The sequence below is a fragment of the Chenopodium quinoa genome, unplaced genomic scaffold (genome assembly GCF_001683475.1).
Source record: "Chenopodium quinoa cultivar QQ74 unplaced genomic scaffold, ASM168347v1, whole genome shotgun sequence".
In the NCBI taxonomy this organism is placed as follows: Eukaryota; Viridiplantae; Streptophyta; class Magnoliopsida; order Caryophyllales; family Amaranthaceae; genus Chenopodium; species Chenopodium quinoa.
The window spans coordinates 4,272,616-4,416,794 of NW_018742263.1; the positions used below are offsets into that span (position 1 = coordinate 4,272,616).

Consider the following 144,179-nt stretch of genomic DNA (forward strand, 5'->3'; position numbering starts at 1 on the left):
AACCTACCCTAACCTACTCTACACTATAAATACTCCATTTATCCCCAAAATTTTCCCACACAAAGTCAACAAGTCAAAAGGTTAGTTTCTCCTTATTTTCCTTTCCTTTTTCCCTTTTCCTTTTTCTTTCTTTTTCCTTTACTTCCATTTTTTTTCTTGTTCCCCTTACGTGAGGTCCGTGGTGGGTTCCATGAACCCATTTCCACGTCACCCTCCAGCCACCGGACCACCTTGCCGGACGACCACCTTCCGTCGACCACCAGCAGCCGGCGGCTGCAGCCACCCCAACAACCACCGGCGGTCTTCCTCCCTTCTCTCTCCTCTTGTTTTAATTATTGTTCTAACAATTTATAATTTGGGTTTTTTATTTTAATTGTTAAATATGATTAGAATGTTTGGTAATTATATTTTAATGATTAAATATTGTAAATTTTAGATTATAAAGTGTTAAATTTTCAGATTTTATGAAGTATTAAAAGTTAGGGTTTTAATTATTAAAGTGTTGATTTTTAGGGTTCTAACTTATAATTGATTTGGGGGTTTTATATACTCATTGATTGTAAGTGGTAATAAAGCTTAAAGATTGTATCTTTATGGAGTTTTAATGAAATTTTAATGGGTTTTTGTTAATAGAATAATGCTGGAATTTTTATTTACATACTACTTTTGTGTATTAATTAAAAGGAGTTGATTACCCATAAGTAGAGAATATTTTAAGTGGTTTTAATATAATTTTTAGATTTATTTAAGGGGTTTAAGCCTTAAAAAGTATATTGGAATTTTTATATGAACACTATAATTCAGTTTTCAGTTTGTGGTTTTAATTACCCTCTAAAAGAGAGAGTTTTAAAGGTTTTTGACCAAAATTTCAGCTTGTTAGTGAGGTTTTAAAATGTTTAAAAGTTGCTGAAAATTTGTGTATACTAAGTTAATTAATATAGGTTTATTGTCCCTCTATGTAGGAGACTTGGTTCGAGAGGTGTTGTAGTGTATTTGGCCATTTTAAGGGCTTAATTGAGGTACGTTCGCGTACTTAGCGTATTTTGGTGATGTAGTATCATGCTCGGCTTGATTTAATTAATTCTAAATAGTATCATGCCAAGATTTATGATTGGAAATTGTGGATTATTGACATTGGTGATTAAATTAGAAAGCATGATTTATTTGAGATGGATTAATAGTTGGAAAATTAAGTTTGGCATGTCGTGTTTGAACCACATTTTTATTTATGGCATATTAGAAGGCATGATTAATTAAACTACATGTTTAATTATGTTTGGAATATTGAAAAGGAATTTTATTATGGTTCGAATAATTTTTATTGATGCTTTAAGCATGAGGAAGGAGTTATATAAGTGTCTATGTACACAAGGAATAAATTGTATGTTGGTGCCTTTCTGTACTTAAGGTGTTTTTAACACCGAGGGATAGGATTTTTGGCGCATTATGCGTTTAAGGTGTATTTGACACTGAGGTAGAATTAAAAAGGGTTCAACGTTAAATAATATGTGGTCACTAAGTGTTCAAGAATTAATTGGTATGTTTGGTTGATTTAATAATTATTGTTGATTGTTTTCTGATGCTTTGAGAGTCATCACCAAGTCCAATAAAAGGTAAATAACGTAAAGTGAAAGAGATTACGCATCAAAATTCTTGGAACGTATATACCTTGAGTATGAACAATGGGGGGAGTTATGGGGTTTTATATTTAACCATAACTTTTAATGGGGTACAGGACGTTGTACATTCCTTCTTATTTATTATTACGCGCAGGAATTCCGCCACCTTTGAGTGGTTTTGTCGCTGACACGGTTAGCTCCCGTGTCAGTTAATCTCAACTTATTTAGGGGAGGTTAGTAGGAGGAAACCCGTTCGATGCGTAATTAACGCTAAATAAATTATTTAGTGTCTAGTTAAAAGTCTTGTTGAATGTTGTGTGTGCTTGTACACAGGTGCATTGAGGTAAGTGTGTGTTGATAAGTGAAAGCATGATAGTGTGTTTAATTACGCTTATGTACTCAGCTTTGCTGATTGTGTGTGTTTGTGTGTTTTGGCCATGTCTTTATCTTGGACCTATGATGACCCATTTTTAATGGAGAGTAGTGGAGACAAGTAGAGATAAGCTTTTCAGGTATTGAGGCATATTCATGATGGGGCACGAGTGAAGAGCGAATCATGCTAGTTTATATTAGTTACAATGTGTTTCTGCTTTAATTATTTATGCTAATATTTATATGTGGAGCTAACATCAAGTTTTGGATTTGGTTTGGTTTTTAATAAGGGCCTTTAATGGTTCCAAGTTGTAGGTTGATTTTCATTTTACTTCGCTCATTTTGGTTTTAACTTTACTTTCGTTTGGTTAGCTTTTCAAGTTGGTTTGTTCTGGAAAGGTTTTTAAAATTAGTCTTCCGTTGTGTATCTTTGATATTTGCCTTAACCGTTTCCATGGTGGCGGTAATGTCTTAGATATTCCTATTTAAAGTTTTATACAGGGCAAAACATGTATTTTAAAATAAAGGAATTTCTAGGGTGTTACAAAGTGGTATATGGGATCTTTGGTTGAGATTTTTTCCACTTAAGCAAAAAAAAAAAATAGATAAATTTTAAAGTGTTTTGTTTTAAAACTTGGCCAAGTGCGTATTTAATTAAACGGTGTTAAACTAAATTGTTTTGAATTTTATTTTTGTTTTTCTTTTAGAAATGACCAATATTTTTTATGAAGAATATCCGAATTTTATTAAGAAAGCCGAAAATTTTTCTGTCTTTTTCAATGCTTATTTTTGAATTTCTTTAAAAAAAAAAATTAGTTTGTTCATGTTGCAGGAAAGCAAGGATTGAGGTAAGAAATATGAGTTAAAAGCTTTTATAAGCATGTTGGTGATCTTGGGTAGGAGAAGAAAGGGCATATAATCTAGAATTTAATTTCTTTCCTATGTGCATGTATATGTATTTTTTTAAGAGGTGTTCAAGCATATTGTATGACTAAATGTTTATTGATGACAACATGTAATATGTGAATCATTATATGTGAGCTATCAAGATTGTTTGATTGAACATCGAACTTAATTTTCTGCAAGAACTGTATTATATGGTTATGGGAAGGGTTTGCTATTGGTAGTTTATCCCGTTTTCTTTTAGGATCCCTAAACCTATACCCTGTGAGTTTCTATAATGAGAATTTTGAGGAATGTTAAGGATTTTGAGAGTTCAATTGCTTATGTTAGGATGGTTCGCTTCAATGGTCTTACTTGAGATGTATTTTCGAAGAAATTTTGGATGCACATCATCACATGAATGTGAGTATTATTTTTTGGATAATTTGTTGTTAAGATACGTTGACTAGTAGTTATTAAAAATGAGTACTTTGAGTTTTGTACACTTGTGTATGGAGACACCAAGTTATAAGGAAAAAGAGATTGATTTTAATGCATATGGTTAAGGAGCTTAAGGATGAAATCATTTGGGATATTATCTATTCTGAGGAACATGTTTTGTCTTTGAGTATGAGTTTGAATTGGAATCGAAATTGAACAAGAGCCCAAATGAGGTGAGCATAGAAATTGATTTGAGATGAGTAATGATGAAAGTTATTATATGAGTTGAGGGATACTCAATGCGGATCAATTGAAGTTTGACATTTTAAGCTTAGTGACTTATCATTTCTTATGATTAAAGTTATTTAATTTGGGATGGAGAATTGAGCATATATATTTTTATATATGGTGGGAGTTTTGAGAAGTTATGATCTTGTTGGAATATCGAGGACTCTTGTTATGTTGGACCTTAAATAAATTGTCACATGTTCAACCTTGAGAATATTGACATATGTTATTTAGGAGTTATGAGTATTTATTCTTTCACTTGGGATATGAGGATAATCATTTTACTTAAAGGAGACATTATGGCTAACAATGCTATCATTTTGGAGAAAATTCTTGAATTTATTCACCTAATCTTTTAGAGTTGTTCAACAACCTTATGATGTCTATTGTTTTCCAATGCTACTCATTTCTTTCTTCCATTTGTGAGTAGCAGTTAATGGGGATATTTTTTTTTTATTTTTTATTTTTGATTGTTTGTTTAAGTATATGAATCTTGGTTGTTTATCAATCAAGATTTTATGTATTCTAATTATTGGGAATGAGGACATAAAAAAATAAAAAATAAAAAAAATTCACCTCAAACCTTAATTCGAATTAAATGATAATTGTTTCTTGATTGAGTTTAATTTAGTGGTTGGTGTTAGTTGATTTGAATAAGAGGAAGCTAAGTATTTCAACCCAACCTATATAGCAACCAATTTTATCATCAAGAAAGTATGGTAACAAGAAGCAATTTTAGTAATGGAATTGTTTGGACAAGGCAGTAAGACAAGCTTGACAGATTGTCAAGGAGGCAAGGATGATATAACCACCAACAATCACATAGTGGGAAAAGGTGAAACAAGATGGTGTTAAGAAGTGAAAACTATATATATATTAAAGGGAGATCAATTCTTGAAGTTTTAACGGTTGAGTTAAAGAGTTATACAAGTTGTTTAAAAACAATTTGTGTCTTGAGAATTTGAGGGTGAATAAAAGTTTTTATAGTAAGTACTGGAGAGAGTTGATTTTTTTTACCATGTCAGCGGGAATGAACAAGTTATGAATACATGATCTTATTTGGAGATGTTTGAGATAACAAACCCGAAATGAGTTTTACCAGTTTTTCATGCAGATAGAAAAAAAAAAAGATAGTGAGGTTTAATTAAGTGGACATGAAAAGATTACTTGGTTTCGAGCAATACTCCAAGTTGTTAAGATCACTCGGTATTCAAGAAAATGATATTCATTTAAACTTAAGGGAATGAGTTTAAGGATGGCGAACTATGAGTTTAAGGGTGGTTTTCAAGACATAAAGTCTTTGGGAGTTTGATTGAATTGAATTATAAATAATCAATTCATATATTACCTAAAAGAAAGGTGAGATCAAAAATAAAGATAAGGAATCAAATCAAGAAAGAAGGTAATAGGCGAAAGTTCAAAAAAATGGCTAAAGAGCTTTAAAGGAATATTTTGGAAATGATAAAAAAAATTTGAAAGCGGCTTGAGTAACTCTTGAAACTTAAGGAAATTTGAATTGTGAAGACGCTGTATACTTGAAAGTGTCGAGAATATTGAACTATGGATGTAAAAATGTCATAAAGGAGAAAGAGTTTATGATAAGATTTATGAATTTGATTGAGATGTGTTGAAATAACTTGAGTAAGGATTGTATATGAGGTGATTGAAGTTGAGATTATTTAGGGGTCACGATATTTATTCAAGGGATGTTAGAAGAAATATTATGGATTTAATTGGAGGAAAGACGTAAGCATGGGAAATATAAGCAAGGATATAAAGGTTAAGTGAAGTTGGAGGTATTATATAGACATATTTGCGTGTGGAGAAAGGGTTAATGTTGCATTGCTTAAAGGGGGTTGAAAGATACTATTGAAGTCATTGAAAGAAGGTTACATCACCCTGGAGAGCGCATGTAATTGTTAAATAAAGGGATGGAAGTGTCTGTAAAGTGCCTATGGGGGATTGATCAATGTGACAAAGAAGTATAATTATCCTTTCCTTTAAAGCGATGATTTGTTTGATCAAATGAAAGGAGCAAATATAATTTAAATATTAGACTTGAGGATAGAACTACTAAGTAAAAATATTCGAAAGAGGATATTTAGAATTTAGCGCTTATGACATGGTTTGGACGATTCGAGTTTTCATTTTTGCCTTTTGGGATAATGAACTTATGGAATTCAGTATTTTCATTGAAGGTATTTTTGTGAATTCTAAGAATGGGAAGGAAAGGACGATGTGAACATCTGTACTAAAATGTGTTGATGCTTAGAGAAAAGCAAATGCACGTAAGTTTTTCCCGAGTGTGAGTTGTGATTGAGAAAAGACCATTTCGGGAAACATTGCGATAAGAGGAAATCTTGATGTAACAGGGATAGAAGCGGTGAATTATGGACTCCGTAATAAAACAATTTTTGTTGAGGTTTAAGTTGGACAACAGTGTGGAAGATTTTGATAGATTCGAAAGGATTATAGACAAGTGAATGTAATAATAGAGGAAATAGAGAGTTCATGGGGAGTAATAAATGTGAAATAAATTTTGTATGGAAACATGGTTATTTGAATGAAGTTTAAAATTTGAAGTAGACTCACACACACAATAATTTAAATGTGTAGCACAGAAATGATTGGAGGTGTTAAAGGAATATGGGTAAAAAATTCAATATCATTGAAAGGGAAGGTAATGTGGTGGATTATGTAAAGTAAATAGGAAAGAAAGAAATTAACCTCCTCGAAAGTATTGAAAAAAAAGGGTAAAGAAAATGTTGAGATAACTAGAGTTCGAGACCAACAATATTAGAGGAAATGAAGGAATATCAAGAAGAGAATGTGAATTTAGGTCGAATTCGTAAGAGGATATACTATTTTATCGGTCATGGAGATAAAAGCTTGAATATACATTCAAGAGTAAGAAGTTGAAATGAAATATAATGGCAGAAAAGTGAAATGAAAGGATAACTTGTAAAAGGACTCGATAAAGGTTATAGATGGTTTAGAGTGATTGATTCATTTGAATTGTGATGGATATATTGTCTAAATCCTCGATTTTTAAAAACCGATGAAGGAAACTTGGAGGATGGAGCAACTTGCGAAGGCTTAAATAAATTTGTTGTGAGACTACATGGAGTTCGTAAGAATATTATATTAGATAGAGATTTCTAGTTTCTTTCAAGTTCCTAGAAGGTATATAGGATAACTTTGGTAATACATTGAGTACGATTACAACATCCACCAAGTAATAAATGGACAAACAAAAGGAATATTGGACGTTGGAGGTCATGTAAAGAGCATGTGTATTCAGTTTCAAAAAGGATGTAAAGTTAACATTGGAGTGAAAACAAACACAAAGTCACCATACAAGTAAGCCAGCATTAGCATGGCAACATTTTGAGGTTGGTACAGAAAGAACCAGAATAGTTCGCGATGTCGTAGAACATTAGTGAGAAGATCGTTTTAGGTCTCCAAGCAAGTAAAGTTATAGAGAAGCAAGAAAATATGAGCTTAAGTTTATAGAAATATATGAATTTGCATAGAATTGGTAAATTGGCGAATAACTTGGCATATTATTAGACCTTGGTAAGGTATAAGACGTTCTTATAAGTCATTGTGAAAGAAAAATGACTAAAGGTATGAGTTGCAAAGGAAACTAATGGGTGTAATCAATTTGATCAAGAGAAAACTAGACAAAATCAGGGTTTTGGATAGCAAGTGCTTCATACTTTTACTAGAGGATTGGTAAAAGATGGCATAAACTTCACACTTATATCCCTCCACCTATATCATTCTTCTTTATTCAACATGAACACCTTTCAAAAAAACCTATAAACGTTGGGGGTTCAGAAGTATGATTGTTTGAATAAGAATACTTCACACTTCCCGTAAAAAAAAAAAAAATAAATAAATAAATAAAAAATACTTGATACTTAATAACAAATTTACTAATTAAGTACCCTTACACATGTTATATAGTACTTTGGTCGTTTTGGGTCACACTCAAACCAATTAGTCAGCCCCGTTCCTAGAAATTTATGGGCCCTAGGCATAGTGTAAGAAAAGGGCCCCTTACGTAAACAATTTTTTTTACACGCAATAGCTTTAAATATAAGACAATGAAAATAACTTAAATTATTTGAATAATAAGTCTCCATACACAATACTGGAGTAATAACTTTGCATAATATTTCGGTAATTGAATAAATATGAAACGGTGTAATTGAAATGATTAATATTTTGAAACAGAACTCATAAAATCGGAAGATTAGAAGAAGAAGAAGAGGTTATATTGCATAATTATCTCCACCTAATTGACATCTAATTAATTTAATATTAATTGCTAACTAAATGCATTTATTATCTTTTTTAAAAGTAGCTTATTTTTTAACGAGTAAAAACTACAGTTTAGACAATTTAAATTCTACAGTTATGCAAATTGATTTTTTTTTTGAATTTTTGGGCCCCTTTTTAGCGTGGGCCCTAGGCGGTCGCACTCGAGGCCTACCCCTCCGGGCCGACCCTGCAATTAGTATAAGGGTTGGAGCATTCGACCAACTTTATTTAAGCATTTTTGGTTCTAGAATCAAATGTTGGTATTGAGGCTAAACTTCAAATGACTATATACATAAAAATATGTTGTCAATCATGAAATCCACCTTCAAATAAAATCTTTAGTAATGATTTCTCCATGTTAATCTCATTATATTAGCAATTTGTCCCGCTTCAAATTCTACTAAGGGTCTGTTCTCTTATGTTGAAATTTAATTCAAATCAGTTCAGTTTAGTTTAGTTCAGTTCAGTTCAGCTCAGCTCAGTTCAGTTCAGTTCAGTTCAGTTCAGCACCTAATTTCCTTCCCTTATAAAATATTTATTTCAGTTTAGCTTAGTACAGTTGAGTTCAGTTCAGTAAATGAGAACAGGCCCTAAGTAATATGAAAAAATATGAGGTTATTTAGTGGTCGCTTATATAATATATTTTACTTTACTAGAAACTTTCGATTCAACAAGGTTTCAATATAGTCCAGATCATGCATGCAATAATGATGTCAAACAATGAAGCCAAAACAATTAAAAATAATCAAAATAATTAATTATACAATATAAATCAATCTTGATATGATATTAGATGTCTTCAAGTTTATTAATAATTAAAGTATTCTAATTGGTAAAAGAAAATCGGCCAAAAATAATATTAGGTTTTTTTTTTCTTTTCTATTTTTTTTACGGGTAATATTAGGTTATGAACTTATCTTGCACTGTACCCTCTTTTCATCTTTTCCAAGGGATGTCTATTCTCTTTGATCATTATTACTTTATTAGTATTACAGATTTGAAAAGCTTGAAAGTTTAGAGTGAATATTATAAAGTCTTTGTAAATTATGACTTTTATGTGTCACACACCAATAGCCATCAATAATTTTTAAAATATGAGAAGGCCACTTTACAATGGGCCTTGACATTGTATAATTTATAGTCACTGGTCTGATAGCATTCAATTGATACTCAATTAGGGCAAATTATAAGATGCACCATGGTGCATATAGTTCTATGTGAACCACCAATTAAAATATTATCTCTATTCTCTTTCCTCCTCTACTTTCCTAATTTCTGATTTTTCTCTCTTTTATTTTCTCTCTCCTCTATTCTCTCTCTCCTCTATTTTTCTCTCTATTTTATTTTTCTTTCTCTTGAATTCGTTCATCATCCTTTTAATTGAATTCTTTCATATTGTTAATCACCATAGAGTGAATTTCTTCATTACAATAGGTTAAATTCAAATTTTGTTTTCTTCAACCTTCGATTTGAAGCTTTGTTAATTGAGTTTTACAATGAAGTAGTGAAGCTAAAATGGCGTCGTCGTTAAATAGAAGGTGGTTAAGAATATGGTGAGATTATTTTTCATGAGATTTCATTATCTAAATCATCGTGGCTTGGTTTGAGTTTCGAAATATGTAGCTTTTATATTCTTCTGATTTTTGTTAGTGATAATTGTACATTTTGTTATGAACAGTTCTGAATTTGATTATATTTTAGTATTTTGAACATTTTAAGTTAAAAATGTGAACGTATGATACGTTTTCTGTAAACACATAACATGTATTTTTGGAATTCCGAACATCTTTATTATAATTCTAAACATGCGATAAATTACTTATGAACTTATTTTTGTTTTAAATCTATGTATTTTTAATTTTATTAAAAAATTTGGCATTCTCTACTTTATAATTTATAAATCTGAACATTTGGCGTTATAAGCAGTGTTTTCAAGTGTAGAAGTTTTTGAAGGGTGTTCAGTGGTTTGTGGTTCAGAAGTTTTTGTAGGGGGTTTAGAGGTTCATCTAGGGTGTTCAGTGGTTTGTGCTTGGGGTTCATAAGTTTAGGTTTTTGTAGGGTGTTAAGTGGTTTATGATTGGGGTTTAAAGGTTTTTGTAAGGGTTCAGAAGTTTTTAAAGGGTGTTCAGTGGTTTGTGGTTGGTGTTCAGAAGTTTTGTAGGGGTTCAGATATTTTTGTACGGTGTTCAGTGGTTTGTGGTTGGGGTTCAGAAGTTTTTGGGGGTTCAGAGGTTTTTGGCATAAACACAAACTTTTGAACGCTTCTTCAATTTAAAAGACAGAGATCTATCAAAAATAGTAGATGGTAACATAGTTAGTTTAAAAGAATTTGCTCGCCATTATTTTGATAGACCTTATTCTGAATCTTTCCATGTTTATAGAAGAAGGGTTTTCTTGTTTTGTATGCTTAATTAATTTTTCCTTACTAGTGATAAAAGTAATGAGAGTCAATCAATTATAACCACTGTATTAGAACAAATTGAATTAGGGAGAAATCCAATGCCTTTAATAGTTGGAGAGACTGTGCTTAGTCTTGATGAATTAAAGAGGAATCAAAAAGCACCTTTTCGGGGCTCTCCAATTTTATTACAGGTAGAAAAATAATATTTTTAATTACAGAAATCAAAAATATATTTTTGTATAGTAATAATAATTTATTTGCATTGTAATTTTTTTACAGATGCGGCTAATGGAAAGACTAGAGTTAATTAGCCCTCCGGACAACATTGAGAAGTATACTCCAAATTTCTTCGTGAGGAGGTAGAAACGCTTCTCTAACATGGGGCGCCATGAATGGAAGAAGGTCTTCGAATCTTGCAATTTTGCCATCAAGTGGGTCATCCCTTGGTGGAAAATAGAGAGGATGGTTGGTGTCAACAAGAAACCTTTCTGCCGTCTTCCAAGCTTGTCCCGTATGACTTTTTACTATCCCTGCAGGGTAAAAAGACAATACGGCCTACTTCAGATTATTCCTTCCGGAGATCTTCGTCCTCCCTACGAGTTCCCTGTCTCCCAGGAAGTAGATAAGTTTGATGCTTATTAGAGTCTCAGACCTTTATGGGAAGTAATTACCCAAAAGGTTCCTCCTTCCTTGCCCAATGATGTGAAAAGGTGGCTTCTGAAGAAACCCTCAAAGGACGTGAAGAAAAATCAGAGCAAAACTGATGTGAAGAGTCGTCTAGGTGACAAAGTGATTCCTGTTAAGGAACGCTTGGGTGAAAGAATTGAGTTCAAAACACCTAAAATGCCTAGGAAGAAGAGTACTGCAAAAGATAAGGGAAAAAGGAAAGCTGACACCACAGAAAAGAAAGCTTGGGTAGAAAAGAAGCATGGAGACCTAGCTGAAGGAGAAACTATTTACTCCAAGATTGAATGTAGATCCTCTAAAGGATTCCTAATAACTAAGGTTATGGATGAGGAGGAAGAAGCAGACAAAAATTGGAAAAGGGCTAAGAAAGAGAAAGAAGATTAAGAGCATTGCTTAATTTCCAATTATTGGACTTAGTTTTTTTTTTCTATTTAAAGTTAATTTATTTAAACTTTATTTAAAGTCCGTCAATAATGTAATTTATTTTATTAATGAAATTCTAGATTTTAATTAAATTATTTACTTTAAATTTATTTTATTAAAGCAATGAAAATCGAAAAAATAATTTTTCGGAAATTTTTTCGAGTACGGAAGTCGAAAATTTTCTGAAAAACACCGAAATATTCCCAGAATGTTAACTATAAATTGGCGCCACCGATCTGAGACTGTAGCCGGTTGCGGCAGTCTGGCAACAAGAAATGGTTGCCATCGTCTTGCGTCGATGGTTATCGGTTGGCGCCAGAGTTTTTTCTGTGACGCCGATGTTCTGTCGATCTTCTGTCGAATTTTTAATTAATTCTGGGATGCGAAATTTTTTTAAAAAATAAAGTGACCGCACCCATAAAGGGTTGCCTACGTATCCTTTCTTAAGGAATCAAGAAAAACGTAGCTCTCTTGAGTATCCTACTCAAGTAATTATGGGTAGTATTTCTTAAGTTGGTCAAGATTTGTCATGTTCGAGAACTCATTGCCATCCATATCAGTTAGTTTTGCTGCACCTCCTGACAAGATTGTTTTGACAATGTAGGGTCCAGACTAATTAGTCCTAAATTTTCCCCTTGGATCTAAAACATTTTTCCTTAACGCTTTTAACACCAAGTCTCCTACTTTAATGTTTCTTGTCTTGACCTTCTCATTAAAATTCCTAGCCATACGAGTTTGATAACACTGAGTGTGATGTAGAGCTGCTAGTCGTTTTTCATCGAGTAGAATTAACTCTTCATATCTTGCCGTAGTCCATTCAACTTCATCGAGTTTGCTCTCTAACGCGATGCGTAGAGATGGAATTTCTAGTTCGACAGGTTGTACGACATTCATTCCATAAACCAAGGAAAATGGCGTATTTCCAATTGATGTGCGAATTAACGTGCGATAACCCCACAATGCGAAGTGAAGTTTGTCAGGACAATCCTTATAATTTTCTGTCATTTTCTCGATGATAGTCTTTAGATTCTTATTAGCTGCCTTGACTGCTCCATTTGCTTGAGGTCTATAAGGGGAAGAATGATGATGTTGAATGCCACATTTTTGCAGCAATTCTTCACATTCGGCTTGAAAGTGAGTTCCGTTGTCACTTATCATTTCATGTGGGACTCCGTATCGACAAATAATATTTCTCTCGATAAAGAGTGCTACATGTTTTGCAGTGAGTTTATCGTATGATTGCACTTTGACCCACTTTGTGAAGTAATCAATTGCTACTAGGATATATTCATGGCCTCCTGTTCCTGGGGGAGTGATTTTGCCGATGATGTCAATTCCCCATGTAGAGAACAGCCATGGCGACGTGTAGGTGTAGAGCAAGGATGGAGGAACATGTTGTAAATTGGCATAGATTTGGCACTTAGGGCATCTTTTTACGTATTGATGGCAATCCCTATTCATTGTAGTCCAATAATATCCTTCTTGCATTATCTTTTGGACTAACATTTTTCCATTTATGTGAGTGCCACAGATTCCTTCGTGGACTATCCTCATTACTCTTTGGACATCCTTTTTTCCTACACATAAGAGAGCTCGACCCTTAGGTACCCTTTTATGTAGTTCGTTGTCTATGAGTACATATTAGGAAGCCAAGAGTCTTAAAGCTCGTTTTGCTCTCTTGTCAGCACGGGGAGGGTATTCTCCTTTGGTGACATAATTGAGTATATCCGTGTACCACGGTTCTTCTTCTTCTTCTTCTTCTTCGTCTTGGACTACTTCGTCATCTTCTATAGCTTGAATGTATGCTGGTTTGTGCCTTTTTTCTATAGTTAGAGGCATTTGCTTGATTTTAGTGGCGATCCTAACCATCGAGGCTAGTCTTGCCAAGGCATCAGCAAATTGATTTTCTTCTCTAGGTAGATATGTGTATTCTACCTTCTCTAACTGATTAGTAAGAGTTTCTAGATAGGTTTGGTAAGGGGATAGACTTTCACTCTTCCACCTTTTTGATATTTTATTGATGATTAATGAAGAGTCTCCGAATATCCGTAACTTTTTTACTCTTAATGCCAAAGCTGTTTCAAGGCCTACCACGCATGCTTCGTATTCAGCAGCATTGTTGGTAACGTCGAAATCAAGCTTTATGGAGATTGGAACATTCTCTTCTTTAGGTCATACTAGTAATACACCAACGCCACATCCCTTTTGGTTTGAGGCTCCGTCGAAGTATAAGGTCCAAGTATCATCTTCAGTGACCATTAAGTCTTCATCTGGAAACTCATTGTCTTGTATTGGCATCGAGTCTTCTATTGGAAAGTCCGCTAGAAAGTCTGACACCACAGATCCTTTGATAGCTTTTTGCAGCATAAACCTTACATCAAACTGTGCTAAATTGACTATCCATCTTGATATGCGTCCATTGAGTGTAGATTTCTCGAATAGATACTTGAGTGGATCTAATCGGGAGACTACAAAGACGGTATGCACTAGCATGTAATGTCTTAAATTAGTTGTGGCCCACACCAAGGCAAGGCATAATTTCTCAAATGGTGTATAACGTGCTTCAAATTCGAGCATTTTCTTTCTTAGATAGTAGATTGTGTTTTCTTTGCCTTCTACTTCTTGTGCTAGCATAGCTCCCATTGTTTCTTTGGTAACTGTCAAGTACAACCTAAGAGGTATTCCGGGAAGTGTTGGTGCTAATACGGGAGGATTTGCGAGATATACTTTGATATTTTCAAAGGCTTTTTGACACTCGTCATCCCATATTACTGGTACATTCTTCTTAAGCATTTTAAAGATTAGTTCACATATCGTCGTCAATTTTGATATGAACCTACTTATGTATTGCAACCGGCCAATAAATCCTCGAATCTGCTTCTCGGTTTTGGGAGGTGGCATTGACATGATTGCTTTGATCTTGGTTGGGTCTATCTCTATTCCTCTAGAGCTTATGAAATAACCCAAAAATTTGCCTGAGGTGACTCCAAAAGCACACTTAGATGGGTTCAACCTCATACTGTATTTTCTTAGCCTCTCGAAAAATTTCCTTAAGGCTACTTGATGGCCTGAGCGGTCTTTTGATTTTACAATCATGTCGTCGACATATACTTCGACTTCTTTATGCATCATGTCATGGAGCAAGGCAGTCGCTGCACGTTGGTAAGTGGCACCCGCGTTTTTTAACCCGAATGGCATTACCGTGTAGCAGTAAGTGCCCCATGGTGTTATGAAGGTTGTTTTCTCCATGTCTTCTTCTGCCATGAGAATCTGATTATAACCTGCATATCCGTCCATGAACGAGAGAAGTGCGTGATTTGTCGTGTTATCTACCAAAATATAGATGTGTGGTAAAGGGAAGTCGTCCTTTGGACTTGCCTTATTTAGATCTCGATAGTCGACACACATTCTTACCCTTCCGTCTTTTTTCGGAACTGGGACGACGTTGTCGACCCATTCAAGGTATTTAGATACTTTGATGATACCTGCAGTTATTTGTTTTTGGACCTCTTCTTTTATTTTAAGTGCTACGTCGGGTTTCATCCGAAGCAACTTTTGTTTCACAGGTCTCATTCCTGGAATTAGTGGTATAGTGTGTTGAGCTATTTCTCTATTAATGCCTGGCATATCTTCGTATGACCAAGAAAATACATCGATAAATTCTTTAAGTAAGTTAATTAAATCGGTTCTTTCTCGTTTATTAAGTGTTAGTCCAATTTTAACTTCTCTTTTATTGATTAAATCATTTGAGATATCCACCATCTCAGTTTCTTCAATTACCGGTGCTTTCTTTTCGAGTAGTTCCATTGCTTTAATAAGTTCTTTGTCTTTTTCATTGTTAGTTAAGCAATGCTCCTCATCTTGGGTTAGAAAAGAACACAAGAAGTAAGGAGAAGAAGATATATTATTGTACTCTGAGATCATTACATCAAAGAGTGATATGTCCTTAGGGACTTTATCACTTACTATTCTAGGAGAATAGATAGAAGGGGAAGGTGCTACTACTAAAGACCTAGACGACTCTATAGGGAGAGACTCTGACTCAAACGACTCTTCGAACATCGGTCCTTGCCCTGTCGTGATGGATATCTTCCTTCCACTTGGAGTAGTCACCTTGACGGTCTTGCGCCACCCTTGTAGTGATCCTTCCGCTTGAGTGATTAGCTTCGAGGGATCGAAGCTTTCGCTTTGTAGGACTGTTTGAATGAGCGAGGAGTTATCCTTTTTTAATTTGGCTCATCATTTTCTCGCCCAAATAATAATCCCATGGCGTTAAAGTCAAATCATGGGGGTGCTTTCTCCTTATGGACAGGAGTAGGGATTTTATCTATGAAATAACAATCCAAGAAAATTTCAAATCCCGGTTGTCTTATGCCATTTACGACAAATGGTTCGGGAAATTCGTGGCATGGATAGTCCTCTCCTTCTTTTATGAATTGACCATTAAGGGTAAGAGGGTTCTGATCCATTGGGATTGCTTTCTTTTGAATGCGAGCGTCCCTACGTGCCCTTGATTTTTCCTGTGCTCGCTTAAGATCTTTCTGAGTCGGTTCAAAACCAAGTCCGAAAGTATCTAATTTAGGGAGGCCAGGTTATTCCAGCAGTTTTGCTATTCCTTTCTTCTTTCTTAGGGTCATCCCAGGAAAATGTCCTTGTTTCTTCTGAATAGCATTTACGATCATGTTAGAATGGGGGTCATGGCAAAGAGGGGTCCTTTCATCCTTCTGGATTAAGGAGACCTCTTCGTTAAAGCCCCATAAATCTTCATCATCCTTATCCTGCTCCACATTAATTATGGGATTTTCTATAGACTTGATTCTCATAGGTGAAGCATCGATGGTGATAGGAATTCCCCCAACTATGGCTTTCACTTGTTGGTGGAGAGATGAGGGGACGGCCTTTAGGTCATGAAGCCAAGGGCGTCCCAACAATAGATTGAATGAAGCTTTAATGTCTACTACTTGGAAAGTAGTAGCATTTTCTATTGCTCCCGCCGTTACATTCATGATAATTTTACCGAGAGCTTGACGACGAGTGTTGTCGTAGGCCCTTATTCCTTGTGTTGACGGGGTTAAATCTTCATCCCTTATGCCTAGCATCCTTGAAATTCTAAGTGGACAAACGTTGATGGCTGATTCATTGTCTACAAGAGTCATAGGGACGTTCATTCTCTTGCAAACTACTGTGAGGTTTAATTCCTTATAGTGTTTGTCACCTTCTGGAGGTAAACCCTTGTCAGAAAAGGTGATCAATTTGATGGGACTAGGAAGATCACTCGTGAGGAAGTTAGCCAACCCCTCAAAAGTGGTGTCAGAATCTATCCCTATTTTGTCCAAGGCATTCATTACAGCCAACCTATGTTCTCGGGATGTCGCCAGAAGTTTCCATACGTTCATTTCAACTTTTGTCTTCTTGAACTGTTTGACGACATCATTATCTTCAATGATAGGTATGGGAACTTGCTGTGTGGTTGGCATGGGTTGTGTTGAAACGGGAGGTTACATTCTACTGAATCTTGTGAGGACGTCTATCGATGAATCTTCTTCAACCCAAAAGTCATCCATGGCATATGACACCGAAGGTGGAGGTCCTGCCATGTCTTTTAAGTAGACTTCTTCTTCATCACAGTCCCAAACTCCATTAGTACTTGCATCCTCTTCTTATGGAACTTGGACAAGCTTCTTTTCATCAATCATTTTCTGAATTAAATCCTTGAATTTAAAACAGTTTTCGATAGTGTGACCTCCTAATTGATGATACTGACAGTAATATATGTCTGTCCTTTTCAATGATTCGAATGGTCTCGGTTCGAGAGGTTTGATCTCGCCACTCTTGGAGAGCATTTTGAACATTTGTATATATGGGATCCCAATTGGAGTGTAGAGTCTATTACTCTTCTTGGGTTTTTCGGTGACTTGTAAAGGAAAACGCTTTGCCTCATAAGTCATTCCCATGGGTGTGAATTCTCTCTTAGGTTCATCTTTCGGGAGTGGAACCTCATCATATTTCTTTTGAAGTTCCTTTATAGCCTTGTGAGTGACGTAGCAAATGCGATCCTTCCAACATAGAAAGTGTGAGCGATTGTATGTCCTCTTTACTTGCTGGTTCTGGAAGGTCATCCATGGCGTCGAAAAAAAACTCCTTCTCTTCTTCGATGGCATGAATTTCTTTAACAGGTTTTGATTAGGGGATTTTTATCCACCAATCAGCATCCGACACGTGGGCCAGGCAGGTTTCGCCACGTGTCCTTCATGTAGGCCAATAGGAGCCTGCCACGTGTCATCAAGAGATTCGTCCTCCTTGGACCAATTGCAATGTGACACGTGTCCACCCATGCCAAATGGGAAAACCGGCCAACAAGGCCCAATCATTGTGGGAGGCCCAGTCAGCCTTAGGTTTAACCTAAACCTAGTACTGGCACGCATCCCAAGGCATATAAATATGCCCATTAATCCTCATTAAGGGAGATTACGCACATTTAACACTCTCACCTAGAGAGACCCAATTACTTTTATTTCCGCATTAATTACTCCTTAATCAAGTACTAACTTGACCGTCGGAGGCGGATCTCCAATCGTCCGGAGCATCCGTTTGTTTTGCAGGTACAGGCGTCCGATTCCAGTCTCAGAATTGTAACTCTCCCGCTGGACATCAGAAAACCCCGAAACATTTTGGCGCCGTCTGTGGGGAGAGTACTTTTGAGATGGCATCCACGTCTGTACCGACTCCTGAAAAGAGGTGTCCCCTGGACGACCCTCAAGTTCAGTCGGACCATGATACTGAGGAAGAATTTGAAGTTGAAGCTCACACAGCTTCAGACGGGACCCTAAGGACCCGACGCACCCGTCATACTGAAAGGAGAGAACGAGAAGATCTTCAAACTGGACTCAGTGATCCAGCCGGCGCACCGCCTGTTCAGCAGCAGCCGGCTGATGGGTCTGCTCCCATTACAAGAAACGGACACATGACCTTCATGAGGGGCTTCAAAGGAGAGATTCAAGAGTTGCTCAACAAGAAGTCGCCTGCTCTGGCCAAGGAGCAGTCGGCTAAGAAACCTTCCTCTTCGGGGAAGAGGAAGCCTGTTCAAGGGCGAGAGGCGACCCCTCATCCTAACTCTAGGAAGTGGGAGCCGCCTGTCCTTGATTTCACAAAGTACCACTTTCCTACTCCAGGAAAGAGGAAACATGTTCGTCATATTCAGGCGGACGGGTCGAAGAAAACATACAAGATGCTCGGCTATTGCTAGAGCAGAAGAAGAATGACCGATTATCAGAGTCGGCCTCTACTTCAGACTTCCAAGACAGTCTACGCAATACCTCGATGAGGTATACTCAGTCGCATCATTAGAGTTAGTCAGGCGGTACCTCTCGTCAGTCCGGCTTTCATAGTGACCAGGCGGTACCAAACTTACCATTTGTACCGCAACAACAATATTTTTTGCAGCCACCTCTGTTTGGAGGGCATGCAGCAAAGAATGTCCAACCTATGGACTGGCAGCTACGGTTGCTTAGACTTGGGGAACAACCGTCGGCCTTCTCCAAGGAAATTACTGAAGCCGCTCAGCCGGCCAAAGTGAAAAATGCATTAGTAGGCGCCTATGACGGCACTACTAACCCAGAAGACCATTTGATGGCATTCACCAACCTGATGTACCTTCAAGGTTTGGATGATCCCACTTGGTGCAAGTGTTTTCCAGCGACTCTCAAAGGAATCGCACAACAATGGTTTGGCAACCTGCCGACTGGTTGTGTGAATAACTTCAGGACGCTTGCTTACTTATTCACCTCCAACTTTGCCATGAACATACCTGCAAAGAAGACGACCCTTGATTTAGGAACGATTCAGCAGGGCGAGAAGGAGGGGCTTCGTTCTTACATCAGGCGGTTTAACCTGATGAGAATACAGATTCAAGGGTTACCGGATGAGGTAGCCTATACTGAATTTTTCAGAGGCCTCAAAGACGGGTCGACATTCAAATTTGATTTGGTTCGAAAGAGGGTGGAGACTCTTCAAGAGGCCTTGATTGAAGCGGAAGCCTATATACAGGAGACTGATCTTTGTAGTACGGGAAAATAGTCGGACGGGAAAAGGTTCGACAAAAGAGAAGGACGACAGAAACAGTCGTCGAACAAAGATGAGAAGAAGAGAAAAGAGGTCTGGGCGGCTGATTCCTCTAAACAGCCGGCCCAGAAGAAGAGGAAAGAATTCAAACCATACTCCCTAAAGTATGCGTTTAACAAGGATAGCCAAGCTATCCTAAAGGAAATCAAGGGACGAATCTCAATTGAGAAGCCGGCCACCCTTCAGTCTCATTGGTATCTGGACCGCCTGGCTAAGCAAGGCGATCTTGACTCTTATGTCAAGAAATCTACGGGGAATACTTCCTCGAAAAAGCAGTCGGCCAAAAAGAGTCAACAGGCCGACAACTCTGATACAGATGATGTAGTCGTCTACACCATTGCAGGCGGCTTCTCAGGAGGCGGCCTCACTATTAGGGGCAACAAAGACAATATCAGGCGGCTAGACGTAAATTCCGTTCACCAAGAACGGCCCTCCAAATATTCATTTCCTGAGATTGTGATCACTGAAGAAGATCTAGGAGGGGTAAGGGGGCCGCATGACGACCCTATCGTTATTGAATGTAAAGTGGACAACCAGAGAGTTGGCCGAATGCTTTTAGATACCGGAAGCTCCTCAGATCTTATCAGTAGCAAATGTCTGTCAAAACTCAAATATCAGACTGATTGCATACATCCGGCATCCCACCCTTTAGTAGGGTTTGGAGGAGGAGTCGTCCACCTAGTGGGACGAGTGGATTTACCCATCCGCCTGGGTGAAAAAGGGGAAGGATGACACATGGTAGTCCGGTTCCTGGTAGTAGAAGAACTCTCGGCCTACAACATGATTCTGGGACGACCAACCCTGAATAATTCCAAGGCTGTTATAATCCCATCTCTTATGTTGCTCAAGTTTGAGAGGGATTATGGAACAGTTGGGTCCCTAAGGGGAGATCAGAGGATGGCCCGAGAGTGCTATATCTCGAATATCAAGCCCACTGTTATGGCCGCTGGGTCAAGTGGTGGAAAAACAGACCTTGACAATGTCAAGGACAGTGCGCATGTTCAAGAAGCAGGAGGCAAGAAGAGAAAGGCAGCCCAGACGGGGGCCGCAAGAAAAGACAGCAAATAGCAATCATTGGCAGAGGAGCGGTCGGATGAATTCCGCCCTCAGCCGGCTGGTGAGCATACGGACCTGATCTTAGACGACTCGCGTCCTAACCGAACAGTCAAAGTTGGGACGACTGCTCTGAGAGTCCTGGGTGACGACTTTCACAAACTATTGAAAGAATACAAGGACATCTTTGCATTCGAAGTCCACGAAATGCCAGGCATTAGTCCTGACTTGGCGGTACATAAACTGGCTGTGGATCCGAAAAAGAAGCCGGTAAGGCAGAAGAAGCGGAACCATGGCGAAGAAAGAAGTTAGGCGGCAGCCGCCGAAGTTAAAAAATTACTTGATGCAGGGTTCATTCGGCAATGTTACTTCCCAGACTGGGTTGCAAATGTGGTGCTTGTTAAAAAGCCGAATGGCACCTGGCGAATGTGTGTAGACTACACAGACTTAAACAAGGCGTGCCCCAAAGACAGTTACCCTCTGCCTAAAATTGATAACCTGGTCGACTCAACAGCCGGCCATGCTTTGATGAGCTTTATGGACGCCTACTCTGGTTTCCATCAAATTCCTTTATGGAAGAAAGATCAGGAGAAGACGGCCTTCGTCACTGATCAAGGGTTATATTGTTACACGGTCATGCCGTTTGGTCTTAAGAATGCCCCGGCTACCTTCCAGCGAATGATAAACACTGTGTTCTTTGATCAGATTGGGAGAAACGTCGAGGCATACATTGATGATATGATTGTCAAGTCTAAGCTTCAGATAGATCATCTGTCGGACCTCCGAGAAACTTTCGCCACACTCAGGCGGCACCATGTCATGCTCAATCTCAAGAAATGTGTATTTGGAGTTGAGTCTGGGAAATTTCTCGGATTCCTTATCAATCAGAGAGGAATAGAGGCGAACCCTGAGAAGGTGTAGGCGGTCATCGACCTGCAGTCGCCTTGTACCGTCCGAGAGGTTCAGAAGTTAACAGGTTGTCTGGCGGCCTTGGGAAGATTTCTAAGCCGATCAGGCAACAAATGCTTATACTTCTTCCAGGCCATTAAGAAGAAGACAAGGTTTGAATGGGGGCCGGATGCTGAGGCGGCCTTCCAGAAATTGAAAGTTCACTTGCATTCCTTGCCGAGGCTGGTCAGCCCTTTGCCCAAAGAAGTACTCTACATGTACCTGGCCGTCTCTGATCATGCGTTAAGCGTTGTTCTTCTTGCTGAAAGAGACGGCTGTCAGCTCCCGGTCTACTTTGTCAGTCATGTACTGAAAAATGCCGAGTTGAGGTATCCCTTAGTGGAGAAATTTGGTCTTGCACTCTACATGGCTGTTAAAAAATTGAAGCCCTACTTTTTGGCACATGCAGTCGTCATGTATACAGATCAACCTATCAAGCGGCCACTGACCACCATGGAGTCATCAGGCCGGATGATCAAATGGGCCATAGAAATACAGAGCCTCGAAGTTACTTTTGAGCCTAGAAAAGCAGTGAAGGGGCAAGCCTTTGCTGACTTTATTGTTGAGATGACTCGTCCCCCTGATTCTCAAGATCCAGACCAAGTCTGGAAGGTATATGTGGACGGAAGCTCTACTTCAAATGGTTGTGGAGCAGGCGTCATATGTCAGTCGCCAGAGGGCGAAAGGTACGAGTATGGTCTACGCTTCAGTTTTCAGGCCTCAAACAATGAGGCAGAATATGAAGCTTTACTAGCCGGAATCCGCATGTGCAAGGCGGCAGGGGCACGAAAGATAGACGCCTGTTCCGATTCACAATTGATAGTGAGTCAGTATAGTGGCGAATACGAAGCAACCCATCCGGCCATGATCAAGTATTTACAGGCGGTACGACAAGCAGTCGGATCCCTTGAAGATTTTCATCTGACTCAAGTACCGAGATCAGAAAACAACCAGGCGGATGCACTTTCAAAATTAGCATCATCCGCCTCTTGTGATACTCCGCGAACTGTTTTTTGGGAAGTAATGGAGAAGAGAAGCATCGAGGAAGACCCTATTGGAATCCTAGACAGAAGCTCAACCTGGATGGATCCAATCAGGGCATATCTGACAAACGGTACCCTGCTGAATGATCATCACCAGGCGGTTGCGCTAAAAAAACGGGTAGCCAGTTTTGAAATGATAAGGGGAGAACTTCACAAAAGAGGTTACCTTCAACCCTACTTAAAGTGTGTTACTCCAGAAAAGGGACGAGAGATACTAGACGATCTTCACTCTGGTTACTGCGCTTCCCATATAGGCGGTAGGTCGCTTGCTCAACGGACAAGGCGGCAGGGCTACTTTTGGCCTACTTTAGAAGCAGAGGCAATGGAGATGGTGAAAAAATGTGACAAGTGCCAAAGGTTTGGCAAACTAATTCACCGTCCGGCTACTGACCTCACTACCATTCATAGCCCACTACCGTTTGCTAAGTGGGGCATGGATATTCTGGGTCCCTATACGCCCGCTACAGGCGGAAGGAGGTACATACTTATTGCAGTCGACTACTTCACTAAATGGGTGGAGGCGGAGGCTGTAAAGGGAATCAAGACGAAGGATGTAATTTCATTCATCTAGAAAAATGTCATCACTCGGTTCGGGGTTCCCATGTCTATGGTTTTTGATAATGGTCCCCAATTTGAGACGCCTGTTCTCAAAAGCTGGTTGGGTGACCAAGGAATTGCACACCACTTTGCATCAGTCGGCCGTCCACAAGCAAACGACCAGGTAGAAGTCTTTAATAAAATCATCTTAGACGGTCTCAAGAAAAAGATTGAACGAGCAGGCGGCCTATGGGCGGATGGATTACCACATGTTCTCTGGGCCATTAGGACGACTGAAAAAGGGGCGACTGGAGAAACTCCATTCCTCCTAACTTATGGTGCGTAAGCTGTTCTTCCAATTGAACACTACGAGCCGACTCTTCGAGTAATGCTATATGACGAAGAGGCAAACTGGGAAGCCATGCGCCTAGCATTAGACTCACTCCCAGAAAGGAGGGGCAATGCTGTCTTGCGCCATGAAATTTACCGCCTGAGAATGACCAGATCATACAACAAAAAAGTACACAGGCGTCCACTCAAAGTGGGGGACTTTGTACTTAGAAAAATGGAAGCAGTTGGTAGGGCTAATGAGTCTGGCAAATTAACTCCCAACTGGGAAGGACCCTACCGAATCTATGAAGAGGTCAGGGACGGTACCTACCGTCTGGAAACACCAGACGGCCAACCATTGCCTCGAACCTGGAATGTAGATAATCTTAAGAAATATTTCTTTTGAATGATGTAAATAGTCGAGGGCTACTTAATAAAAGTTTGCTGTTTCATTCAATTTTGTACTAAGAGGGGCATGCCTACTGACAAACAGTCGGCTACTCTCCATGTTTAATTTTCATTCTTACTTAAGAGGGGCACGCCGCTTGTTCCACACAACCGGCTACTCTCCCATAACACAGTTCACCAAGAATTATCAAAGGCTCATGGCTGAAATGATCAGACCAGGCGCTAAGCCAACTGATCCAAATATAAGTTTAATTCGACCTGTCCCAACATTATAGCAGGCGTCCGACGGCATCCATCCGGATGAAATTCGTCGCAGAGAGCAGCTCCCTTTTGGGTGGAACATTGTTCTATAAAATCATTACACGGCACCTATACGACTGTCTAACCAAGACAACCACGTAGCCGTTTCCCGGACAAGGATACCTCTCACTTAACTGACTAATCAGGTCAAACAAGTGTTAGCAGTAACCATCCGTGTCAACCAACCGAATGAACTACTTGGGATAAGAACAGTCGGTATCTTATGAGTTAATAGCCAACAAACATTGGCGAATAAAGGGGAACAACCGGTACCCACCGCTTGAAACCTCTACTACTCAGTCACTCGGCGACTAGGTAACAATCATGTTTACTTGGTCACTCCTTAAAAATTTAGTATGAAACTAAAAAGGTGTTCATACAGCGCCTGTTCACACTAGATTAAATGTGGAGGGGAAAAAAAACAAACAAGGCAGGTAGGAAACCACCTTCCTACTTGGTTGAAGAGGATCCAGTCTTTAAAGTGGCCGACTGATCGCTTAGCCTGGAAACAGACAACCAGTCGTCCAGGGGCATAGGTGGCGTGACTAACTACCTCGTACCTGTCAGCAACTATCGGCATGCAAAACAGTCGGTATAGTATGCAATTGGATATTAGAGTTTCGATACTTAGCAAAGTCGAAACAAATTCGAAACGAAACAAATTCGAAACATTTTGGCAAAAAGGCGACCTAAAATAATGGTCGCCTGAGTTATATTAACAGCCGGTCAGAAGGACCGGCATAAATATTCATACCCCCGGCCCTTGGCCGGGTAAAAGATACAAAAAGAAGTCGGTCATTAAGACCGGCAAAATATTCAAAACCCCGGCCCCCTGGCCGGGTAAACAGAAACAAACGGCACGCAGGCCGTAAAAAGAAGACATAAAGCTTAAGAAGGGGGCAGATCTTCAATAATAGCAGCTGCTGCCTGGTCAGCACTCTTTTTGCTGGACTCGGCTTCAGCTGCATCCTTCTTCGATGCATCCACCCAAAGCGGCACAAGCGCCACTACCAGCTCCTCCTCCTCCAACGCCTCGTCCTCAGCAGCCGCCAGGATCTCTTGATTATATCTATCAGAACACTGGCGGTACGTTTTTTCCCATGAGGAAAAGTCGGCATTGGGGAAGAGGCGGCCCCAGGTCATGCGCTGGATCTGAGCAGAGTCTTCCATCATCTCTCGGACCAGCTCCTTCTTTTCTTGCTCGGCCTTTGCCGAGAGCTCCTGAGTAAGACTCTTCTCCTGGGTCACCAGGCGTTCCTTAACGTGTGCCAAGGATTTCTCCAAGGTGTCGTATGAGGACATTTTTTGGCGAAGAGGTCTCAGCTCAGCCTTGAGATTGTTGATGGTCGCCTCAAGCTCATTATTTTTCTTCTAGGCCGCCTCCAACTGAGCCCGGATAGCAGAAGTAGCCTGCTCCTGATAATAAAGAATATCAGTTGTCAAAATCTCATTTTGGGCAATTTGAAACATTGCCTTATCACAGTCAGAGGCGGCCATAGCTTTTGCAGCCTTTACCTCTTTGTTCTTCCTGTCAAGCGGCTTGCGAAGGCCGTTCACTCGGAGCAGGGCCTAAGTAAAAGGGAACAGGCGTCAGTTTTCAAACAAAAAACAGGCGTCTTGGAATTTAAATAACCAAAAATATGCTAAGTATACCTCAGCAAGGACCCCTGCAATCCCGTCTAGGTCAAGGGTGACGACACCCCTGACCGCCTCCCTCTCAGCCAGAGGGACGGCTTTGATCATAGACTTGGCCACCTCGACCAAGTCTGGCTCCTAAGGGCCGGCTGCATCAAGCATAAACAAACGGGTTAGACCTAGTAAAGAAGGGAGCAAGTCTAAATTCACAAGGACAGCTTCATACTTCTAGGCGGCCTGATTGGAGTTTTAGAAGGAGTGGACGGCTGTTTCTCAGCCGCCGCATGTTTCCTGGCAGTACCAGGAAAGCTCGCAACAGTCGTCCTCTGGGTCTTGGAGTCCGGCTATTGGGAAGAAGAGGTTCTTGGAGTGCCCGTCTGAAAAAAAAAAAAAAAAAAAAAAAAAAAAAAAAAAAAAAAACACTCGGTCAGTATATGCATAAACCCAACTCCAAAAAGAGAGTGAAAGGTTCAGAGCTCACCAACGGCGCCCCCTTGTTGGGGGAGTCGGTTGAGGATTGTTGCATAATAGAGGCTCGCAACATGGCCGCCGCAGTCTTGGAAGCGGTGATCTTGCTCATGGCGTCCGCTACAAAGACAAGATACCAAGTTAATAAAAAGATAAACAGTAACTCATGGCAAAAAAGAGTATTCGACAGGCCGGCTACCTCTTGAACACCGACTGCTAAGGCCACAGGCGGCTAGAAAGTACTCGTCATAGAGCCATTTGAAGCTCGGGACGCAGTGCAGGGGTACTTGCTCTCGTACCCCTGTAGTAGAGTCGACCCTCGACTCTACTTTAAAGAGTCCTTTATCCAGGATCTCTTTCTTGGCTTTGTGGGGAACAGGCGGCATGCTGCGGCCGCCTGCAAGAAGAGGCGGATCCCTGTTCCACCTTTTGAAGCGCTTGTTCAGCTCTGTGTCTGAACTTTCAATGATAAGGAAGGTGCTTCGCCAACCCTTCCACTTGTTTGCTTTACCTCTTGTCATGAAGTAGCCTCTGTGGCTCGTCAATTGATACCAGCCGGTACCGCCTGCCTTAGGGGTCCGGCTGAGGTAGTTCATGTGGGCGAAAGCCTCAAAGTTTGGCTCCACCCCGTGCAGTTCGCACCCGGCCACATAGCCGAGTACGTTAACCCAGGAGTTTGGGGCTAACTTCCATAACCCCAACTCATACCCATCCAAGATCCGCTGAACAGCCGGATGTAGTGGGAAGCGCAGCCCAGCCCTGATGGCCGCCTCGTAGCAGCCAAAGCAGGCGCTATCATAACTAGTACCAGCCGGCCAGACGACTGTGTCTTCTGGATCCGGCACGAAAACTAAAACGTCAGGGCCCATTGTGTGATTCGCAATAAAGCTCCCCACTCTCTCTTGCATGGCCGTGATCCGGCCCCGTGGGACAGTGCAGTAGTAAGGGGTATTTTGCTCTCGGTAAGAGGCGGATGGCTCCGCCCAATTGTCCCCCTTCTCAACTGCGTGAGAAAGCCTTGCCTCTTGTAGGCGGTTGTTTTTCTCTTCCGTGTCCAGAGAAGCATGACCAGAAGAACTAGACTCGGATTCGTCCTCTGACGAGTCCGAAGAGGACGACTCCTCCCCTCTCCGAGAGGGGCCCGCCTTCTCTCCTTCAAAGGAGTAGGAGAGAATATAGACATGTCAACTGTAAAATGGGAAGGGGTCACCTTGACCCCTCCCTCAGAACTGTCGGCTGTCAAGCCGCCTTGGTTCACTTCCACATCTGGCGCCTAGTCAGATGTTTCACTAATCGGCACCCTGTGGGAGGAGCCGTCTAAGTTCGAGATCCTAGCAGTTCTTTTTGTTCTGGCCATCATGTTCTGCATAGACACAGAGACAGTCAGACTTTGTATAAAGGGAAAAGATGGGTCCGGAAAAGGGCAGGCGGCACTCCTAGTCCTAGATTCAACCGTCCCCGGTGACCGGCTGATCACTAACCTAGGTCGTGTCGTGTGCTTCCGTGGTGCCATTTCAAAAAAGAATAAAATAAAGAGAAAATTAAGAGTAAGAGAACCGACGGTTACCTGAACGAGTGTAGTTGACGGAGTTCTGAAAATCCTGAGTAGCCGGCTTGTCAGAGCAGGCGGTAGCCAGAAAGAGTCCGGAATGTCAGAGCAAGTTCAGGGGTCCGAATGTTCTCTCTAAAAAGTTCTCAAGTGTGAAAATGACTGAAGTCAACACACCCTTATATAGGCAAAGTGAGAAGGCGAAGGGTCACTTCCAAAATTAAAAATTTGGGCGGGAGAATCTGTCGGCCTTTCACCGAGTGACACCTGTAGCAGGCCGTCGCATGTCACGGTGCGACACCTGTCACAGGTAACACGTGACCAGTCACGTGCCACCTGTGAGGGGCAAATAATTAGGGGATTTTTATCCACCAATCAGCATCCGACACGTGGGCCAGGCAGGTTTCGCCACGTGTCCTTCATGTAGGCCAATAGGAGCCTGCCACGTGTCATCAAGAGATTCGTCCTCCTTGGACCAATTGCAATGTGACACGTGTCCACCCATGCCAAATGGGAAAACCGGCCAACAAGGCCCAATCATTGTGGGAGGCCCAGTCAGCCTTAGGTTTAACCTAAACCTAGTACTGGCACGCATCCCAAGGCATATAAATATGCCCATTAATCCTCATTAAGGGAGATTACGCACATTTAACACTCTCACCTAGAGAGACCCAATTACTTTTATTTCCGCATTAATTACTCCTTAATCAAGTACTAACTTGACCGTCGGAGGCGGATCTCCAATCGCCCGGAGCATCCGTTTGTTTTGCAGGTACAAGCGTCCGATTCCAGTCTCAGAATTGTAAGTCTCCCGCAGGACATCAGAAAACCCCGAAACAGGTTTGATGAGAGACGAGGGGTCAACCTCGTTTTCCTCATCAGAGATAGCCAAGGAATGAGCGAGAGGCGCATTATCAATACTTGGCTTCCAACTGGCAGGGGGCAATGGCAGCTTGTTGTTGTCGATTAAGTCTTGGATAGCTTCTTTAAGCTTCCAACAGTTCTCGGTGAGATGGCCCCTACCTTGGTGATACTTGCAGTGTGCATTGAGGTTCCAGTTAGTCGACCTCTTTTTGACTGGTGGGTCCCCAAATGGTCCAATGGGAGTTATAAGACCTTTTGCATTTAGTCAATCAAATGTGGTGTCATAACTCATGCCAATAGGATTAAAGTTCCTACTAAAGGGTTTCTTTTGTCCTTGATTATTCATAGCAAGGACTTCACCTAGGTTAAAAGTGCTAACGTTGTTTGAGTGGGTGGTTTTGGAAGAAGATGGATTGTCGTTCTTCTTTCCTTTCCAGCCACTGTTGGAGTTATTGTTGGCAGCTTTTAACTTAGCCAGGTCGTCTTCAATAATTATTCGAATGTCGTAGACGGCCTTGAAGTTATGGAGATTATTTTGATACTTGAGATGCTTGGAGTATTTTTATTGAAGGTTTTTTATGAATAGCCTTACAGATTCTTTTTCACTCGGCACCTCAATCATCTTAGCTGAGGTTTCTCTCCTTTTGTTAAAGAAGGATATGAAGCCTTCGTTCTCCTTCTGCTTGAGGATTTCAAGTTCCCTATGGTCAGTCTCGACTTGAATGTTGCATTTGTATCTATCAACGAAAGTGTTTGCTATGGACTCCCAGGTAGAGGTCTTTTCTTTCTCGAGAGAAAAGAACCATTGCTGGCAAACGGTCTTGGGAGATAGTGAGAACAGAGAGGGGAACACCTATTTATCGATACCCTTAATACTCATTATTGTCTCGAAGGCTCTTAAATGAAAATAAGGGTTATCGGTTGCTTTGAATTTCAAATGTCGCTGGCATTGAACTTCTGCGGAAAAAGATCTTTATCCACCGAGACCCCTTGTGAACTAATACCTTGAAACTTATAGTCGCTAGATAGCTTGCTTACACTCTCTTGCATGAGGTCCATCTGTTGTTGTTTCACGGGATCATCAATCTTAAGTGTTAGGAGCTTCAGTGCCTCAGTCACGGTAACCAGTTGGTTCCTAAGCTCATTGACTTCTTCTTGTGTTGCCATTAATGTCCTAGCTTTCCTCTTACGAGCTATGGGTTTGTCAAAAAGTTGGACTTGTACGAAAAGGTTGTCTTTGATTAATCGCCCTTCCTTTCTTGACCACGCGTGTAGACACCTAAAAATGTCTCCCCAAAACCAAACCCGATGATGAACAACCTTTAACCGCCATTATTGGTCGGGTTGAGTATGTAATCTTTGGAGTGCTTAAATCCATGTTCATTCCCAATACATTTCATAAACCAACCCAACTTCTAGCCCATTTCCCCAAACCATAACTTATTTTCAACATTTCGTGCCTTTAAACCCAAAATAATTCATTTCGTGTCCTTTAAAAACATTCATTTTGTGTCCTTTTTATAAAACGCAATTCCGAGCTATAACGGAAAAGATATGAATAAAATGTCAAACTCTATCCAAAACTGATACCCTCACTATTTCGGCTATGTCTTTTGTTCTACAAAATATTTTAATCTGATTCTAATTGGGTAAATTAGACTTCAAGAGCTTTCCAGCAATATCTTATTCATCTTATTCCGATTTCTGGATCAAAAGATATGATAAAAACAAAAACCGCAAACTGCTTTCTATCGCAAGAGTTTTAATCCGATTCAACTCGATCTTATCTTAATTTTTCGACCCTTCTTTTTTCTCTCTAAATAGAGGTCATATCTCCCCTTTTTTCAAACATCAACAAGCTTGATCACAAAATAGTTCTCTTCTCTCTCTTTAGCCTAAACACTAGCCTCCCCATTCTTTCACTATTCCTTCCTTTAAGCACTCCAAGGAGTCCATACAATTTCCAAAGTTCTATACTTAAACCAAGACGTGAAAGGTATAATTGACTCAGGGTTTGGACCAAATCAAATCTACATTTATTTTATTTAATTTCCATTTTATTTATATTTTTTTATTGAAGTTACTAACAGTTTATTCATGATGTAGCAATTCAAGGAACACGCGAAAAATGAGTAATTAATCACTTTTTTTTTTTTTGATGTTGAATAATTAATCACTTGATTACTCTTATTTTTATTCTTGTTGCTAGTATCATGCTTAGGGTTATTATTATTATTTGATTTGACTAACAATTTATTGTTAAATTGCTTCCAATATTAATGTTTATTCTATTGTTATTATGATCACCATATTGCATATTAAAGGGAATATGTAATTGAAAATCACGCCTAATAAGATAATTTGGATAACCGGTTTAGGATCCTTTTAATCTTGTTATTTAATCAAGTGATCACAAATATTTTAGAATTATGTGTTGCATTAATGTTCAACAAATTTAGCTTAATAATTTTTTGGAGCAAATTGAATATTTTTTTTGTATGCCTTTGAGATCGCAGGAATCACTTTTCACTATAAGAATCGAGTAGAGGGCAATACAGGCGAATGTGACTCCATGACTCACTTCGTACCATCATCCCCGATCCTCCTTTCTTGGTTCCGAAGAATATGGAGTTAGTAATCTCATGGATTATGAATGGGGTGTAACCTTCATGGGTCAATCATTGTTGCCTATCATTGTCCCTTATTCGTGGTTGGCTTTTATGATCCGTGAACGGTTTACAAGTTCCTTAAAAACTTGTTGGCGGCTCCTTACTTTCCTTGTCCATAATCGTATATGTCAATTCCCAAATCCTTTGAGTGCCAAGCATATTCACCACATGCTATAACGTAGGCAACTTCAAGCGACGCCTACAATTTGGCGACTCCACTGGGGAGGATTCTTGGTTATTTATCGATTTGAGTGATCGGTATTTAATTGAGATGAGTGGATGAGACTTGAAAGATTCTTGAAAAATATTCCTGCAATTTAATTGGCATTGTCACATATGCATATGTTTTTTAGGTTACCTTTTTTTGCCACAATAGTACGTGTTCTATGTATGTGGCTAGCCCGGGGGATTTAAGCTCTATCAGCCCAAAAACGCTCATGGCAATAAGGGTTCATCCGAGTTTTTAAATCCACCCAAACCATGGAGTCGAGTTCGATTTCATCACGAACTCGCGGAGCTGCCCGTTGGCATACACCCTCAAGGGAGGATGCCTTGCTAACGCGTCCAAACTATTAACCATGGCACCCTTTGACACCCAAAAGCTTGACCATAGTCGAACATAGAACTTGACTTTAGGTTGCGAAATTCATTGCATCATGTGTGACGATATGCTTATGTGTGCATTTTTTTATTGACATTTTTTTAATTTTATTTTCTCTTATCAAAACCTTTTTTTTATTATTATTAGAGTTAAGCCATAGATTTTTTTTTTTTAATTTTTGAGTCTCCCGGATTTTTATTCCTGTATACTGCACAAGAGTCAACTTGTTTTGGTCATAGCCGAAGTTCTAGAAAGAGTTACGTGTCGTGCAACCTATGGATCTGTAGCCTCGAGTTTTATCTTTCATTTGGAGTCGGTTTCGTCCCAATAAGAGTCATAGATCAAACTACAGCCTGTCCAATTTAGGTGTCTTTTTAACGTTACCTTTTTTATTTTATTTTATTTTTAAAAAAACAAATTTGTGTGAAGCTGGTCTTAGCCAAGTCCTTTAATCCGTGTCAGCTCGTATAATATAGGATTATAGATATTTATTTTTATTTTTTACCCATGAGTCCTAACTCTTCTAGAATTCTAGTCCTCTTCCTAGTTTCTTATGATTGATTTTTTGTGCTAACCTTAACATGTATTCTTTTTCTTTGATTGTGGTTGATCATATTTGTGACTAACGATTGCCAATGGACCGTTTTCACCTAGTAAATAGCATAAACATTAAAATTAGACAAAATTAATCAAGTTAGTTTGTTTTTTAGTCTTTCGTGCTATTTGGTCATTGGGTCCTTTGTTTTTCACAACGTCTTCATGTCTAGCAATGCGATCATACCACGAGTCTTAATAAACTCATCTAATCACACATGTTGAGTCATTGCACACACTTTGTCTTCGAGTAATGCATTATATTGTTTATGATCGTATATTAGGACCATGCATGCGTCGTTTTCCGTCGTAAAAAGAATGAGTGGATTTTTTCCCATCAGATTTCAAAATTGTTTCTTACACTCTTCCTTTCCAATCTGAGTATTGAGTGAATGCATTAAGTGAGTTCATCCTTACAAAGTACTTGAGTCTAAAATCACTAGGCAATAGGTGGAAGAATAAGGGGAACGTCACTCCTTCCTTCTTTCCTTCCAATCAAAGCATCAACAACAACAAACTTTTTTCCTCACCAAGCGGCAAGAAGTAACTCATAAACAATCATGAAGACAAAGCACGATGCAAGCTTCTCACAAAGATTTCATGTCTTCTTCTTCTTTTGTTTCAAACCCTCCCCTTAAAAAGTCTATCATAGGCTCTCCTTATCCATGTGTCTATGTGTCACATTTCTTACCTTCTTCATAAATGAGCATCCCTTTCTTACGTTCGATCACGTAATTAGCAAAAATAAAAAAAATTGCCGAACTAAATACAAGGTACACCAATGACTTGAGGCACCTTTGGAACCCTGTCATTCCCTATTAACCATTTAATCACACATCCATTTCTTCGTCAACCACTTTGAGCCTCGTCTAACGATTGACCTTATTTATTCAACCCACATTCACTTAACCCTGGGATGGGAAGGTGTGCAATTTGTGTAACAATCAGAAAGCAAGTTCAAATTAAAAAAAAAAGGAAAAGAATAAGTAAATAAAAAAAAACAATGTCTAAAGGCAAGTGTTCCAATGTCTCCGATATGAACATGTCTCAAATTGCGTCTCTCATCGAGTGCTTGGTAGCGTGCCTGAGAAACATGAATGCTAAGTTAGTGATGGACCACATGATCTGAGATTGCCTACATTGATTCACAAGAATGGAAAAAAGAAAAAAAAGAAATTCAAAACAAAAAAAAAATATGAAAAATAAAACTTGAAAAGTCCAATATATAATTGCATATCTTGGGGGCTTCTCTCGGGTCTTGAGCCTTTTACCCCTTTCTTCTTTAAACCTTCAGCTTATCCACATTACAACCCTTGAAATACCTCTTTGAGGTGTATACACACTTGTTCAAAGTTCGGTTAAAGCTATGTTGGCCTGATTCCTAACGGATACGTAGGCATCCTCACATCGAGGTGCGGCCACATTCACATACATATCCACATTCATATTCATATCTATGCATGATCGAGTCTAAGAATATCCAATGCTTACCCCTATCATTTAGAGCTAGACTTGGGGCTTGAACCCACATCATTTAGCCTACCCAACCTAAAGAGTCATCATCTTTGACTCTTCTCACATCTATTTCCATCACCATAACCCTTGCAGCCATCCTTAGTATCACATTCACACACTTCACTCACACATACATATCCATATCACCTTTCCTTCTTGGAACCTTCTATCATGAAATATTACTTCAACGATGTACATGTTTCGTCATCTTTCAAGACAACATCAAAAGAGACATTGTATACTTGCCTAGCTTATAGACCTAAGCAATGTTCATTGTTTCATACATCGCATAATGTGCTTAGCTCCTTGACCTATGTGACATTCATTATGTGATACTCATCGATTACTTCATCTATATACGTGCTTAGCTTCCAAAGCTAAGTAACGTTCAAGATCGTTTCTTTACACCATATGTGATGCTTAGCTCCATGACCTAAGTTCATTCATCTATCGTGTCACTTGACGTAATTGTCCTTAGCCTCCTAGCCTAAGAACATACATCATGCATACATTATACTCAAGGCAGGCAGTTCAATATGACAAGAAGAAAATCCATGTGATTCATTTTGTCTTTCTCAACAAGGAAGTTCAAAACTTCTTCCCTTTTCTGATAAAGACTTTTATTTTGGGGAAGTTCAAAAACAAAACTTCATTTTTCACGTCTTTTCTCGGGAGAAAGTCAGTACTCTCCACTCATGACAAAAATGATGGAAAATTTTGCTTTAGCATTTTTAATTGCTTGTTTCAGTGCACACACTCACTCAAGACACACACAATCACAAGTCATACACATGTCATGTCATGTCAAGTCAAACTTGATCAAGTCTTTTGCTTTTGCATTTTTAATTGCTTGTGTCAGTGCACACACTCACTCAAGACACACACAGTCATAAGTCATACCCATGTCATAATTCCGAGCTATAACGGAAAAGATATGAATAAAATGTCAAACTCTATCCAAAACTGATACCGTCTCACTATTTCGGCTATATCTTTTGTTCTACAAAATATTTTAATCTGATTCTAATTGATTTAGAAATTAGACTTCAAGAGCTTTCCAACAATATCATAATCATCTTATTCCGATTTCTGGATCAAAAGATATGATAAAAACAAAAATCTCAAAACTGATGTTTATCGCAAGAGTTTTAATCCGATTCGAACTTGATCTTATCTAAATTTTTCGACCCTTCTTTTTTCTCTATAAATAGAGGTCATATCTCCCCTTTTTTCAAACATAAACAATCTTGATCACAAAATAGTTCTCTTCTCTCTCTTTAGCCTAAACACTAGCCTCCCCATTCTTTCACTATTCCTTCCTTTAAGCACTCCAAGGAGTCCATACAATATCCAAAGTTCTATACTTAAACTAAGGCGTGAAAGGTATAATTAACTTAGGGTTTGGACCAAATCAAATCTACATTTATTTAATTTAATTTCCATTTTATTTATATTTTTTTATTGAAGTTACTAACAGTTTATTCATGATGTAGCAATTCAAGTAACGCGCGGAAAGTGAGTAATTATCACTTTTTTTTTTTGGTGTTGAATAATTAATCACTTGATTACTCTTATTTTTATTCTTGTTTCTAGTATCATGATTAGGGTTATTATTATTATTTGATTTGACTAACAATTTATTGTTAAATTGCTTCCAATATTAATATTTATTCTATTGTTATTATGATCACCATATTGCATATTAAAGGGAATATGTAATTGAAAATCACGCCTAATAAGATAATTTGGACAACCGGTTTAGGATCCTTTTAATCTTGTTATTTAATCAAGTGATCATAAATATTTTAGAATTATGTGTTGCATTAATGTTCAACCAATTTAGCTTAATAATAGTTTGGAGCAAATTGAATATTTTGTTTGTACGCCTTTGAGATCGCATGAATCACTTTTCACTATAAGAATCGAGTAGAGGCGAATACGGGCGAATGTGACTCCATGACTCACTTCGTACCATCATCCCCAATCCTCCTTTCGTGGTTCCTAACCATATGGAGTTAGTGATCTCATGGATTATGAATGGGGTGTAACCTTCACGGGTCAATCGTTGTTGCCTATCATTGTCACTTATTCGTGGTTGCCTTTTATGATCCGTGAACGGTTTACAAGTTCCTTAAAAACTTGTTGGCGGCTCCCTACTTTCCTTGTCCCTAATCGTATATGTCAATTCCCACATCCTATGAGTGTCAAGAATATTCACCACAATCTTTAACGTAGGCGCACTTCGAGCGACGCCTACAACGCGCTGTAATTTAAACCATTTTGCGTTTTAATTACTTGACTCAAATCGACCTTGACTTTATGGTTTTAAAGGGGGAAAATGAAAAATAGGTGCACATTTTTGGCAAAAATAATGTGTATATTTTTTTTAGAACTAAGTATGGTATTGACATTGGAGGATTAATATCCAACTTACCCCCCTAAAAAATGACGGAAAAAACGCGCATCCAAGACTCTCTTAAACATGGTCAAAGTGTGTGTATTGGTGTGTGCGTTGAGTGTAAGTGACATGCTTGGACTCCTGTATAAGACCGTGGGACTTAGTGCCTAGACTCAATTAATAACTTAACAAAGTATTATTGACAGTAAAATTAACCGAATTAATTAGCAAACTGGTTAATTAGACACAAGGTGATGACTCGATCAATAATCCGAACTGTCGTCAAAACGACAGGACTGGCGCCTCTCTTTGCAGTGTAGCGCAAGACGACAGAGCCGTCGCCAGGCGCCACACTCCACAGAGTGGCACTACAGTTCAGACTTTGGTGCCATTACTGGAGCTTCAATCTGAGACTGTTTTCGGTGTTATTAATCAACAGGGTTATGCCTTAAGTCGTACTAGGTCAATTCTGGTTAAAATATTAGACTTTATTTACTCAAATTAATTAATTAATTAGGCAAAGTTCTTTTAGTCATTAATTTATTTAATCTAAACACAAGTCAAACAAACGGTTAAGGAAAACATATACCATATGCACAACAAATAATGCACAATTAGTCAAGTAGGCACGATATGATTGCTACTTCTTGGATGACGATCTTAGTATCGTTAAATCAAAACACCCAACTCTAGGGGTCTATGATGGGCAAGCATTTAACTTGCTATTTGGACTAGAGCAAAATCATGTCGCAACAATGACCAATCAAAACGCCGTTCAAGATGAAGCTTTTGACCCAACCTTGTTGATCACCCCTTCAAACGAAACTTTCGAGCATGGATGGAGGAAATATTTAAAATGGATCAATCACAAAAGGTGATAAACTAGAACTTGTCACATGCGAAGGGAAGATGTTTGAAGAATTGGACAACGAATCTATTATAGACCCTAGGGAAGCTGAAAATCTAGGCCTTGTGGCCATTACCGAGTCTTTATTTTCGTTCTCAGGACGAAGATCCCAAAAAGGATTATTCTCTTGATGTACTCTATTTTGATTTTAATAATATGAGCTCTATTTCCGAGTATATGCCTTCTCTTGAATCTTTCGAATTCTATAAAAATCAATCTAATGAAGATGATAACATTAATAAACTAGTTGAACTAATGAATGAATGAGAACAAAAGAACCCTATCGTTGAAGAAACTGAAATAGTTAACATAGGAACTAACGAAAATAAAAGAAAAGTCAAAATTCGCTTAACTTTAAATCCGGAAGAGCGATCGACGCTCAAAGATTTCAAGGACGTGTTTACTTGGTTATACAAGGACATGCCCGGAATAGATAGGGAAATCGCAGAACATACCATTCCCTTGAACCCTACCTCTAAACCAGTAAAACAAAAACTTTGACGAATGAAACCTGATGTTGCATTAAAAATAAAAGAAGAAGTACAAAAACAGTTGGACGCCGGTTTTATTCGCGTATGTAATTACCCAGAATGGGTAGCGAACATCGTCCAAGTCCCTAAAAGGATGGACGAGTTTGCATGTGTGTCGACTTTAGGGATCTTAATAAAGCTAGCCTTAAAGACGATTTTCCGCTACTACATATTGATATATTGGTAGATAACATTGCTGAACATGCGATGTTATCCTTTCTGGATGGATACGCAAGTTACAACCAAATTTTTATGGAAAAAGAAGACGAGGAAAAGACATGCTTTATTACCCCTTGGGGTACGTATTGCTAAACAGTCATGCCATTCGGTTTAAAAAATGCAGGAGCTACGTACCAAAGAACATCTACGACTCTCTTGCATGATATGATGCATAAAGAAATAGAAGTGTTTGTGGATGATATGATCGTGAAGTCCAAAGATAGAATGGTACATATAAAAAATTTACGCAAATTTTTCAATCGCATAAAAGAATACAAAATGCGATTGAATCCACAAAAATGCGCCTTCGGAGTAACTTCTGGTAAGTTACTCGGATACGTAGTAAGCACACGTGGCATCGAGATCGATCCCTCTAAAATAAAGGCAATTGTTGACATGCCTCCCCCTCAAACAGAAAAATAAATTAGGGGATTCCTTGGCACACTAAAATACATTAGTCGATTTATCAACAAATTGACTATGACTTATGAGCCAATATTTAAAAAATTGAAAAAAGAGGAGAAACATGAATGGGGCGATCAATACCAAAAGGCCTTTGAGAAAATCAAAGATTATCTCAAAATTCCACCAATTTTAGCACCACCAGTACCCAGACTACCTCTTAGACTATACATTACAGTTACAGACACGGCCACAGCCGCCATGTTAGCACAAGAGGTAGAAAAAGTCGAGCGTGCAATATATTATATAAGTAAGAAAATCATCTTATACGAAACAAAATATAGCACCTTGGAAAAGACAATCCTATCATTAGTGTAGGCAACCAAAAAGTTACGACATTATATGTTACCACACACTACTCATGTGATTTCTCAACAAAATCCGATAAACTATTTGTTTGAACAACCACCTATACAAGGAAGGATATCTAATTGGTTGGTGATGTTGGCCGAATTTGAGGTAAAATATATTCCTAAAAATTCAATGAAAGGAAAAGTAATTTCCGACTTTCTAACACAACATCCAATTTAAACAAGTCTTGCAGAAACTACTCATCTTCCGGATGAAGAGTTTCTCATAACACAAGATGACAAATGGGTAATTTACTTCGACGGTGCCTCCAATCAAAAAGGATGTGGCGTAGGAGTGTTACTCATAAGTCCAAAGGGAGCACATACTCCAATCTCTGTTAAATTAGACTTTGAGATTACCAATAATGTCGCAGAATGTGAAGCGTGCATTATTGGATTAGAAGCAGCGGCTAGCATAGGTGTGCAAAAATTACAGGTATATGGAGACTCCAGTTTGATTATAAATCATATAATAAAAAAATGGAAAATAAAGAACTCCACAATGATATTATACCAAGCACACCTAGAGCAACTCATCGAGCATTTTGAACATATTGATTTTAAATATCTCCCAAGGGATGAAAATCAATTTGCCGATGCGCTAGAAAAATTAGCCTCAATGATTAACATTCCAGATCACTTAAATATGATGCCATTATGCGTTGATTGAAGAGAAGAACCAGCGTATTGCAACGCAATAAAGGAAATAAATGACATTGAAGGAGACAATCCTTGGTATGATCATATCCTCCAATATATTACTCATGGCACATATCCCGAAAATACTTCATCGAAAGACCAACGAGCCTTACGAACACTTGCGGCCCAATATGGTCTAATAAATGGTCAATTATGCAAAAAAGGACCTAATGGTCAAAGCTTATTATGTATAGGCCAACCGGAAGCCACACTCCTTATGGAAAATACTCACAAAGGTGTTTGTAAATCTCACATGAATGGTAAAATGCTTTCAAAAATAATTTCACGAAAAGGGTACTACTGATCCACTATGGAACATGATTGCATACAATATGTTAAAAAATGTCCACAGTGCCAAATGTTGCTAATTTACAACACCTTCCACCATCCGAACTATACAATCTCACTTCCCCTTGGCCTTTCTCAACTTGGGGAATTGACACAATTGGAAAAGTCTCTCCAATAGGAACAGGAGGGCATGAGTACGTATTAGTAGTCATCGATTACTTCTCTAAGTGGATTGGGCTGCTTCCTATGTGAATATCACTTCTAAACATGTCGAAAGTTTCTCGAACGAAACATATTTTGTAGATATGGAGTTCCACATGAACTAATTAGTGATCAGGGATCTCAATTCAAAGCTGAAGTCGAGACCATCTTAACTCGTTATAAAGTAAAACATCATCACCCATCCCAATAAAGACCCCAAATGAATGGAGATGTAGAGTCGGCAAATAAAAATATAACAGTCATCATCAAGAAATGGCAGAAAATTATAAAGATTGGTCGAATAAACTACACTTCGCATTATGTGGTTATAGAACGTCTATACGAACATCAATAGGAGTAACTCCATACTCCTTAGTTTTCTAAATGGACGCATTTCAATTAGTCAAACTGGGAATACCATCCCTACGCATCGTACTTAAAGTAAGCTACCTAAAGCTGAATGGGTAAGAGCGAGGTATGAGGAGCTTTTATTCCTCGATGAACGACGATTAAGAGCTTTGCATCATGTACAAGTCTACCAAAGGCGCATTGCACGTCATTTCAATAAAAGAGTAAAACCAAGAAATATAAAAGAAGGTGACTTTGTACTAAAGGAGGTTAGGGGTCCACCAACTGATCCAAGAGAGAAATTTAAACCTAATTAGATAGGTCCCTACCGCGTAATTGAATCCTATCAGGAGGAGCCGTCAAGCTGATGGATATTGGAGGAGATGAAATTCGACAATTAATAAACATTGATCGCCTTAAGAAATATTACATATGAAATCCGGATAAAACTCATTCACTCATACAACCAATTTTAATTAGCATTCAATTGAAAGATTCTAAGTGTTATGCATTTTACCGAATAACACGGTAAAATACATAACACTTGGGGGGGTAAATTAGAAATAATAAACCATTCTAAGTATTCAAATTTTTTCGAACATCACGAAAAAATCTTCACACTTGAGGGGGGTAATAATACAGAATTCTTCTTTTACAAAAAAAAATTTTGAGACATTCGTAGCACAGGTGTCGCGCGCAACTGGAAGAATTGCGCGCGGATGTCACGAGCAACTAATTTCGTTGCGCGCGACAGGCTCGCGCAACAACAGACGTTACGCGGGACACCTGATGACGAACTGCGAACCCGAAGATTTTGCATTTGAATGAAGTTACGATTTCTACTTGCGGAAAAAGAGGGTGTTTCTTAAATATAATATATACTCGAAAAATAAAATCAATAGTTGGTTTAATTCTTGTAAACAAGGTTTGATTAATTTTTTCATTTAATTTCTATCTAAGAGATTAAACAAAAAATTAAAAAAAATATACATAATAATAAAAAAAAACATTAGAACTACTCAAAGACCTGATTTTGTAATGCGAATACGTAAGCAATCTTTATGATTCGGTCATATCAAAATATAAAAATATAAAGCTCATTTTATTTCATTCAAAATTCAAAAGAGAGACGTTATTGAACTAGATAGTAAACGAAAAAAAAATAGTAGTGATTACACTTTATTCGAAAAAAATAAACTAATGATAAAATTGTGTAACACTCTAAGGTTTTACTATGTCCTCAATTGTTAAAGATGATGGAGGAGTAGTTTCCATCGCAGCATTTTCAGAAACTTTGGAGCTTTCCCCTACACTTCTCTTCTTCACCAAAACATTGTTTTTCAATTTAAGGATTGGGGCCTTTGCAATCTGTTTTCCTTTCCCTTTGACCATTGGAGCTTTCTTGCGAGTATTTGGTGAAGGTTCTTTGATTTACACACCTTGTTGCACGGGTTGGAGGGAGCCTTCCTTTCTGTTTCCTTTGAGTGAGCCTTAGGGGATGAGAAGTCTAATTTTCTTCTCACTCCTTTGTTTTGGCCACTAGGAGGAGTAGTAGTGGTTAAATGCATCAAAGGCTTAGGTGGATTGCGAGTGGTGGCGGCTTGAAGTTGAGATCGAGCCTTGTTTAATTCACCCTTATCCGCCGCATTCATCCAAGCCTTATAAAAGAAAGATAATGTAATACTAGCGATAGGATTTTGTATTACCCACCTAGGAATACTTGACCAATATTCCATCCAACGAGCAATTCTTTCGGGTTTAAAGATCACATCTTTAGGGCATCACAATCTTGCGGGGGAATAAATTGTGTCATCCCGTATTGTCTCATTACCCTACAAGGAAAAATATAAGAAGTGATATATAGGCCTAAAAGCCTAATGTAAGGGAAATTGAGACTATTCCCAATCATACTATTTATGTTCCACCAAGGAATCACAAAACATATGTTAGGAACACCATGACAGAAAAACGACGTCCATTCCTCTTCATTCTTATGCTTATAAAGGATTCGACGTCCAGGGAATGTATTTACTCCATTAGCCTCAAGGTTTTATGGCTGATCAACAATTCGCAAGCGCTCCATGAGCCAAATCTGGAAAAAAAAATTGTTCGCGATTTTTTTACACAAGCAGGTGGTTCGCGCAATCAAATCAGCTGCGCGCACCCTCTGCGCGCATCGGAGAAGATTGCGCTGGTCATGCCAGCGCAACTTCGTGACTTGCGCTGATAAACGCTGAAAAAAACAAAAAAAAATAAAAAAATAAAAAGTATGTGTAATAGGAGTGGACTTCCGTTTTCGTTAGGATCTCCTCTAAGGCGATTCAAGCACAGAACAGTTTCCGCCAAAACCAAAGGAGCGGGTGAATGACATCCCTCTATTTTCTCTACTATGGACACCATGGAATAATCTTCGTATTCTTTGCCTATCCTAAGTAAACAATTAACAATAAGACAATAACACAATGCATGAATTTTAAAGCGTTGTTTATTAGTCATGTTGCCACGAGGGGCGACAAAATGTTCAATAAATTGAATCAAGTTCACGCCCTATTCAGTTCCTATATTGGTCATATCATTGTCGGACAAGCCAAAAAATCTTTGGAATATAGGTTTGGGATCCGACAAGGTAGGCGAATAAGTCACAGGGAGAATGTTTGTAGGGAAACCTAGCAAGGCCTCGAACTCACCGCGAAGGGGGACAATTTCGTCTCCTCTAAACAACAAAAGATGGTGGTTAGAGTCCCAATGGTTGACTGCGGCATGAAGAAAATTTTGAAAGCTAGTTTTTCCTCGGTTGAGGGGGGTAAGTCGGGAACCCTTTCTCTTTATATTGCCTTCTAACACCTTATGTTCTTTTTCTTGCCTTCTTTCTTATTTTCTTTTTATTCTCTTTTTATTTTCTTTTTATTTTTATTTTCCTACTTTCTTCTTTTTTATTTTCTTTTTATTATTTTTCCTACTTCCTTATTTTCTCTTTTTTATTTTTAATTTCCTATTTTATTTTTTCTCTTTTTTCTTCTTTTGTTTTCACCTTCTTTTTCGAGTCTTGTTATTTTTTCGAGGGGGTAAGTCGGGAACCCTTCCCTCCCTTGGAAATTTTTTTGCTTTAGTAATAAAAATAATAATAAAGTACACATGGAAACAAAAATATATATAATAATGACATATATATAAATGTGTCATATGTACAAAAATGCAAAAAATATATATACATCGGTTTCCTAAAAAAATAACAAAATGTGTACAAGAGGAATTAGGGTGCTCGGCGACTACTAGACGTTTGCTACACATCCTGCAAAATCCAAAACGGATATTAATACATGAAATGTAATAACTTCGTTGAAAAGAAAAGAAATAAAACTTACCGCGATCATCCGATGATCACGACAAGATAAAGTCACGAGAGCTCTCCTATAAGCAGCTCGGAAAGCACGTAAAGTCCTCACCATGTCGTTCACAGTTTCCCGCGGAACCTGTTCCTAGAATACAAGGACAGTTAGTACACAAATGTATATGAAACAAAAAATAAATAGAAATATTTAAGTACATATACATAACAGGCATACCGACTCAACCGTCTCAGGTACAAATGGTATCCCCTCGTCATCCTCGGCTTCTAGAAGGGTCTCTCACGAATTACCGATCCGACAGCATCAGTATACGTGATCTCCGCTGTAGGAGGCACCCAACCACCTAACTCGACCCGCTAACACATATATGACAAAAAAATGATAAAATGGTCAAAGTTCCAAAAAATAAATAGAAATAAGGAAAAAAAAAGAGTTAGAGTACTAACCGGAATAAAAGCCGGAAAAGGAGTCAGCCTGGATGCTATAAAAGCCAGATAAGAAGCCTCCGGCAGCACCAGCTGCTCTATTGGATAACCAAGGATCGCCTGAGCTCGATCCTCGGTAGACAACAAGTCCGGATGCAGCATCCGGATCGAGAGATCCGCAGGCACCAAAGGCTCCTCGGACGAAAGCTGCCAGAGAACACGCTCGCCTAAAAACCAAGCGTTTGTCCTCTGGAACACCGAGAGTCCCGTATAGAGGGCCCGGAAACAGCAACGAACCATGCCAGACTGGATAGCCTCAGGGACTCCGACGATCAAACTCCAAGGACAAAGATCGATCTATAAAACACAACCACATGAAAAATCGTCAAAAAATGAATAAAATAAGAAAAAGGGCACATGTAGTTGGAATACTCACCGACGCACGGGTCGTCGAAAAGATCCTCTGGCGAAATTTGCCGGCAGAAGTAGCTCGTCTCCTCTTAATTGCGACCAATCGATGGGCGATAGGAAAACGAACAACCCCAAGCACCCTAGGGGCTAAGAAAGGCGGGTACGAGTATCCCTAAGTCTGAAATCGAGAAAAGATAGCTAAAGGAAAAAAGCAAAAGTAATAACCGAAAGAAGCTTAAAACACGTACCTCAAGGATACGACCATGCCACGTAAGCAAGATCCGAGGCACCTCAGTAGCTACCGCGGAATCCATGACCCGGGTCGCCTTGCCTATAGCTGTAAGCATACGGGCATACGACACCTCTGCCCAACTCAGGTCACCGACTTGCCCCAAATCACTAAGGAAAATAAGTAACCCAATTGCGAAACGCTCTCCTCGATCACTCAAAATGGTGACGGAAAGAACGCGGGCAATGTATATCCGAGCCAGCTGCTCAGGTGTACACTGTCGAACAAGCTCGTAAGCCGACAATTCGTCGGCAAGAACCGAGTACGGACAAGATTGCGCGTACACGTGAAGGGCCGATGTAAGACTGTCCCTCTCAAGGTCGCGTAATCTCTCGTCTAACCCCTTAAGGAACTCTATAACTACGGGCTCGCCTCTAAAAGGAAAACCCGTAATCATAGAAAAGTCCAAAGGGGTAACCGTCATCTCTCCCCATGGAAAGTGGAAAGTGTTGGAGGAATCCCACCAAAACTCCAGCACTCCACGGAGGAAAAGCTAACGATGCAGGCTGACTCGATAAATCCCGAAGAGCTACCAGCTAGGAGTCAATCCCAGAAAGTGCTACAATCTCCTTTGCCACCTCGAGAAAACTCTCAAAACGGGCTCGCAGGTCACCAGAGCCATACAAACGCATGTTAGGCTCACTCTAAGGAAAATAAAAGAATAGAAATAAAAAAAACGGTTATGTTTTAAAAAGGAGAAGAAAAAAAAGAAAAGAGAAAGAAACGAAAGCGCTAAAAACTCACGATGCTGCGCCACCCTCTGATTGAAACGTGGTGGTCTGGGTCCCACTTAATGACCCTGGGGTCCCAATTGGGAGGAGCCTCCCAAACCACCTCCTCCTGGCGACGTTGATCGGCCGCGACGCGTCGCTCTCGATCCTCCTTTCGAGGATAGGTCACCCTCTTTCGAGGGCGAACCGCCTCGTCCAGACCACCGAGAACCTCCTCAGCATCGACAAATGGAGGCGAGTCCATGCTATGACGGATAAAGTCTCTTTAATTAGTTTACTTTATTTCCTAAACTAAATTAAAATACGTATTCTAGACCCATTTTGGCAGCATGACAGCTGTCGATAGGGCAAAACACAAAAATCGAATGCCACCCATACTTGGGGGCTACGATACCTGCAGTTAAACTCAGTAAATGGGGGCTTCTAACACCCACAAAAGCCATCATATACCAGTTTCAACTAAGTATTCAAGGGATTGTATTCTAAAATCTTAAAGAATCAACTAATTCTAGACGAATAACAGTAATATAAACATAATTATCGTCTACCAGAAAATTTTGAATTTCGAATAAGGCAAAAATAAGCTAAGAGTATGTTTCGCGCCATTTTTCAACAATTCAAAATTCACAAAGATGAATTATGAAAGTTACATTAATTCCATCACTATAATATACTTCATAATCAGCAATTATAACCAAAATGAGCAAGAAAAAAGCGATAAAATCAAGCAAAAAATAAAAAAAATAAAAAGCAAGAACGAACTTGAATAAAGAATTGCTCATACAAGGTTCAATACTTAACCATTTTTCATGAAATTTGTTGCAAAAGACTCCTTAAACATAGCATAACAACATAGAGAAAACAATGTTAAGAAAATTAAGCCAAATCAAAAACCCCCTAATTCAAAATTTGGGGTTTAACAATTCGAAAATCGTTCGAATTCAGCCGAAAAAGAACAAATTTTAGCAAAATACTTACATTGGATTACGGCAAATATGAATAGAGGACGAAATTTGCTTCCTTTAGCTTCGCAAATCACAAAAAACTGAGCTTCCTAGAGAGAGAAAAAGTGGAAAATGGCGAAGGAAGAAGAAAGAGTGAAGTGAAAAATCGCGTCTGCGATTTTAACTTTAATGACATAAATGTCGCGCAACTGAATTTGTTGCGCGTGACATACCAGCGCAACTTATAAAGATGTGCGCGCCTGGCCAGCACGACCTTCTATGTTACGCGGGGATACTGGTCACTAAAAGACCGGGATTTTGATTTTGATTCGTTTGATCATTTTTTTGAACGGTTTTTGCTCGTTATTAGACGTAATGGCGAGTAAATTATCAAAATCTTTTTAAATTGCTTTACATATTGTAGTTTGTTTTCTTTTTTGTTAGTTTTTTGCATCATATTGCATGCACACAGGGCTTTGTGTCTTCCCCAAGCATACGTTTTGAACGTTTTTCGTAAGAGTGCCTTAAGACGTTCCGTGGTGGTGCTTTACGTAAAAGCACCCATAGACAAGTTTGTCATTTTACTATACTGACGTTACAAATGTCCGGGTTTTCTTCTTTTTTCACGTCCGAAGCAAAAAGGAAGGTGTTTTCATGCAGCGTAAAAATGCACATGGTGTATCGTTCGGCGTAGGTGTTGCGTAAAATTTCACTCAGCCCAAGCTTTGCGAGATCTACCTCTAAAGAATAAAAGGCAGAGAATTATTGTAGGCGTTAGCTTAACGAGTCGCAGGCGCGCCGAACCTTCAGGAACAGGCACTTCTTGAATGGATACGGTAGTTAGTGCGCTTACTAACTTATCGGACAATTAGGGTGTCGAATTCATCCCCTATATAAAGAAGCGACGAGACGATGTCGCGCCTATGTAGTCACGTTCCCCTAGTCCTGAGACACGTGTACTCATCTTGTTGAAAAAACTGATTAGAGAGTTGCTGACTTTCTTCCCTCTCACTAAATTTGGATATATGCGTCTAGTCCTAAAACATGTATTTCTATCTTGTGGACTTCCGGCTCGAATACCGGACCATTTCGGCTCTAATACACGATTGAGAGGAAATCTTTCCCTTTTATCCTTTTAAAACCGATCTCTTCTCATGACTTGACATCACCTAGAACACCTATACTTGTAAAAATGTTCTACAATTGCAAAGGATCAATATAGATTCTTTAGCACGTTAAGACTAGGAAGAACTTTTTCTAGCCTTAATAGCTACTTATTTCAAACACTTAGCGAACAAAGGATTGTTTCAACATCCTTAAAACATTACTGAAAGATTCTCTATCCTTAGACAACTTTGCAGAATAAGTCTCGGATTTATTTCCTTGACTACTTTGATCATCGTCTATTGTAGACTCAATCAAAGTGGGGGCTGATTGTAGACATCTATTTTTAGCCTCCTTTCCCGAGAGGAAGTGCAATGACGATAAATAAAACCATCTTCGTGTTGGAACAAAGTGAAGAATACTTATGGATAACTGGTTAAGCCACAAAACACAAAAGACTAGCCCAAATTAAAGAAAAAGCCAAAACAAAGGTCCAAATAACTAAACCCGATCATAATTAAGCTTAAGCCCGTGCTTAAACCCTAATAATGACGGATTTAGGAGCGCCTAGGTTAAATCTTAGTGCTGCCGCTGGAAAAGCCGCGCGCATCTCAAAGAGTCGTGCTGGGCTGCCGCGCGCAACTAATTCAGTTGCGCGCGACACCTAGCGCAACCTCCAGAGTTGCGCTACGGAAGATTCAAAATTATTCAGAATATACGGAAAATATAAAATCGAATCTTACCATAAATCCACACGCAAGACAATTAGTTGCGCCGCACATAGCAGCGCAACTCAATCACTTACGCTGGGGTGCCGCGCGCAGCTCATTCTGTTTATACCTTGAGTCACAGGAAGTGATTCATCATTAAGTCAAGTTTATACCTTGAGTCGTGTTGAGTCAATGAGTCAAGCAACACTAAGTCTTAGGTCAACCCTAATGAAGGATAAGAAAAGTCCTATAGTCCAAAATATAAGTGCAGGTACATTCTAGTGAGCAAAAACATTCCCAGGTTTTTTTGAAAAGCCGCGAATGAAAGCCTGACTTCAACGTCAGACGACAAGGCTGTCGCCTGGAGACAGAGTCTTCCAGCAAGCGCCGATGCAACGACGAGATGCGTCGTCCCATATTGGATTATGCAAACCTCTTACGGCAATTTCGGGTTCCTTGGTACGCAGGTTAGCCCCTATAAGCAGATTGACATGATTATTAGTCGGCTCAATTACAATCGCATTAAGTGATTGACTTGATGACGATCGTCTCACTTAGCTTAAGCGCGTAAGAATTGGCTCATTACAAGAACCAACGCATCAGTTCAAAAGCAAGCACTTATACGACAATTTTTCCAAGATGGGATTGTCATCCCCAACTGACGATATTTCCAAAATATGGATTGTCGCGCATCTTCTTAAATGAGAATTTTTCCAAGATTGGATTGTCATCTCTGGCAAAGTATCCAAGTGTGGATTGTCGCGCTCCTGCTCTGTCTGGCAATTTTTTCCAAGTTCGAATTGTCATCGCTGGCAAGTTTTCCGAGATTGGATTGTCATACATAAGTTCCCTATGGCGAAATTTCCCAAAGGATTGTCGTAGGTCTCTACTTATCATAAATTTCGGCAAAGATTCCTTAACGTGGATTGTCATTCATTTTAGTAAGTGGCAAATTTTCCCGAAGTGGATTGTCGATCAACTCTTTTTTGCAAATGTTCCAAGACGCGGATTGTCAATTGTGGCAATATTTTCCTAAAAGGATTGTCTCATAGCATTGGCAAATTTCCAAGGTGGATTGCTTTCAAGAGTTATATTCCAAGATGTGGATTGTCGATCGTAGCAAGGTTCTTATAACCGATTGTTACGAAGCATTCGCAACTTTTCCCAAAATTGGATATTGGCAAATTTTCCAAGATACGGATTGTCGCTTCATCGTGGCAACATTTCCAAGGATGGATTGTTACGAAGCATTGACAACTTTCCCTAAATCGGATTGTCATACATCATTCAAGAGTTATGTTGGAAACTATTCCCAAAAAAAAGAGGATTGTCATCACCCAAACATCAACGACAAAATCCAAGCAACATTAAGGATCAACAAGCGCTGATCTTCGGTAATTTTTTTCGCAATATCATCGCAAAAACAAGGGATGGTTTCAGGCGAAGCAATCTTCGATAATATTCTCTAGCTTGCAGAAGACTGTCACAGCGGAAATTTGAGGCAGTTACAGGCGTAGCAGTCTTCAGGCGGTATCCCCTAGCTTGAGGAAGATCGTCAAACAAAAAAAGAAGCTCTTTGCTCAGAGACGAGTGGGCATATCATTCAAAGCTCTTTGTTCAGAGGCGCGTGGACACATAAAAAAAGCTCCATTGTTCAGAGACGAGTGAACATCAAAACAGCAAGATGGCGTTCCCTAGCTTGTGGAAGGTCGTCACCAGCAAATGCAACAAATCGGTTACCCCCAGAGACGTGTGCTCGACGGTGCAAGATACGCGTTTCTTAACTCTTTTATCTATTTTAACTAACGCCAGTTTGCAGGTATCGGCGTTACAAAAGTGATTTAGGATCGCAGAACGTTCTGAATCAATTTTTGTCCCTATCGTTACTTTGACTTTTGTTGTCGAAAATTGCGTTTCTCCAAACTCGGTCAAAGTGGGGGCTTCTGTAGACACCCAAATGTGTCTCCCCAAAATCAAACCCAATGATGAATACATTTCATGTCATTTGATTATCAAATAAAGCAAAAGTGTGAAAAGTCTAATGATGAGGATGTTTTTATTTCATGTCATTTGATTATCAAACAAGCGCTGATCTTCGATAATATTCCACGTCCAAGGGAAAACTATCGAAGATTACTTCGCTTGAAACAATCTTCTTCCGCTTTGTGACCATCTTCCACGTCTAAGGGAACATGGTCGAAGACAACTTCACTTGAAATCACCTTCAGTTGTTTGTGACAACTCTTCACAAGCTAGGGAATGCTGCCGAAGATATCCTCACTTGAAGCTATCCTTATTTGTTGCGATAATTTTCCAAATAAAATTACCGAAGATCTCCCCTTTTCGATCTTTAAAAGCTCGCTTGAACTTTGCTCACGCTATGCCTGTACATCGGCGCTTTTGTTGCTTGTGAACCATTATGTTTGTGCTTTTGCTGTGATGACAATCCTCTTTTCTTTGGGAATAGTTGCCAACACAACTCTTGTATAATATATGACAATCCGATTTTTGGAAAGTTGTCAATGCTCCGTAACAATCCATCCTTGGAAATATTGCCACGATGCAGCGACAATCCGTATCTCGGAAAATTTGCCAAAATCCAAATTTTGGGAAAAGTTGTCAATGCTTCGTAACAATCTGTCATAAGAATTTTGCTACGATCGACAATCCACATCTTGGAATACAACTCTTGAAAGCAATCCACCTTGGAAATTTGCCAACACTATGCGACAATCCTTTTAGGAAAATATTGCCACAATTGACAATCCGCTTCTTGGAACATTTGCAAAAAAGAGTCGATCGACAATCCACCTCGGGAAAATTTGCCACTTACAAAAATGAATAACAATCCACGTTGAGGAACCTTTGCCGAAATTTATGATGAATAGAGACCTATGACAATCCTTTGGGAAATTTTGCCATCGGGATCTGGGTGTATGACAATCCAATCTCGGAAAACTTGCCAAACAAAGAAGGAGCACGACAATCCAGGCTTGGAAACCTTGCCAGAGATGACAATCCAATCTTGGAAAAATTGTCGTTGAAAAAGAATGCGCGACAATCTATGTTTGGAAATATTCTCGTTTAAGCGCTTGCTTTTAAACCGATTGTAATGAGTGACAGGGTAAAGTCGTATCCCCTAATCAAAAGTAAATACCTAAATCCTCTAACTAAAGTAGATAGGGAAGTAGGGTCGAACTCCACAGGGAAACAAGTCTTTTTACTCCTAATTAATTATTATAATCTAAATTATCTAAGTAACCAATATTTTTGGGAATAAATTCTATACTACTAAGAATAAGTTTAGGGAGAAAAGAAACAATAATAAGAAAGCCTAGGGTCACAGGTTCACCAATAATTAATATTCCGGGATAAAACATAATAATTAATAATTAACATTGCACATATAACATGATTAACAGGCTCTCGCAATTTATTAATCAACATAGACCTAACAGGCTCTCGCAATTTACTAGATCTAAGTTCCTATTGAAAATAGCCTTTAATATTAAATTAACATCTGCTCTATTCATCAATTCAATATTGCTAAACATTTACAATCAAATTACATCTACTCGATTCATAATCTAATTGCAAATAATTAAAACAATTCAATAAGAAATTATCATGCAATACCAATAATCAATAATAACAAATTATCCCTTCATATTAATTATGGATCCCCACAAACCCTAGAAAGGAAACTACTCAAATATAATTAAATATAAAATAAACAAAGCAATTAAAGGAGACATGATGAAAGAAAGAAAATAAATAATTGAAATTAAACCAAGAGTTGTAGAGAGAAACAAGAGAAAAAATAATACTAAGAGTTTAATTAAGGAAGAGAGAGAAAAGTTAGAGAGAGAAAAAAGAAAAGAAAAATTAAAACTAAAACTAAAAGAAAATAAAAACTAAAACTACATAATCTGCCTACTGACCTCCTCCCTTTACGTACTACTACTACTCCTATTTATATCAAACCCACCGACTTAACTACAAACAAAGCCCACTAATGAACGAAACCCACAAATCCCACTCACCTTAAAACTCTAAAAGAATTTAAACAACCGACATGTACTAGGAGCTAGGACTGATCGGGCATTGGGCTGCTAAATCGGGCCCGTTATATAACTTCGCCCTCAGTTGACTTCTCTTGGAAGCTTGGATCTGTACGCTTGAGTTATTTAAATCTTTGGCCCAATTTTTCCGTTGGTTAGTCCATAATAATAACTTGTGGAATCTTGTACCTTCTCATATATTGAGCCCTTATTCACCGATTAAAATTCTCCAACTCGGCCTTGGGCTTAATATATATAGTCATAAAATACGATCCGACTCTAATATTTTCGTAGTGGCTCAATAAACTCGGAAATTGTCATAAATCTGCAAATTCCTACAAAATAATATCAACTCTACAAAAACACTATAAAACGTGTATTAGTAACAAAAATAGCTCCGTAGAGCTCAAATTAGCACAAATATGACCATGGGACGGGGAATAAAAATATATATAAAATAGACTCATCAAACTTCCCCAAGTCAAACCTTTGCTTGTCCCTAAGCAAAACAATGAATAAATAAATCAATACTTCACCCCAATAATAATTAAATCAATTAATACAATTCAAGGTAAATCTGACAAATAAGTATCAAAGTCAATCAATCAAATCCGTCCAACTACCAATCTTCCCTAACAATTGTCAAATAGAGCAAACCACAAGAGCATATCGAATTCAAGACTAGTGCTCACACACTCAACTCTCTTTTATGTGGCGAGTAAAATATGTACTCGATCGCTCTCCAACCAACCCCTTTAATGTGAACAATGCCCTCCCAACTCACACTTTTGTGTGTATAAAACAATGAACGCTCAACCTACTAGTCGACTCGAAATATGTCAAGTATAACTTGCATTGATAAACAACACTTTCACATTCATACAACTCTATGCACAAAGGTTGGAAGGTCTTTAAAACTTGTAATGTAAGGCTAGAGTAAAGGGTAGGAATCATTTGGGAACAAGTGAGAGAAAAACTATGCATAAGGGAGCAAATCCTAATAAAGCCCATGATCAAAATAAATAATGATCAACATCTCCTACATAACCAACTCTAACATCAACCAAATATACTCCAAACAATATAAACAATCCCAACACTTACATTCTCACTCATAAGATATAATAATGAAGAAGTAGAGTGAATAAACAAACTTTATTTTCCAAACTTGAATATTTTTTTTCATTGATGCTCTATCATTTTTCTTTTGATCAACCTCCAACTAGAACATTTGAACATTTTTTCTTTCTTTCGAAGTTCACTTATTTTTTCACATTTTTTTTTCTTGAACTTCTCCTTTTTTCATAATATCATGATTTATTTTTTTCAAGAAAATATAACTCTCAAACGCATCAAAAATAAACATGAATAACAATAAAACAACTTCTCAAAGTCCCACCCAAGTTGTGCAAATAATAAGCACACTACAAACTCCCTCACCTCACTCACTAATAGCTCCCCCAAGCCAAGCTTGGGACTAGTAACCAATGGGGCAAAATAGGCTTGTAATGCGGCTAATAAACAACAAAAGGTCAAGGAAACAACATGGGTAGCAAGAAGGGAACAAATGTATCTACAATATCTGGAGGCTACCTAAAAGAACAAATGTCTTCGTCCTCCACAATGTGCATAATAATGAATCATATAAATATTACTAATAGTTGCAAACCAATACTCAAATTCATTGACATATTAGGAACTATGGAACTATCACACATTCCTTACCAAATCAACTAGTCAAGCACTATATTCACAAGTAGTTGGACAAAATTGACGCATGTTAAGGTTTCAAGACAATCAAACATCAAATCATGATCAACTAATCCACAATATTTATCATCAATAACTAAGAATCAAAATAATTTCGAAAAATTTTCATCAAGGGGCACAGGAAAGCATGATTCATAATTCATTAGAATAAAACTAACCTAAGAAAGCAATAAAATCTGTACTAAGAAAAATAAAAGTAAAAAGAGAAGAGAGAGAGTGAAAGATGTATCATACGAACACGAGAACATCCCCCCAAGCTAAATCAGACAATGTCCTCATTGTCTTAAAGGGAAGCTAGTAGTCAAGGTAACTACTCTTCATCATCACCACATCAATGTCACCAAAGTCTCGAGGATTGCAATACATCTCTTTGGAACAAAATTGGGCAAGAAAGAAACAAAGTGTTAGTGGGAAAAAGTTCAAATTTGAGTCAGGTGCACTATTCTGATCATAACTTTTGATATATAAATGATAATGCAGTGATTCTAATTGCATTGGAAACTAGACTTGAAGTTCTTTCCAACGACTGGTCACACACAAAAATAAAATAAGAAACGCAAAGGTTATGGCCTGTCGAAGTTGACTAAGTTTGCTGACGCTATGCGCGCCCGATCGGGCGAGCTCTGCCCGATTGAATACGAGTGCAGTTCCAGTGTGATTGAAGCCTTCTCTAGCTCAAAATCTGCACACAAAAAAACTCCCACAAGCATAAGTTACACTCTACTTACCTCTCTAAAATAAAAAAAAATAAAATAAAATAAAACACACACACAAAAATAAGAATAAACTAAACTAGAAAGCAAATTAAAGTACGAGTTGCCTCCCGCAAAGCGGTAGGTTATCAAGGTCCCGCTCGACCATACTCCTTCTCTCAATCGGAAGAATTCAATGCCTTGAGTAACTTATCAAACGCTCCTGCAAACATTTCATTAAACACTATATAGGGCTTAATTGCAAGCACATTTATCCCTACAAACAAAAAGTTAGGAGCACATAAAGAGAACTCAAGGTAGAAGGAAAAATAAAAAGAGGGAGATGAAAATACACCACAACCTTCTACTTCCTCCGTTAAAAATTTAAATTAATAGAACGAACATGGAGGTAGTCATTGTCCTTATCATCCAATAATGACTTGAAAATTCCACCCTTACGAATAACCTCATTATCAACAAAGGAATTTTCAACCACCGTTTCTACAACTAATGATTTTTCAATCACCGATTCGTCAACCAATGATTTTTCAACCTCAAATTCTATAACGGGTTCTTCATCCTCAATAACATTCATATTATTATAGTGTCCATAGACTTTTTCATCAAGAGCCTTCCAATAACTTTCATTAACAACTAATCGTTTCCGAATATGATCAAATGTATATAAAAAGACTCTAAAATCATCCGGAGCACGCACAAAAAACTCACTATAAGGGCATTCAGGATTTTCATGACAAAGACGTTGACAACTACAGTAGTTAGGTGATGCATAAAAATTATATAATTCTTGTAGTGACATAAGCATGGATATTTTCAACTCATAAAAATAAAATAAAATAAAATAAATAAAACAAAATAATCTAGACTCTAATAATAATTAGAAATAAAAATAAAACCGTTTCCCCGGCAACGGCGCCAAATTTTGACAGGGTAAAGTCGTATCCCCTAATCAAAAGTAAATACCTAAATCCTCTAACTAAAGTAGATAGGGAAGTAGGGTCGAACTCCACAGGGAAACAAGTCTTTTTACTCCTAATTAATTATTATAATCTAAATTATCTAAGTAACCAATATTTTTGGGAATAAATTCTATACTACGAAGAATAAGTTTAGGGAGAAAAGAAACAATAATAAGAAAGCCTAGGGTCACAGGTTCACCAATAATTAATATTCCGGGATAAAACATAATAATTAATAATTAACATTGCACAAATAACATGATTAACAGGCTCTCGCAATTTATTAATCAACATAAACCTAACAGGCTCTCGCAATTTACTAGATCTAAGTTCCTTTTGAAAATAGCCTTTAATATTAACATAACATCTGCTCGATTCATCAATTCAATATTGCTAAACATTTACAATCAAATTACATCTGCTCGATTCATAATCTAATTGCAAAGAATTAAAACAATTCAATAAGAAATTATCATGCAATACCAATAATCAATAATAATAAATTATCCCTTCATATTAATTATGGATCCCCACAAACCCTAGAAAGGAAACTACTTAGACATAATTAAATATAAAATAAACAAAGCAATTAAAGGAGACATGATGAAAGAAAGAAAATAAATAACTGAGATTAAACCAAGAGTTGTAGAGATAGAAACAAGAGAAAAAATAATACTAAGAGTTTAATTAAGGGAGAGAGAGAAAAGTTAGAGAGAGAAAAAAGAAAAGAAAAATTAAAACTAAAACTAAAAGAAAATAAAAACTAAAACTACATAATCTGCCTACTGACCTCCTCCCTTACGTACTACTACTACTCCTATTTATATCAAACCCACCGACTTAACTACAAACAAAGCCCACTAATGAACGAAACCCACAAATCCCACTCACCTTAAAACTCTAAAAGAATTTAAACAACCGACATGTACTAGGAGCTAGGACTGATCGGGCATTGGGCTGCTAAATCGGGCCCATTATATAACTTCGCCCTCAGTTAACTTCTCTTGGAAGCTTGGATCTGTACGCTTGAGTTATTTAAATCTTTGGCCCAATTTTTCCGTTGGTTAGTCCATAATAATAACATGTGGAATCTTGTACCTTCTCATATATTGAGTCCTTATTCACCGAATTAAAATTCTCCAACTCGGCCTTGGGCTTAATATATATAGTCATAAAATACGATCCGACTCTAATATTTTCGTAGTGGCTCAATAAACTCGGAAATTGTCATAAATCTGCAAATTCCTACAAAATAATACCAACTCTACAAAAACACTATAAAACGTGTATTAGTAACAAAAATAGCTCCGTAGAGCTCAAATTAGCACAAATATGACCATGGGACGGGGAATAAAAATATATATAAAATAGACTCATCAATGAGCCAGCGTTTTAGGCGCTTAAGCTAAGTGAGACTTAATCATGTCAAATTGCTTATAGGGGCTAACTGGCGTACTAAGGAACCCAAAATTGTCGTATGAGGTTGGAATCACCTTTTTGAGAGGCTTCGAGCTCTGTCGCTGCTGAAATATCTCTGGCGCTAAGAATTGACTTTGCCGCCAGACGATGTGATCTAACGCCAAGCGCTGAAATCTATTTCCAGACGCTAGATGTTTTCGTTCGGCGCTGGAGTAGGGTCTTCCCTGTTCTGCTGCACCTGTATTTATTTTTTACTATAGAACTTTGCCAATCTCTTTAATTATCTTAGGGTTGACCTAAGGTTTAACGTCGCTTGACTCATCGACTTGACACGACTCAAGGTATAAACTTGACCCTCTGTGATTGACTCGAGGTTGACTCGACTCGAAGTGAAATGACACATGTGTTAGACTCAAATCAAGGTGATATGACACGACATGACTCAATGTGTACATGACTCTTGTGTGCATTGTAATGTGATCGTGCGACTCAAAAAATGCAAAAAAGCAAAAATTTTCCGTCATTTTTGTGGAGGGTACCAACTTTCTCCCGAAAAAGAAAGACACGAAAAAAAATCGAAGTTTTGAAGGTGCATGTTGAATGAGCTTAGTCAAATGTTGTTTGATACTATCTCTCAAGGTGCAAGGATTAATCCATCCTAGGCTATCTCAATGGATGACTCAATGATGAAAGTATTTGGGTAACTTAGGCACGGAGGCTAAGCACTTCATGCTTCGTGATGCAATGATGGTTATGATTGATGTTGGGCATTTTGACATGACGGTACATGCTTCAGCGTTATGTTAAGATTTCATGACAAAGGGTTCCTAAGGGAAAGACTATTTGGGTCATGTATCTGTGCGGTGTGTGAAAGTGACACTAAAGCTAGGCCGCAAGAGCTAAGTCTGTGGAGAAAATATTATTTGTTAAAAGAGTGAAATGGTGGTGACTCTTAGTCTAGGTAAGCTAATGATGTAGGGATCAAGCCCCCAAGTCTAGCTCTAAATGAATAAGGATGAACATAGGGAATCCCTTGATATGATCACGGTGTAAGTGTGTGAATGTGAATATGAATGCATGTTTATTACGGCCGCACCTCAATGTGAGGTTTCCTACGTATCCGTTAGGAATCAGGCCGAACGTAGCTCTAGCCGAACCTCGCACAAGTGTATGTATACCTCAAAAAGGTCTTTTCAAGGGTTGTAACGTGGTTAGGCTAAAGGTTTGAAGAAGAAGGGGATAAAGGCTCAAGACCCTAGATAAGCCCCTAAGGTGTGCAAACTCGCTTTTAAATATTTGTATTTTTATGCTTGAGTTTCTACTCTTTTTTAGCTCTTTTTTTATTTTTATAAGTGTGGACATTCCCGATCATGCGGTCCATCACTCACCTGGCATTCATGTTTCTCAGGCATGGTACCGAGCACTCGATTAGAAACGCAATCTGAGATGTGTTCTTATCAAAGACATGTTCATGTCAAAGACATTGGAACACTTACCCTTTCGTGCACTTTTATTTATTTTTTGCTTTTGCTTATTTTTGATATACTCAAGCCTTTTTTCTTTGGAAAATGCAAAGTTGCACACCATCCCATCCCAAGGTTAGGTAGATGTGGATTGAAAAAATGAATGGTCTATCGTTAGACCAGGCTCAAAGTGGTTTATGAAGAAAGGATTGTATATTCGAAAGGTGAAAGGAGATATGATGTGGCTACGAGGGGTGCCTTAAATAATTGGTATACCTTGTGCTTAATTCGACATGGATTTTTTTTTTTTTTTTTTTAAATGCAATGCAATGCGATGCGATGATCATATGCAAGGAAATAAATGCTCATTTTATTAAAGGAAAATAAATAGAGAATCTACAAAAGTAATCTAAGGGAAAAGAAAGGTGCCTATGCTAGACTTATTGGGGAAAGGAAAAAATGAATAAGAAATAGAAAAAAGAGGTCATGAAATCTTGTCGTTGAAGCTCGCCTCTTGTCTTGTGTCATTCGCTTCATCATCACCCAGTCTTCTCGCTAGCTAGAGGCAATGGGATCTTGTTTGCTTCTATGAGATCTTGAATGAGATTTTGAAACCTGTAGCATTCATCAGTGGTATGACCGTTTCCTCGATGGTACTTGCAATAAGAGTTGGGATTCCATCTCGAAGATCGATTTTCTGGCGTTGGATCCTCGGTAGGGCCAATAGGTTTGATTAATCTTCGATCATAGAGACGGTCGAAAACAGAATCGTAGGTCATTCAAATGGGTGTGAATTCTCTCCTGGGTTTCCTTTTAGATCTTTGATTGTCCATGGCTAAGACACCATTATGGTCAAAGGTACTAACATTATTAATAGAGTGGGTGTTTTTGGAAGAACAAGGATTGTCGTTCTTCTTTCCTTTCCATCCACCGTGGTTACTATTGTTAGTAGATTTTTCCTTTGCGAGGTCATCTTCGATTTCAATTGTGATGTCATAAACGGCCTTGAAAGTATTCAGATTGTGTTGATACTTTAAATGCTTCGAATACTTCTCTTGGAGATTCTTGATAAACATCCTCACAAATTCTTTTTCAGTGGGCACCTCAATCATCTTAGCGAAAGTTTCCCTCAATTTATTAAAGAAAGAAGTAAAGCCTTCATTCTATTTTTGTCTTAGCATCTCAAGTTGTCTATAGTCCGTTTCAACTTGAATATTGCACTTGTACCTAGCAACGAAAGCTTTTACTATCAATTCCAAGGTAGAGGTTTTCTCTTTATCAAGGGAGAAGAACCATTGTTGGCAACCGATTTCAAGAGATAGAGAGAACAGAGAGGGGAAAACCTTCTTATCGATACCCTTAAAACTCATTATAGTTTCGAAAGCTCTTAGATGAAAATAAGGGTTATCTGTTGCCTTGAATTTTTGGATGTCAGTGGCGTTGAACTTATGTGGAAGAAGTTCCTTGTCCAATGACACCCCTTATGAACTCATGCCCTGAAATTTATAGTCACTAGATAGCTTGCTCAAGCTTTCTTGCATAAGGTTCATTTGTTGTTGCTTCACATGGTCATCAATTTTGAGGGTTAAAGCCTTTAATACCTCAGTCACGTCATTCAATTGATTCCTAAGTTCATTGACTTCTTCTTGACTTGCCATTTATCTTTTTAGCCTTCCTCATTTGACGAATTGGTTTATCAAAAAGTGAGACTTGAACAAAGGTGTTGTCCTTGATTAATCGCCCTTCTCTCCTTAACCAAGTACTATGTAAAAGGAATTTGGGGATATTCATTATTAATTATTTGACTCAAACTTTATTCAACATGCGATGGATGGAGGAAGTGAAGAAAGATTGGAATAGAATGTGAAGAAGAATGATATAGGTGGAGGGATATGAAGAATTCATACAACGTTAATCATATGTGTATGTGAATTTTTTTTTTAGGAGAATTTTTTTTTTGTGAGAGTATGTGGGTGGACTTCCTCTACTATAACACATCTTTGGAGATGAAGACATTAAATATTGTTAATGCTTGACGCAATATTAAAAAAAAATAAAAAAAAAATCGGCTCTCTTGTGTCGTGAGACAAGATATATTTGGTTCTCCTTGTGCCGTGAGACAAGGTTTGTGAGTTGATTCGAGCATGATTTTGCTCATTTGGATATGAGAGTGTGGTTTACTCTGAAAGACCAATAAAAGATTTGAGGGTGGTTTACTCTTGAAAAACCATTATTTGATTGGAGCTTGGTTTTGCTCTGGAAAAACCAAAAATTGTTATTTGCAGGTTCGAAAAGAATGACGTTCCTATTTGATTGATGACTGATGAGTTCGAGAAGATGAACGTTCTCATAGTTGAAAAAGAAGAAACAAAAAATTGAAGGCGACATCACAAGAGTGTGCATCTCGCCTTCAACAAATTGAAGAATTTCCAATCGCAACGTTCGTGTTACTGCCGTTAAGATTGCGGGAGGGTGTTAGAGATATTATATATCGGAAAATATATGTGATATATTTTCCGTATAGATATTGTTAGGAGAATAATATATTTAGTATTATCTAATGTTAAGATATTATTTAGAGAATATATCATTAGGTTATATGGTATATCTTTTAGGAATATTGTTTCCTATCTTATATTCGTAGGTTTTGTATAAATACTCTACCTATTATTGAATAATTAACAAGCCATTCTATTCTATTCTATTCTTATATTTATTGCTTTCTTCTTATTTGAATATATATTATATTGCTTTCTTCTTCTGTTTTGAACTTCGAAGGCATTGTTTTTTTCTTCAAATATGATAAATTTTCATTCACCAACTATGTTAAGTAAAAATATATATTCATGATTTTTTTTATTATAAATAGTCATTATATATTAAAAAGTAATTACTAATATAGGAATTTATTTATACAAAGATATGGTTAGATTTTTAAGTTTATAAATATATTATTCTACGATTTTTTTTCCTAAATTTTGGAAGTAAATATTTTGCGTATATTTTCAATCAATTTTTACAAAGTTTTTTAAAAAATTTTTTAAAAATATATTAAGGATACACCAGAAAATGACATGTGTCATTGGTGGTGTGTCTTTTAGTATATTGTTATTGATTGATGGTGCATTCTCGATGAGGATACTAACCTTTTAAAGGTACAATATATACAGCATGTATCAAATGAATATGTAAAGGTCTAGAAAAAGTTGCAAACAAATCAACTTAGGCATTTATGTACTCTTGCCTTCGAGTCCAATATGGTTTCTAAACCATTTCGGACTATATCTCTCAACGTATCGATACGGAGAAGCCATCCGCGATCTAAATCTAATACCGTTAGGAATTTTTAATTTAATTCCCTAATTATTATATCCCTACTTTTCCCCTTTTTTTTATTGCATCTGTACTTTGCCCTTAATTGTGTCCATGAGGTAAGAATATCACACCAAACACATCTATATGTGCCATGTGGGCAATAGATGAATTCAATAAACGTCAATCCTATGGTAGTTTTCTTCCTTGTTATATGCTTGTTTTTAGCCTCTTTAATCGCGTCTTTAGGTAATTATGCTTGCTTTACATGTTTGAGTGTAGTAGAGAAATGTGTGTTTTGACTATTTTTAAAACCTTTTTACACATCCCTTTACTACTCTTGAATTTATTACTATTTATTTTGGTTTGTTTTGTAGGTATTTCAGAATTTCTTGGGATTTAAATAATAAAGAGGAAGATTGAAAATAGCCAAGGCAGCAAACATGATCAAGTTTGAGAAGCTAGAACCCAAGTAAGTAAAGTTTCAAGGAAAAACAAGGCACGCGCGTAGGGCACGCATTCAACACCGTGCCCTAGTATCTAAGAACTAAGTTTCTGTTTTGGGTAAGATAATCAGTCGTAAGATAATCAGTCGCGTGCGCACCCTTATGGTCTAGCTAAGACCAAATTTCCGTATCAATTTAATCGCCTATAGAGCGCTACCGTGCCAGCCAACACAATGGGTGTTGTACTAGCAACAGAAGCAACATGGTTGAGATAAGGTATTTATTGTAATGACATATTCCTAAACTGCGCCTAGAGCCTTGGTCGCGCCCGCGACTAGGTATTTATGCTCAAGGATGTACTTTTGATCGTGATTTGTCTACTTTACCCCCTTAATTCCTCTTAACTTATAAATACTTATTTCCTCCTCCTTTGTAAACAAACTATTATTCAACCTTTATTTTAATATTTTAGGCATAGTTGAGAGATTTTCTCTCTAGATAAGTGTTATAGTAGGAGTAGTTTTAGAGAGAGGAAGTGAGGAAAATCAATGGAGAATTGAGAGAATAAAGAATAAAGTGTGTCAATTGATTTGGAGATTTTCTCAACAATTCTATGAGCATTTCTTACTTTATCTGACCTTTATCGCTTTCATCTCACACTTGATTTAGTTTTGTTGATTAATGCTTTGATTAATTTAGTTGCTATCTTCGACTTTTGTTTTTTTTTTTTTATTTATTCGTGCTTTTAATTAGTTTCTTTGATTAGGTGGTGAAGTTTAGTGCGTAGGTTACTTTCTTGGGTTTGGGTAAAGCATGTTGGATTGAATTTTAGTTTGATCTAGGACTTGATCATTAATTGCTTTGTAATTAAATTAATAAGGTAAGGTTTGCATGCTGTTTAGATTGATTGGATTAGCTTCCCTTGATTTTAAACATGAATGCATGATTGAACTTTATTGTCTTGGAATTTTATATTGATTTCATCAAATTATAATTGATTGGGAATTTGAGGGTCTAAGTTAAGTCAGAGTAATACTGAATATTTGGTATATCGCTTTGGTACTCAGAGGGGGACATGCAATGAAGTGGTGAGTTTAGATGTAAAGGATTTAACCATTATTGAATGTTTTAAGTATCTTGGGTTGATCACCAAAAAGAAGGGTGACACTAATCAAGACGTGGCCCACAAGATTAAGTTAGGGTGGCTTAAATGGAGAACGGCCACGGGAGTGCTATGTGACCAAAGCATTCCATTACAGTTGAAGGGAAAATTCTACATGACTTCCATAAGACTAGTGTTGCTCTATGGTATAGAATGTTGAGCTTCTAAGAAGGAACAGATTAAAAAGACGGAGGTTACAAAAATGCGCATGTTAAGGTTGAAGTGTATGAAGACTCTAAGAGATAGAATCAGAAATGAGGTTATTCGCAAATGAGTAGGTATGGCAGGCATTGCTAATAAACTAAGGAAAAATTGTCTACGTTGGTTTAGGATGTAAAACGGAGACCCAAGGTGTATCGGTTCGAAGAGTAGAAGAGTGAGACCATGGAGGGGTTATACGATGGAGAAGGAGACCAAAAATGACTTGGTTGTAAGGATTTAAAAAGGATATGACGTATATGAATTTGCATGAGAATAAAGCATTGGATCGTAAGGGATGGACCGAGGAGAAATATATATTTCGATGACTACACAGAGTAATCAATTTTTGTTCATGTTAGACGAACCCACTTATGGGATTAAGGTTTTGATTGATTGATTAAAAGGGAATTTGATTGTGAGTTCCTCTTATTTGTATTCCATCAATGATAGCTATCAGATGCTCCCAATTGCTCCTACCACTAATGTTTACATTACATGAATGGTTGATTCCCCAATTAGCTTGATTTTCATGAATGCATGTGGATACCAATTCCATGTGTTTTTTTTTTTTTTTATTCTTTATGTTGCTAGTTAAGTAGTTGTAGTATTCTAGCGCTCTCCTCGTATTTGATTTTGACCTATCTTGTGCATTAGTTGAGAAATATCTAGCATTACCATTACTGGTGGTTTGACCCTTGACTTATCACCTCTATAATTACGTGATTATAAATTTTGTATGAACTTAGGAGGATTAGTGTTTGACCTAATTTTCATTTGTCAACAATTTTTACATGGCCTTCATCACAGTCACGAAAAAATATGGTAACAAATTAATATATTATTAGTTTTTATTGTTTTTATTTGACATGCATGTACTATTATCTTTTGATATTAAAGAGCTACATTTGAATGTATATATGTTTGTATAACAAGTTTGCAATTAATTTTTTTTTTTTATCGAAAAATTATAAACCCAACGAAGTGTAATTGTAAAAGTTCTAAATGTAAACTGTATACCCCCACACATGATCACCTCATAATTGCAGCTGATGTAGATTTTGAAACTTTAGCATTAGTGCCGCTTGTTATGTTTTTTCTGTCTTTCTTTTGGAGGACATGTAGTTTAGGAGATTTTGGTGACGTTGGATTCAGACCTATTAAATGACACAATTTTCATTATGTTATAAAGAGAAAAACAGTACAGAAAAATTGCCCAATTTAATCCACTTTTGAGGCGTCCGCCTAAAATAATACCACCTTTGGTTTATTATTAAATAACCTGACCCATACCAATCCACTCAAAATGGTCATGAATGACCGATAACTGGTTTAAGATGTAATTTGTTTTCATTGATTTGTCCAAAATTAAAAAAAAAAAAAAAAAAATCAATTTTTTTTTTTAAAAAAAAAACCACCACAACCTAAGTTTCTGCCACCACCATCCCCATCACCACCCAAACCTAAACCCAAACCACAAAACCACCACCCCACCCAAACCATAAATCACCGCCACCTGAAAACCACCGCTCCTACCGAGATCCCAACCTAACCCCAAAACCCCCTTCAAAAAATCGAAAACCCAACAATTTAAACCCTAGGAAACTGGACAACGAGGGTTGGCGCAACCTAAATCGAGGTTGGTGGAGGATAGCACAGTCGGTATGGGGGATAGGGAAAGTCGTCATGGCCGGAAAGGGACAACGAGGAGGCTGAGATCGGGATGGGAAAGTAATTTTCGAAGTTTAGGGATGGTTTTCATGGGTTACTGGTGTTTCCGTTTGTGTGGAGGAGGAGGGGGTCGGTCGAACGCCAAAGGCCCTAGAGTTTGGGGATGGCTGAGCCGCATGGCGGGGGCGTTGAGTGGTTTTTTTTAAGATTATTTTTTTCTTCAAACAAAAAATTTAACTCTGTTTTGAAAGAGTTTGGGGATGGTTTTCATGGGTTACTGGTGTTTCCGTTTGTGTGGAGGAGGAGGGCGTCGGTCGAACGCCAAAGGCCCTAGAGTTTGGGGATGGCTAGCCGGAGCCGCATGGCGGGGGCGTTGAGTGGTTTTTTTTAAGACTATTTTTTTCTTCAAACAAAAATTTTAACTCTGTTTTGAAAGAGTTTTATTTTTTTTACCAATCACATACCGCCATGTACGTGTTACGTAACTTGTTATAATAAGTTACATGACAGGTTGGGACCCTTTTGAGCGAAATGAGTATAAAGGTCGGGTTATTAAAAAATAACCCAAATATTGGATTATTTTTAGCGGATGCCCCAAAGTTGGGATTTTTTCGGGCAATTTTTCCAAATAATAAAAATAGTCATTTGTGAATAAATACTTTTGTGTAGGGGTGAAAGTTCGGTATTCGGTTTGGATTACACCCCAAACCGAATCCAAACCGAATTATTTCGGTTTCGGATTTTTGAAACCGAATCCAAACCGAATTTGGATTCAATCCAATCCAATCCAAACCGAAATAATTCGGTTTTGAGAATTAAATCCAATCCAAACCGAAATAATTCGGTTTTGAGAATTAAATCCAATCCAAACCGAATTTTTATGGGCTGCTGTATTGGGCCTTAAAATCTGGGCTTTTTATTGGGCATATAATTTTGGGCCTTTTAAGGCCTAAATTTTGTACCTGTTCCTGAACAAAATTAAAGCATAAATTTTAACATACAACTTTCACAAGTCACAACCATATGCCATACTGCCATAGTAACTAAATTGTCCAGCCATACTGCCATAGTAATTAAATACACTTACACATTGTCCACATTGAGACATAAGAACTTAACAAGTCTTAAAACTATCAAAACAGTCCACATGATGAATTGATAATAAAACAGACAAACAGTCCACAAATGAACTAGTTCAACCAACAGGGCAGCTTCATTCTTAGGCTCTTGGCAGAAACTTCAAGTCTTCAATCAATAGGGCAGCTTCATTCTTGGCAGCTAACTCTCAATCAAGCTCAACCAAGTCCGGGTTTTGACCACCAATTGTCATATTCCTCAAGTCTAATAACATTAAAAAAAAATAAACAAGTTACATAATATATATGAAATAATGAAAAAAAATAACATGATAATTGTTGTTTTATGTTACCTTCTTCAAGATCTTCAACTTCTTGTAAACACTCTTCTATATTAGGAAAGGGAGAAGAACGTAGCCAATTTTGAGCACAAACAAGTCCTTCAACGACCCTTGGAGTTAAGGAGCTCCTAAATGGGTCTAGAACCCTACCACCAGTGCTGAATGCACTCTCAGAGGCTACTGTTGAGATAGAGACAGCAAGTATATCACGGGCCATTCTTCCAATTGTTGGAAACCTAGCACTATTAAACTTCCACCACCCCAAAATATCAAAATTTTCACATTCCTCCTCCGTTTCCTCTTCTAAATATTTGTCTAACTCAATTTTTGCTTCTCCATCTTTCTCACACTTATGTTTCTTATACTTACTTTTCAATACCTGAAGCTTCTTTTGTTTGGGAGAAAATTGGGAACTGTCCATACTTGAGGACACTTCCTCCCTAATCACATCACCAGAAGAACCACGATACTCCTCATACAATGCATTCAAAGACTCTTTCAAATTATTCACCAAAACAAATGCATGCTTAGAATCATAAATTTCAATTAACATCCACTCAACATAATCTAACTTATAACGAGGATCAAGCACAACAGCAATAAAAATCAGCATGTTTATTTTCTCCGGATCACCCCAATATTTGTCATATTTCTCCTTCATTTTAGTAGCCATAAGACACATCTCCACATCATCATTTGTCATCAAATCTTTCAAAAGGACAGCAACACTCACCAATTCATGGAAAAATAAATTGGAAGTCACATGCAAAGACCCAGAGACACGCAACGTAAGATCATAAAAGACTTGTAAAAATTCAGAAAACCTTCTGACTGTTTCCCAATCCTCAGAAGTAGGGCAGCCCTTCCCCTCCCTCTCATTTAACTCAATCACATAATGAGGGTCCTCCTCAGAGTACCTCTCAAAAGCATACTCAAACACCAAAGCAGCATCCAACATTAAAAAGGTGGAATTCCACCTAGTAGGCACATCAAGGCACAACAACTTTTTAGAGTTGATTTTTTCTTCCACAACACATTTTTTAAACCTTACCAACCTAGAAGGGGATTGTTTGATGAATCTTACAGCTTGTCTCACACGAGTAATAGACTCATTAACAATTTTCAAGCCATCAGACACAACCAAATTCACAATATGAGCAACACAACGCATATGAAGGAACCGACCCTTAAGAACCCCAGCTTTCCAACCATTTATTTTCCTTCTCATATATCCTATTGCGGTATCATTTGAGCTAGCATTATCAACAGTTATGCAAAATACTTTCTCAAGTTCCCAATCAAGCAAACATTTCTCAATTTCTTTCCCAATTTCCTCCCCCTTATGACTTGATATAGGACAAAAATTCAGAATACGTTTTTGCAAATTCCAGTCATTATCAACAAAGTGAACAGTCAAGCACATGTAATTAATTTGCTGAATAGATGTCCATGTATCGGTTGTTAATGAAACCCTTGAGTTACAATTTTTTAATACCAATTTCAGCTTTCTTTTTTGAGTTAAAAAAGTTTCATAACAATCTTTAGCCACAGTAATTCTGGAAGGGACATGAAATCTAGGCTCCATTACATTACAAAATTTTTTAAAGCCTACTCCCTCAACAAACTTAAAAGGCAATTCATCAACTATAACCATCTCAGATAAAGCTTTTCTAATTACAGTTGGATCATATTTCACATAAGACAATCCACTAGTACAACCACTTTCAATTTTATTGCTTTTGAAAGACAACAAACTTTGTTTTGATTCTTTAGGAGTATTATAGGGGTACTTACGGCATCTATTTATATGAGCCCACAATGGACTAGTGCCATTTCTCTTTGTACCACACTTGTATCTCATACCACAGTACTTGCAACGTGCTTCCATTCCAGTGTGTGTTTCTTCCTTGATAAAGTGCTCCCAAACCTCGGAACGATCCTTCATTCTCTTCCTCTTGGGTTTGGATTTTTCATTGTCAGATTCATGCTCCTCAATAGGGACATTCCCTTCAACATTATCCATATTTGTGGACATTCTGATAATCTGATTTAAAACAGAAAAAAGAACTCACTCAATAACCAACAATTTTTATGCAAATCTATGAAAAACAATCAATCTATCAAAAAGAAAACATGCAATTCGAGCATAATACTATAATAGAACAACATATATTCTGAACTCTGAAGGAATATCAGCAATTCGAGCATAATACAATTCGAGCATAATAACTATTCAAAGAAAACAATCTATCACCAGTTCGAAAATAACAAAGAAAACATGCAATTCGAGCAGGAAAAGAGAAGTGCAAGTGAAATCTGAAATTCAAAATAACAAAGAAAACATGCAATTCGAGCAGGAAAAGAGAAGTGCAAGTGAAATCTGAAATTCAAAATAACAAAGAAAACATGCAATTCGAGCAGGAAAAGAGAAGTGCAAGTGAAATCTGAAATTCAAAATAACAAAGAAAACATGCAATTCGAGCAGGAAAAGAGAAGTGAAATATGAAATATTGAAATTAAAGCATACCGGAACACTCGAACAGGTGGTCAGCGGCGGCCGGCGTTGGAACACTCGAACGGAACACAGGTGGTAAGTAGGAAAGCAGGAAAGTAGGAAGTAGTGAGGTGGTGGATTGGTGGTGGTGGACGAACGGAGTGAGGTGGTGAGAGGGAGAGATGAGGGAAAATCTAGGGTTTTAGTGAGGGAAAGAGATCAGAAACGAAAGAGAAGTGAAATATGAAATATTGAAATTAAAGCATACCGCCATACCGGAACACTCGAATAGGTGGTCAGCGGCGGCCGGCGTTGGAACACTCGAACGGAACACAGCCACGGGTGGTAAGTAGGAAAGCAGGAAAGCAGGAAGTAGTGAGGTGGTGGATTGGTGGTGGTGGACGAACGGAGTGAGGTGGTGAGAGGGAGAGATGAGGGAAAATCTAGGGTTTTAGTGAGGGAAAGACCGAAAGAGATCAGAAACGGCTGAGAAATTGGGCTTATAAATTTAGGGTTTGAGTATATATATGTAGGAAAATGGGCTGAGAAATGGGGCTTATAAATTTCGGTTCGGTGTTCGGTTTTCGGTTTTTAAAATCCCAAAACCGAATCCAAACCGATATAATTCGGTTTTCATTTTCTCAAACCGATCCAAATCGAAAACCGAACAAAACCGAACCGAATTGCTTATTCGGTTCGGTTTGGTTCGGTTTTCGGTTTTTATCCAAACTACTTTCACCCCTACTTTTGTGGCACAAATGGATTAACAAACTTAGGCATAGGTCTAGCATACGGAACCAAGGTCTTCCGTAGTAGTTTCAAGGCCATTTCTTCTTCCACCTAAAACATGATAAAGAAAATGTCATTTATGGGTAGCAAATGTGAAAATCAGTGATTTTCAAATAAATTAATGCACGCACCTGTCTTTTGATTTCGACCTCTTCTCTATATCGTTTATACATGAATTCTTTCTCCTTAATCTTCTTCTCAAATTCTGCTCTGTTTATAGCTCGATGTTCAGCATGTAAATTAAACTCTTGAGTTTCTATGAGAGGCTTAAGTTCTTTCTCAGGAAGAGGAATAGGATCCCTAAATTTTTTTTTAAAAAAATACATAAATAAAGTAGGGGCGGGGAATCAAATAAGGATGTAATTGTACAGAAATCTTCATTGAAAATTTGGTTGGCTGGTTTTTTTCTTACTCTTTTAAAATTGGTTGAGCCTTGAAAATCCTCATTTGAGATTCTTCTCGTTCCATTTTGCGTCTTTCCTCCATTTCTTTCCTCTTTTCATTATCATGCCTAATTAGACTTTCAAGTTGGAAAGGTTCAGGTTGAGTGCATTCTTTAGGGTCTGGTTTGGGAGGAACCTACAACACCAATATAAGCAAGTTGCCATTATTACTGAAGGAAAGCAACCAAAGTATATAAAGGTGAATATAAATAATTTTAATCGAAATGATTATTTTTTTTAGATTATACATTAATTAAAGGAAAATTGTTAAGTATAAATCCACCTTTAATTAGTACTCCAAAAATAAAATAACATTTTAATATATCTCTTAATATTATGACCGTTGGGAGCATCTGCTCAAAGTATAATAAAAAACAGATAACATGTATAATAAGTTAGGAATCTTCTAATTTCCTTTTTTACAAAATTATTTTGCTTTTTGTCAAAAACTACCTAATAAAATCCATATTTTGCGAGAAACTACCTAATTAAAAAAAATTTATAATTAACTACCTAATAAAGATAAAATGTTGTAAAAAACTACCTAAGAAAAGGTAAAATGTTGTAAAGTACTACTTATACCGAATTTTCACCGTTGATCGGCCTCAAAACACTCCCAAAATCACCGCTTTCATTCCCAAAACAAATACAACTTGCTTGATATCATCTCCACCACATCTAAACCACTTTTGAACCCCAAAATCACCACCTCTAACCCTAAAAACCACCATCCCGAAGCACTAATCTAATCTCACCAAGTCAAAATATCCTCCAACCACCACGAAAATAACCTTACCACCTTGAAAACCAACCCTCACGGTGGTTTTGGGGGTGTTCTAAGGTGGATCAACATCCTAAAATTAAGTCAACAGTGGAAGTTCGATCAAAGGTTGTATATTACAATATTTTACTTCGTATCTTTTATTAGGTAGTTTTTTACAACATTTTTTTTATTAGGTAGTTTCTTACAAAATTTAGGTTTTATTAGGTAGTTTCTTACAAAATAAACTTTTTATTTTAAACTTTAGTTTTATAAAAAAAAACTGATAAACCCATCCTCTTTTCTCTCCTTTCATGACCTTCCTCCATTACCACCCTACCTTTCTCCATTGTAACCACCTCAAAACACAAACAAAACCACACAAAACAAATCTCACTACTAGAACCCACACCACCACGAACCACACCACCATGGACCTAAACCAAAAATACCTCTAAAAAATCCGCACCCATAAAAAATGCCATCAACCCTTCCTTATCCCTTTTTGTCAGTCGTTACCCCCTTCCTCTTATGCTTTATTATATTTATTTTTTTCCTATTATATTGGTTAGGGAGGAGAGAGAAGGGTGTTCCAGTTAGGGTTGGTGGTGGCCAAGGTGAGTAGTGGTTAAATAATGTGATTTCAATGAGGGTGATTCATAGCTATGGTGGTTTCGATGAGGGTGAATGGCGACTAGTTGATTAAGGTAAGGGTGTGTATTGTGGTGATTAATAAGTTGTTAAGATGAAGGTGGGGGTAGTGAATAGGGTGGTTCGTTTGGGTGAATATGTTTGCGGTACAATGGTGGTAGACTAAACCTATAATATGTAGTATTGGTGGAAAAAGAAGGGGATGGAAGTGTTAATTTTTTTTTTTAAAAAAAAAAATCTTAAATGAATAAAATTAAATTTATTTGTTAAAATTAACTTAAAATACTCTTATAAAATGCAACACGTGTTTGGTTAACTTAATAAGCATTAGTTAAAAAAAAAAAAGAAAAAAAAACCTAAACTTATTAAGAAAACAAGGTTATCAATATCTATCATTTATGTCATATTTTGAGTGGATTCACCCTAAAAGTCATATTATCTAGGATAATCAATAAGTTGTTTAATTTTTGGAGCACCATCAAAAGTCATATTATGCTTTATAACTTTTTCACAAATAAAATAGAAAAAGATAAAACTACCAGACGGAAGTCAGTACTGTAAGGGATAGGGTTAGCTTTCGGAACTGTAGCTTTCTCTGCCTCAACTAGTTCTAGCATAAGCTCGTACGTAAACTTTCTTTCTTTCTCTACACCTCTTTCCTTGAATTATGTAGAAAGAAAGATATAATAAGGTAAGGCAATCTGAATTAGTGATTTGATAACAACATTTTTTTTTTTTTAAATAAGGAAATATATATACCTCTGTAAAAAGATAGAATGGAGTGGGCTTTGTATATCTTGGAATCTTTTTCACTTCATTTGGCTCTGAAACTAAAGAAAGCTAAAAGGGCCGGAAAATAAAATTATAATGCTTTTGTATTGAACAAGAACAAAAAAAAAATCATAAATTTTCTATTTCTTATACCTTTTTAATTATGAAATTCCCAAAATAAAAAAGGGGGGAGGGGAATATTTAGTCATTTTGATGTCATTCCTGTACAACTATAGCTAACCACATATATCTTTTACTTTCATTCCTATTCCTTGCTCCCACCTTTCCTCCCTAATCGCTAAATAAGCTGATAGTTTAATTTATAGAATACCTTGCCATTTTATTTTGTACTCCGTATATATTTTCTAGTATAAGATCATGTGCACTATTCACTTCTTATGAATGTGACGTTGTTGTTTGGATGTTTTAACATCAGTACTTTTGATTTAATATTGTGTTTAGGTTTCCACTTAGTTTTCAACCAATGCAAAAGACTAGCTCATTTCATTCAAAGCATAATATTTGAAATAGCTAAAGAACCCGTAATTGATATATTTAGAATTCTAGAATAAAATATTTTTAGTACCTGTTGGGTAGATTTAGTTGAAATAAAAGATGATACTTCTGCATTCGCGTTGTCCATTTCCATATTCTTCATACAAAATTCCTTTATTGATTAGAAAATCATTATTAAACATTAATATCGCAAATAATCTACATAATAATAAATTATTAAGTAAACTTATAATTATAAATTCTTAAATGGACCTGGTTCACACTAATTTATTGTGAACCACTAATATTAGAGAAAATATGGTTGTTTTATTAATTAAAAAAAGGGTCACTATAATTAAAAAAAAAGTCACTATGTTGAAATAAAAATCATTTTGATAATATATAGGTCTGGTTAATTTTGTAATGAAATATTTTATATACTGATCAATATGAATAATAAAGGTCACTATGTTAAAATGAGGGTAATAGCGTTGTATTTCAAGTTCACAATATTATTAAACGTTGTAGTAGTTTTAATAAAGGTTACTATGTTAAAAATAAAGTTACTATGTTAAAAATAATGGTCACTATGTTCAATATAATGTCAGTTGCGTGTATATAGACTTCGGGTCCACAATAATATTATTGTGGACTAGGTCCACGCAAGTCTTTTTGACTTATAATAATTGAATGGAATTGGAATAGACCTGAATTTTTTGTTTTTTAGGAAGACTCTTAGGTAATAAAGGTGGAGTGGAGAACTTAATAATCTAAACAAGATGACAACTCCTGAATCATTATATATTTCACTAAAAAGAAGGAATTTAGAAAACTATATCACAAAAAGAAAAACCTTTTTATTCAAAGGATGTTTCTTAAAGTACAAAATCTTAGCTACATCATTCTCCATGATCTCAGGGCAACTTTTCACCTTTACGAAAGGAAGCCTATCTTGAGTGAAAAAATCAAGTTCATTAGGATTGGCCATTGAAAATTTACGTTTACCTTCCACCGAACAAGCACCACCATCCTATATATTAAACCAAACATGTTGTTAAAAATAATATGAAAACTTGAATATGAAACATAATCCTTTAAATAATATAATATATATTTCCTCCGTTTTTTTAGTAGACACCATTTTACTTTGCACTATTCACAAACTATACTTTTGACTAACTTTTGTGATGTATAGCTACGATAAAGCATAGTCATGTGGGATCTTGTTTGAATCGTCCAAATGTATTTATATTTTTAATATCTTTTTATGATTTTACATTGTTTATAATTAGAGATATTAATCGTTAAATTTGTGTGTTGGCAAGTGTGATAATAGAATGGTGTAAACTAAACAAACAGAGGTAGTCTATGATTTAGATGATATTTTTATTTTAAGCAAAAAAAGGTAGTATAAAGTAATCAAGGATGTCCATCACTTGTAACGATAAATTTTGAGGTAGAGACAAACTTCTTCTGCTTTTTTTGAAATTTCTTCATCATACTAGCAACCTTATTTCTTAATAGAAAATTCTGCAATAATTCTATATAAAAAAAATATCAATTAAAAGCTAGCCCTTACAATAAAGTTACTTTATATTTAATAATATACAAAATATCATGAGTAATGGTCAATTTAAATAAAAAATTAGAACATAATTCCTCAATAAATAGTAGAAGTTTATGATTCAAACTGAGGAAATTAAAATAACAAGTAAGGGTTCGTTTGACATTGTTGCGGTTTTCAGTTTTTTGGTTTTTTGTATTTTAAAAGTGTATAATATATGTCATATAATGAATAAAAAATTAGTCAAACTTATTAAAATCATGCTAATTTTGAAAAATGACAACAGAAAAGTGAAAACACCTTTTTCTGGTTTCATATTTTTGGTTTTTTGTTTTAAAAAAAAAAACTAAAAACTGAAAACAAAAAACAATGTCAAACAAGCCCTAACTTTGATAAATGGACCTGAGTAGATTGAAATGAATAGTTTAATCTCCAATTCATCATGATATTTATTAATGAAATCCAACTCTATCTAAGCGAACATGAAATAATTCTGTATTAGAGAATTATTAGAGTTGCTTTTCTTAATATGATTTTACTTGAATGTTAATATATGTGTCGGTTATTACATTTTATTTGTATCGAATTTGTCATGTATAGAGGTATAGTTAATCTCTTTAAAATAACTTTTATCTTTTCTTAATTAATGATAATTTACATGAATTTATTTTCTTTTTAATTCAAAATATATTATAAAAAAATTTAGGAAAATTAGTTTTGGTAAACTCATACTTTTTAATTTTCTCAGTGGTAAACTATAAAACAACTTATAATCATTAGTAAACCCTAATTATCTTTTCTAATTGAATGGTAACATTAATAATGATTTTATATAATTACTTAACTATGGTTAACATTTAAAAAAAATGAAAATGCCTAAAATATCCCACTTAATACACTCAAATTACAAAAAAAAAAAACTCTCACCCAATCCTAAACTTTCACCATCTTCATCCTCCTCTCTTTCTTCCTCCTTACCTTTCTCACTTTCAAGCTCCCACTCAATCACCACTGGCTAGCCACCATACCCCCGTCCCCACCCATACCAGTGCCCGTGCCCAGCCTTCTCTCGCCAGTGCGCTGGCCTCCCCCACCCCTGCGTGCGTCTCTCCTTCCCCTTAAACCACCACCACCCCTTCCCCAAACAATCCTTCACATCCTCAATTTCTCCAACCTAAACTATGTATTTCCCTTCAAAATCTCCCCAACTTTTGCAATTCCTCCTTCAATTAGGTTGATAATCAATTAAATCAATGATTCGACTACCGTGTCGTTGATGCTTTGGAGGTCAGGATTTTTGTTTTTTTATTCTGATAATATATATTTCCGCAAAAAACACACTTGGCGAGGGAGGGTGAGGGGGCTGCGACGGCCAGCAAGGGAGGGGAGGGGATGAGACGGTCAACGAAGGAGGAGGAGGGGAAGAGATTCGATGACCAGAGAGGGAGGAAGGTTTTCGATGGAGTGGATCTCAAGGAGGATTGGCTTTTTGGGTGGGTTTAGGGCATTTTGGGTGGCGGTGAAGTTGGGTCGGTTATTGGTGGTAATGTCAATGGTTGGACGGTGGTTCTGGTGCTGATGGCGATGGCGGCTATGGTTGCTGGGCGGTGGTTCTAGTTGGTGGTTGTACCTTTGGGGTTGAAATTTTTATAGGGGAAAGCTAGAATTAAGGGTAAGGGCTAAATTAGTCATTAAGTCATTATAACTAATTAAATTTTAACAAGGATAATAAGTTTTTTTATATTTTACTATTGAGAAAATTAAAAAGTATGAGTTTTCTAAAGAGAATTTCTCAAAATTTTAACAAAATTTTATTATTTTAGTCGGCTTTTGTTTTTTATTATGTGTTTTTGTTACCGGTACTACTAATATGGTAATAAAATATAATATAAGCCAAATAATATTTTTTCGTCACTTATGTCTTCTTTTCATTAACAAGCTGAGAGGTTAAGGCAATTACAAAAAATAAAGGGAAAATTGACTAGAATAATCCCAACTTTGCCTTATACTATACGCCCAAAATAATACCAACTTTGGTTTATTATTTAATAATCTGAACTTTATTATAAATTTTCTTTCAATGGTCCCAAGTGATTAGTAAACTGTTAAAATAGTAATTCTTTTTTTTTTTGAAAAAAATATAATTTACACGTCCCACCACATGATTGGTAAAAATAAGTTTTAATTTAAATTTTTTAAGAAAAGATTATTAATACTAATTAACAATTAACAAATTACTCAAAAATTAATTATTTTAAAAACAATTAAAAACTAACTATTTAAATAAATAACTCTCTGCAAAAAGAAAAACTAACTATTTAAAAAAATTAAGAAAACCACCATCAGCCACCCTCTCTGCCCTCCACCCCTTGTCGACGCCCGCCTCAACCTAGCCTGCATGCCCCCACCCCTTGTCGGCGCTCGCCTCAACCTAGCCTGCATGCCCCCACCCCCAATGCCTCCTAGCCTCCGCCCGCCAGCATCCCCCCTCCCCGTTGTGACCCTTTACTGCAACCGTAACCCCTCATTTTCCCCGCAACCCATTTTTGCAACTAATTAACCCCCACTTGCAATCCCCTTCTACAACCACAAAATCAGAAAGGGTTGAGGGGTTTGGGTAAGATTCCAACAGGAATCGTGACTCACGGGAATGGTGAGGATTCGTAGTTAGGGTTGTAGTCAGCAAGGGTGAGGGTTGTGGGTGGGTTCTTTTGTTGGCGAACTGAAAAAGTGGATTCGAGGATGGGGAGGGTGTCAGGATGGGGGGAAGGGAAAAGAGTGGTGTCGTCGGCGCAAGAAGGAGGTATGGATGGTGTTTCGGGGTTTTCTGATGTCCTGCGGGAGAGTTACAATTCCGAGACTGGAACCGGACGCCTGTACCTGCAAAATAACGGAGACTCTTGAGAGCTCCGCCTCCAACGGTCAAGTTAGTACCTGATTAAGGAGTAATTAATACGGAAATTAAAGTAATAAGATCTCTCTAGGTGAGAGTGCTTAGTGTTGGTAATCTGCGTCGTTAACGAGATTAGCCGGTTGTTGGTGTTCCGTAATATCTCTGTTCTTCTCTGTTTGATTTCTTGATTCTTCGATTGTTCAATTACCTAACTAATGAGGATTAATTAAGTATTTATAGCCTTGAGAAGCGTGCCACTCTCTAGGTTTAAGGTAAACCTAAGGCTGATCGGGCCTCTAGACTGGATTGGGCCTTGATGGCCGGTTTTCCCATTTGGCATGGGTGGACACGTGGCGTGTCTTAATTGGTCCGTAGAGGACGTATCTGTGATTGACACGTGGCAGGCTCCTGTTGGCCTTCGTGAAGGACACGTGGCGGAACCTGGTTGGTCCACTTGTCAGACGGTGATTGGTGGATAAAAATCCCCTAATCAGATGGGATAGGCAACGAGGGTGGTTAGGGCGCTAGTAAGGTGGTTTTAAGTTAATTAAATAATTTGTTTTTTATTTTTCTTTAAAAAAATCTATTTTTTTTTGTTTTACCAAATCATTTGTTGACATGTGTTAAATAACTTGTTATAACAAGTTAGATGATCGGTGGGATCATTGAATGCAAATTCATATCAAAGTTTAGATTATTAAAAAATAATCTAAAGTTGAGATTATTTTGACGAATGAGTGGCATTATTCTAGTCAGTTTCCAAAAATAAATAGGAAAAATGCACTTTAATAATCCCAAATTTCGTCAATTCACTTTGAATAATCCCAACTATCGATTATTCTACAATGAGCCCAACTTTTACCTTGGTTTTCTTTCGTCAATCCCAAACCGGTCAACAAAAGTCAATAACCTATTATTCTAGGTTGTTTGACACGAGTTAGTGTATGAGTGGTTCAATTTAAATAAAATAAAATAAGAAATAAAAAAATCTGCCATCCACCTTCTTCAGCCCCAACATCTACTTCCACCTCCTGCTGCAATCCAAAACCACCCACTTCTCCAGCCACCCAAGCTGGAAACGACTCCCCTCCTAGCCACACCCCCGAAAGCGGCCAAACAGCTAACCGTTACCCGTGAAACCGCCCTCACCCACCAAATCCGCCCTCACCCTAGCCGCGAAGCCGCACCGCCTAAATCACCCCCTTCCCTGACCATCGAGCTAGAAATGACCACCTCACCACCGACTTCTAAAACGACCCCTTACCACTGACTTCCAAAAGTGACATCTCCCCCTTCTTAAAACCCCACCAACTCACCTCTCGACTCAACCATTTTAGTGGAGGAGAGAGAAAATTTGAAATTGTGTTTGTTAATTTGGAAGAGAGAGGATAGATCGAGAAAGGAAGCAACGGTGGTTTGGGCGGTGCGGCAGCGGATTTTATTGGGGGTTTGGTTTTGCAGCCGCGGGTTAGGGGTGAGGGGCGGGTTAGGGGTGAGGGGTGGATGTTAGAGACGGTGTTAGTGGTGGACGAGGGAGAGGGTGGCGTTAGGGAGGTGGGGAAAGGACAGGGGAAGGTTTTCCGATGGTCGATGTTGAGAAAGTGGGGGGGGGGGGCTGTGAATTTTTTTTAATTTGTTTTTTGATTTTTTAAATTTTTTTATGCCAATAAATGTGTGACAAGTGGCACCTTAATTTTTTTTTTTAAAAAAACATATCCTTCATGGCAGGTAATCGGTTTTTGGGATTGTTAGAAGTAAACGGAGGTGAAAGTTGGGATTATTGTATAATAATCAATAATTGAGATTATTTAAAGTAAATTGGTCAAAGTTGGGATTAATAAAGTGTATTTTTCCAAATAAATAAATGAATGTTTAGTATGTTGATAGATAACTTTTAGTGACCTTTTCACAAAAGATACATGACTTGTTAGTACCCATCATATATTAGAAGGATTTTTAATTAAAATATTTTCTTGTAAATAAAAATAATTTTGAAGCAGCCTTACAAAAGTTAGAGAGGAATATTACAATACTATGATATGATCTTAGAAATTATTTAGATTCGGATATTTGAGTCAACGAAATGAATTGAAGTTTTTTCAATCTTAAGAGCACTTTCACTCATGGGACAGAACAATGCCCATGAGGAGAAAATCATGGTAAAAGTGGTAAAATTGGGATCCTATTCTTGAGAAAAAAAATGTCCATAAGGAGATTGTCACATGCTCATGGAAATGGCAAAAATAAAATGCTAAGAAGTCATGGGCCCCATCACTTAAATCAGAAAATTAAATAGTTTAAGAGAGAGAAAATTAAGGAGAGATAATGATTTGGTTGTTTCTTTAGCCCATGAGTGTGTGAGGACATGTTGATGAGTCTATTTTATATATATTATTATTCCCCGTCTCACGGTCATATTTGTGCTTATTTGAGCTATGCGGAACTATTTTTATTACTATTATACGTTTTCTAGTGTTTTTGTAGAGTTGGTATTATTTTGTAGGAATTTGCAGATTTATGATAATTCCCGAGCTTATTGAACCACTACAAAGTCATTGGAGTTTGATTGTATTTATGACCGTTCATATGAAGCTCAAGACCGAGTTAAAGGAATTTAATCCGATGATTATTGGGCTCGATATATAAAGAGGTCCAAAATTTCCCACACAAATTACGGACCAAACTGGAAAAGAAACGGGCAACAAAAGAAGCCACAAAGCCCAGCTCGCAACTTCAGTTGACCGGGCCTGATTGGGAGAGGCCTGGCCCGGTCGGGTGGACATCTTCAGCATTAGGCTTGCTGATTGTTTTTGGGCTTGCAAATTATTTGGGCCTACTCTAGTAATTTCGCTGATGTCGTCCATTCTCACGCAAATTTGAGTAATCTGTTTTGGTTATTATTGTTTGAGTGGGGTTGGAATTCCTTTTTGTTTTCTTTATAAAAGAGATAGGAGTAGTACGTAAGAGGGGGGTAGTTTAGTTAGATTAGTTTTTAATTTAGTTTTAGTTTTAGTTTTATTAATTTGTTTTTAGTTTTTAGGTTAGTTTTCTTCTCTCTTTCTTTTTCTAACTCTTCTTTCTTTCTCCTCTTAATAAAACTCTTAGTATTACTTTCTCTTTTGTTTCTCACTCTACAACTCTCGGTTTAGTTCCGTCATTTATTTAATCTCTTTCCTTGATCATATCTTGTTTAATTGCTTTGTTTAATTTAGATTTAATTATGTGTGAGTAGTTTTATTTTTAGGGTTTATGGGGATCCAATAAATAATATGAAGGGGTAATTTATGATTGTTGATTGTCAATGCTTAATTATTTTCCCGATTGATTGATTTAATTCTATGCAATTAGGTTTGGCCAGATTTAATTGTATGAGTTTAGCAATATTGATTTGAGATTCGAGAGATGGGAATTAATGTTTAGGCTTAGTTTCAATAGGCGGACTAATTTATAAAGGAAAAATTGCCCGCAATAATCCCACCTTTGGGTCGTCCACTAATAATAATCCGACCTTTGGATTATTTTTAAATAATCTCACCTTTATACCTCTTCCGCTTTAAATAGTCCTAACCGGTCACATAACTTGTTATTACAAGTTACCAGACACGTGTCACTCTATGATTGGTCAAAAAATAAAATTAAAATTAAAAAAAACATTGTTTTTTTTTTTTTTAAAAAAAAAAACTGAAACCAGATTCCGGCAGCCCCACCTCCCCTACCCAATTCCGGCAGCCCCACCTCCCCTACCCAATTCCGGCCACCATCTCCCTTCCCCTCCCCGATTCCGACCACCCCCTCCCTGTTTCCGACAAGCCCCTCCCTCTTCCTCCCCGATTCTGACCAGCCCCTCATTCTCCCTCGCCGTTTCCAACCAACCCCTCCCTTCCCCTGTCCGTTTACGACCAGCCCCTCCCTCTCCCTCCCCATTTCCGACTAGCCCCTCCCTCTCCCTTCCCGTTCCCGGCCGACCCCACCCCAGTACCCATGCCGCAAACGCACCACCACGAATCCGACCTCTATCTGCTCGCTGTCCTCCCCCACCTGATTTCGGCATCGCTAACTCCCCCCGTCCCCCAATTTCGGCTTCCCTGACCTCTGCCGTCCCCCGATACCGGCCCCACTGAACTCCCCTGCCCCATTCAACCCATTTTCTGGGATTTAGTTTGGTGGGTTTGGTAGTTTTTCGAATGATTGAGTTAATGAGGTTTCAGGGTTGGGTTGGCTGGGTAGGATTCCGGTCAGCGCGATCTCTGTGGCGGTGGTTTCAGGTCTGCGAGGGATGGTTGTTCTAGAGTTTTGCTTTGGATGGTGGTGGCTTGGGTGGTACTGGTGGTTTTTTTATTTTTTTTTTACAAGTTTTTTTTTAAATTTTGACCAATCAAGTAGTTACACGTGTTAATTAAACTTAAAAAAAAACACCTACACAACCGGTTCTAGGTAAAATGGGACCATTAAAAAAGATTAGGGGGGTAAAGGTGGGATTATTTAAAAATAATCCAAAGTTCGGATTATTATTAGCGGACGACCCAAAGGTGGGATTATTGCGGGCAATTTTCCAATTTATAAATGGTTAAGTCGAGATTCGAGAGATGAGATTTAATACCGGTAAATTAACTCTGTGATTGTAATACGTAGCGAAAGCCCTTTACAATCTGATTAATTGATGCATTGATTGTTATGTTTTACCCTGAAATATTGTTTATTGGTGAACCTATGCCATAGGCTTTTCTTTCATTGATTTACCTCTTATTTTATTTCCTTCCTACTCTTACCTTTAGTAGTTTAATTACCCTTTTAATAATAATTTGGTAACTTGATAATTTAGATTGCTTTTAATTAATTAGGAATAAATTGACTTGTTTCCCTGTGGTTCGACCCTTTTCCCTATCTACATAGTTAGTGGATTTAGGTTTTATTTTTGATTAGGTGAATACGACTTGAGCCTGTCACATGTTAAAATAAAATGCCCATGAAAAAGTGGAAAAGATGAGTGAGAAAGCGAGTAGAGAGAGAATGACATTATTATTTTTTTTTTTTTGCCCATGAGTGAGAGTGGTCTTATGTTTCTAGCTAATCTCCTCAATTTTCTTTTTGGACGTATCATCTATAAAAATGTAAGCTCCTAAGAAAGTTTTTGGAGATAAAAGAAATAAATAGAGAGAAAGAGAGAGAGAAAAAAAAAGAGGAAGTGATATGGAGAATTTATCAATTAAAAAGGAAATGATACATCTTATTTGATACATCCATTTTTAGAAAGTGATGCATCCAAAAAACAAAGGAAGCACATGATATATTCTAAAAAAATTATTATAAGCTTTGTTTGTCTTACAATAATCCAATTTAAAATTTCAGATAGTTACGAATGCAATATTCTAATGACAATATCTTCAGCTACATATTACACCAAAAAAAAAAGCATTAAAGTATTGTTTGGTTGACAACATAAAATTGGGGGGGGGGTGGTAATGTTGTTCTAAGTAAGGTTAGTAGATGTAGATCAGTATAGGGAGTCCACCTACTTGCTACAGCAACAAGGAAGGGATTGTAAGCATGTTTTTTTTTATTTCATTTATTCGCAAATAATCTCAACTTTTGATTATTTTTAAATAATCCAAACTTTTGAGTGTATTCGTTTTAATTGGTTCCAAGTGAGTAGTAGCCTGTTAAGTAGATAATATTTTTATTTTATGGTTTACTGGACACATATCAACATGAGAATGATTAAATTTTTTTTAAAAAAAACAATTAGCCAATACCTCCCTCCTCCCTTTGACAACCCCACCTCCCTACCCCTACCTCAAAGGTACAACCGTCCCTCTCCCTATTTACCCACCTCCAAAAACTGCCACTCTTCCCAACCAACAACTCTAACCGGCACAACTTCAACCCCCACCCCTCGAAAACCACCTTTTTATCCTTACCTAGCTAAGAACTCTTTTGTAGGGTTTTTGGTGCTTTAGAAAGTTAGGGAGGAGGTGGGGTTTGGTGGCAAGATATGGGAGGGAGGCTAGATGGGTGGGTTGGGGAAAGGGGCCGGTGAGGGTGAGGGTTCACTAAGGTCAAGCTGAGGTTGAGTGTTTACCGATAAGAGCTGGGTGGATAGGTGTCGGGGTTCGCTGGCAAGATTAGGGTTTCTGAGGTGTACAACTTGTAGTGGGGGCTGCTGGAGATGGTGGGGGCTTGAAAGGGTTGTCGCAAGTTTATTTTTGTGCTATTTTGAGGTTTTTTTTAATTATTAATTTTTGAACTAATCATATATTGCAACGTGTCCTACGTAATCTTTTATATCAAATTAATGACTGATTAGGACCAATAAAAGCCAATACGCCCCTAAGTTCGGATTATTTAAAACAATTCAAAATTTGGCTTAGTTAAAGCGAATACGTGAAAGTTGAGATACCATTTTTTTGTTAAAAAAATAAAATAAAATATTTCATGGGAATTAATGAGATGTGTAGTTGTAGCTGACAAATAAAAAGCAAAAAGCAAAGGAAGTGATAGCATGGGAAGTATATTACCTAGACTCCTCCTAGGTAAAACTATGAGAAGTATATTACCAAGCCTCTCCTAGGTAAACCAAAATTTATGGGAATTTCCACTTGCCATATTGCTAACCAAACACATTTAGAAAATTCTGTTCATTTAAATTAAATTTCCATGAAATTTTGTTGATGTTTAAAAATAAAGATATATATTTTCATTCCGTAAATAACGACTCACGTGCATTGATAATAGCTATAAAATATATATAAAAAAAAACAAATTTAATAGTTTGAGGATAACATTATATTAACATAAACTTTTAGGCTTATCAAATCTTATTTAAAACACTAAAAAAATTAGTTAGTCATGCTTAACATGATAATAAAAATTACGGGGTAGAGAAAAATCCATGTATGAACACACACACACGTAGAGAAGCCAGGATTACCTCAACACCCTGTAGAAGTTAGATATTGAGAAGAGTTGTTGCAATACCTAGAATATATATATATATATATATATATATATATATATATATATATATATATATATATATATATATATATATATATATATATATATATATATAGGGGGAGGCTCTCGTGAGAAATTTTCGTATATGAGAATTTTTCTTATGTGAGAACACTCTTTATGTTCTAAATTTTTACTCGTATGTTCTAAATTTTAAATCTGATGTTCTAAACTTTTCCTTAGGTGTTCTAAATTAAATCAAATGTTCAAATTTAGTACTCACATGTTCTAAACCATATATTAGTTAAGTTTAATATCATAAATTTTAAATAACTTGTTCCAAAATTTTAACTTATATGTTCTAAATTTTAAAATGTGTGTTCTAAGATTTTTAATGATATGTTCCAAATTTTAAAGTGTATGTTCTATTTTTTTATTCGTATGTTTTAAATTTTTTACTCACACTTTCTATATTCTATATCAGTTTGTTCTAAATTTTTATTCACATGTTCATAATCTTAAACAGATGTTCTAAATTTTACTCATATGTTTAAAATTTCATAAAGTAGATTTTATAAATTTTTAATCACTTGTTCTAATTCTTAAATCAAATGTTCTAAACATATTACTCAGATGTTCTAAATTATTAATCAGATGCTCTAAATTTTAATTTCAGACACATGTTCTAAATTTTTACTCGTATGTTCTAAACTTTTACTCACATGTTTTAAATTTAAAATCAGTTCTCATATAAGTATGAATTCTCACATATGAACCTATTCTCACCGGATCCCTCCCCTATATATATACATATATATACATATACATATTGATTAGGGGATTTTTATCCACCAATCACCGTCTGACAAGTGGACCAACCAGGTTCCGCCACGTGTCCTTCACGAAGGCCAATAGGAGCCTGCCACGTGTCAATCACAGATACGTCCTCTACGGACCAATCGAGGCACGCCACGTGTCCACCCATGCCAAATGGGAAAACCGGCCAACAAGGCCCAATCCTGTCTAGAGGCCCGGTCAGCCCTAGGTTTACCCTAAACCTAGAGAGTGGCACGCTTCTCAAGACTATAAATACTTAATTAATCCTCATTAATCCGGGGATCAAGAAATCAAGAGAACATCAAGCAATTGAGAGAGCAATTGATCAAGCAATTAATCTCACCTGAAGAACAGAACAGAAACATTACGGAACACTAATAACCGGCTAATCTCGCTAACAAAGCAGATTACCAACATTAAACACTCTCACCTAGAGAGGTCTTATTACTTTAATTTCCGTATTAATTACTCCTTAATCAGGTACTAACTTGACCGTTGGAGGCGGAGCTCTCAGGAGTCTCCGTTATTTTGCAGGTACATGCGTCCGGTTCCAGTCTCGGAATTGTAACTCTCCCGCAGGACATCAGAAAACCCCGAAACATTTGGCGCCGTCTGTGGGGAGAGTACTTCAGAGATGGCATCCAAGTCTGTACCGACTTCTGAAGAGAGGCGTCCCCTAAACGACCCTCAAGTTCAGTCGGACCATGACACCGAAAGTGAATTTGAAGTTGAAACTCATACAGCTCCAGACGGGACCCTAAGGGCCCGACGTACCCGTCATACCGAAAGGAGGGAACGGGAGCATCTTCAAACAGGAAGCGAGCCAGCAGGCGCACCGCCTGCTCGGCAACAGCCGACTGATGGGTCTGCTCCCATCACAAGGAACGAACTCATGACCTTCATGAGGGACTTCAAGGGAGAGATTCAAGAGTTGATCAACAAAAAGCCGCCTGCTTCAGTCAAAGAGCAGTCGGCCAAAAAACCTTCCACTTCACTGAAGAGGAAGCCAGTTCAAGGGCGAGAGGCGACTCCTCATCCTAAATCCAAGAAGCGGGAGCCACCTGCTCTTGATTTCACAAAATTCCGTTATCCTACGGGAAATAGGAAACCGGTTCGTCATATTCAGGCGGACGGGTCAAAGCAAACATTCACAGATGCTCGGCTACTGCTAGAGCAGAAGAAGAGTGACCGATTGTCCGAGTCGGCCTCTACTTCAGACTTTCAAGACAGTTTGCGAAATGTCTCGATGAGGCATACTCAGTCGTACCATGAGAGTCAGTCAGGCGGCACCTCCCGTCAGTCCGGCTTTCATAGTGCCCATGCGGTACCAAACTTACCATTTGTGCCGCAACAACAGTATTTTATGCAGCCACCTCCATTTGGTGGACCTGCAGCAAAAAACGTCCAACCTATGGACTGGCAGCTACGGTTGCTTAGACTTGGTGAACAGCCGTCGGCCTTCTCCAAGGAAATTACTGAAGCCGCTCAGCCGGCCAAAGTAAAAAATGTACTAGTAGGCGCCTATGACGGCACTACTAACCCAGAAGACCATCTGATGGCATTCACCAACCTGATGTACCTTCAAGGGTTGGATGATCCCACTTGGTGCAAGTGTTTCCCAGCGACTCTCAAGGGAATCGCACAGCAATGGTTCGGCAACTTGCCGACTGGTTGTGTAAACAGCTTCAGGACGCTTGCTTACTTATTTGCCTCCAACTTCGCCATGAACATCCCTGCGAAGAAAACGACCCTTGATTTGGGAACAATTCAGCAGGGCGAGAAGGAGGGGCTTTGTTCTTACATCAGGCGGTTCAACCTGATGAGAATACAGATTCAAGGGTTACCGGATGAGGTAGCTTATACTGACTTTTTTAGAGGTCTCAAAGACGGGTCTACCTTCAAATTTGATTTAGTTCGAAAAAGGGTGGCGACTCTTCAAGAGGCCTTGATTGAAGCAGAAGCCTATATACAGGCGACTGATCTGTGTACAATAAAACAGTCGGATGGGAAAAGGTTCGACAAAAGAGAAGGACGACAGAAACAGTCGTCTAACAAAGATGAAAAAAGAAAAGAGGTCTGGGCGGCTGATTCCTCTAAACAGCCGGCCCAGAAAAAGAAAAAAGAATTCAAACCATACTCCCCAAAGTATGTGTTTAACAAGGATAACCAGTTTATCCTAAAAGAAATAACGGGACGGTTCTCAATTGAGAAGCCGGTCCCCATGAAGGGTTCTGCAAACAACCGGAACCAAGACAAAATCTGTGCTTATCATGATGACGTTGGTCATCACACCAATGACTGCATCAGTCTCATGCGGTACCTAGACCGCTTGGCTGAGCAAGGTGATCTTGACACTTATGTCAAGAAATCTACGGGGAACACTTCCTCAAAAAAGCAGTCGGCCAAAAAGAATCAACAGGCCGACAGTTCCGATACAGATGATGAAGTCGTCTACACCATTGCAGGCGGCTTCTCAGGAGGCGGCCCCACTATTAGGGGCAACAAAGATAATATAAGGCGGTTAGATGTAAATTCCGTTCACCAAGAACGGCCGTCCAAATATACATTTCCTGAGATTGTCATCACTGAAGAGGATCTAGGAGGGGTAAGGGGGCCGCATGACGACCCTCTCGTTATTGAATGTAAAGTGGCCAACCAGAGAGTTGGCCGAATCCTCATAGATACCGGGAGCTCCTCAGATCTCATCAGCAGCAGATGTCTGTCAAAACTGAAATATCAGACGGACTGCATACATCCAGCCTCCCACCCTTTAATAGGGTTTGGAGGAGGAGTCGTCCACCCACTGGGACGAGTAGATTTACCCATTCGCCTGGGCGAAAAAGGGGAAGGACGACACATGGTAGTCCGGTTCCTAGTAGTAGAGGAACTCTCGGCCTACAACATGATTCTGGGTCGACCAACCCTGAATAATTCCAAGGCTGTTATAATCCCGTCTCTTATGCTGCTTAAGTTTGAGAGGGATAATGGAACAGTCGGCTCCCTAAGGGGAGATCAGAGGATGGCCCGAGAGTGCTATCTCTCGGATGTCAAGCCCACTGTTATGGCCACTGGGTCAAGTGGAGAAAAAACAGACCTTGACAATGTCAAGGAGAGTGCGCCTGTTCAAGAAACAGGCGACAAAAAGAGAAAGGCGTCCCAGACAGAGTCCGCAAGAAAAGCAAGAAAATAGCAATCATTGGCAGAGGAGCGGCCGGATGAATTCCGCCCTCAGCCGGCTGGTGAGCATGCGGACCTGATCTTAGACGACTCACGTCCTGACCGAACAGTCAAAGTTGGGACGACTGCTCTGAGAAACCTTGGTGACGACTTTCATAACCTATTGAAAGAATACAAGGACATCTTTGCATTTGAAGTCCATGAAATGCCAGGCATTAGTCCTGATCTGGCAGTACATAAACTCGATGTGGATCCGAAAAAGAATCCGGTACGGCAAAAGAAGCGGAACCATGGCGAAGAAAGAAGTCAGGCGGCATCCGCCGAAGTTAAAAAATTACTTGATGCAGGGTTCATTCGGCAATGTTACTTCCCAGACTGGGTTGCAAATGTGGTACTTGTTAAAAAGCCGAATGGCACCTGGCGAATGTGTGTAGACTACACAGACTTAAACAAGGCGTGCCCCAAAGACAGTTACCCTCTGCCTAAAATTGATAATCTGGTCGACTCAACAGCCGGCCATGCCTTGATGAGTTTCATGGACGCCTATTCTGGTTTCCATCAAATTCCCTTATGGAAGAAAGATCAGGAGAAGACGACCTTCGTCACTGATCAGGGGTTATACTGTTACACGGTCATGCCGTTTGGTCTTAAGAATGCCCCGGCTACCTTCCAACGAATGATAAACACTGTGTTTTTTGATCAGATTGGGAGAAACGTCGAGGCATATATTGATGATATGATTGTCAAGACTAAACTTCAGAAAGATCATCTGACGGACCTCCGAGAAACTTTCGCCATACTCAGGCGGCACCATGTCATGCTTAATCCCAAGAAATGTGTATTTGGAGTTGAGTCTGGGAAATTTCTCGGATTCCTTATCAATCAGAGAGGAATAGAGGCGAACCCTGAGAAGGTGCAGGCGGTCATTGACATGCAGTCGCCTCGTACCATCCGAGAGGTTCAGAAGTTAACAGGTTGTCTGGCGGCCTTGGGGAGATTCCTAAGCCGATCAGGCGACAAATGCCTATACTTTTTCCAGGCAATTAAGAAAAAGGCAAGGTTTGAATGGGGGCCGGATGCTGAGGCGGCCTTCTAGAGATTAAAAGTTCACTTGCATTCCTTGCCGAGGCTGGTCAGCCCTTTGCCCAAAGAGGATCTCTACATGTACCTGGCCGTCTCTGATCATGCGTTAAGCGCTGTTCTCCTTGATGAAAGGGACGGCTGTCAGCACCCGGTCTACTTTGTCAGTCACGTACTGAAAAATGCCGAGTTGAGGTATCCCCTAGTGGAGAAATTTGGTCTTGCACTCTTCATGGCTGTTAAAAAATTGAAGCCCTACTTTTTGGCACATGCAGTCGTCGTGTATACAGACCAACCAATCAAGCGGCCTCTTACCATCATGGAGTCGTCAGGACGAATGATCAAATGGGCCATAGAAATACAGAGCCTCGAAGTTACTTTCGAGCCTAGAAAAGCAGTGAAGGGGCAAGCCTTTGCTGACTTTATTGTAGAGATGACTCGTCCTCCTGACTCTCAAGTTCCAGACCAAGTATGGAAGGTATATGTGGACGGAAGCTCTACTTCAAATGGTTGTGGAGCAGGCGTCGTATGTCAATCTCCAGAGGGCGACAGGTTTGAGTATGCTCTACGCTTCAGTTTTCAGGCTTCAAACAATGAGGCGGAATATGAAGCTTTACTAGCCGGGATCCGCATGTGCAAGGCGGCAGGGGCAAGAAAAATAGACGCCTGTTCTGATTCACAATTGATAGTGAGTCAGTACAATGACGAATACGAAGCAACCCATCCGGCCATGATCAAGTATTTACAGGCGGTCCGACAAGCAGTCGGCTCCCTTGAGGATTTCCATCTGATCCAAGTGCCGAGATCAGAAAACAACCAGGCGGATGCACTGTCAAAATTAGCATCATCCGCCTCCTCCGATACTCCTCGAACTGTTTTTTGGGAAGTAATGGAGAAAAGAAGCATCGAGGAAAACCCTATTGGAATCCTAGACAGAAGCTCAAGCTGGATGGATTCAATCAGGGCATATCTGACAAACGGTACACTGCCGGATGATCCTCAACAGGCGGCAGCACTGAAAAAACGAGCCTCCTGTTTTGAAATGATACAGGGAGAACTTCACAAGAGGGGGTACCTTCAACCCTTCTTAAAGTGTGTTACTCCTGAAAAGGGACGAGAGATACTAGATGATCTTCACTCTGGTTACTGTGCTTCTCATATCGGTGGTAGGATGCTTGCTCAAAGGGCAAGGCGGCAGGGCTACTTTTGGCCTACTTTGGAAGCAGATGCAATGGAGATGGTGAAAAAATGTGACAAGTGCCAAAGGTTTGGCAAATTAATTCACCGTCCGGCTACTGACCTCACTACCATTCACAGCCCACTACCGTTTGCTAAGTGGGGCATGGACATTCTGGGTCCATATACGCCTGCTACAGGCGGCAGAAGGTATATACTTGTTGCCGTTGACTACTTCACTAAATGGGTAGAGGCGGAGGCTGTAAAGGGAATCAAGACGAAAGATGTAATTTCATTCATTTGGAAAAACGTCATCACTCGGTTCGGGGTTCCCATGTCTATGGTTTTTGATAATGGTCCCCAATTTGAGACGCCTGTTCTCAAAAGCTGGTTGGGAGACCAAGGAATTGCACACTACTTTGCATCTGTCGGCCGTCCACAAGCAAACGGCCAGGTAGAAGCCTTTAATAAAATCATCTCAGACGGTCTCAAGAAAAAGATTGAACGAGCAGACGGCCTATGGGCGGATGAACTACCACATGTTCTCTGGGCCATTAGGACGACTGAAAAAGGGGCGACTGGAGAAACTCCATTCCTCCTAACTTATGGTGCGGAAGCGGTTCTTCCAATAGAACACTACGAGCCGACTCTTCGAGTAATGCTATATGACGAAGAGGCAAACTGGGAAGCCATGCGCCTGGCATTAGACTCACTTCCTGAAAAAAGGGGCAATGCTGTTTTGCGCCATGAGATCTATCGCCTGAGAATGACTAGATCATACAACAAAAAAGTACACAGGCGTCCACTCAAAGTAGGGGACTTTGTACTTAGAAAAATGGAAGCAGTTGGTAGGGCTAATGAGTCTGGCAAACTAACTCCCAACTGGGAAGGACCCTACCGAATCTATGAGGAAGTCAGGGACGGTACCTACCGTCTGGAAACACCAGACGGACAACCGTTGCCTCGAACTTGGAATGTAGATAACCTTAAAAAATATTTCTTCTGAATGATGTAAAGTAAAGAGCTACTTAATAAAGTTTGCACTTACTATTCAATTTTGTATTACGAGGGGCATGCCGTCTGTACCATTACAGTCGGCTACTCTCCATTGAGTTTTTTCACTATCTTCAGAGGGGTATGCCGTCTGTTCCTTTACAGTCGGCTACTCTCCATTGAGTATTTTACTCACAATACTTAGCTAAAAAGATTAGGGCCTGGCCGACCCTGTGCCTAACAGGCGGCTACCCTTCTTTTACTTAGCACCTACGTTCACCAAGAACTTACCAAGGCCACCGGCCGAATGATCAGACCAGGCGCCAAGCCACCTGATCAAATCTACAAAACTAATACGACCTGTCCCAACATCATAGCAGGCGTCCGACGGCATCCCTCCGGATGAAATTCGTCGCAGAGAGCAGCTCCCTTTTGGGTGGAACATTGTTCTATAAACTAATTACACGGCACCTATACGACTGTCCCCAAGGGCAACCACGTAGCCGTTTTTGAGACAAGGATAACTCTATCACTAACCAAACCAGTGGTAGCAGTTGACATCTGAGTCGGATGACCGCCTGTATTACTTGGGATAAATGCAGGGGGTACCTATTGAGTTAATAGCCAACAAACATTGGCGAATCAAGGGGTCTAGCCGGCCTACGCCGCCTAGTACCTCTACTTCTCAAACAAAAGTGACGGCGACTGAGTAACTCCAACGTTAACTCATAGTCACTCCTTCAAATTTGGTATGGAACCTAAAAGGTTTGAGTCGTCCGCCTGTTTTAAACAAACAAGGGCACTCAAACCCCTATTCCTACTAGGTAACCTATTGAGTTAATAGCCAACAAACATTGGCAAATCAAGAGGATCAGCCGGCCTCCGCCGCCTGGTACCTCTACTACTCAATCTAGATTGTGACGAAGACTAAGTAACTCCTATGTTAACTTAATAGTCACTCAAACTTAGTATGGAGCCTAAAAGGTATGAGTCGTCCGCCTGTTTTTAACAAACATGGGCTCTCAACCACTACTCTTGCTAGGTTAACAAATTACGAGTTAAAAGCCAACATTGGCAATAAAGGGAAACAACCGGTACCCGCCGCTTGTTATCCTACTTAATTCCTTGGCGACTAGGTAATACTATTTACTTGGTCAGACCGATTGAATAAATAGTTCGAATACCGATTGAATAAATGGCCGACTAATCGTCTATCCTGGAAACAGACAACCAGTCGTCCAGGGGCATAGGCGGCGTACTTACTATTTGTACCTGTCTGCAACGTTCAGCCATGTACAACAGTCGGTCTAGTGAACAATGGGATATTAGATATGGAATACTTAGACAAATTTGAATCAAAACAAAAATTTGATTAAAAATAAGCTGGTCATTAAAGACCAGCAAAATATTCAAAGCCCCGGCCCCCTGGCCGGGTAAATACAAAGCAAACGGCACGCAGGCCGTGGAAAAAATACTTTAAGCTTAAGAAGGGGGCATTTCAGTATTAGCAGCTGCCGCCTGGTCAGCACTCTTCTTGCTGGACTCGGCTTCAGCTGCACCCTCTTTTGATGCCTTACCCCCAAGTGGCACAAGCGCCACAACCGGCTCTTCCTCCTCCTCCAACGTATCTCCCAACGCCTCTTCTTCAGCAGCCGCCAGGATCTCTTGATTATATGTTTCCGAACACTGGCGGTACGTTCTTTCCCATGAGGCAAAGTCGGCATTGGGGAACAGGCGGCCCCAGGTCATGCGCTGGATTTGAGCGGAGTCTTCCACCATCTCCCGGACGAGCTCTTTCTTCTCTTGCTCGGCCTTTTCCGAGAGCTCTTGGGTAAGACTCTTCTCTTGGCTCACTAGGCGTTCTTTTACGTTGGCCAAAGATTTCTCCATGGCTTCGTAAGAGTGCATTTTTTGGCGAAGAGGTTTCAGCTCGGCCTTAAGATTTGTGACGGTCGCCTCCAGCTCGTCATTCTTCTTCTGGGCCGCCTCTAACTGAGCCCGAACAGCGGCGGTAGCCTGCGCCTGATAATAAAGAATATCAATGGTCAGTACTTCATTTTGGGCAATTTGAAACATTGCCTTATCACAGTTGGAGGCGGCCATAGCTTTTGCGGCCTTTACCTCTTTGTTTTTCCGATCAATCGGCTTGCGAAGGCTGTTAACTCGGAGCAGGGCCTAAGTACAAAAAAAAAAAAAAAAAAAACAGGCGTCAGTTTCCAAACAGAAAAGATAACAGGCGTCCTGGAACTCAAATACTCAAAAATATGCTAAGTATACCTCAGCAAGGACCCCTGCAATCCCATCAAGGTCAAGGGTGCCGGCACCCCTGACCGACTCCCTTTCAGATGGAGGAACTACTTTGATCATGGACTTGGCTACCTCAACCAAGTCAAGCCCCTGAGGGCCGGCTGCATCAAGCGTAAAAAAAAAAGCAAGTTAGACCTAGTCAAGAAGGAAGCAAGTGTGAAAGTTTTTACAAGTGATTGTCCATACTTCTAGGCGGCCCCGCCGGGGTTTTAGAAGAAGTGGCCGGCTGCTTCTCAGCCGCCACTGTTTTCCTGGAAGACCCAGGAGAGCTTGCAACAGTCGTCCTCCGGGCCTTGGGGTCCGGCTGTTGCGAGGAAGAAGCTCTTGGAGTGCCAGACTGAAAATAAAAAGAGTGAGTATATGCATAAGACAACTCCTAAAAGAGGAAGAGTTTTCGAAGCCTACCAAGGGTGCCCCCTTGTTGGGGGAGTCGGCACAAGACTGTTGCATGAGAGAGGCCCGCAACATGGCCGCCGCAGTCTTGGATGCTGTTATTTTACTCATGGCGTCAGCTGCAAAAAATAAACAGCAAAGTTAGTAAAGATCCCAAGTAAACAAGGCGTGAAAAAAAACAGAGTATTTGTCAGGCCGCCTACCTCTAGAGCACCGACTGCTGAGGCCACAGGCGGCCAAAAAGTACTCGTCATAGAGCCACTTGAAGCTCGGGACGCAGTTTAGGGGTACTTTCTCTCGTACCCCTGAAGTAGAGTTCACCCTAGTCTCTACTTTGAAGAGTCCTTTGTCTAGGATCTCTCTTTTAGCCTTTGGGGGAACAGGCGGCATGCTGCGGCCGCCTGCGAGAAGAGGCGGATCCCTATTCCACTTGTTAAAACGTTGGTTCAGCTCCGTGTCTGAACCCTCAATGATAAGGAAGGTGTTCCGCCAATCCTTCCATTTGTTCGCCTTACCTCTCGTCATGAGGTAACCCCTATGGCTTGTTAATTGATACCAGCCGGTACCTCCCGACTTAGGGGTCCGGCTGAGATAGTTCATGTGGGCGAAAGCCTCAAAGCTTGGCTCCACCCCGTACATTTCGCACCCGGCCACATAGCCGAGTACGTTTACCCAAGAGTTGGGGGCTAACTGCCATAACCCCAAATCATACCCATCTAAAATCCGCTGAACAGCCGGATGTAATGGGAAGCGCAGTCCAGCTTTGATGGCCGCCACATAGCAGCCAAAGTAGCCGTCATCATAGCTGGTACCAGCCGGCCAGACGACAGTGTCTTCTGGATCCGGCACGAACAGTAAAAATTCCGGGCCCATTCTGTGGTTAGCAATAAAGCTCTCCACTTTGTCTTGCATGGTTGCGATCCGGCCCCGGGGTACCATGCAGTAGTAGGGGGCGTTTTCCTCTGTGTAAGAGGCGGACGGCTCCGCCCAATTGTCCCCCTTCTCAACTGCATGAGAAAGTCTCGCCTCTTGTAGGCGGCTATGTCTTTCTTCTGAGCCTGGAGAACTGTGGCCAGAAGAGCTGGACTCGGACTCGTCCTCTGACGAGTCCGAAGAGGACGACTCCTCCCCTCTCCCAGAGGGGCCCGCCTCCTCTCCCTTAGAAGGAGCAGGAGGAAAATTAGACATATCAACGGTAAGATGGGAAGGGACCACCTTGGCCCCTCTCTCAGAACTGTCGGCTTGGCAGCCGCCTCGTTTCAATTCTACATCTGGCGCCTGGTCAGATGTTTCACTAATGAGCACCCTATGGGAGGAGCCGTCTGAGTTTGATATCATAGCAGTCTTTTTTGTTCTGGCCATCACGTTCTGCATAGACACAGATACAGTCGGACTTTGTATAAAGGGCAAAGATGGGTCCAGAAAAGGGCAGGCGGCACTCCTAGTCCTAGATTCAGCCGTCCCCGGTGACCGGCTGATCACTAACTTAGGTCGTGTCGTGTGCTTCCGTGGTGCCATTTCAAAAAATAAAAAGAAAATTAAGAGTAAGAGAACTGAGTTACCTGAACGAGTGACGGTTGATGAAGTTCTGGAAATCCGGTGCAGTCGGCTTGTCAGAACACGCGGTAGGCAGAAAAGGTCCGAAATGTCAGAGCAAGTTCAGGGGTCCGAATGTTCTCGCAAAGTTCTCAAATGTGAAAATGACCGAAGTCAGCACTTCCTTATATAGGCAAAGTGAGAAGGCGAAGGGTCGCTTCCAAATTCAAAATTTGGGCGGGAAAATCTCTCGGCCGTTTGCAAGGTGACACCTGTAGCAGGCCGTCGCCTGTCACCGTGCGACACCTGTCACAGGCGACACGTGACCAGTCACGTGCCACCTGTGAGGGGCAAATGATTAGGGGATTTTTATCCACCAATCACCGTCTGACAAGTGGACCAACCAGGTTCCGCCACGTGTCCTTCACGAAGGCCAATAGGAGCCTGCCACGTGTCAATCACAGATACGTCCTCTACGGACCAATCGAGGCACGCCACGTGTCCACCCATGCCAAATGGGAAAACCGGCCAACAAGGCCCAATCCTGTCTAGAGGCCCGGTCAGCCCTAGGTTTACCCTAAACCTAGAGAGTGGCACGCTTCTCAAGACTATAAATACTTAATTAATCCTCATTAATCCGGGGATCAAGAAATCAAGAGAACATCAAGCAATTGAGAGAGCAATTGATCAAGCAATTAATCTCACCTGAAGAACAGAACAGAAACATTACGGAACACTAATAACCGGCTAATCTCGCTAACAAAGCAGATTACCAACATTAAACACTCTCACCTAGAGAGGTCTTATTACTTTAATTTCCGTATTAATTACTCCTTAATCAGGTACTAACTTGACCGTTGGAGGCAGAGCTCTCAGGAGTCTCCGTTATTTTGCAGGTACAGACGTCCGGTTCCAGTCTCGGAATTGTAACTCTCCCGCAGGACATCAGAAAACCCCGAAACACATATATATACATATATACATATATATATACACATATATATATACATATATATATACATATATATATATATATATATATATATATATATATATATATATATATATATATATATATATATTGTAGAATCATCCCGGCCATATTGAAAAGTTTCTTCTTAAAGACTTTCAAATTTTGATTAAAAAAAAAAGTTTGTCAAGTTAATAACTCATTATATTATATTTGAATAATTCAATAACTAATTGATGTTTAATTTGGATGAGTTATTCTATATAATGAAGCATCATAATTAATATAATGATAAAAATTATAACTCTTTTATAATGCCACATTATATTTTTTTTGTCATATGATTTATGCTCATACATTTATTATTAACCCATCGTCGGCAACTAAACTATATCTTCATCTTACTCAATTTATTCTTTATTTGATAGTGGTGGTAGGAATATAGAGAGGGGAAAATTCAGAAGAATATCATGGTTCAATGGTGGTGTTGAGGGTGTTGAAAATGTTAAGTAGATGTGTACAGGGGAGGATAATATTAATGACAAAGGGTTCATAATTTGTTTAGAATATATATTTTTTGGTAGTCTATTTACGTAGAGAGCTCGTTTGGATTTACCACCATTGAAATGGAAGCAATGAAATTAGAACCTTTATTTTTAGAACCATAGTTATAATAGTAGTGACGGCCACATTAGATTAAGAATAAAATGTAGAAAATATGGGATTTAAAGAAATTTTACATAACTGTTTTTATGGATACCATTTAAAATTAAGTTTTATTATTTAAATAGTAAATCATAATATTCCCAAAGAGAATTTAAAACTAAAGCAAATAATGTGCTACAATAACATGGAGAACAAAAACACATTTAGGAACTTAACTTTTGTATAATCAATAACCATAGCTTGTAAATAAAATAACAATATAAACTTGCATTAGGTTTAATATTAAAAAAAAAAAACCAAAGCAAAAATATGGAGTAGCTTATTTCATAATTATAGAATAAATACTAGAAAAATTAATCAAACATTAATTACAATATAAGAATAGTCACATAAGCAACAACAAATTGAAAATATATATTAGAAGATAATAAACAAAACCATATGACTATAAATTTAAGGTGAACAATTCAAGAACTTAAACCTAATACAAATTTTTAAAAAATAACCTTGAAAAAGCGGGATCTATCATATGCTTTAACAAAAACCATTAAAGATAATAGAAATAAGTACTGAGGAAAATTACCCAAAAAAACCTTCTGAAAAGAGCTTTTGCAACACCTGAAAAAAAAAAAGTTAGGCAAATGAGATGAATAAACATATAATAAAAAAACCATACCATTGCTTATCTTCGCTGTTAGTAGGGTGTAAGACAGGTAAGAAAAGGTTATGAAGGGATTGTTTCCACATAAAGTATAAAAAACAAAAAAATTTAATTTTTTTTTTTAAAAAAAAAAAAAAAACACCTACCTCATATCCCCCTTTTTAGGAAACAATTACCTAATTAAATAATTTGTCAATTATTTATTTTTTTTTTTACAAAAATTTGTCAATTATTATGTTAAGAAAAGTACTATTCAACAACCAAAAAAAAAAAATGCGCCTCCTTTTCACATTAATGTCTCAATTTTCTTTTTGTTTTTTTTGAAGGAAGGACATAGGGCACTCAATTTTCATTCATAGAGGAATCCGAAATCAAAAAAGGAACAACACAATCTGGAAAATTACTAAATCAAAAGCGACAACTAGTGTCACATGGAAGGCAATGAGCCAACTCATGTGCAACCTTATTACCCTCTCTACAAATGAAACTCCATTCTATATACTCTAGCAAAGAACACACATGATAGATATCATCCAAAATAAGGTGAAAGCTGCTCCACCCCTTTTCTTGCGATCGAACTGCATTCACTAACTCCAAACAATCAGTCTCCACAACCAATCTTCGAAAGCCACCATCAACAGCCGCACGAAGCCCCAGCAACATAGCCTTTGCTTCAGCTATTAACGGCTCCCATCTGTCCTCAACGCGCCATTCAACCTCACCCTTGTCATTTCTCACAACAGCTCCAGCCATCGAACCAGCCCCTACTTTGACCCCTGCATCAATATTAAGCTTATGCAGCCCCACACTAGGAGCTTTCCACTTTTGTCTTGCTAACCTCCCACCTAACACCACCACATCATCCTTTTGGAGCTCTTTCATGAGTTTGGTGACATACTCCATGGCTCTATTCCGTTCACATGCTTCACCATCAAACACCCATTTGTTGCGTGCATTCCATATAGCCCAGCAGGGAGTAGCAAATAGACCATGGTCCTTACGAGGAATACGCTCCATACAAGTAAAAGCCCAATCCCCAAAGTCCCTAAATTGCCCACCAACATCATTACCAAGCGCACATGAATCCCAAATGAGCCTAGCGAAGACACAATCTTTCAAGCAATGCAGTTCCGATTCTAACTCCACCCCACAAATGCCGCAAGTCGCATCTCTCCCAGGTATTCTTTTGCTCAATCCCAAGGACGTAGAAAGAGACCCACGGCAAGCCCTCCAAAAGAAGACCTTAACCCTTGGTAGAGTGTTGATGCTCCACACCTTATGCCAAAGCTTGGAGTAACTCGAACCGGAAGCCAGGCTATCTTCTTCTTGCTCCCCAAAGATTGCTCTGTAGGCCGAATGCACAAAATACTCCCTGTTCTTCTCAAGATCCCAACACACCTCATCATCTGGAAGACGAAAGCTAAGAGGGATACACAAAATCCTCTCCCACTCGAAAGGTAAGAACACCTATTTGATCAGAGAAATGTTCCAAGTAGCAATAGGCAAGTGAATGAGATCACACACCCATAAATGCTCACGGTTTACAGCACATGGGGAAAGAATTTTTTGAGTTTGGGTACCTGGCACCCATGGGCAATCCCACACAGGAACTTGAATCCCATCCCCAATTCTCCATCGCATTCCACGTTGCAAGACCCACTTCACACCCCATACACCTCGCCAAGTGTAACTTGGAGTGTTACCAAGGTCCGACCCCAAATAATCACCATTGGGATAGTATCTTGCCTTCCAAATATTTAGCAATTAGAGTATCCGGATTTTTAACAAGCCGCCATGCTTGTTTACCAAGAAGGGCTGTGTTAAAGCTTTTAAAATCTCTAAAACCTAAGCCCCCCCCCCCGCCTTTGGCTCACACAACTTCTTCCATGCAATCCAATGAATTTTTCTTTCTCCATTCTTTTGTCCCCACCAAAAATTGGAGACCAACGATCGCAATTCATCACAAAAAGAGGAATGGAATTTGAAAACACTCATCGCATAGGTCTAAATAGATTTAGCAAATGCTTTAATCAGGACCTCCCGACCCGCCTTTGATAGAAACCCCCCTTTCCACCCTTGCAACCTCTTCCACAACTTTTCACGAACACCCTTAGTAATCACTCTCTTCGATCGTCCCACCACCGTGGGAAGACCAAGATACTTATCATGAATATCTACCATATTAACCCCCAACAAGTTTGCCAACTCTTCCCTCCTATCCACCGGAACCCCTTTACTAAATGACATTGTTGTTTTATCCAAATTCACCTTCTGACCCGAGGCTACCTCATAGATACGAAGAATCTCCTTAATAACCTCAACCTCCTCTGCATTAGCCCCCCAAAAAATAATACTATCATCAGCAAACAACAAATGAGAAATAATAGGTGCCGTTGGCGCCACCCTAATCTCGTGCAAACAACCACTCACCACAACTTTATTCAACAACCTTGACAGAGCTTCAGCACACAGAATAAATAAATATGGGAAAAGAGGATCACCTTGTCAAATACCCCTAGTCGGAATAAACTCCCCCGAAGGTGCTCCATTTATCAAGACCGCAAAAGAGACAGTTGAGACACAATGCATAACTCGGTCCACCCAACAATCTGCAAACCCCATTTTAATCATAATAGCTCTTAAAAAATTCCACTCCACCCTGTCATAAGCTTTCACCATATCAAGTTTTAAAGCCATTGAACCACTAGTACCGCTAGCATTTTTCATATGATGGAACATTTCAAACGCAACAAAAATATTATCCGTAATTAATCTCCCTGGAGTGAAGGCGCTCTGATTAATGGAAGTAATGTCGGAAAGAAATAATTTTAGACGATTAGCAAGTACCTTAGTGATCAATTTATACACCACATTACAAATACTAATAGGGCGATACTCTGTCATTTTATCCGGGGCTTTCTTTTTCGGAATCAAAACAATGAAGGTTTTATTAATGTCCCGGGGAATCACATCACCCCTAAGGACCCCTAACACCAGAGCAGTAACTGCAGGACCAACAATATGCCAATAAGTTTGAAAAAAGAGAGGGCACATACCATTCTGCCCCGGGGCCTTAATAGGGTGCATTTTCTTTAGAGCCACAAGAACCTCCTCTGCCGAATAGGTAGCACAAAGCTTAGCATTCATTTCATCAGAGACACGCCTATCTATTCCCATAAGAGCAGCCTCAAATTCTGTCGGGTGTAAGGTTTCAAAAATGTTACGGAAATAGTCCACCACCACCTTGCTTACACCCTCGACACTCGAGTGATCTATCCCATCATCGCCCACCAAGTGATTAATAACATTCTTCTGCCTTCGCTGTGATGCCTTCGCCCATCAAGTCTACATTGCACATTATCTCCCTCGCTCTTCCCATTATCATACGTATAGCCATACCCAAGTGCAGGGACATCACGTAAGCAACACTTCTCAAGAGCATCCCGGAAATTTTCCATTTGCCAAATGGCTCGGTCTCTACCTCACAACTTTTCCGACTCAAACAAAATCTCATTAAATTCCCCTATACACATTCAAGGACTATCATGTTGGCTAGCAAGATCAGTCATAAGCTTCCACAATAGATGACGATTGTGCACCTTGGGCCAACCATAAAAACCAGCGAGTCGCCAATCCACCTCTCCAACCCCCTTTTTAATTAGGACATCAACATGGTGAACCAACATTGATAATAAATCCACCTCCAACTCCTTTAACCACAACAAAGCCACTCCCCCCGATCTTCCACAACTATCCACTCCTACACCCTCATATCCCACTAATTTTGTGCGAATTTTAGCCATTTCACTCCAACTCAATTTCGTCTCCATTATAAATAATAAAGACGGGGCCTCCCTCCATACTAAGTTTCGGAGGTTATTAACTGCATAGGTATTACCTAGCCCCCTATAGTTAATGCTCAATATACTCATTGAGCTAGGCGGGGCTGTTTAAGCACAGCCTCCGCCACTCGCCATCCAGAGATATCATTCTCATCTACTGCTATTTTAGCCACACTCCCATCCCCACCGACATTCTCACCATCATCCCTTCCCCTTTTACCAAGTATCACACTTCCCTCCTCCCTCATGATTGTGTCATAAGTTTCTTTTAATCTTACTGATTTCTTCCACCCCTTACTCACCCTCTCCCCCTGCTCCCCCCCCAAACAAGTACTTAACACGGTCTCCCCCTCCTGCTCGCCCTCTATATTGTCGCTAAGTCTGACAGCACCCTCCTCCACGTTGTCCACTACTAAAGCACCCCCCAACTGCAGCACTCCCTGCCCCTCCTTGAGCTTAGTCAGCTCCCTTTCCTTCTCTAATTTTTCAGAACTCGCAACATCCCCCTTCACAACAAAGAGCTGCTTTCTAGCAGCCATGATCGCACTTAATTCCTCCTCCTCCTTTGATTTCCCCTTTCTCGGAGACGCCCTAAGCCATCTCCCCCGACCAAGTTTTGCGGCCTTACTCTCCTCGGACACCATATCACAATCTTTCTCCGAGTGCCCTATAACTCCGCAAGCGAAGCAAAAAAATGGCAATCGTTCATACGCAAATTCAACGCAAACAACCCTGCCTCTTTTGTCTCTAATACGCTGAAACCTTCGCAAAGGTTTATTAATATTAATCATCACCCTCGCTCTGCGGAAACGTTCCAACCCCAATAAATCTTCTTCTAGTTCCATCAAATCACCCAAATTTTCGACCAGCCCCTTAACATCTTGATCACTTCTGTAATTGAAAGGGAGGTTCTTGATGCGCACCCAGAATGGAGAGTGGTACAACAGTACCTTTTCTGGTTGCTCGTCCCCTTCGACTTCCTTGAGCACTATCAACTTGTTGTCAAAACACTACGGTCTACCATTCAAAATCTTCTCTTTATCCCTCCAATGGAAGAATTGGAAGGCAAAAAGATTAGGGCCAAGGATTTTAATCAATAATTTATTAGTTAATCCCCAAGCTTTTTTCATAGTATTCTTAAACGCCTCAACGTTGTACGGTCGGTCAGTTACCAATCGTCCAATCAAAAGAAGGTGAAATTTGTCCATTGCTGGGGATTCATGCGATCCCAATTCTACAATCTTGTCAGCCATAATTATGAAATAATCAAAGAATCGAGCCAAGAAACGGAAAAAGGAGCCGACGATATCGGCAGCCAAACCCTACTTTCTAGGGAGAGAACCCTGTCTTTCGAGGGAGAGATAATGTCTCAATTTTCTTTCTCACTTAAGCTAATTTCAAGACTAAAAAAAAGCCTATTCTCCCCCCTCATTTATAGTTCATCTTATACTCATTTTGTTTACAATATAAATCCTATCACATTTTTTGTTAAATTATATAATATTTAATTTATAAATGAGTTATTTTTTATTGTATATAGTCGTTGTTGTTATTGTTGTTGTTGCTGCTGCTGCTGTGGTGGTGGTGGTAAAAGTGAATGTATTTGAATTTAATTGATTAATAATTCCTCCATTTTTTTAATCAGAACGCTTCACCTTTTGCACTATTCACACAAAATTCTTTAATCTTATTTTGTAATTTGTACATTAAGAAAAATATAGTTATGTGTGATTGTAGGAATATTTAAAACATCAACTTTGAGCCCCATTGTGACCATGCATTTAAGTATGGTGGCTTCCAAAGGTAAAATAGCTAGAGAAAAAGAGTCGCCAATAACTTTAGGAACTTGTAAACTGTTCACAGGTGTAAAGGTTACACCCCATTCCTGGGCCCTTTTGTTCACCGAGCCGCTGCTGAGGCTTATGCACTCAATAGTAGCATGAAGTCCGCTTGCAGGTCATTTCTCGTAGAGGCTTTTCGTGACGATGCGACCACCTTGGAGCAAAATTTATCTTACTAGATTCCATATTGTATAATGAACTATTTCGATTTAATCATTTTTCAAGTTGATTAAAGTCATAAAGGTTCATACTTGTTGTTTCGGGGTTTTCTGATGTCCTGCGGGAGAGTTACAATTTTGAGACTGGAACCGGACGCCTGTACCCGCAAAATAACGGAGACTCCTGTGAGCTCCGCCTCCAACGGTCAAGTTAGTACCTGATTAAGGAGTAATTAATGCGGAAATTAAAGTGATTTGGTCTCTCTAGGTGAGAGTGTTTAATGTAGGTAATCTGCTTTGTTAGCGAGATCAGCCGGTTATTACTGTGTGTAATTAATGTGTTTTTTTCCGTAATGTTTCTGTTCTCTTTTTTGTAATCCCCCTTAATGAGGATTAAGGGAGGTATTTATAACCTTGGGAAACGTGCCCATCCTAGGTTTAGGTAAACCTAGGGCCGATTGGGCTTCCCTCGGAAGTTGGGCCTGGGTGGCCGGTTTCTCCATTAGGCATGGAGTATGCCACATGTCTTGACATAACAGGTCCAAGGTGGACGAATAAGCGCGTGCCACGTGGGAAGCCCTGGCTGTTCCAACTGGGGGACACTTGGCAGGACCTGATTGGTCCACGTGGCGCATTCCGATTGGTGGGAGCAAAATCCCCTAATCATTTGCCCCTCACAGGTGGCACGTGATTGGTCACGTGTTACCTGTGACAGGTGTCGCACTGTAACAGGCGACGGCCTGCTACAGGTGTCAGTCGGCGAAAGGACGAGAGATTTTCCCGCCCAAATTTTGAATTCTGAAAGTGACCCTTCGCCTTCTCACTTCGCCTATATAAGGGAGAGTTGTTTTGAGTCATTTTCACACTTTGAGAACTTTTTGAGAACATTCGGACCCCTGAACTTGCTCTGACATTTTGGACCCTTTCTGCCTACCGCCTGTTCTGACAAGCCGACTGCACCGGATTTCCAAAACTTCATCAACCGTCACTCGTTCAGGTAACTCAGTTCTCTTACTCTTAATTTTCTTTTTATTTTCTGAAATGGCACCACGGAAGCACACGACACGACCTAGGTTAGTGATCAGCCGGTCACCGGGGACGGCTGAATCTAGGACTAGGAGTGCCGCCTGCCCTTTTCCGGACCCATCTTTGCCCTTTATACAAAGTCCGATTGTATCTGTGTCTATGCAGAGCAGGATGGCCAGAACGAAAAAGACAGCTAGGATCTCAAATTCAGACGGCTCCTCCCACAGGGTGCCGCTTAGTGAAACATCTGACCAGGCGCCAGATGTGGAAGTGAAACAAGGCGGCCTGGATGCCGGCAATTCTGTGGGGGGGAGTCATAGTGACCCCTTCCCATTTAACAGTTAACAAATCTGCTCCTTTTCAAAGAGAGGAGGCGGGCCCCTCCGGGAGAGGGGAGGAGTCGTCCTCTTCAGAATCGTCGGAGGACGATTCCGAGTCAAGCTCTTCTGGCCATGCTTCTTTGGGTACAGAAGAGAAAAACAGCCGCCTGCAAGAGGCGAGACTTTCTCACGCAGTTGAGAAGGGGGACAATTGGGCAGAACCATCCGCCTCTTACCGAGAGCTAAATACCCCCTACTACTGCACGGTACCTCGGGGCCGAATCACAGCCATGCAAGAGAAAGTGGAGAGCTTTATTGCAAACCACACCATGGGCCCCGACTTTCTAGTGTTTGTGCCGGATCCAGAAGACACAGTCGTCTGGCCGGCTGGTTCCAGTTATGAAAGCGCCTGCTTTGGCTGCTACGAGGCGGCCATCAAGGCAGGGCTTCGCTTCCCATTACATCCGGCTGTTCAGCGGATTTTGGATGGGTATGAGTTGGGGTTATGGCAGTTAGCCCCAAACTCCTGGGTCAACGTACTCGGCTATGTGGCCGGGTGCGAACTGCACGGGGTGGAGCCGAGCTTCGAGGCTTTCGCCCATATGAACTATCTCAGCCAGACCCCTAAGACAGGCGGTACCGGCTGGTATCAATTGACAAGCCACAGGGGCTACCTCATGACAAGAGGTAAAGCAAACAAGTGGAAGGACTGGCGGAGCACCTTCCTCATCATTGAGAGTTCAGACATTGAGCAGAACAAGCGCTTCAATGGGTGGAACAGGAATCCGCCCCTTCTTGCAGGCGGCCGTAGCATGCCGCATGTTCCCCCCAAGGCTAAGAAAGAGATCCTTGATAAAGGACTCTTTAAAGTAGAGTCGAGGGTCGACTCTACTTCAGGGGTACGAGAGCAAGTACCCCTACACTGCGTCCCGAGCTTCAAGTGGCTCTATGACGAGTACTTTTTGTCCGCCTGCGGCCTCAGCAGTCGGTGCTCAAGAGGTAGTCGGCCTGTCGAATACTCTGTTGTTCCATACATTTGTTGTTTATCTTTTATTAACTTTGCTGTTTGTTTTTGCAGCTGACGCCATGAGCAAAATCACCGCCTCCAAGACTGCGGCGGCCATGTTGCGGGCCTCTATTATGCAACAAGCTTCAACCGACTCCCCCAAGAAGGGGGCACCCTTGGTGAGCTCCGAACCTTTCACCCTCTTTTTGGAGTGTTTATGCATATACTGACTTTTTTCTTCTTTTTTAGACGGGTGCTCCTAGAGCTTCATCTTCCCAACAGCCGGACCCCAAGGCCCGGAAGACGACTGTTGGGAGCTCTCCTTGTTCTGCCAGGAAACAAAGGGCGGATGAGAAACAGCCGGCCACTTCTTCTAAAACTCCAACTGGGCCGCCTAGAGGTATGAAGTTGTCCTTGTAAATTTTAGACTTTCTTCCTTTGTTACTAAGTCTAATCCGTTTGTTTATGATTGATGCAGCCGGCCCCCAGGAGCCTGACTTGGTAGAGATGGCCAAGTCTATGATCAGGGCAGTTCCTCCAGCTGAAAGGGAGGCGGTCAGGGGTGTCGGCACCCTTGACCTTGATGGGACTGCAGGGGTCCTTGCTGAGGTATAATTAGCATATTTTTGAGTATTTGAATTTCTGGACGCCTGTTTTCTTTTTGTTTGGAAACTGACGCCTGTTTTTTTTTTTTTGTAGGCCCTGCTCCGAGTTAACGGCCTTCGCAAGCCGCTTGATCGGAAGAACAAAGAGGTAAAGGCTGCAAAAGCTATGGCCGCCTCTGACTGTGATAAGGCAATGTTTCAAATTGCCCAAAATGAAGTACTGACCATTGATATTCTTTATTATCAGGCGCAGGCTACCGCCGCTGTTCGGGCTCAGTTAGAGGCGGCCCAGAAGAAGAATGACGAGCTGGAGGCGACCATCACAAATCTCAAGGCCGAGCTGAAACCTCTTCGCCTGAAAATGTACTCTTACGAAGCCATGGAGAAATCCTTGGCCAGCGTAAAGGAACGCCTGGTGACCCAGGAGAAGAGTCTTACCCAAGAGCTCTCGGAAAAGGCCGAGCAAGAGAAGAAAGAGCTGGTCCGGGAGATGATGGAAGACTCCGCTCAAATCCAGCGCATGACCTGGGGCCGCCTCTTCCCCAGTGCCGACTTTTCCTCTTGGGAAAGAACGTACCGCCAGTGTTCGGATACATATAATCAAGAGATCCTGGCGGCTGCTGAAGAAGAGGCGTTAGGGGAAGCGTTGGAGGAGGAGGAGCCAGTAGTGGCGCTTGTGCCGCTTGGGGGTAAGGCATCAAAAAAGGATGCAGCTGAAGCCGAGTCCAGCAAGAAGAGTGCTGACCAGGCGGCAGCTGCTAATACTGAACTGCCCCCTTCTTAAGCTTTATGTATTCTTTCCACGGCCTGCGTGCCGTTTGCTTTGTATTTACCCGGCCAGGGGGCCGGGGCTTTGAATATTTTGCTGGTCTTTAATGACCAGCTTATTTTTAATGAATTTTTGTTTTACCTTCAAATTTGTCTAAGTATTCCATATCTAATATCCAATTGTTCACTAGACCGACTGTTTTACATGGCCGAACGTTGCAGACAGGTACAGAGAGTTAGTACGCCGCCTATGCCCCTGGACGACTGGTTGTCTGTTTCCAGGGGGTGGCTATGTGTTTGGAACCAGTCGGCCATCTTCTTATGGAGAGTAGCCGACTATATGCCCAGACGACATGCCCCTATTGTGAGTGAAATACTCAATGGAGAGTAGCCGACTGTAAAGGTACAGACGGCATGCCCCTCTGAAGATAGAGTGAAAAACTCAATGGAGAGTAGCCAACTGTAAAGGTACAGACGGCATGCCCCTCGTAGTACAAAATTGAATAGTAAGTGCAAACTTTTATTAAGTAGCTCTTTACATCATTCAAAAGAAATATTTCTTAAGATTATCTACATTCCAAGTTCGAGGCAACGGTTGTCCGTCTGGTGTTTCTAGACGGTAGGTACCGTCCCTGACTTCCTCATAGATTCGGTAGGGTCCTTCCCAGTTGGGAGTTAGTTTGCCAGACTCATTAGCCCTACCAACTGCTTCCATTTTTCTAAGTACAAAGTCCCCTACTTTGAGTGGACGCCTGTGTACTTTTTTGTTGTATAATCTAGTCATTCTCAGGCGATAGATCTCATGGCGCAAGACAACATTGCCCCTCTTTTCAGGAAGTGAGTCTAATGCCAGGCGCATGGCTTCCCAGTTTGCCTCTTCGTCATATAGCATTACTCGAAGAGTCGGCTCGTAGTGTTCTATTGGAAGAACAGCTTCCGCACCGTAAGTTAGGAGGAATGGAGTTTCTCCAGTTGCCCCTTTTTCAGTCGTCCTAATGGCCCAGAGAACATGTGGTAGTTCATCCGCCCATAGGCCGCCTGCTCGTTCAATCTTTTTCTTGAGACCGTCTGAGATGATCTTATTAAAGGCTTCTACCTGGCCGTTTGCTTGTGGACGGCCGACAGATGCAAAGTAGTTTGCAATTCCTTGGTCACCCAACCAGCTTTTGAGAACAGGCGTCTCAAATTGGGGACCATTATCAAAAACCATAGACATGGGAACCCCGAACCGAGTGATGACATTTTTCCAAATGAATGAAATTACATCTTTCGTCTTGATTCCCTTTACAGCCTCCGCCTCTACCCATTTAGTGAAGTAGTCGACGGCAACAAGTATGTACCTCCTTCCGCCTGTAGTAGGCGTATATGGACCCAGAATGTCCATGCCCCACTTAGCAAACGGTAGTGGGCTGTGAATGGTAGTGAGGTCAGTAGCCGGACGGTGAATTAGTTTGCCAAACCTTTGGCACTTGTCACATTTTTTCACCATCTCCATTGCATCTGCTTCCAAAGTAGGCCAAAAGTAGCCCTTCCGCCTTGCCCTTTGAGCAAGCATCCTACCACCTATATGAGAAGCACAGTAACCAGAGTGAAGATCGTCTAGTATCTCTCGTCCCTTTACTGGAGTAACACACTTTAAGAAGGGTTGAAGGTACCCCTTTTTGTGAAGTTCTCCCTTTATCATTTCAAAACAGGTGGCTCGTTTTTTCAGTGCTGCCGCCTGTTGAGTATCATCCGGCAGTGTACCGTTTGTCAGATACGCCCTGATTGAATCCATCCAGGTTGAGCTTCTGTCTAGGATTCAAATATGGTTTTCCTCGATGCTTCTCTTCTCCATTACTTCCCAAAAAACAGTTCGAGGAGTATCAGAGGAGGCGGATGATGCTAATTTTGACAGTGCATCCGCCTGATTGTTTTCTGATCTCGGCACTTGGATCAGATGGAAATCCTCAAGGGAGCCGTCTGCTTGTCGGACCGCCTGTAAATACTTGATCATGGCCGGATGGGTTGCTTCGTATTCGCCATTGTACTGACTCACTATCAATTGTGAATCGAAACAGGCGTCTATTTTTCTTGCCCCTGCCGCCTTGCACATGCGGATCCCGGCTAGTAAAGCTTCATATTCTGCCTCATTGTTTGAAGCCTGAAAACTGAAGCGTAGAGCATACTCGTACCTGTCGCCCTCTGGCGACTGACATATGACGCCTGCTCCACAACCATTTGAAGTAGAGCTTCCGTCCACATATACCTTCCATACTTGGTCTGGAACTTGAGAGTCAGGAGGACGAGTCATCTCTACAATAAAATCAGCAAAGGCTTGCCCCTTTACTGCTTTTCTAGGCTCGAATGTAACTTCGAGGCTCTTTATTTCTATGGCCCATTTGATCATGCGGCCTGAAGACTCCATGATGGTAAGTGGCCGCTTGATAGGTTGGTCTGTATACACGACGACTGCATGTGCCAAAAAGTAGGGCTTCAATTTTTTAACAGCCATGAAGAGTGCAAGACCAAATTTCTCCACTAGGGGATACCTTAACTCGGCATTTTTCAGTACATGACTGACAAAGTAGACCGGGAGCTGACAGCCGTCCCTTTCAGCAAGGAGAGCAGCGCTTAACGCATGACCAGAGACGGCCAGGTACATGTAGAGAACCTCTTTGGGCAAAGGGCTGACCAGCCTCGGCAAGGAATGCAAGTGAACTTTTAATTTCTGGAAGGCGTCCTTAGCATCCGACCCCCATTCAAACCTTTCCTTTTTCTTAATTGCCTGGAAAAAGTATAGGCACTTGTCGCCTGATCGGCTTAGAAATCTTCCCAAGGCCGCCAGACAACCTGTTAACTTCTAAACCTCTCGGATGGTACGAGGCGACTGCATGTCAATGACCGCCTGCACCTTCTCAGGGTTCGCCTCTATTCCTCTCTGATTGATAAGGAATCCGAGAAATTTCCCAAACTCAACTCCAAATACACATTTCTTGGGATTGAGCATGACATGGTGCCGCCTGAGTGTGGCGAAAGTTTCTCGGAGGTCCGACAGATGATCTTTCTGAAGTTTAGTCTTGACAATCATATCATCAATGTATGCCTCGACGTTTCTCCCAATCTGATCAAAGAACACAGTGTTTATCATTCGTTGGAAGGTAGCCGGGGCATTCTTAAGACCAAACGGCATGACCGTGTAACAGTATAACCCCTGATTAGTGACGAAGGCCGTCTTCTCCTGATCTTTCTTCCATAAAGGAATTTGATGGAAACCAGAATAGGCGTCCATAAAACTCATCAAAGCATGGCCGGCTGTTGAGTCGACCAGGTTATCAATTTTAGGCAGAGGGTAAATGTCTTTGGGGCACGCCTTGTTTAAGTCTGTGTAGTCTACACACATTTGCCAGGTGCCATTCGGCTTTTTAACAAGCACCACATTTGCAACCCAGTCTGGGAAGTAACATTGCCGAATGAACCCTGCATCAAGTAATTTTTTAACTTCGGCGGCTACCGCCTGACTTCTTTCTTCGCCATGGTTCCGCTTCTTTTGCCGTACCGGCTTCTTTTTCGGATCCACGGCCAGTTTATGTAACGCCAGATCAGGACTAATGCCTGGTATTTCATGGACTTCTAATGCAAAGTTGTCCTTGTATTCTTTCAATAGGTTGTGAAAGTCGTCACCAAGGTTTCTCAGAGCAGTCGTCCCAACTTTGACTGTTCGGTCAGGACGTGAGTCGTCTAAGATCAGGTCCGCATGCTCACCAGCCGGCTGTGGGCGGAACTCATCCGGCCGCTCCTCTGCCAATGATTGCTATTTTCTTGCTTTTCTTGCGGCCTCTGTCTGGGATGCCTTTCTCTTTTTGCCGCCTGCTTCTTGAACAGGCGCACTCTCCTTGTCAAGGTCTGTTTTTTCACCGCTTGACCCAGTAGCCATAACAGTGGGCTTGACATCCGAGAGATAGCACTCTCGGGCCATCCTCTGATCTCCCCTTAGGGAGCCGACTGTTCCATTATCCCTCTCAAACTTGAGCAACATAAGAGATGGGATTATAACAGCCTTGGAATTATTCAGGGTAGGTCGACCCAGAATCATGTTGTAGGCCGAGAGTTCCTCTACTACCAGGAACCGGACTACCATGTGTCGTCCTTCCCCTTTTTCGCCCAGGCGGATGGGTAAATCTACTCGTCCCAGTGGGTGGACGACTTCTCCTCCAAACCCTACTAAAGGGTGGGAGGCCGGATGTATGCAATCGGTCTGATATTTTAGTTTCGACAGACATTTGCTACTGATGAGATCTGAGGAGCTTCCGGTATCTATGAGGATTCGGCCAACTCTCTGGTTGGCCACTTTACATTCAATAACGAGAGGGTCGTCATGCGGCCCCCTTACCCCTCCTAGATCTTCTTCAGTGATGACAATCTCAGGAAATGAATATTTGGACGACCGTTCTTGGTGAACGAAATTTATATCTAACCGCCTGATATTGTCTTTGTTGCCCCTAATAGTGGGGCCACCTCCGGAGAAGCCGCCTGCAATGGTGTAGACGACTGCATCATCTGTATCAGAGCTGTCGGCCTGCTGATTCTTTTTGGCCGACTGCTTTTTTGAGGAAGTGTTCCCCGTAGATTTCTTGACATAAGTGTCAAGATCACCTTGCTCAGCCAGGCGGTCTAGGTACCGCATGAGAATGATGCAGTCATTGGTGTGATGACCAACATCATCATGATAAGCACAGAATTTATCTTGGTTCCGGTTGTTTGCAGAACCCTTCATGGGGACCGGCTTCTCAATTGAGATCCGTCCCTTGATTTCTTTTAGGATAAACTGGTTATCCTTGTTAAACGCATACTTTGGGGAGTATGGTTTGAATTCTTTTTTCTTTTTCTGGGCCGGCTGTTTAGAGGAATCAGCCGCCCAGACCTCTTTTCTTTTCTCATCTTTGTTTGACGACTGTTTCTGTCGTCCTTCTCTTTTGTCGAACCTTTTCCCGTCCGACTGTTTTATCGTACAAAGATCAGTCGCCTGTAAATAGGTTTCTGCTTCAATCAAGGCCTCTTGAAGAGTCGCCACCCTTTTTTGAACCAAATCAAATTTGAAGGTAGACCCGTCTTTGAGACCTCTGAAAAAGTCAGTATAAGCTACCTCATCCGGTAACCCTTGAATCTGTATTCTCATCAGGTTAAACCGCCTGATGTAAGAACGAAGCCCCTCCTTCTCGCCCTGCTGAATTGTTCCCAAATCAAGGGTCGTTTTCTTCGCAGGGATGTTCATGGCGAAGTTGGAGGCAAATAAGTAAGCAAGCGTCCTGAAGCTATTTACACAACCAGTCGGCAGGTTGCCGAACCATTGCTGTGCGATTCCTTTGAGAGTCGCTGGGAAACACTTGCACCAAGTGGGATCATCCAACCCTTGAAGGTACATCAGGTTGGTGAATGCCATCAGATGGTCTTCTGGGTTAGTAGTGCCGTCATAGGCGCCTACTAGTACATTTTTCACTTTGGTCGGCTGAGCGGCTTCAGTAATTTCCTTGGAGAAGGCCGACGGCTGTTCACCAAGTCTAAGCAACCGTAGCTGCCAGTCCATAGGTTGGACGTTTTTTGCTGCAGGTCCACCAAACGGAGGTGGCTGCAAATAATACTGTTGTTGCGGCACAAATGGTAAGTTTGGTACCGCCTGGTCGCTATGAAAGCCGGACTGACGGGAGGTGCCGCCTGACTGACTCTCATGATACGACTGAGTATGCCTCATCGAGGCATTTCGCAAACTGTCTTGAAAGTTTGAAGTAGAGGCCGACTTTGACAATCGGTCACTCTTCTTCTGCTCTAGCAGTAGCCGAGCATCTGTGAATGTTTACTTCGACCCGTCCGCCTGAATATGACGAATAGGTTTCCTATTTCCTGTAGGATAACGGAATTTTGTGAAATCAAGGGCAGGTGGCTCCCGCTTCCTAGATTTAGGATGAGGAGTCGCCTCTCGCCCTTGAACTGGCTTCCTCTTCAGTGAAGTGGAGGGTTTCTTGGCCGACTGCTCCTTGACTGGAGCAGGCGGCTTCTTGTTGATCAACTCTTGAATCTCTCCCTTGAAGTCCCTCATGAAGGTCATGAGTTCGTTCCTTGTGATGGGAGCAGACCCATCAGTCGGCTGTTGCCGAACAGGCGGTGCGCCTGCTGGCTCGCTTCCTGTTTGAAGATGCTCCCGTTCCCTCCTTTCGGTATGACGGGTACGTCGGGCCCTTAGGGTCCCGTCTGAAGTTGTATGAAGCTTCAACTTCGAATTCACTTTCGGTATCATGGTCCGACTGAACTTGAGGGTCGTCTAGGGGACGCCTCTCTTCAAGAGTCGGTACAGACTTGGATGCCATCTCAGAAGTACTCTCCCCACAGACGGCGCCAAATGTTTCGGGGTTTTCTGATGTCCTGCGGGAGAGTTACAATTCCGAGACTGGAACCGGACGCCTGTACCTGCAAAATAACGGAGACTCCTGTGAGCTCCGCCTCCAACGGTCAAGTTAGTACCTGATTAAGGAGTAATTAATGCGGAAATTAAAGTGATTTGGTCTCTCTAGGTGAGAGTGTTTAATGTAGGTAATCTGCTTTGTTAGCGAGATCAGCCGGTTATTACTGTGTGTAATTAATGTGTTTTTTCCGTAATGTTTCTGTTCTCTTTTTTGTAATCCCCCTTAATGAGGATTAAGGGAGGTATTTATAACCTTGGGAAACGTGCCCATCCTAGGTTTAGGTAAACCTAGGGCCGATTGGGCTTCCCTCGGAAGTTGGGCCTGGGTGGCCGGTTTCTCCATTAGGCATGGAGTATGCCACATGTCTTGACATAACAGGTCCAAGGTGGACGAATAAGCGCGTGCCACGTGGGAAGCCCTGGCTGTTCCAACTGGGGGACACTTGGCAGGACCTGATTGGTCCACGTGGCGCATTTCGATTGGTGGAAGCAAAATCCCCTAATCACTTGTGATTGAAATTTAATTAATTTTCATATTGGAAGATATAATTTTTCAAGTATACACAAGTTGATGTTGGAATTTTTCATTGAATGATTGTGTTCATTTTTCCAACTCCTTTTCATTTAAACAAATCTCATTATTAATTTATGTTTGGTTAAATTAATTGTGAGAATAGCTGTAGACACCCATTTGTGTCTCCCCAAAACCTAACCCTGTGATGAGTACCTTTCACGTCGAATCATAATCGAATGAAGTGAAAGTGTGGAAAGTTTAGTGTTGCGGAAAGTTTTAATTTCATTTCTCTTCTCTCTGTTTTTGAAAACCTATTTTTAAGAAAACAGCCAATCTAGTTTGGTTGGTCCATGATATGGGTCGAATAGTAGTGTAGTTGGATGGGGCTTGAAAAGAGATTTCCAACGATATATTATAAGCCCAATTCCGATGAATACTGAGGAAGTAATGGCTAAATTACTAAACTGGGCTCGGTTTGAGCCTTATATGCGGCCCAATGATCTAGAGGAAGGCCTAATATGGATTTATCATTCCTAATGCAATTAGGAATGGTTTTAGTCTTCTAGATTCTTCTAGAAGGTTCTTTTCATTCCTAATTTAATTAGCATTGATAATTTGACTTTTGTTGACTTTTTTAGAGTTTTAATCAGAATTAAAGAACGTTTTTGCGGAAAATACGAGTTTATCCTCCTGTATGACAATTTCTATCTGATTTTAAGAAAATGCGTCAAAAACTTAGTCAGCGCCAAACGCCAGCAGTAGCGCCTGACGCTACGCTTGGCGCCTGGCGCTACGCTTGGCGCCTGACGCTAGCCTTAGCACCTGGCGCTAACCTAGTTTTGCGCGTCAGAACTCTATTTTGGATTTTTTTATCTTCTTGGCTGATTTTCTCTATAAATAGTTTCCTAAAAACCCCGTTTTCATTCACCAACTCTCATCAAGATTTTCTTGATTATTCTCTCTCTCTCGTTTCTAACCTAGCCTTTTCTCAAATACAAAATTCCGCATTCGCAAGACTTAGATACACCTAGCCATATTCAAAGTTGCCTTCACCCTAGACCTGAAAGGTTTAATTTCTGAGGGTTTGGTCCCAAATCTCTCTTTCAATTACTTAATTTAATTGTTTTGTTTATTATTTTCCTTGAATTTACTAATGTGTGTATTTTGTTATTAGAAAGAGGTACGAGGCATCCAAGTAAGTGCTTTAATGATTTATTGATTTTATGATATAGAAATCATGCTTAGGTTGTTATTTTGATTCCTAGTATCATGTTAGGATGTTTTCCTTAATTTGACGTTTAGAATGACAACAATAAGTTCCTAGTATCATGTTTAGGGTAAAGAATATAATGCCAATTATGATTTCTATGATGTCTTTTATTGTCTTTCCTAATATTCATGTTAGTATCATGTTAGGGCTATATATTTGATCTTTGATGCTTAGTGACATGCTAGGGTTTGTTATTAATCTTGTTAGTATCATGCCTAGGATCTTGCTATTATTATGCTTTAACATGATTATTTTAATTATAATTTGTTATTATGATTATTGTTTATGATTATTATGTTGCTTGATGATATATTTTGTTATTGCTTGATCACGCTTTTTATGCATGTTTAAAGGGAATTTGTACTTGTAATCACGCTTATATAAGATAATTAATAATCTTGTTTAGAGTAAATATGATTATAATTCAAGTGATCGCCAATAATAGATTTATTTGTGCATTAATATTCAACCAACATAGATAAACAGGTTTAGGGAAACCTATTGATTGCATGTTAGTCAAAAAGCGCACATGAATACGATCAGAATAAAGTAGAGGCCTATTATTAGGGCAGGTTCAATCTCTTTTAGGTTGGATTTGTACCTTCATCCCCGAACTACCAGTCATGTTTCAAGACCTATTGGAGTTGAAAATCTCTTGGATCGTTAAGGGGTGTAACCTTCACCTCGTGAACGGTTTACAAGTTCCTAAAAAACTTGTTGGCGACTCTTTTGCTCTATCTTCTTTCCCTTTGGATGCCACCGTACTTAAGTGTATGATCACAGTGGTGTTCAAGCTAGGGATTAACGCTTGAAATATTCCCTACAGTTTTTGGCGACTCCGCTAGGGAGGATTTTTATTTTAATTCCTGAAATTTATTTTGGCAATGATTTAAAATGAGTGGATGAGACTCGAAAAGTTCTAAGTATTTCATGTGTGTAATTTTGATAACATTATTGTCATATGCATAAAAAACATCTCATTGGAAAGACCATCCGTAATGAGTTAAAACATAGGATTTTTACACGTAGGAAATTTGAGAAATATCTTTCACAACTAGGGTCTAAATAACACTGCGCGAAACTGGAAAATTTTATCGAGCATAGAAAGCTGCTGAGGCATGTAGGAATTAGCGTCAGCGAACATAAATTAGCGCCAGTATTTTGACTTTAGCGCTAGACGACAGCTCTGTTGCCAGGCGCTAAAGCCAAAAGCTGGCGCCAACCTCTGTTTGCTGGCGCCAAATTCTTCTAATACCGAGCCAGAATTATGCGTTCTAATTTCGACCAGTTTTTAGCATTGTTCGCTCGATCCTACTTCCTGATTGAGTTTTTCTCACTTTTCTGAAACCCATATGTGTTCTACATATGGACATAACCCTCTGGGAATTCATGCTCCATCTACCTGATTGAACGCTCTGAGCAACAAAGGGTACATCCGAGAATGTTGAATTCACCAAACCATAGAAGCGAATTTTTTCTAAATTCGCGGTGTCCCATCCACTCGCGCCAGTCCTTCACGGTTAGGCTTCCGCGCGGTGCATCTGGACAATTAACCATGGACCCTCTATTGACTAACCTTTATCCCAAACTTTAGAGAACTAGAGCCATGGTTAGGTTGCAAACTCATTGCATCATATTGTGTCTACTTAACTAATTGTGCATTATTTGTTGTGCATACTCTATGTGTTTTTTTCCTAACCGTTTGTTTGACTTGTATTAAGACTTAATAAACTAATTAATGACTAAAAGACTTTGTTTAATTAATTAATTAATTAATTAATTTGAGCTAAAAAATGTCTAAAATCGAGTCATAGTTCCTTTAAATCAACCCGGATTTTTATTCCCGTATACTGCGCAAGCGTCAAGTTGTTTTGGTCATAGCCGGAGTTCTACGAAGAACTACAAGTCGTAAACCTATGGATCTGTAGCCCCGAGTTTAATCTTTAATTTGGCGTTAGTTTCATCTAAATAAGAGTCACAGATCAAAAGTTATGACTAAAATACCACAGCCTGTCCAGTTTAATGCATATACATGAGGTCTTAACTTAGTCTTTGCTTGAGTCTAGTCACATAGTCTAGCCACATGGTCATGACACGAGTCTTAACATGTCACCTACACTCACTAGTCTTAGCACACACTTTGTACATACTCTTTTCACATCATGACCATGTCTTAGGTTCACACATGAGTCGTTTTTTTTTCTGTCATTTAAGTTGGGGGTACATTCCATTCCTAATTCTTCATATCCCTCCATCTACATCATCTTTCTTCACCTCCTCCATCCATTGCATGTTGAATAGAGTTTGAGACAAACAATTAACAATGAATATCCCCAAATTTCTTTTCCACAGTACTTGGTCGAGAAGAGAAGGGCGATTAATCAAGGACAACATATTTGTTCAAGTTCTACTCTTTGATAAACCAGCGAGTCGGAAAAGAAAAGCTAAGAAGATAATGGAAAGTCAAGAAGAAGTCAATGAATTCAAGAAGCAGTTGGCTGACGTGACTGAAACATTGAAGGCTTTAACCCTCAAAATTGATGACCCTGTGAAGCAACAACAAATGAACCTTATGCAAGAAAGCTTGAGCAAGCTATCTAGTGACTATAAATTTCAGGGCATTAGTTCACAAGGGGTCTCACTGGACAAGGAACTTATTCCGCATAAGTTCAACGCCAACGACATCCCAAAATTTAAAGCAACAGATAACCCTTACTTTCATCTAAGAGCTTTTGAAACAATAATGAGTATTAAGGGTATTGATAAGATGGTGTTTCCCTCTATATTCTCTTTATCCCTTGAGACCGTTTGTAAACAATGGCTCTTTTCCCTTGACAAAGAGAAAACCTCCTCTTGGGATTCCATAACAAATGCTTTCATAGATAGATATAAGTATAACATTCAAGACGAAACAGACCACATACAACTTGAGATGTTAAAACAAAAAGAAAATGAAGGGTTCATTTCTTTCTTTAACAAATGGAGGGAAACTTCTGCTAATATGGTCAAGGTTCCTACCGAAAAAGAATCTGTGAGGATGTTTATCAAGAATCTCCAAGGGAAGTATTCAAAGCACTTAAAATACCAACACAACTTGAATACTTTCAAGGTTGTGTATAATATAGGCATTGACATTGAAGATGACCTTCTGAAAGATAATAGTGCGAGAGCAAAGAAGAACGACCATTCTTCTTCTTCCTCTCCCATTAATGAGGTACATGCTACGAACGCCTCTAAATCGCAAATCCAAAGGTCAAAAAGAGTGTTCACTCCACTCGTTATGAGTTATGAAACAACTTTCGAGAAGCTACATCACAAAGGAATAGTCATGCCCATAGGGCCTATCAAAGATCCAGTTCCTGAAGCCAGGCCACCCAAGTGGGACCCTAATAAACATTGCAAATATCACCAAGGAAAGGGTCACGATACTGAGGAGTGTTGGAAACTCAAAGAAGCTATTCAAGATCTGATCGATGACAATAGAACTTCCGAGGTTCTAGACATTGAAGAAGATCAAACATCCTTCGATCCATCACTTCTTATCACACCTGTAGGTGAGCCCATGATTGAGATAGCTTATATAACCTCTCTCGATGAAGTGGCCATAATTGAGGAGGATGAAAGTCTTTTCTTAGATAATACCAGGGAAGACTCGTCAAGTCTAAAAGAGGATGTTCGAAAACTGAAAGATGTCATTGCCATGCTCTTGAATGTGGTAGAAGGACTAGAAAATCGGGTGACGGTTATCGAACAAAATTCTTGCCAAGGATTTAATGAAGAACTCAATGCTCCTAAGCCACGGGAAAAATGGACCATTGAAGAATACACACCAATAAGAATGACTTATAATGAAGCTTTTGATTATCTTCACGATCAAGGTCTTATTCACCCCATTGGTCCCAGTCAAGACCCTCCGCCCGAAAAACGGTTTCCCAATTGGGATCCAAATTCTTATTGTAGACAACCATTTGTGTCTTCCCAAAACCAAACCCGATGATGAGTAACTTTCGCGTCGAATCATAATCGAATGAAGCGAAAGTGTGGAAAGTTTAGTGTTGCGGATAGTTTTAATTTCTTTTCTCTTCTCTTTGTTTTTTAAAACTTATTTTAAGAAAACAGCCAATCCAGTTTGGTTGGTCCATGATATGAGTCCAATAGTAGTTTAGTTGGATGGGACTTGGCAAGAGCTTTCCGACGATATATTATAAGCCCAATTCCGATGAATATTGCGGAAGTTATGGCCAAATTACTAAACTGGGCCCGGTTTGAGCCTTATATGCGGCCCAATGATCTAGGGGAGGGCCTAATATGATTTACCATTCCTAAAGCAATTAGGAATGGTTTTAGTCTTCTAGATTATTCTTCTAGAAGGTTCTTTTCATTCCTAATTCAATTAGCATTGATAAATTGACTTTTGTTGACTTTTTAGAGTTTTAATTAAAATCAAATAGCAGTTTTGAGGAAAATACGATTTTATCCTCCTGTACGGTAATTTTTATCTGATTTTAAGAAAAGGCGTGATTTTCTAAATCAGCGCCAAACGCCAGCTGTAGCACCTGGCGCTACGCTTGGCGCCAGACGCCAGCATTGGCGCCTTGCGCCAACAGCCAGCGTTGGCCCTGGTTCAGTTTTACGTGCGCCAGAACTCTGTTTTGTTATTTTATCTTTTTGGCTGATTTTCTCTATAAATAACGTCGTAAAAACTCCGATTTCATTCACCTACAATCATCAATTCTCATCAATTCTTATTCTCTCTATATTCACCAACTCTCATCAAGATTTTCTTGATTACTCTCTCTCTCTCTCTCTTTCTCTCCCCTTTTCTAAACTAGCCTTCTCTCAAATACAAACTTCCGCATTCATTAGATCTAGAAACACCTAGCCATATTCGAAGTTGCCTTCGCCCTAGACGTGAAAGGTTTAATTTCTGAGGGTTTGGTCCCAAATCTCTATTTCAATTATTTAATTTTGTTGTTTTTTTATTACTTTCCTTGAAGTTACTGATGTGTGTATTTTGTTATTAGAAAGAGGTACGAGGCATCCAAGTAAGTACTTTAATGATTTTATTTGATATTATGATGTAGAAATCATGTTTAGATTGTTATTATGATTCCTAGTATCATGTCTAGGGTAAATTTAATATTAATTATGATTTCTATGATGCCTTTTATTTTCTTCCTAATATTTATGATCGTTAGTATCATGTTAGGGTTAAAGATTTGTTTTTTAATGCTTAGTGACATGCTAGGGTTTGTTATTAATCTTGTTAGTATCATGCCTAGGATCTTGCTAGTATTATGCTTTAGCGTTGATATGATTATTTTAATTATGATTTTATGATTATAATATTTATTGTGATGATTATTATTTTAATTATTATTTATGATTATCATGAGTATTATGATTATGATTATAATTATTATTTTGATTATTGTTATGATGATTGTTACTATCATGATTATTATTATGTTGCTTGATATATTTATTGTTATTGCTTGATCACACCTTTTATGCATGTTTGAAGGGAATTAGTACTTGTAATTACGCTTAATAAGATAATTTATTAATAATCTTGTTTAGGGTTAATTTGATTATAATTCAAGTGATCGCCAATAATAGATTTATTTGTGCATTAATATTCAACCAACATAGATAAAAAGGTTTAGGGTTAATCCTATTGTTTGCATGTTAATTAGAAAGCGCACATGAATACGATCAGAATAAAGTAGAGGCCTATTATTAGGGCAGGTTCAATCTCTTTTAGGTTGGATTTGTACCTTCATCCCCGAACCCTTATTTGGTTCAAGACCTTATGGAGTTGACAATCTCTTGGATCGTTAAGGGGTGTGACCTTCACCCTGTGAACGGTTTACAAGTTCCTAAAACTTGTTGGCGACTCTTTTGCTCTATCTTCTTTCCCTTTGGACGCCACCGTACTTTAGTGTATGATCATAGTGGGGTTCAAGCTAGCAAGGGGATTAACGCTTGAAACTATTCCCCACAGTTTTTGGCGACTCCACTGGGGAGGATTTCTATTTTAATTCCTGAATTTGTTTCGGCAATGATTTAGGATGAGTGGATGAGACTCGAAACGTTCTAAGTATTTCATGTGCGTAATTTTGATTAACATTTTTGTCATATTCATAAAAAAGATCTCATTGGAAAGACCATCCGTGATGAGTTAAAACATAGGATTTTACACGTAGGAAATTTGAAAAATATCTTTCACAACTAGGACTGAAATAACACTGCACGAAACTAGAAAATTTTATCGAGCACAGAAAGCTGCTGAGGCATGTAGGAATTAGCGCTAGAGGCCAGAGCATTGGTGCCAGACGCCAGCATTGGCGCCAGGCGCTACAGATAAAACCTGGCGACAGTCTCTGTTTGCTGGCGCCAAATTCCTCCAATACCGAGCCAGAAATATGCGTTCTAATTTCGACCAGTTTTTCGTATTGTTTGCTCGATCCTACTTCTTAATTGAGTTTTTCTCACTTTTCTGAATCCCATATGTGTTCTACACATGGACATAACCCTCTGGGAATTCATGCTCCATCTACCTGATTGAACGCTCTGAGCAACAAAGGGTACATCCGAGAATGTTGAATTCACCAAACCATGGAAGCGAGTTTTTCTAATTTCGCGGTGTCCCATCCACTCGCGCCAACCCGTCACGGTTAGGCTTCCGCGCGGTGCCTCCGGAAAATTAACCATGGACCCTCTATTGACTAAACCATATCCCGAACTGTAGAGAACTAGAGCCATGGTTAGGTTGCAAACTCATTGCATCATATTGTGCCTACTTGACTAATTGTGCATTATTTGTTGTGCATATGATATATGTTTTCCTTAACCGTTTGTTTGACTTGTGTTAAGACTAAAATAAATGACTAAAAGAACTTTGCCTAATTAATTAATTTGAGTAAATAAAGGCTAATATTTTAATCAGAATTGACCTAGTACGACTTTAGGCATGCCCCTGTTGATTAATAACACCGAAAACTGTTCCAGATTGAAGTTCCAGCATTGGCGCCAAAGTCTGGACTGTAGCGCCTGGCGACAGCTCTGTCGTCTGGCGCTACACTACACAGTGCGACGCCAGTCCTGTCGTTTTGACGGCAGTTCGGATTATTGATTGAGTCATCACCTAGTGTCTAATTAACCAGTTTGCTAATTAATTCGGTTAATTTTCGCTGTCAATAACACCTTGTCGAGTCATTAAGTGAGTCTAGTCACATAGTCTAGCCACATGGTCATGACACGAGTCTTAACATGTCACCTACACTCACTAGTCTTAGCACACACTTTGAGTACACATCACCATGACCATGTCTTAGGTTCATGCATGAGTCGGTTTTTTCCATCATTTAAGTTGGGGGTACATCCTATTCCTAATTCTTCATATCCCTCCATCTACATCATTTTTTCTTCATATTCTATTCCAACCATTCTTCACTTCCTCCATCCATTGCATGCTGAATAAAGTTTGAGTCAAATAATTAACAATAAGTATCCCCAAATTCCTTTTCCACAATACTTGGTCGAGGAGAGAAGGGCGATTAATCAAGGACAACCTCTTTATTCAGGTCTCGCTTTTTGATAAACCGATTCGCCAAAATAGGAAGGCTAAAAAGATAATGGCAAGTCAAGAAGAAGTCAATGAGCTCAGGAACCAACTGGTTACCGTGACTGAGACACTGAAGCTACTCACACTCAAGATCGATGATCCTGTGAAGCAACAACAAATGAACCTCATGCAAGAAAGTTTGAGAAAGCTATCTAGTGACTATAAATTTCAGGGCATGAGTTCACAAGGGGTCTCGCTGGACAAGGAACTTCTTCCGCATAAGTTCAACGCCACTGACATCCCTAAATTCAAGGCAACAGACAACCCTTACTTTCATCTAAGAGCTTTTGAAACCATAATGAGCATTAAGGGTATCGATAAGAAGGTTTTCCCCTCTCTGTTCCCACTATCTCTCGAAACCGTTTGTCAACAATGGTTCTTTTCTCTCGAGAAAGAAAAAACCTCTTCTTGGGAGTCGATAACAAACGCTTTCATAGATAGATATAAATGCAACATCCAAGACGAAACAGAATGTAGACAGGTCAAGATATTAAAACAAAAAGAAAACGAAGGGTTCACGTCTTTCTTCAATAAATGGAGGGAAACCTTCGCTAATATGGTCAAGGCTCCTACCGAAAAAGAATCTGTGAGGATGTTTATCAAGAATCTCCAAGGGAAGTATTCAAGGCACTTAAAGTACCAACACAATTTAAATACTTTCAAGGCTGTCTATAATATATGCATTGACATTGAAGATGACCTTCTGAAAGATAATAGTGCGAGAGGAAAAAAGAACGACCATCCTTATTCTTCCTCTCTCATTAATGAGGTACATGCCACGAACGCCTCTAAACCACGAATCCAAAGATCAAAAAGGGTGTTCACTCCACTTTGTATGAGTTATGAAACAACTTTCGAGAAGTTACACCACAAAGGACTAGTCATGCCCATAGGGCCCATCAAAGATCCAGTTCCAGGAGCCAGGCCACCTAAGTGGGACCCTAATAAGCACTGCAAATATCACCAAGGGTCATGGCACTGAGGAGTGTTGGAAACTCAAAGAAGATATTCAAGATCTGATCGATAACAATGAAACTTCCGAGATTCTAACCATCGAAGATGACCAAGCATACTTCAATCCATCACTTCTTATCACACCTGTAGGAGAGCCCATGACCGAGACAGCTTATATGACCTCTCTCGATGAAGTGGCCATGATTGGTGAGGATGAAAGTCTTTTCTTAGATAATATCAGGGAAGACTCGTCAAGTCTAAAAGAGGACGTTCGAAAACTGCAAGATGTCATTGCCATGCTCTTGAATGTGGTTGAAGGATTAGCAACTCGGGTGATGGCCATTGAACAAAATTCTTGCCAAGGTTTTAATGAAGAACTCAATGCTCCTAAACCACGGGCAAAACGGACCATTGAAGAATACACACCAATAGGAATGACTTACAATGAAACTTTTGACTGTCTTCACGATCAAGTTCAAGACCCTCCATCTGAAAAACGTGTTCGCAATTGGGATCTAAATTCCTATTGTCGATACCATAAAGGTCGCGGTCACACTACTGAAAAGTGTCTCGCCCTCAAGGATCGTGTTCAAGACTTCATTGATTCAAATCTCCTTCATGTTCCTCCGCGCGACAAGAAAGCGAAGATTACTAACGATAGTAACAGTTGTTGTAAAGGGAAGAAGAACGACTATCCTTCTTCTTCCGAAAACACCTACTTTAGTAATAGTGTTGGTACTTTTGACCTTAATGAGATCTTAGGATTTAGAAAGCAACTGAGAAAGGATTTCACCCCTATTGGAATTAGCTACGATAATGCTTTCGATCGACTCCATGCCAAAGGACTCATTACTCCTATTGGACCTATTCAAGATCCCCCACTTGAGAAGAGATTGCCTAGTTGGAACCCAAACGAACACTACAAGTACCATCAAGGCAGGGGTCATGCTACAGAGAGCTGTTGGAAGCTAAAGGAGGCTATCCAACATTTGATTGATAATAACAAGCTTCCCATGCCTCCAGTTAACAAGAAGAGCGAGTGATGATAAAGGAAACAACACAAGACAAGAGGCGAGTTTCAACGACAAGATTTCGTGACCTCTTTTTTCTATTTATTTTACCCTTTCCCCAATAAGTCTAGCATAGGCACCTTTCTTTTCCCTTAGATTAATTTTGTAGATTCATTATATATTTTCTTGTAATAAAATGAGCATTTATTTCCTTGCATATGATCATCGCATTGCATTGAATTAAAAAAAAATAATAAATAAATAAAAAAAGGTATACCAATGATTTGAGGCACCTCTTGTAGCCACATCATATCACATTTCACCCTTCAAATATACAATCCTTTTTTTTTATAAACCACTTTGAGCCTTGTCTAATGACAGACCTTTCATTTTTCAACCCATATCTACCTAATCTTGGGATGGGATAGTGAGCAGCTTATGCAATTTTCAATATCATAAAAAAGCTTGAGTGACTTCAAAAGATTAAAATAGCAAAAAAATAAGCAAAAGAAAGAAAAAATAAAAGTGTACAAAAGGGCAAGTGTTCCAATGTCTTTGACATGATCATGTCTTTGATATGAATACATCTCAGATTGCGTCTCTTATCGAGTGCTCGGTACCGTGCCTGAGAAACATGAATGCCAAGTAAGTGATAGACCGCATGATCGGGATTGCCCACACTTATAAAAATGAAATAAATGCTAAAGCAAAAGTAAGAGGTAAAAAAGAGTAGAAACTCAAGCATAAAAATACAAAGATCCAAAAGCAAAGTTGCACACCTTGGCGGCTTATCTAGGGTCTTGAGCCTTTATCCCCTTCTTCTTCAACCTTTAGCCTAACCACATTACAACCCTTAAAAAGACCTTTTTGAGGTATACACACGCTTGTGCGAGGTTCGACTAGAGCTACGTTCGGCCTGATTCCTAACGGATACGTAGGCAACCTCACATCGAGGTGTGGCCGTAATAAACATACATTCATATTCACATTCACATTCACACATCATGGTCATATCAAGGGATCTCCAATGCTCATCCCTATCTACTTAGAGCTAGACTTGGGGGCTTGATCCCTACATCATTAGCTTACCTAGCCTAAAGAGTCACCATCATTTGACTCTTCTTGAAATAATAATATCTTTCCACACACTTAGCTCTTGTGGCCTAACTTTAGTATCATTTTCACACACTGCACAGATACATGACCAAATATACTTCCCTTAGGATCCCTTTGTCATGGAATATTAACACAACGCTGAAGCATGCCTCGTCATATCAACATCACTCATCAATCATAATTGTCATTGCATCACGAAGTATGAAGTGCTTAGCCTCCGTGCCTAAGTTACCTAAATGCTTTCATCATTAAGTCAACAATTGAGATAGCCTAGGATGGGTTAATCCTTGCACCTTGAGAGATAGTATCAAATGACATTTGACTAAGCTCATTCAACATGCACCTTCAAAAACTTCACTTCGATTCTTTTTCGTGTCTTTCTTTTTTGGGAGAAAGTCAGTACCCTCCACAAAAATGACGGAAAATTTTTGCTTTTTAGCATTTTCAAGTCGCACGATCACAATACAATGCACACACGGGTCATGAGTCACACGTGTCATTTCACCTCAAGTCAATCACAACAAGTCGAGTTTATACCTTGAGTCATGTCAAGTCAGTGAGTTGAGCAACATTAAACCTTAGGTCAACCCTAAAAAATTAAAGAGATTAGCAAAGTCCTATAGTCAAAGATAAATACAGGTGCAGCAAGAGAAGAATAGGGAAGACCTTACTCCAGCTCCAGATGAAAACATCTAGCGTCTGGCAACAGATTTCAACACCTGGCGCTAGATCACAGCGTCTGGCGACAGAGCCAAATCGCGGCGCCAGAGGCATTACACCGGCGACAAAACGCTCAACCACTTAGATCAATTATTTCAAACTCTTTCAGCAATTTCGGGTTCCTTGGTACGCCAGTTAGGCCCTATAAGCAATTTGACATGATTAAGTAGTCAGTTTGATTACAATCGTAATAAGTGATCGACCTGATGAAAGATCGTCTCACTAAGCTTAAAGCGCCTAAAACATTGGCTCATCGCAAGACACCGACATACTGGTTCATAAACAGCAGAGGCACCGAAAAAATGGTTCACAAGCAGCAAACCGCCGATGTACTGGCATAGCGGAAGCAAAGTTCAAGCGAGCTTTAGAGATCGACAAGCATTGGTCTTCGGAAATTTTTCTTCGGAATATTATCGCAATAAACATTCAAGCTCTTTTGTTCAGAGACGCGTGGGCATTTCTTTCAAGCTCTTTTGTTCAGAGACGCGTGGGCATTTCTTTCAAGCTCTTTTGTTCAGAGACGCGTGGACACATCATTCAAGCTCTTTTGTTCAGAGGCGCGTGGACATTTCTTTCAAGCTCTTTTGTTCAGAGACGTATGGGCATCCTACTATCAAGCTCTTTTGTTCAGAGACGCGTGGACATATCATCAAAGCTCTATTGTTCAGAGACGCGTGGACATATCATCAAAGCTCTTTGTTTAGATACGCATGGACATATCATCAAAGCTCTTTGTTCAGTGACGCGTGGACATATCATTCAAAAGCTCTTTGTTCAGAGATGCGTGGACATATCATTCAAAAACTCTTTGTTTAGAGACGCGTGGACATATTAAAACAGCAAGATGGCGTTCCATAGATTGTGGAAGGTTGTCACAACGACAAATGCAACAACAAATCAGTTACTTTCAGAGACGTGTGCTCGACGGTGCAAGATACGCGTTTCTTAACTCTTTTATCTATTTAACTAACGCTAGTTTTCAGGTATCGGCGTTGCAAGAGTGATTTAGGATCGCAGAACGTTCTAAATCATTCTCCATCCCTATCGCTACTTTGACTTTTGTTTTCGAAACTTGCGTTTCTCCAAACTCAGTCAAAGTGGGGGCTTCTGTAGACACCCATTTGTGTCTCCCCAAAACCAAACCCAGTGATGAGTACCTTTCACGTCAAATCATAATCGAATGAAGTGAAAGTGTGGAAAGTTTAGTGTTACGGAAAGTTTTAATTTCTTTTCTCTTCTCTCTGTTTTTGAAAACCTATTTTTAAGAAAACAGTCAACCTAGTTTAATTTGTCCATGTTATGGGTCTAATAGTAGTGTAGTTGTATGGGGCTTGAAAGAGCTTTCCAACGATATATTATAAGCCCGATTCCGATGAATATTGAGGAAGTTATGGCCAAATTACTGAACTGGGCCCGGTTTGAGCCTTATATGCGGCCCAATGATCTAGAGGAGGGCCTAATATGGATTTATCATTCCTAATGCAATTAGGAATGGTTTAAGTCTTCTAGATTCTTCTAGTTCTTTTCATTCCTAATTTAAATAGCATTGATAATTTGACTTTTGTTGACTTTTTTAGAGTTTTAATCAGAATAAAAGAACATTTTTTGAGGAAAATACGATTTTATCCTCCTGTACGGTAATTTCTATCTGATTTTAAGAAAACGCGTCAAAAACTTAGTCAGCGCCAAACGCCAGCAGTAGCTCCTGACGCTACGCTTGGCGCCTGGCGCTAACGTCAGCGTTTGGCGCTAACCTGGTTTTGCGCGTCAAAACTCTGTTTTGGATTTTTTATTTTTTTGGCTGATTTTCTCTATAAATAGTTTCCTAAAAACACCGTTTTCATTCACCAACTCTCATCAACATTTTCTTGATTATTCTCTCTCTCTCTTTTCTAAACTAGCCTTTTCTCAAATACAAAATTCCGCATTCGCAAGACTTAGATACACCTAGCCATATTCGAAGTTACCTTCGCCCTAGACGTGAAAGGTTTAATTTCTGAGGGTTTGGTCCCAAATCTCTCTTTCAATTATTTAATTTAATTGTTTTGTTTATTATTTTTCTTGAAGTTACTAATGTGTGTATTTTGTTATTAGAAAGAGGTACGAGGCATCCAAGTAAGTGCTTTAATGATTTATTGATTTTATGATATAGAAATCATGCTTAGGTTGTTATTTTGATTCCTAGTATCATGTTAGGATGTTTTTCTTAATTTGATGTTTAGAATGACAACAATAAATTCCTAGTATCATGTTTAGGGTACAGAATATAATGCCAATTATGATTTCTATGATGTCTTTTATTGTCTTTCCTAATATTCATGTTAGTATCATGTTAGGGCTATATATTTTATCTTTGATGCTTAGTGACATGCTAGGGTTTGTTATTAATGTTGTTAGTATCATGCCTAGGATCTTGCTATTATTATGCTTTAACATGATTATTTTAATTATAATTTGTTATTATGATTATTGTTTATGATTATTATGTTGCTTGATGATATATTTTGTTATTGCTTGATCACGCTTTTTATGCATGTTTAAAGGGAATTTGTACTTTTAATCACGCTTATATAAGATGATTAATAATCTTGTTTAGGGTTAATATGATTATAATTCAAGTGAACGCCAATAATAGATTTATTTGTGCATTAATTCAACCAACATAGATAAACAGGTTTAGGGAAACCTATTGATTGCATGTTAGTCAGAAAGCGCACATGAATACATTCAGAATAAAGTAGAGGCCTATTATTAGGGCAGGTTCAATCTCTTTTAGGTTGGATTTGTACCTTCATCCCCGAACTACCAGTCATGGTTCAAGACCTATTGGAGTTGACGATCTCTTGGATCGTTAAGGGGTGTAACCTTCACCTCGTGAACGGTTTACAAGTTTCTAAAAAACTTGTTGGCGACTCTTTTGCTCTATCTTCTTTCCCTTTGGACGCTACCGTACTTAAGTGTATTATCACAGTGGTGTTCAAGGTAGGGATTAACGCTTGAAATATTCTCTACAATAGCCCTTCAATTTTGTAGCATCAAGTTGAACAAAAAATTATATAAAAAATATTTCTTGAATTAATTTTGGTTTGTGCACTAAAATTAATTTTATTTAAGTTGGACTTGTTTTATTTTCATTTTTCTAACATGTTGATTCTAAAATCAATTTAGAATTAATTGTTTATGACACAAAAATTTGGCAAAAAGCCGAAAGCACAAGCACGTAAATCGAGGCATAAAAACCCCAAGCATACCCTCGGCCAGCATGTGGATACCGAGGTTGCTGGGGTGGTGCATCATATGTGTGCGAGAGTACGGATTTAGGAGCTTGGTGCATGCCTGATGTGGGAAGGCTTGCGAGTGGTGTAGTAGCTGCCATGCAGCGTGCGCCTCGTTCAGCACTGCTAGTGCGGGAAAGCACCCATGCAAGGCCCCTAGACTTAGTGCCTAGCACACCGAGCCTTATGGCTTGGTGCTAGGTGATGGGTGTCATAAATGGCACCCATTTGATCAGTATTCAGGTTGTTTTAACCTTCTTTTCATAGCTTTCTTTCTTAATGAATGCTTAGTTTCATGATTTTGCTCTTTGTTTTACCTTTTCTCTCTTATTTTAGGGTTTTGTGAATTTTGATGGTTTTTTCTAGTGTTTTCTCCTTTATTTGTTCTCTTTTTGTGGTTGTAGGTATTGTACAAGGTCTGGGTCTCGATATTGATGATTTTCTAAGTTGGAAGATGCTTGTAGAGTAGGCTCATAGCATTGAGAAAGCTCAAGATTCAAGAAAGTGGATGCTCCAAGTTCTAGCTATTGCACTCTCGAGTCGTGCTCCCATGAAGAAGTGGTTTTGAACCCACCAGAAGAGCTACTAGCTACTGCCCTTACCATCATGCATCATTCGGAGCTCGTGAGGTCATTATCGAGAGAACGAGCGGCAAAGAAAGCTGAAAGAAACCTAGATATGCGGGGGCTCACGCCTCTGCTCGCGTGTGCTCTCTTCCCCTACTTTCCGGCTTCGATTGATCTCTTTTTCGCGCCTCTATAAATACCTTTCTTTAACTGTTTTTTGTATGAAGAAGTTTTAGACATAATTTTGATCATAATTTTAGCTTAGTTGAGAGCTTCTCTATCTAGTTTTAGGGTTAGTTTAGGAGTAGATTTAGAGAGAGAAAGTGAGGAATTTCAATTGTGATTGAGAGAATAAGGATTCAATGGTGATAATTGTGCTGAAGATCTTCCCTATTATCAATGAGCATTTCAAATGCTATCTCATTTTGTTGCTTTGTTTAATATTCTTGTTTGTTTGGATTTATTTTGATGTTTGATGCTTGATTAGTGTAGTTGTTCTTCATATATGGTTGATTCTTGATATCCTTAGTTGTTAGTTGATTAGATGATGATGTTAGAGTAGTTGTTTGGCTAGGGATTGGGTAAAACTTGGATGATCGATTGATTGTGCTTAATTTGGGAATTATGTTGATTAATTGTTTAGATTTAAAAGATTAATAGATATTTTGCATCTGTGTAATTTGATTAGGCCTTGAGAATTATGCTAGATTTCATTCAGAGTTGACATTGATACGGGCCATTGATTTGTAGCTCACAATTATTGTCGATTGAGTTTGGCTAGTGATGTTCCTAGTAAGAGTCTCTCGTAGTTGGCGTTAGTTAGACCTCTAGGAGATAGATTGTTGAGCTCTTTTGATTGCTCTTACCATTAGTCTTCGCAACCATTGAATTGCATGTTGTTCCCGAGTTGCTACAATTGTCATGATTACTTGTTGATCCCTATTCGTAGTGTTTTATTTGTCTGGTTTGTTTGTTTTGTTAGTTGTTAGTGTTCTCTCTTTAGCTTTGGCTTCGACGTAGCTTAAGCACCCAAATCGAAAGCATTTGAACATTACCGTTCCTTTGGGTTCGACCTTTGACTTGCCTCTATACTGGTATTTAGGTTTGTTAAGTGTTTGTAAATTTAGTTGACCGAGGGAGGATTAGTAAACGACCTAGTTTCACCCCTCATCACTAGGCACTTGGGGATAGTTGGGCTATTTGTTTTTTACGATTTTGTCGATTTAATTATTTATTTAATTGTTTAATTATTTTAAATAAAATGAGGCTAGGCCTATGTTTTTTCCGGCATTTGCAAATTTATTTGGCAAAATTTGGGTTTATCGGCTTAATTATTAGATTAATTAAGTTAGATGTGGAATTTAGTAGGAGCGTTATTATTTACTTGAGCTTTTTTATCGTGCTTAATCACATAATTGGTTAAAATTTTTGACTAGTTTTAATTAGCTTAGGCGCATTAATCGAATTAACCACCTAAGTTAGTTACTAGTTGAAGCCTGATATTACATTATTACTCGTTTCCTTTGTAACATGCATGGGCCATTCATTCACATATTCATTCACGTATAGTGAATGGATGAATAAAATGAATATTCTATCAAAATTTTATGAAAAGGAAACTAGTGGGGCGCAATTAGGATAGTTAATAAGGACTTTGATTGGTTATGTATTTTTGTAAATCTAAATACGGTCTGCGAACCGTTACGTATTTTTGTACCTTAATATTTAGATTAGACCTAATCTTAATTACTAGTCGTTGCATAATTAATGGTGATGTCTTGAAGACGGCGTTTCTAAGAAGACGAAGCCATAAAGTTGCAATGAAGACCCTTGAAGAGCCAAGGGTCATGCTAGTTGCCAAATGCATCTTTTACTTATGTTTTCTATATATATTGTGCTTATATATGAATGATATGTTAGATGCAATTTAGGATTTCAAATTAATGTTGTGATGAATACTTAAGTTCACTTAAATCATGCATCATAGAAACCCTAGGTCCCTATATATATTGAGTCAAATTTTCCAATAACACTTACCGAACTAATGAGAATAGTGATGGACTATGTCAAAGCGAGGCATCAATAATTTCCTAGGGATGTAACTATGTTGATGGATTTTCCAAAGCAAGACATCATATACACATTGATTTTGGTTAAACTCTACAATATAAGTAAGGATTTCTAAGATGCCTTGACAATGGAGATAAACGTCATGGAAGCATTAGATGCAATGCTTTATCAAACCAGAATAGCTAAAAGCTATTAGCAAGCGAATTGCTTACCTTATCATATTAAGTGTTAAGACTAGCAAAAGCATGCTTAATCACTTTCTAATTTTTGGGATCTTAGAATCATTTTATTCTCGCCTAAAAAGGACAATTTTATATGCGTGGATATAACGCTTAATAAGATTGAAAATATGCATGTATGCTTTAAATTTCAAACTTATTGTGTTATTATCTTAATAATTGGTTATACTTTGCACTTATATTTTTGTAGAATTCTAAATCAAATTATATTGTTTTTCAATGATTGGTAAAGGAAATTTTTTGAGAATAGTTCTCAAAGAAAGGAAAAGAATTTCTAAGATACAACCTCTCATAAATGACTTTTATATCTATGTATTCAAGATAGTAGGTAGTTTTGATAAACAAAACTCAAACTATCAGTAGTTGACAACCAACATATCTTTTCTCTTCATACACTAATGAGTACAACTCAATAATGTAGTAATGTAAGTAAGAATTAAAAGAAAAGATAAAACTTTGTTTTATGGTGCATTAGATGCTAACAAAGTATAAAGGTCAAAACACTTAAATAAATGGTTTCTTAATGGTTATGAGATGATGTATGATAAGAAATCTAAGAAAAAAAGGAAAAAAGAAAATGAATAAGATACCATTTCTACCCATGAGTTCATGTTATTGTAGTTAACTTAGCAACTCGTTATCTTCACAAGTATCGGATACTGCTTGAGTGTTCCACTTTTAAAGTGCCTCAAACCATTGAATTTACTGGTGTTTCACCAAATGCTCTTAAAGTTTTACAAAATTCACCAAATACCCTCAAGTTTTTCAAAATTAACCAAATACCACTGACATTTGTTATTATTCACACCGTGACCTCAAAATACCCCTGAAGTTAAAGGTCCGTTAGCAATAGAATTTAATTCACCAAATGCCTTAAATTTGTTAAATAATTACACAAAATACCTCTATTTATTAGGTACAACGACTATTTTGAAATTTAGGAAACTAGCCATTAGTTTTGATTTTCACCCTTTTTTTCATAAATACTCAACACATAACATTCCTCTTATTTACTTAACCACAATTTTAACATCATGAGTTATATGTCCAAGTCATCTTCCTCAATGTATGAGTACTCTTATGTAAGATTTGCAAACAAATATTGTAGTTGTAGGAGAAAATTTGCAACTAGAAGCTCTAAGTTCTTTAGCCCGCAAACAAGCCCAAATTGTTTACTAGGGCGGGTATGAACAATTGTCAAGCCTGCATAAAAGGGGATTGGGTTTGCTATATTAAGCCCGATCCGTTTCAAGTCCAAGCCCGCAAAATTATCATCTCTACTTTGTTTAACCCCTTTTTTCCCTCTATTTTCCTAGTCTCCAACACTTCTTTTTATGAATAAAGGTTGTTTGTGCAACTCTTACGCACTCATGCATTGAGGAAGAGGATTTAGACATATAACTCATGGTGTTAAAATTTGTGGTTAAGCAAATAAAAGGGCTGCAATGTGTTATGTATTTATGTAAAAAAGAGTGAAAATAAAAACTAACAGTTAGTTTTCTAAATTTCAAACTTGTCGTCGTAACTCAAAAAATAGAGGTATTTTGTGTAAATATTTAACAAAGTTAGGGCATTTGATGAATTAAATTTTTTTTTTTAACGGACCTTTATTGTCAGGGGTATTTTGAGGTCACGATGTGAATAATAACAAATGTTAGTGGTATTAGGTGAATTTTGAAAAATTGAGGGTATTTGATGAATTTTTCGAAAGGTCAAGGGAATTTGGTGAAAAAACCGTAGAATTTAAGCTAAGTTATTGACTTACAATCTTTGAATGAAGCAAGAAGTGTTATATCATTTGTAAGGTCATATGTTTTGTTTAAAGACCTTTTAAGCTATGGTTGGAACGAATAAAGGTTATTGTGTTCCATAATTAGCAAACGATCCATTTACAGACAAAAAGACTCACATTCAAAGTAAAAGAGCAATAGTCTTTGTTTTGTTTGAATGGCATGGTTGTCTAAGCCATGAGTCAAAGATGCTTGATTATAGGCAAACATTTATCCAACATGAAAACTCACAAGGATGAAGTCAAGGACATGACTTGTGTTCTGAACATCTTTAGCAATGTCACATTGACAACAACGCTCTATTTAATAGGCTCTTGATAGATGATCGATTCAAAATCGTTCAAAGGCAAGTGTAGACATCTACTTTTGGCCTCTTGTCCCGACAGGAAGTGCAATGACGATAAATAAAACCATCTTTGTGTTGGATTAACGTAAAGAACACTTATGGATAACTGATTGAATTGCAAGAACATAAAAATAAGCTAGCCTAACCCAAAAACCAAATCATTAAGGTCCAATCAACTAAGCCTGATCATAATTAGGCTTAATTTCGAGCTTAAACCCTAAAAATGATGGATTTAGAGGCGTCTAGGTTAATTAATGCTGCAGTTGATAAATCCGCGCGCATCTCAATGAGTCGCGCTGGTCTAGCGTGCGCAACTCACAAGGTTGCGAGCAACACACAACGCAAATTCTAGTGATGCGCTTGCGGAAGATCCAAAATTTCATAAAAATATGAAATAGCGCAACTAATTCACTTGCCCTGGTCTGCTGCATGCAACCTATTAAGATGCGCGTGAAAACTGCTGCGGCAGAATGTTCAAAACCCTAATCATCCCCGTTCCCTAAAAATAGGGGCTTAATACGAGGCTCAAATAGAAAGAAATTAACCTAAAATGCTGGCAGAAATCTTGTGAACTTGTAAGCTACCAAACCCTCTTATCCTAAACACTCACCCCCTTTAATATTTGTTACTACGGTGGAAGTTCCATAACAAGAAGGAGTCCATAAACGTTCTAAACGAAAACCTAGCAAAGAGAAGTGGTAAATTCTCGAGCACTTAGATCAGTCACCTTTATTTTTATTGTTTAAAATAACTTTAATTAATTAGTTAGTGTTGTTTGATCAGTTTAAACGGATTTCTAATTAATTAATTGCACATAGTATCTTGCGTTAAATAAGAAAAGAATTGAATAATTAATTGATGGTTGACACTTAAGCTAAGGCGAATCTTTTTATTTTGTTCTTCTCATGAATTTGAATTAAATAAAGAATAATGACTTTGCAATGTAACTCCTACGTGATCAATGCGTGTAAAAAAATAAACTAATTTAGCTTTAGGTATCTCGTTGCATATATAATTTGGTAATGAAATTGTAAAAAAGGAAAAACTAGTAGAGGTGGTAACTAGGGCAAGAATAACGATTCCTCCTGTAGACACCCATTTGTGTCTCCCCAAAACTAAACCCATTTGTGTGAAAAGTCCAATGTTGCGATTAGTTTTATAAAAAAACTTTCTTTCTGTTTTCGAAAACCTGCTCTATTTTCCAGTTCAGTTTGGTCAATGACAAGGGTCCAATAATGATGTAGTTGTATAGGGCTCGAAAAGAGCTTTTCAACGATATATTATAAGCCCAATTCTGATGAATAATGAGGATGTTATGAACAAAATACTAAACTGGGCCTGGTTTGGTTCTTATATGCGGCCCAATGATCTAGAGGAGGGCCTATTATTAATTATTAGTCCTAGAGCTAGTACGATTGATTACAATCTTCAAAAATTGTCTAGAAGGTTCTTTTTCATCTTAGTAGGATTATGATTGATAATTATGTATATGAGTTTTACTTGGAATAAAATAACTGTTTTATATGAAAATACATTTTTAGCCTTTGTACGGATCTTACGACCCAATTTTATCGAGAAGTGGATTCCGCATTGAAACCTCTTACACCGCCTGACAACAAGCTCGTTGCCTGGCGCTACAGTCTGGCTACGAGCTCTATCGTTGGCGGCAGGATGTAGTTTTATTCTTTTTCGAACTCTAACTCTTTTCTATCAATTCCGGACTATTTTTCTTATAAATAGGGTCCTTGGAACTCCGTTTTCAATAACCAAAATGCTCTATTTATGCTCTTTCTCTAAGCTAAAACTTATTCTCTCTCCCTCTTTCTAGCCTAACCTTTTTACAAACACAATACCGCATACAGTAGATCTAGAAACACCAAGCGAAGTTCGAAGTTGCCTTCGCCCTAAATGTGAAAGGTTGATACCTTCTAAGGGTTTGGTCCCAAATCCAGTATAAACTTTTTAACTCTTTCTTTTAATTATTTACTTTAATTCTTTAATTTTAATATTTTCCTTGAAGTTACTAACGTATGTATTGTGTTATTAGAAAGAGATACGAGACATCGAAGTAAGTGCTTTAATTGTTTAATTGATCTTTTGATATTGAAATCATGTTTAGATTATTATTTTGAATCCTAGTATCATGTTAGGATGTTTTATTGCTTCCTAATATCATGTTTAGGGTAATAATTAAGTTTCTTATATCATTCGGTTCTGACGCTCTAAGCTTTGAATCCGACGTCTTTGTTCACATTACTTGAGTGACTCATTAATTCCTTTCAGATTAATTTGTCATGTCGGATTGTAAGTTTCTTGGGTGTGACCCGAAGGGTTCAGTCAAGATTAAGCTGTAATATTAATTATACATTAATATTACTGATCGGAACCGACCTCCACCTAGGCATTCCGATCACTTGAACTTACTGAATAATTAGTTTTTTAATAGCTCCGAACCCTCTATAGGAATAATACACTTGTTCGAAGGACACCATTCCTTTCAGCTTTGTTCCCAGGCGACGCCCGGATTGTTGTTAAAATTTTATGATAAATTTTTTGGCTTGAATGTTAAATACGGTCATATAATCCTTTTTGATAATTTATATAGTACTATACTTTTTGTAGTTTTTTTTTTGTAAATAGAAATCTATATCATGATTGACTTGAAATTATTTTTATTGAAGTTGAACCATTTTTACTGAAGTGAAAGTATTATTAGCAAACTAAAATTATTTTTCCCGATTAGAACTTATTTTTACATATTCTCTATTTTTTTAATTAATTAAATATATCTATGTTATTATTAGCTTGAAATTATTTTTATTGAAAATATTATTAATGGATCTTATTTTAAAGAATTTTTCAAAACAAATTTAGTGATAAAAAAATAACCGACTTATAGGATATTTATTAAAAATTATGATTAATCTTGTATATATGAAATAGTAGAAGTATATCAAAAATAAAACTCTCTACAGCAATTTTATCTTGAAAAATCTATCTAAAATTCTCTTATTAAGCATCATATGTGTCACTATAAAACCTAGTTTTTGCCTATGTGGCCTGACACATGACGAATAACTAGAATGTCAAGTGTCACTGTTTCGTGGCCTGGCTACGAGACCGGCTTTATATATTAGTGATATGATATTAGATTTTTATTTATTTACAAAATTGAAACAATAAAAATAGGAAAAGATTTTATCATATATTCCCTCCCCAAATCACGCCTTCTCTATTTTTTTTATAAATAACGCGTGTTTATATAATAAAATATGTACTATAGCTAAAATCATGGAAACACCTCTTTCAGTTTTAGTTAAATATATTTTTTATTCCCATTCAAAAATAATAAAAATGTCTTGTTTTATTTTTATTTGTCTGTAACCTAAAATCATGCCATATAGCTTCAACATTCAATAATGACAGGTAATACTCACGAATTCATACGATTAGTGAAAATTAAACACAAAATTATATGACTAGTCTAGAAATTAATCCCAAAATCATTAAATAAATATAAAATCATAAAATTAATTCTTAACATTCAACAATGGCGTAATAATCTTGAAATCATATGACTGATCAAATGTTAACACGAAATCATCATTATATATATCAAGTGATGTTTTGAACGATAATACAAATAAATAATAAATTGATTATAATTTATGAAATTAAATTAAATATAAGAATTTAATTAATTTATTGAACCAGAATTATGATGAATAGGCATTGATTTTATTGATTTCATATATACTTTGGTAATTATGGACAAGTTGTAGATGAAAAATGAATGTTGTAAGTTGAACATGAAGGTTTTAGATTACATAGGTTGAAGATGAAAAACCATATGAAGGTTATTTAAGGTTGATTATGATATAGTTTGAGAATGAAATATTGGAAGATATTTTTATTAAATTTTATAAAAGAAACAAAAAAAAAAATTATCCAAACATGACTTGAGGACTTTTTTTTTTTTTTGAGGTGTCGAATTGAACGACTAGGCTTAGACAAATAATACGACATTAACGATTTAGATTTAATATCTTATCTTAGTCGACTATAGTCGTTCATAGTTGACGACTACGCTAGAATTTTTATGTTACAATACTATGAAAGTGATTTTGGTTTATTTCCCCTAATTATACTTAGAACATGTTAACTGTGTAGTAGGGTTGTTCATCAGTCCAAGATCGAATCGAATCAAAAATAAAAAAAATTAACAAAAGCCAAAGAATTGGGTTGGTTAATTAGGATCGGACTAGAAAACCGATCTACAACCCAAACCGAATCGTTATATTTGGAAGATTCAAAAAAAGAATTAACGAAATTTTCACCATATATCCCTGAATATTATTTAAATTTTATTCACCATATACACATGAAATATTTTTTTTCAAATTCACTATATGCCCCTATGTTTAACAAAAATATCACCAAATGACTAACGAACGTTAACTACGTTAGTTATTAGGGTTAAGTATGTCACGTGACACCACATGGCACAGTATGATTAGTTTTCTTTTAAATTACTTAAAATTTAAAATAATTAATTAATAAATTACCAAAAAATAAATATAAAAAATAAAACATCACACCACAGCCCCAACCACCTTTATCCCCGCCATCCCCCATTATAAGGAGGGTGATCCCATCGTAAGGGGTACTCTCCTTAAATGCCCTTGGCCACTTAAAAGCCTAGGACTTTACACTTGTTAGGGTGTAATAGGATTTGAATTCCTGACTGTTTGGGGGACCTTGAATTAGAATTGATTCTATCATTACACTTTTTTGTATGAAACAAGTAGGAGTTGCCAATGAGTTTTAGGAAAAACTCATAAACCTCGTTCATGACTTTCTTCCATGTAGAGTTCATGGAATAATTAGCACGAATCATAAGTTTACCCATGCCCAAATTGGTCTATAAACAAAAAATGAGTTCGGGAGCGAGGGTACTAAAATAACATTCCTTTTAGAGGGAAATCGTTATCCTAGCCCTAGTGCGGCCTCTACTAGCTCTTCCTTTTTTACAATTTCATCACCAAACAATATATGCAACACAATACCTAAAACTATGTTAGTTGATTTTATTTACAAGCAGTAATTCACGTAGGAATTACATCGTAATGTCGTTATTTATATTTAATCAAATTCGTGAAAAGAACAAGAAAATAAACAATATTCGCCCTGGCTTAAATGATCAACCAATAATTATTTAATTCAATTTTAATCTTTATTTAACGCAAGATACTATGTGGAATTGATTAATTAATTATTTTAAAGGTGATCAAACAACACTAATTGATTAATTAAGGTTCTTTTAAACAAGAAAATAAATGTGATTTAACAAAGAGCTCGAGAACTTACCACTTATCTTTGCTAGATATCCGTTTAGAACACTTATGGACTCCTTCTTGTTGGGGGAACCTCCACCGTAGTAACAAAGTATCAAAAGGGTGAGTGTTTAGGACAAGAGGGGCTAGGTTGCACAAGTTCACAAGTATTTCGCCAGAGTTTTAAGTTAATTTCTATCTCTTTAAGCCTCGGTCTAAGCTCGTATTTATAGGGAATGATTAGGTTTAGGGTTTCGAGCATTCTGCCGTAGAAGGTGTCGCGCGCAACAGAATGAGTTGCGCACGGCATCCTAGCGCAAGTGATTGGGTTGCGCTGCCCATAGTCTTGCGCGCGACTTTATGGTAAGATTCGATTTTATATTTTCCGTATAATTTTGAATCTTCCGCAGTGCAACTCTGGGGGTTGCGTTGGGTGTCACGCGCAACTGAATTAGTTGAGCGCGGCAGCCCAGCGCAACTCTTTGAGATGTGCGCGGCTTTTTCTGCGGCAGCACTAAGATTTAACGTAGGTGCTCCTAAATCCATCATTATTAGGTTTTAAGCACGGGCTTAAGCCTAATTATGATCGGGTTTAGTTAATGAGACCTTTGTTTTGGATTTTTCTTTAATTTGGGCTAGTCTTTTGTGTTTTGTGGCTTAACCAATTATCCATAAGTATTCTTCACTTCGATCCAACACGAAGATGGTTTTATTTATCGTCATTGCACTTCCTGTCGGGACAGGAGGCGAAAATTAGATGTTTACAGTTAGCCCCCACTTTGATCAATTCTAGAATAGACGATGATCAAAGTAGTCAAGGAAATAAATCCGAGACTCATTCTGTGAAGTTCTCTAAGGATAGAATCTTTCAGTAATTTTTAAGGATGTCGAAACAATCCTTGGTTTGATAAGTGTTTGAAACGAGTAGCTATTAAGACTAGAAAAAGTTCTTCCTAGTCTTAACGCGCTAAAGAATCTAGATTGATCCTTTGCAATTGTAGAATGCTTTTACAAGTAAAGGTGTTCTGGGTGATGTCAAGTCATGAGAAGAGATCGGTTTTAAAAGGATAAAAGGGGAAGATTTCCTCTCAATCGTGTCATCGTTGGTCTAAAGTCCCTCGATATGTCATTGAAACTTTAGCCTGACTTTAACAAAGTAAAAGATGAAAAAGGGTTTTCAATATTAGAGCCGAAATGGTACGGTATTCGAGCCGGATGTCAACAAGATAGAAATACATGTCTCAGGAGTGGAGGCATATATCCAAATTCAGTGAGAGGGAAGAAAGTCAGCAACTCTCTCAGCAGTTTTGTCCACAAGATGAGTACACGTAGGACTGAGGGCACGTGACTACATAGGCGCGACATCGTTTCGTCGCTTCTTTATACAGGGGATGATTTTGACACCCTAACTGTCCGGTAAGTTAGTAAGCGCACTAACTACCGTATTTTCTCCCATTCAAAAAGTGCCTGTTCCTGAAGGTTCGGAGCGCCTGTCGACTCATGAGCTAACGCCTGCAGTAATTCTCTACCTTTTAATCCCGAGAGGTAGATCTCACAAAGCTTGGGTTGAGTGAAATGTAACGCAACACCTATACCGTACAATTTTGCGCCGTTCGATACGCCATTTGCATTTTTACGTTGCATGAAAACGCCTTCCTTTTTTCTTTGGACGTGAAAAAACAAGAAAACCCGAACATTTGTAACGTCAGTACAGTAAAATGACAAACTTGTCTATAGGTGCTTTTACGTAAAGCAACACCACGGAACGTCTTAAGGCACTCTTACGAAAACATTCAAAATATATGCTTGGGGAAGGCACAAAGCACGGTGTGCATGAAAGAATGATGCAAAAAACTAACAAAAAAGAAAACAAACTACAATACGCAAAGCAATTTAAAAATATTTTGATAATTTGTGCACCATTACGTCTAATAACGAGCAAAAATCGTTGAAAAATGAACAAACGGATCAAAATCAACATTTCGGTCATTTTAGTGATCAGTATCCGCGCGCAACTCTAAGGGTCGCGCTGGCCAGGCGCGCGCATCGTTTTGAGTTGCGCTGGTATGTCACATGCAACAGATTAAGTTGCATGCGACATTTATGTCAGTAAAGTGAAAATCGCAAACGCGATTTTTCACTTCACTCTTTCTTTCTCCTTCCTTCGACATTTTCGACCTTTTCTCTCTCTAGGAAGCTCGGTTTTTTGCGATTTTTGAAGCTAAAGGAAGCAAATTTCGTCCTTAATTCATATTTTCCGTAATCCATTGTAAGTTTTTAAACTAGAATTTGTTCTTTTCCGGCTGAATTTGAACGATTTTCAAATCGTTAAACCCCAAATTTCGAATTTGGGGGTTTTCGAATCAGTCCATTATTCTTGAAATTGTTTGTTCTATGTTGTCATGCTATGTTTAAGGAGAGTTTTGCAACAAATTTCATGAAAAATGGTTAAGTATTGAACCTTGTGTGAGCATTTCTTTGTTCAAGTTTGTTCTTGCTCTTTTTTCCTTTGAATTTTGCTTGATTTTATTGCTTTTTCTTGCTCATTTTGGTTATAATTGCTGATTATGAAGTAGATTATAGTGATGGAACTAATAATACTTTCATAATTTATTTTTGTGAATTTTGAATTGTTGTAAAATGGCGCGAAACATACTCTTAGCTTACTGTTTCCATGTTCAAACTTCAAAATTGTTTGGTAGACGA

The 144,179-nt window shown here is 38.9% G+C and overlaps 1 protein-coding gene across 1 annotated transcript; it reads right to left on the reverse strand.

The window, feature by feature from the left end:
• Window positions 1-102,566: 102,566 nt before the first annotated feature.
• On the reverse strand, window positions 102,567-103,325 carry LOC110682971. Its single transcript, XM_021859315.1, has one exon. It carries the CDS (start codon window positions 103,323-103,325, stop codon window positions 102,567-102,569), a length of 759 nt encoding a protein of 252 aa, XP_021715007.1.
• Window positions 103,326-144,179: the final 40,854 nt, after the last annotated feature.

Bases quoted from the DNA above. Each gene is read 5' to 3' on its own strand.
- LOC110682971 (XM_021859315.1), bottom strand. From the start codon at position 103,325: ATGGAACTAGAAGAAGATTTATTGGGGTTGGAACGTTTCCGCAGAGCG.